This window comes from Cyanistes caeruleus, chromosome 4 (assembly GCF_971803275.1).
Source record: "Cyanistes caeruleus chromosome 4, bCyaCae1.hap1.1, whole genome shotgun sequence".
Classification (NCBI taxonomy): domain Eukaryota; kingdom Metazoa; phylum Chordata; class Aves; order Passeriformes; family Paridae; genus Cyanistes; species Cyanistes caeruleus.
Genome location: NC_141704.1, coordinates 83,986,129 through 84,130,307, shown reverse-complemented (window position 1 = coordinate 84,130,307; position 144,179 = coordinate 83,986,129). Strand labels below are relative to the sequence as shown.

General features: G+C 43.5%; 2 long non-coding RNA genes across 2 annotated transcripts; both read right to left on the bottom strand.

The window, feature by feature from the left end:
• Nucleotides 1-71,871: 71,871 nt before the first annotated feature.
• Nucleotides 71,872-142,809, bottom strand: LOC147653839 (uncharacterized). The gene is made up of 17 exons (XR_015285826.1): nucleotides 142,659-142,809; nucleotides 138,196-138,359; nucleotides 135,913-138,089; nucleotides 135,790-135,831; nucleotides 135,530-135,695; nucleotides 135,368-135,446; nucleotides 134,195-135,290; nucleotides 134,072-134,113; nucleotides 132,151-132,320; nucleotides 131,989-132,067; nucleotides 131,769-131,911; nucleotides 130,875-130,937; nucleotides 130,752-130,793; nucleotides 130,488-130,657; nucleotides 130,326-130,404; nucleotides 129,359-130,248; nucleotides 71,872-72,371 (listed from the first exon to the last, which is right to left on the bottom strand). It is a non-coding gene; the product is annotated as an uncharacterized LOC147653839 (long non-coding RNA).
• LOC147653840 (uncharacterized) lies at nucleotides 103,044-110,106 on the bottom strand. The gene is made up of 17 exons (XR_015285828.1): nucleotides 109,070-110,106; nucleotides 108,947-108,988; nucleotides 108,683-108,852; nucleotides 108,521-108,599; nucleotides 107,348-108,443; nucleotides 107,225-107,266; nucleotides 106,967-107,130; nucleotides 106,805-106,883; nucleotides 105,691-106,727; nucleotides 105,568-105,609; nucleotides 105,310-105,473; nucleotides 105,148-105,226; nucleotides 104,034-105,070; nucleotides 103,911-103,952; nucleotides 103,653-103,816; nucleotides 103,491-103,569; nucleotides 103,044-103,413 (listed from the first exon to the last, which is right to left on the bottom strand). It is a non-coding gene; the product is annotated as an uncharacterized LOC147653840 (long non-coding RNA).
• Nucleotides 142,810-144,179: the final 1,370 nt, after the last annotated feature.

The window sequence follows — 144,179 nt, the reverse complement described above, 5'->3', positions numbered from 1 at the left end:
CTATCTATCACCCTATATACGTTTCTTTATTATAGATGTGTATATTTTCATTCCTATATTAATCATTTAAAAGCCCTGCCTCTAAGCCTCTAACCAAATAAAAAACAATTAAACCCTTGTTTTAAATGTTTTTAATATCTATTTCTATAATATTGATCTTTTATATTTGTACACACAGACACAATGCATAACAGATATTAAAATACATCACCATCTATCCCTATAGTTTTCATACTGATCATTAATTTACTTGTCCAGATTTGGATTACTGGGATTACTGGTATTTATTTCTTCTTTTATGGCTCTATCTATCTATCTATCTATCTATCTATATCACTACATACATTTCTTTCTTATAGATGTGTATATTTTCATTTCTATATTATTCATTTAAATGCCATGCCTTTAATTAAATAAAAAAAGAAAAGCCCCTTGTATAAAAAAATTAATATATTTTCCTATAATATTGACCTTCTATATTTATACACACAGATATAATGCATAACAGATATTAAAGCACATTACCATCTATCTATATAGTTTTCATACTGATCATTAATTAACTTGTCCAGATTTGGATTACTGGTATTCATTTCTTCTTTTATGGCTCTATCTATCTATCTATCTATCTATCTATCTATCTATCTATCTATCTATCTATCTATCTATCTATCTATATATCTCCCTATATTTATTTTATTATAGATGTGTATATTTTCATTTCTATATTATTCATTTAAATGCCATGCCTGTAACCAAATAAAAACCAGTAATTCCCTTGATTGAAAGATTTATAATATCTATTTCTATAATATTGATTTTCTTTATTTATACACACAGAGATATAATGCACAACAGATATTAAAATACATTACCATCTATCCGTATATTTTTCATATTGAATATTAACCAGCTTGTCTAGATATAGATAATTTGTGTTTATTTCTTATTTATGGCTATATCTCTCTATCTCTCTATCACTCTATCTATCTATCTATCTATCAATCTATCTATCTATGTATCTCCCTATCTATATATCTCCCTATCTATCACCCTATATACGTTTCTTTATTATAGATGTGTATATTTTCATTCCTATATTAATCATTTAAAAGCCCTGCCTCTAAGCCTCTAACCAAATAAAAAACAATTAAACCCTTGTTTTAAATGTTTTTAATATCTATTTCTATAATATTGATCTTTTATATTTGTACACACAGACACAATGCATAACAGATATTAAAGTACATCACCATCTATCCCTATAGTTTTCATACTGATCATTAATTTACTTGTCCAGATTTGGATTACTGGGATTACTGGTATTTATTTCTTCTTTTATGGCTCTATCTATCTATCTATCTATCTATCTATCTATATCACTACATACATTTCTTTCTTATAGATGTGTATATTTTCATTTCTATATTATTCATTTAAATGCCATGCCTTTAATTAAATAAAAAAAGAAAAGCCCCTTGTATAAAAAAATTAATATATTTTCCTATAATATTGATCTTCTATATTTATACACACAGATATAATGCATAACAGATATTAAAGTACATTACCATCTATCTATATAGTTTTCATACTGATAATTAATTTACTTGTCCAGATTTGGATTACTGGTATTCATTTCTTCTTTTATGGCTCTATCTATCTATCTATCTATCTATCTATCTATCTATCTATCTATCTATCTATCTATCTATCTATCTATCTATCTATCTATCTATCTATCTATCTATCTATCTATCTATCTATTTATCCCCCTATCTATCTCCCTATCTCTATATCTCCCTATCTATATATCTCCCTATCTATCACCCTATATACATTTCTTTATTATAGATGTGTATATTTTCATTTCTATATTAATCATTTAAAAGCCCTGCCTCTAAGCCACTAACCAAATAAAAAACAATTAAACCCTTGTTTTACATGTTTTTAATATCTATTTCTATAATATTGATCTTTTATATTTGTACACACAGACACAATGCATAACAGATATTAAAGTACATCACCATCTATCCCTATAGTTTTCATACTGATCATTAATTTACTTGTCCAGATTTGGATTACTGGAATTCATTTCTTCTTTTATGGCTCTATCTATCTATCTATCTATCTATCTATCTATCTATCTATCTATCTATCTATCTATCTATCTATCTATCTATCTATCTATCTATCTATCTATCTATCTATCTATCTATCTATCTATCTATCTCCCTATATTCATTTCTTTATTGTAGATGTGTATATTTCCATTTCTATGTTATTGATTTAAATGTCAAGCATTTAAGTAAATAGGGGCGCCCAGTGAAAGGAGCCGCGGCGAGGTACGGGTCGTCGCGAGTGCCAGAAGCCCCAGAACGCGGCCGCGGTAAGGACCCCGGCAGAGTGAGGCGTCTTCACCGCTGCCTGTCGGCGCCCGACCTGCTGGCGCCCGGCCCCGGCGCCGCCGAGCGCACAGCCCGTGTCCGCACGGCCGGAAAAGCCGCGGAAAATTGCGCCGGAGCGGCGTCGGCGCCGGAGTGTTTGTCAGGCAGTCAATAGCACGCACCCACCGCCCGGGGTCCTTCCATTTTCCCGCCTTTTTGGCCGCCATCCTTGGGAGGTCAAGCCGGGCACGACCGGGCAGCCATGTTGTGTGTGGCGTGACGTCACTTCCGCCCTTCCTCGCCGCCATCTTTGTTGTGGCTGAAGCCACTTCCGGCAGAGCGGCCATCTTTGTTGTGGCACAATTTAGGCCCCCGCTGCTCTCAGCGCGTCTGTCTAACTTACTTGCCTGAACGAAAAACCTGCCGACGCTGACCGACTCCGAGCACTCCGCCCGATTGTCCGCCGCCTTTCCCGGGGCGAGGACGATGGCGGCGGGGCTCAGCGGCTCCGTAGCTGGGCGGCGGCCGCGCCTGCGGCGGCAGGCATTGGAGTCAACGCCTCTGCCGGGGTCCTCCCGGCCGGCTCCGGAGGGGTGGGGGGGGCCGTCGCGGCTCGGCTCGGTTCGGCTCTTTCCGGCCCGTTTCGGCTCGGCTCTTTCCGTCCCGCTTCGGCTCGGTTCGGCATCGCCCGCTTCGGCTCGGCTCGAACCTCCTCGGCCCCCGCTCGGCCCCGCCCCGCCCGGCTCGGCGCACAGCTGCAGTACCGCTCTTTGCCCACAAGGCGGCAGCACTGCCGCAGAGCTCAGCCCGGGGCGGGCGGGGGGGCGCCCCTGCACGTGCAGAGAAGCGAGGCAAGAAACCACGTGTGCAACCCCCTTCCAAAAATTCTTCTCCGAGGTACGTCCCAAAACCCACCCCCCATCGAAACTTAGCAAGCCCTGCCTCTAACCAAATAAAAAACAAAATACACCTTCACTTAAATGTAATTAATATTTATTTCTATCATATTGAGCTATATTTATACACATAGATAAAATGCATAATCAATATAAAAATATATGAACGTCGATCCATATATTTTTCAAATTGAATATTAATCTACTTGTCTAGTTTTAGATAACTTGGGTTTTTTTTTGGTTTTTATTTCAATTTATACATAGATATATCTCCCTTTATTTATTTCTTTATTATAGATGTGTATATTTTCATTTCTATATTACTCGTTTAAAAGCCCTGCCTCTAAGCCTCTAACCAAATAAAAAACAATTAAACCCTTGTTTTAAATGTTTTTAATATCTATTTCTATAATATTGATCTTTTATATTTGTACACACAGACACAATGCATAACAGATATTAAAGTACATCACCATCTATCCCTATAGTTTTCATACTGATCATTAATTTACTTGTCCAGATTTGGATTACTGGTATTTATTTCTTCTTTTATGGCTCTATCTATCTATCTATCTATCTATCTATCTATCTATATCACTACATACATTTCTTTCTTATAGATGTGTATATTTTCATTTCTATATTATTCATTTAAATGCCTTGCCTTTAATTAAATAAAAAAAGAAAAGCCCCTTGTATAAAAAAATTAATATATTTTCCTATAATATTGATCTTCTATATTTATACACACAGATATAATGCATAACAGATATTAAAGTACATTACCATCTATCTATATAGTTTTCATACTGATAATTAATTTACTTGTCCAGATTTGGATTACTGGAATTCATTTCTTCTTTTATGGCTCTATCTATCTATCTATCTATCTATCTATCTATCTATCTATCTATCTATCTATCTATCCCCCTATCTATATATCTCCCTATCTATCACCCTATATACATTTCTTTATTATAGATGTGTATATTTTCATTTCTATATTAATCATTTAAAAGCCCTGCCTCTAAGCCTCTAACCAAATAAAAAACAATTAAACCCTTGTTTTACATGTTTTTAATATCTATTTCTATAATATTGATTTTTTATATTTGTACACACAGACACAATGCATAACAGATATTAAAGTACATCACCATCTATCCCTATAGTTTTCATACAGATCATTAATTTACTTGTCCAGATTTGGATTACTGGTATTCATTTCTTCTTTTATGGCTCTATCTATCTATCTATCTATCTATATATCTCCCTATATTTATTTCTTTATTATAGATGTGTATATTTTCATTTCTATATTATTCATTTAAATGCCATGCCTGTAACCAAATAAAAAACAGTAATTCCCTTGATTGAAAGATTTATAATATCTATTTCTATAATATTGATTTTCTTTATTTATACACACAGAGATATAATGCACAACAGATATTAAAATACATTACCATCTATCCGTATATTTTTCATATTGAATATTAACCAGCTTGTCTAGATATGGATAATTTGTGTTTATTTCTTATTTATGGCTATATCTCTCTATCTCTCTATCACTCTATCTCTCTGTCTATCTATCTATCTATCTATCTATCTATCTATCTATCTATCTATCTATCTATGTATCTCCCTATCAATATATCTCTCTATCACCCTATATACGTTTCTTTATTATAGATGTGTATATTTTCATTTCTATATTAATCATTTAAAAGCCCTGCCTCTAAGCCTCTAACCAAATAAAAAACAATTAAACCCTTGTTTTAAATGTTTTTAATATCTACTTCTATAATATTGATCTTTTATATTTGTACACACAGACACAATGCATAACAGATATTAAAGTACATCACCATCTATCCCTATAGTTTTCATACTGATCATTAATTAACTTGTCCAGATTTGGATTACTGGAATTCATTTCTTCTTTTATGGCTCCATCTATCTATCTATCCATCTATCTATCTATCCATCTATCTGTCTGTCTGTCTGTCTCTCTCTCTATCTATCTATCTATCTATCTATCTATCTATCTATCTATCTATCTATCTATCTATCTATCTATCTATCTATCTATCTATCTATCTATCTATCTATCTATCTATCTATCTATCTATCTATCTATCTATCTCCCTATATACATTTCTTTCTTATAGATGTGTATATTTTCATTTCTATATTATTCTATATATCACAGCTGCAGTACCGCTCTGTGTCCACAAGGCGGCAGCACTGCCGCACAGCTCAGCCCGGGGCGGGCGGGGGGGCGCCCCTGCACGTGCAGAGAAGCGAGGCAAGAAACCACGTGTGCAACCCCCTTCCAAAAATTCTTCTCCGAGGTACGTCCCAAAACCCACCCCCCATCGAAACTTAGCAAGCCCTGCCTCTAACCAAATAAAAAACAAAATACACCTTCACTTAAATGTAATTAATATTTATTTCTATCATATTGAGCTATATTTATACACATAGATAAAATGCATAATCAATATAAAAATATATGAACGTCTATCCATATATTTTTCAAATTGAATATTAATCTACTTGTCTAGTTTTAGATAACTTGGGGTTTTTTTTGGTTTTTATTTCAATTTATACATAGATGTATCTCCCTTTATTTATTTCTTTATTATAGATGTGTATATTTTCATTTCTATATTAATCGTTTAAAAGCCCTGCCTCTAAGCCTCTAACCAAATAAAAAACAATTAAACCCTTGTTTTACATGTTTTTAATATCTATTTCTATAATATTGATCTTTTATATTTGTACACACAGACACAATGCATAACAGATATTAAAGTGCATCACCATCTATCCCTATAGTTTTCATACTGATCATTAATTTACTTGTCCAGATTTGGATTACTGGAATTCATTTCTTCTTTTATGGCTCTATCTATCTATCTATCTATCTATCTATCTATCTATCTATCTATCTATCTGTCTATCTATCTATCTATCTATCTATCTATGTATCTCCCTATCTATATATCTCTCTATCACCCTATATACGTTTCTTTATTATAGAAGTGTATATTTTCATTTCTATATTAATCATTTAAAAGCCCTGCCTCTAAGCCTCTAACCAAATAAAAAACAATTAAACCCTTGTTTTAAATGTTTTTAATATCTATTTCTATAATATTGATCTTTTATACTTGTACACACAGACACAATGCATAACAGATATTAAAGTACATCACCATCTATCCCTATAGTTTTCATACTGATCATTAATTTACTTGTCCAGATTTGGATTACTGGTATTTATTTCTTCTTTTACGGCTCTATCTATCTATCTATGTATCTCACTACATATATTTCTTTCTTATAGATGTGTATATTTTCATTTCTATATTATTCATTTAAATGCCATGCCTTTAATTAAATAAAAAGAGAAAAGACCCTTGTATAAAAAAATTAATATATTTTCCTATAATATTGACCTTCTATCTTTATACACACAGATATAATGCATAACAGATATTAAAGCACATTACCATCTCTCTATATAGTTTTCATACTGATCATTAATTAACTTGTCCAGATTTGGATTACTGGTATTCATTTCTTCTTTTATGGCTCTATCTATCTATCTATCTATCTCTCTATCTCCCTATATTTATTTCTTTATTATAGATGTGTATATTTTCATTTCTATATTATTCATTTAAATGCCATGCCTGTAAGCAAATAAAAACCAGTAATTCCCTTGATTGAAAGATTTATAATATCTATTTCTATAATATTGATTTTCTTTATTTATACACACAGAGATATAATGCACAACAGATATTAAAATACATTACCATCTATCCGTATATTTTTCATATTGAATATTAACCAGCTTGTCTAGATATGGATAATTTGTGTTTATTTCTTATTTATGGCTATATCTCTTTATCTCTCTATCTCTCTGTCTATCTATCTATCTATCTATCTATCTATCTATCTATCTATCTGTCTATCTATCTATCTATCTCTCTATCTATCTATCTATCTATCTATCTATCTATCTATCTATGTATCTCCCTATCAATATATCTCTCTATCACCCTATATACGTTTCTTTATTATAGATGTGTATATTTTCATTTCTATATTAATCATTTAAAAGCCCTGCCTCTAAGCCTCTAACCAAATAAAAAACAATTAAACCCTTGTTTTACATGTTTTTAATATCTATTTCTATAATATTGATTTTTTATATTTGTACACACAGACACAATGCATAACAGATATTAAAGTAGATCACCATCTATCCCTATAGTTTTCATACTGATCATTAATTTACTTGTCCAGATTTGGATTACTGGGATTACTGGTATTTATTTCTTCTTTTATGGCTCTATCTATCTATCTATCTATATCACTACATACATTTCTTTCTTATAGATGTGTATATTTTCATTTCTATATTATTCATTTAAATGCCATGCCTTTAATTAAATAAAAAGAGAAAAGCCCCTTGTATAAAAAAATTAATATATTTTTCTATAATATTGATCTTCTATATTTATACACACAGATATAATGCATAACAGATATTAAAGTACATTACCATCTATCTATATAGTTTTCATACTGATCATTAATTTACTTGTCCAGATTTGGATTACTGGGATTACTGGTATTTATTTCTTCTTTTATGGCTCTATCTATCTATCTATCTATCTATCTATCTCACTACATATATTTCTTTCTTATAGATGTGTATATTTTCATTTCTATATTATTCATTTAAATGCCATGCCTTTAATTAAATAAAAAAAGAAAAGCCCCTTGTATAAAAAAATTAATATATTTTCCTATAATATTGACCTTCTATATTTATACACACAGATATAATGCATAACAGATATTAAAGCACATTACCATCTATCTATATAGTTTTCATACTGATCATTAATTAACTTGTCCAGATTTGGATTACTGGTATTCATTTTTTCTTTTATGGCTCTATCTATCTATCTATCTATCTATCTATCTATCTATCTATCTATCTATCTATCTATCTATCTATTTATCCCCCTATCTATCTCCCTATCTATATATCTCCCTATCTATGTATCTCCCTATCTATCACCCTATATACATTTCTTTATTATAGATGTGTATATTTTCATTTCTATATGAATCATTTAAAAGCCCTGCCTCTAAGCCTCTAACCAAATAAAAAACAATTAAACCCTTGTTTTACATGTTTTTAATATCTATTTCTATAATATTGATCTTTTATATTTGTACACACAGACACAATGCATAAGAGATATTAAAGTACATCACCATCTATCCCTATAGTTTTCATACTGATCATTAATTTACTTGTCCAGATTTGGATTACTGGAATTCATTTCTTCTTTTATGGCTCTATCTATCTATCTATCTATCTATCTATCTATCTATCTATCTATCCCCCTATCTATCTCCCTATCTCTATATCTCCCTATCTATATATCTCCCTATCTATCACCCTATATACATTTCTTTATTATAGATGTGTATATTTTCATTTCTATATTAATCATTTAAAAGCCCTGCCTCTAAGCCTCTAACCAAATAAAAAACAATTAAACCCTTGTTTTACATGTTTTTAATATCTATTTCTATAATATTGATTTTTTATATTTGTACACACAGACACAATGCATAACAGATATTAAAGTACATCACCATCTATCCCTATAGTTTTCATACAGATCATTAATTTACTTGTCCAGATTTGGATTACTGGTATTCATTTCTTCTTTTATGGCTCTATCTATCTATCTATCTATCTATATATCTCCCTATATTTATTTCTTTATTATAGATGTGTATATTTTCATTTCTATATTATTCATTTAAATGCCATGCCTGTAACCAAATAAAAAACAGTAATTCCCTTGATTGAAAGATTTATAATATCTATTTCTATAATATTGATTTTCTTTATTTATACACACAGAGATATAATGCACAACAGATATTAAAATACATTACCATCTATCCGTATATTTTTCATATTGAATATTAACCAGCTTGTCTAGATATGGATAATTTGTGTTTATTTCTTATTTATGGCTATATCTCTCTATCTCTCTATCACTCTATCTCTCTGTCTATCTATCTATCTGTCTATCTATCTATCTATCTATCTATCTATCTATCTATCTATCTATCTATCTATCTATGTATCTCCCTATCAATATATCTCTCTATCACCCTATATACGTTTCTTTATTATAGATGTGTATATTTTCATTTCTATATTAATCATTTAAAAGCCCTGCCTCTAAGCCTCTAACCAAATAAAAAACAATTAAACCCTTGTTTTAAATGTTTTTAATATCTACTTCTATAATATTGATCTTTTATATTTGTACACACAGACACAATGCATAACAGATATTAAAGTACATCACCATCTATCCCTATAGTTTTCATACTGATCATTAATTAACTTGTCCAGATTTGGATTACTGGAATTCATTTCTTCTTTTATGGCTCCATCTATCTATCTATCCATCTATCTATCTATCCATCTATCTGTCTGTCTCTCTCTCTCTCTCTCTATCTATCTATCTATCTATCTATCTATCTATCTATCTATCTATCTATCTATCTATCTATCTATCTATCTATCTATCTATCTATCTATCTATCTATCTATCTATCTCCCTATATACATTTCTTTCTTATAGATGTGTATATTTTCATTTCTATATTATTCTATATATCACAGCTGCAGTACCGCTCTGTGTCCACAAGGCGGCAGCACTGCCGCACAGCTCAGCCCGGGGCGGGCGGGGGGGGCGCCCCTGCACGTGCAGAGAAGCGAGGCAAGAAACCACGTGTGCAACCCCCTTCCAAAAATTCTTCTCCGAGGTACGTCCCAAAACCCACCCCCCATCGAAACTTAGCAAGCCCTGCCTCTAACCAAATAAAAAACAAAATACACCTTCACTTAAATGTAATTAATATTTATTTCTATCATATTGAGCTATATTTATACACATAGATAAAATGCATAATCAATATAAAAATATATGAACGTCTATCCATATATTTTTCAAATTGAATATTAATCTACTTGTCTAGTTTTAGATAACTTGGGTTTTTTTTTGGTTTTTATTTCAATTTATACATAGATATATCTCCCTTTATTTATTTCTTTATTATAGATGTGTATATTTTCATTTCTATATGAATCGTTTAAAAGCCCTGCCTCTAAGCCTCTAACCAAATAAAAAACAATTAAACCCTTGTTTTACATGTTTTTAATATCTATTTCTATAATATTGATCTTTTATATTTGTACACACAGACACAATGCATAACAGATATTAAAGTACATCACCATCTATCCCTATAGTTTTCATACTGATCATTAATTTACTTGTCCAGATTTGGATTACTGGAATTCATTTCTTCTTTTATGGCTCTATCTATCTATCTATCTATCTATCTATCTATCTATCTATCTATCTATCTATCTATCTATCTGTCTATCTATCTATCTATCTATCTATCTATCTATCTATCTATCTATCTATCTATGTATCTCCCTATCTATATATCTCTCTATCACCCTATATACGTTTCTTTATTATAGAAGTGTATATTTTCATTTCTATATTAATCATTTAAAAGCCCTGCCTCTAAGCCTCTAACCAAATAAAAAACAATTAAACCCTTGTTTTAAATGTTTTTAATATCTATTTCTATAATATTGATCTTTTATACTTGTACACACAGACACAATGCATAACAGATATTAAAGTACATCACCATCTATCCCTATAGTTTTCATACTGATCATTAATTTACTTGTCCAGATTTGGATTACTGGTATTTATTTCTTCTTTTACGGCTCTATCTATCTATCTATCTATCTATCTATCTATCTCACTACATATATTTCTTTCTTATAGATGTGTATATTTTCATTTCTATATTATTCATTTAAATGCCATGCCTTTAATTAAATAAAAAGAGAAAAGCCCCTTGTATAAAAAAATTAATATATTTTCCTATAATATTGACCTTCTATCTTTATACACACAGATATAATGCATAACAGATATTAAAGCACATTACCATCTCTCTATATAGTTTTCATACTGATCATTAATTAACTTGTCCAGATTTGGATTACTGGTATTCATTTCTTCTTTTATGGCTCTATCTATCTATCTATCTATCTATCTCTCTATCTCCCTATATTTATTTCTTTATTATAGATGTGTATATTTTCATTTCTATATTATTCATTTAAATGCCATGCCTGTAACCAAATAAAAACCAGTAATTCCCTTGATTGAAAGATTTATAATATCTATTTCTATAATATTGATTTTCTTTATTTATACACACAGAGATATAATGCACAACAGATATTAAAATACATTACCATCTATCCGTATATTTTTCATATTGAATATTAACCAGCTTGTCTAGATATGGATAATTTGTGTTTATTTCTTATTTATGGCTATATCTCTTTATCTCTCTATCTCTCTGTCTATCTATCTATCTATCTATCTATCTATCTATCTATCTATCTATCTATGTATCTCCCTATCAATATATCTCTCTATCACCCTATATACGTTTCTTTATTATAGAAGTGTATATTTTCATTTCTATATTAATCATTTAAAAGCCCTGCCTCTAAGCCTCTAACCAAATAAAAAACAATTAAACCCTTGTTTTACATGTTTTTAATATCTATTTCTATAATATTGATCTTTTATATTTGTACACACAGACACAATGCATAACAGATATTAAAGTAGATCACCATCTATCCCTATAGTTTTCATACTGATCATTAATTTACTTGTCCAGATTTGGATTACTGGGATTACTGGTATTTATTTCTTCTTTTATGGCTCTATCTATCTATCTATCTATATCACTACATACATTTCTTTCTTATAGATGTGTATATTTTCATTTCTATATTATTCATTTAAATGCCATGCCTTTAATTAAATAAAAAGAGAAAAGCCCCTTGTATAAAAAAATTAATATATTTTTCTATAATATTGATCTTCTATATTTATACACACAGATATAATGCATAACAGATATTAAAGTACATTACCATCTATCTATATAGTTTTCATACTGATCATTAATTTACTTGTCCAGATTTGGATTACTGGGATTACTGGTATTTATTTCTTCTTTTATGGCTCTATCTATCTATCTATCTATCTATCTATCTATCTCACTACATATATTTCTTTCTTATAGATGTGTATATTTTCATTTCTATATTATTCATTTAAATGCCATGCCTTTAATTAAATAAAAAAAGAAAAGCCCCTTGTATAAAAAAATTAATATATTTTCCTATAATATTGACCTTCTATATTTATACACACAGATATAATGCATAACAGATATTAAAGCACATTACCATCTATCTATATAGTTTTCATACTGATCATTAATTAACTTGTCCAGATTTGGATTACTGGTATTCATTTTTTCTTTTATGGCTCTATCTTTCTATCTATCTATCTATCTATCTATCTATCTATCTATCTATCTATCTATCTATCTATCTATCTATCTATCTATTTATCCCCCTATCTATCTCCCTATCTATATATCTCCCTATCTATATATCTCCCTATCTATCACCCTATATACATTTCTTTATTATAGATGTGTATATTTTCATTTCTATATTAATCATTTAAAAGCCCTGCCTCTAAGCCTCTAACCAAATAAAAAACAATTAAACCCTTGTTTTACATGTTTTTAATATCTATTTCTATAATATTGATCTTTTATATTTGTACACACAGACACAATGCATAACAGATATTAAAGTAGATCACCATCTATCAATATAGTTTTCATACTGATCATTAATTTACTTGTCCAGATTTGGATTACTGGAATTCATTTCTTCTTTTATGGCTCTATCTATCTATCTATCTATCTATCTCTCTATCTCTCTATCTCCCTATATTTATTTCTTTATTATAGATGTTTATATTTTCATTTCTATATTATTCATTTAAATGCCATGCCTGTAACCAAATAAAAACCAGTAATTCCCTTGATTGAAAGATTTATAATATCTATTTCTATAATATTGATTTTCTTTATTTATACACACAGAGATATAATGCACAACAGATATTAAAATACATTACCATCTATCCGTATATTTTTCATATTGAATATTAACCAGCTTGTCTAGATATAGATAATTTGTGTTTATTTCTTATTTATGGCTATATCTCTCTATCTCTCTATCACTCTATCTATCTATCTATCTATCTATCTATCTATCTATCTATGTATCTCCCTATCTATATATCTCCCTATCTATCACCCTATATACGTTTCTTTATTATAGATGTGTATATTTTCATTCCTATATTAATCATTTAAAAGCCCTGCCTCTAAGCCTCTAACCAAATAAAAAACAATTAAACCCTTGTTTTAAATGTTTTTAATATCTATTTCTATAATATTGATCTTTTATATTTGTACACACAGACACAATGCATAACAGATATTAAAATACATCACCATCTATCCCTATAGTTTTCATACTGATCATTAATTTACTTGTCCAGATTTGGATTACTGGGATTACTGGTATTTATTTCTTCTTTTATGGCTCTATCTATCTATCTATCTATCTATCTATATCACTACATACATTTCTTTCTTATAGATGTGTATATTTTCATTTCTATATTATTCATTTAAATGCCATGCCTTTAATTAAATAAAAAAAGAAAAGCCCCTTGTATAAAAAAATTAATATATTTTCCTATAATATTGACCTTCTATATTTATACACACAGATATAATGCATAACAGATATTAAAGCACATTACCATCTATCTATATAGTTTTCATACTGATCATTAATTAACTTGTCCAGATTTGGATTACTGGTATTCATTTCTTCTTTTATGGCTCTATCTATCTATCTATCTATCTATCTATCTATCTATCTATCTATCTATCTATCTATCTATCTATATATCTCCCTATATTTATTTTATTATAGATGTGTATATTTTCATTTCTATATTATTCATTTAAATGCCATGCCTGTAACCAAATAAAAACCAGTAATTCCCTTGATTGAAAGATTTATAATATCTATTTCTATAATATTGATTTTCTTTATTTATACACACAGAGATATAATGCACAACAGATATTAAAATACATTACCATCTATCCGTATATTTTTCATATTGAATATTAACCAGCTTGTCTAGATATAGATAATTTGTGTTTATTTCTTATTTATGGCTATATCTCTCTATCTCTCTATCACTCTATCTATCTATCTATCTATCAATCTATCTATCTATGTATCTCCCTATCTATATATCTCCCTATCTATCACCCTATATACGTTTCTTTATTATAGATGTGTATATTTTCATTCCTATATTAATCATTTAAAAGCCCTGCCTCTAAGCCTCTAACCAAATAAAAAACAATTAAACCCTTGTTTTAAATGTTTTTAATATCTATTTCTATAATATTGATCTTTTATATTTGTACACACAGACACAATGCATAACAGATATTAAAGTACATCACCATCTATCCCTATAGTTTTCATACTGATCATTAATTTACTTGTCCAGATTTGGATTACTGGTATTTATTTCTTCTTTTATGGCTCTATCTATCTATCTATCTATCTATCTATCTATATCACTACATACATTTCTTTCTTACAGATGTGTATATTTTCATTTCTATATTATTCATTTAAATGCCATGCCTTTAATTAAATAAAAAAAGAAAAGCCCCTTGTATAAAAAAATTAATATATTTTCCTATAATATTGATCTTCTATATTTATACACACAGATATAATGCATAACAGATATTAAAGTACATTACCATCTATCTATATAGTTTTCATACTGATAATTAATTTACTTGTCCAGATTTGGATTACTGGTATTCATTTCTTCTTTTATGGCTCTATCTATCTATCTATCTATCTATCTATCTATCTATCTATCTATCTATCTATCTATCTATTTATCCCCCTATCTATCTCCCTATCTCTATATCTCCCTATCTATATATCTCCCTATCTATCACCCTATATACATTTCTTTATTATAGATGTGTATATTTTCATTTCTATATGAATCATTTAAAAGCCCTGCCTCTAAGCCACTAACCAAATAAAAAACAATTAAACCCTTGTTTTACATGTTTTTAATATCTATTTCTATAATATTGATCTTTTATATTTGTACACACAGACACAATGCATAACAGATATTAAAGTACATCACCATCTATCCCTATAGTTTTCATACTGATCATTAATTTACTTGTCCAGATTTGGATTACTGGAATTCATTTCTTCTTTTATGGCTCTATCTATCTATCTATCTATCTATCTATCTATCTATCTATCTATCTATCTATCTATCTATCTATCTATCTATCTATCTATCTATCTATCTATCTATCTATCTCCCTATATTCATTTCTTTATTGTAGATGTGTATATTTCCATTTCTATGTTATTGATTTAAATGTCAAGCATTTAAGTAAATAGGGGCGCCCAGTGAAAGGAGCCGCGGCGAGGTACGGGTCGTCGCGAGTGCCAGAAGCCCCAGAACGCGGCCGCGGTAAGGACCCCGGCAGAGTGAGGCGTCTTCACCGCTGCCTGTCGGCGCCCGACCTGCTGGCGCCCGGCCCCGGCGCCGCCGAGCGCACAGCCCGTGTCCGCACGGCCGGAAAAGCCGCGGAAAATTGCGCCGGAGCGGCGTCGGCGCCGGAGTGTTTGTCAGGCAGTCAATCGCACGCACCCACCGCCCGGGGTCCTTCCATTTTCCCGCCTTTTTGGCCGCCATCCTTGGGAGGTCAAGCCGGGCACGACCGGGCAGCCATGTTGTGCGTGGCGTGACGTCACTTCCGCCCTTCCTCGCCGCCATCTTTGTTGTGGCTGAAGCCACTTCCGGCAGAGCGGCCATCTTTGTTGTGGCACAATTTAGGCCCCCGCTGCTCTCAGCGCGTCTGTCTAACTTACTTGCCTGAACGAAAAACCTGCCGACGCCGACCGACTCCGAGCACTCCGCCCGATTGTCCGCCGCCTTTCCCGGGGCGAGGACGATGGCGGCGGGGCTCAGCGGCTCCGTAGCTGGGCGGCGGCCGCGCCTGCGGCGGCAGGCATTGGAGTCAACGCCTCTGCCGGGGTCCTCCCGGCCGGCTCCGGAGGGGGGGGGGGGCCGTCGCGGCTCGGCTCGGTTCGGCTCTTTCCGGCCCGTTTCGGCTCGGCTCTTTCCGTCCCGCTTCGGCTCGGTTCGGCATCGCCCGCTTCGGCTCGGCTCGAACCTCCTCGGCCCCCGCTCGGCCCCGCCCCGCCCGGCTCGGCGCACAGCTGCAGTACCGCTCTTTGCCCACAAGGCGGCAGCACTGCCGCAGAGCTCAGCCCGGGGCGGGCGGGGGGGCGCCCCTGCACGTGCAGAGAAGCGAGGCAAGAAACCACGTGTGCAACCCCCTTCCAAAAATTCTTCTCCGAGGTACGTCCCAAAACCCACCCCCCATCGAAACTTAGCAAGCCCTGCCTCTAACCAAATAAAAAACAAAATACACCTTCACTTAAATGTAATTAATATTTATTTCTATCATATTGAGCTATATTTATACACATAGATAAAATGCATAATCAATATAAAAATATATGAACGTCGATCCATATATTTTTCAAATTGAATATTAATCTACTTGTCTAGTTTTAGATAACTTGGGTTTTTTTTTTGGTTTTTATTTCAATTTATACATAGATATATCTCCCTTTATTTATTTCTTTATTATAGATGTGTATATTTTCATTTCTATATTACTCGTTTAAAAGCCCTGCCTCTAAGCCTCTAACCAAATAAAAAACAATTAAACCCTTGTTTTAAATGTTTTTAATATCTATTTCTATAATATTGATCTTTTATATTTGTACACACAGACACAATGCATAACAGATATTAAAGTACATCACCATCTATCCCTATAGTTTTCATACTGATCATTAATTTACTTGTCCAGATTTGGATTACTGGTATTTATTTCTTCTTTTATGGCTCTATCTATCTATCTATCTATCTATCTATCTATATCACTACATACATTTCTTTCTTATAGATGTGTATATTTTCATTTCTATATTATTCATTTAAATGCCTTGCCTTTAATTAAATAAAAAAAGAAAAGCCCCTTGTATAAAAAAATTAATATATTTTCCTATAATATTGATCTTCTATATTTATACACACAGATATAATGCATAACAGATATTAAAGTACATTACCATCTATCTATATAGTTTTCATACTGATAATTAATTTACTTGTCCAGATTTGGATTACTGGAATTCATTTCTTCTTTTATGGCTCTATCTATCTATCTATCTATCTATCTATCTATCTATCTATCTATCTATCTATCTATCTATTTATCCCCCTATCTATCTCCCTATCTATATATCTCCCTATCTATGTATCTCCCTATCTATCACCCTATATACATTTCTTTATTATAGATGTGTATATTTTCATTTCTATATGAATCATTTAAAAGCCCTGCCTCTAAGCCTCTAACCAAATAAAAAACAATTAAACCCTTGTTTTACATGTTTTTAATATCTATTTCTATAATATTGATCTTTTATATTTGTACACACAGACACAATGCATAAGAGATATTAAAGTACATCACCATCTATCCCTATAGTTTTCATACTGATCATTAATTTACTTGTCCAGATTTGGATTACTGGAATTCATTTCTTCTTTTATGGCTCTATCTATCTATCTATCTATCTATCTATCTATCTATCTATCTATCTATCCCCCTATCTATATATCTCCCTATCTATATATCTCCCTATCTATCACCCTATATACATTTCTTTATTATAGATGTGTATATTTTCATTTCTATATTAATCATTTAAAAGCCCTGCCTCTAAGCCTCTAACCAAATAAAAAACAATTAAACCCTTGTTTTACATGTTTTTAATATCTATTTCTATAATATTAATCTTCTATATTTGTACACACAGACACAATGCATAACAGATATTAAAGTAGATCACCATCTATCAATATAGTTTTCATACTGATCATTAATTTACTTGTCCAGATTTGGATTACTGGAATTCATTTCTTCTTTTATGGCTCTATCTATCTATCTATCTATCAATCTATCTATCTATCTATCTATCTATCTCTCTATCTCTCTATCTCCCTATATTTATTTCTTTATTATAGATGTTTATATTTTCATTTCTATATTATTCATTTAAATGCCATGCCTGTAAGCAAATAAAAAACAGTAATTCCCTTGATTGAAAGATTTATAATATCTATTTCTATAATATTGATTTTCTTTATTTATACACACAGAGATATAATGCACAACAGATATTAAAATACATTACCATCTATCTGTATATTTTTCATATTGAATATTAACCAGCTTGTCTAGATATAGATAATTTGTGTTTATTTCTTATTTATGGCTATATCTCTCTATCTCTCTATCTCTCTATCTCTCTGTCTATCTATCTATCTATCTATCTATCTATCTATCTATCTATCTATCTATCTATCTATCTATTTATCCCCCTATCTATCTCCCTATCTCTATATCTCCCTATCTCTATATCTCCCTATCTATCACCCTATATACATTTCTTTATTATAGATGTGTATATTTTCATTTCTATATGAATCATTTAAAAGCCCTGCCTCTAAGCCTCTAACCAAATAAAAAACAATTAAACCCTTGTTTTACATGTTTTTAATATCAATTTCTATAATATTAATCTTCTATATTTGTACACACAGACACAATGCATAACAGATATTAAAGTAGATCACCATCTATCAATATAGTTTTCATACTGATCATTAATTTACTTGTCCAGATTTGGATTACTGGGATTACTGGTATTTATTTCTTCTTTTATGGCTCTATCTATCTATCTATCTATCTATCTATCTATATCACTACATACATTTCTTTCTTATAGATGTGTATATTTTCATTTCTATATTATTCATTTAAATGCCATGCCTTTAATTAAATAAAAAAAGAAAAGCCCCTTGTATAAAAAAATTAATATATTTTCCTATAATATTGACCTTCTATATTTATACACACAGATATAATGCATAACAGATATTAAAGCACATTACCATCTATCTATATAGTTTTCATACTGATCATTAATTAACTTGTCCAGATTTGGATTACTGGTATTCATTTCTTCTTTTATGGCTCTATCTATCTATCTATCTATCTATCTATCTATCTATCTATCTATCTATCTATCTATCTATCTATCTATTTATCCCCCTATCTATCTCCCTATCTCTATATCTCCCTATCTCTATATCTCCCTATCTATCACCCTATATACATTTCTTTATTATAGATGTGTATATTTTCATTTCTATATTAATCATTTTAAAGCCCTGCCTCTAAGCCTCTAACCAAATAAAAAACAATTAAACCCTTGTTTTACATGTTTTTAATATCTATTTCTATAATATTGATCTTTTATATTTGTACACACAGACACAATGCATAACAGATATTAAAGTACATCACCATCTATCCCTATAGTTTTCATACAGATCATTAATTTACTTGTCCAGATTTGGATTACTGGTATTCATTTCTTCTTTTATGGCTCTATCTATCTATCTATCTATCTGTATATCTCCCTATATTTATTTCTTTATTATAGATGTGTATATTTTCATTTCTATATTATTCATTTAAATGCCATGCCTGTAACCAAATAAAAACCAGTAATTCCCTTGATTGAAAGATTTATAATATCTATTTCTATAATATTGATTTTCTTTATTTATACACACAGAGATATAATGCACAACAGATATTAAAATACATTACCATCTATCCGTATATTTTTCATATTGAATATTAACCAGCTTGTCTAGATATGGATAATTTGTGTTTATTTCCTATTTATGGCTATATCTCTCTATCTCTCTATCACTCTATCTCTCTGTCTATCTATCTATCTATCTATCTATCTATCTATCTATCTATCTATCTATGTATCTCCCTATCAATATATCTCTCTATCACCCTCTATACGTTTCTTTATTATAGATGTGTATATTTTCATTTCTATATTAATCATTTAAAAGCCCTGCCTCTAAGCCTCTAACCAAATAAAAAACAATTAAACCCTTGTTTTAAATGTTTTTAATATCTACTTCTATAATATTGATCTTTTATATTTGTACACACAGACACAATGCATAACAGATATTAAAGTACATCACCATCTATCCCTATAGTTTTCATACTGATCATTAATTAACTTGTCCAGATTTGGATTACTGGAATTCATTTCTTCTTTTATGGCTCCATCTATCTATCTATCTATCCATCTATCTGTCTGTCTGTCTCTCTATCTATCTATCTATCTATCTATCTATCTATCTATCTATCTATCCCCCTATCTATATATCTCCCTATCTATATATCTCCCTATCTATCACCCTATATACATTTCTTTATTATAGATGTGTATATTTTCATTTCTATATTAATCATTTAAAAGCCCTGCCTCTAAGCCTCTAACCAAATAAAAAACAATTAAACCCTTGTTTTACATGTTTTTAATATCAATTTCTATAATATTAATCTTCTATATTTGTACACACAGACACAATGCATAACAGATATTAAAGTAGATCACCATCTATCAATATAGTTTTCATACTGATCATTAATTTACTTGTCCAGATTTGGATTACTGGAATTCATTTCTTCTTTTATGGCTCTATCTATCTATCTATCTATCAATCTATCTATCTATCTATCTCTCTATCTCTCTATCTCTCTATCTCCCTATATTTATTTCTTTATTATAGATGTTTATATTTTCATTTCTATATTATTCATTTAAATGCCATGCCTGTAAGCAAATAAAAACCAGTAATTCCCTTGATTGAAAGATTTATAATATCTATTTCTATAATATTGATTTTCTTTATTTATACACACAGAGATATAATGCACAACAGATATTAAAATACATTACCATCTATCTGTATATTTTTCATATTGAATATTAACCAGCTTGTCTAGATATAGATAATTTGTGTTTATTTCTTATTTATGGCTATATCTCTCTATCTCTCTATCACTCTATCTATCTATCTATCTATCAATCTACCTATCTATGTATCTCCCTATCTATATATCTCCCTATCTATCACCCTATATACGTTTCTTTATTATAGATGTGTATATTTTCATTCCTATATTAATCATTTAAAAGCCCTGCCTCTAAGCCTCTAACCAAATAAAAAACAATTAAACCCTTGTTTTACATGTTTTTAATATCTATTTCTATAATATTGATCTTTTATATTTGTACACACAGACACAATGCATAACAGATATTAAAGTAGATCACCATCTATCAATATAGTTTTCATACTGATCATTAATTTACTTGTCCAGATTTGGATTACTGGGATTACTGGTATTTATTTCTTCTTTTATGGCTCTATCTATCTATCTATCTATCTATCTATCTATATCACTACATACATTTCTTTCTTATAGATGTGTATATTTTCATTTCTATATTATTCATTTAAATGCCATGCCTTTAATTAAATAAAAAAAGAAAAGCCCCTTGTATAAAAAAATTAATATATTTTCCTATAATATTGACCTTCTATATTTATACACACAGATATAATGCATAACAGATATTAAAGCACATTACCATCTATCTATATAGTTTTCATACTGATCATTAATTAACTTGTCCAGATTTGGATTACTGGTATTCATTTCTTCTTTTATGGCTCTATCTATCTATCTATCTATCTATCTATCTATCTATCTATCTATCTATCTATCTATCTATCTATCTATCTATTTATCCCCCTATCTATCTCCCTATCTCTATATCTCCCTATCTATATATCTCCCTATCTATCACCCTATATACATTTCTTTATTATAGATGTGTATATTTTCATTTCTATATTAATCATTTTAAAGCCCTGCCTCTAAGCCTCTAACCAAATAAAAAACAATTAAACCCTTGTTTTACATGTTTTTAATATCTATTTCTATAATATTGATCTTTTATATTTGTACACACAGACACAATGCATAACAGATATTAAAGTACATCACCATCTATCCCTATAGTTTTCATACAGATCATTAATTTACTTGTCCAGATTTGGATTACTGGTATTCATTTCTTCTTTTATGGCTCTATCTATCTATCTATCTATCTGTATATCTCCCTATATTTATTTCTTTATTATAGATGTGTATATTTTCATTTCTATATTATTCATTTAAATGCCATGCCTGTAACCAAATAAAAACCAGTAATTCCCTTGATTGAAAGATTTATAATATCTATTTCTATAATATTGATTTTCTTTATTTATACACACAGAGATATAATGCACAACAGATATTAAAATACATTACCATCTATCCGTATATTTTTCATATTGAATATTAACCAGCTTGTCTAGATATGGATAATTTGTGTTTATTTCCTATTTATGGCTATATCTCTCTATCTCTCTATCACTCTATCTCTCTGTCTATCTATCTATCTATCTATCTATCTATCTATCTATCTATCTATCTATGTATCTCCCTATCAATATATCTCTCTATCACCCTCTATACGTTTCTTTATTATAGATGTGTATATTTTCATTTCTATATTAATCATTTAAAAGCCCTGCCTCTAAGCCTCTAACCAAATAAAAAACAATTAAACCCTTGTTTTAAATGTTTTTAATATCTACTTCTATAATATTGATCTTTTATATTTGTACACACAGACACAATGCATAACAGATATTAAAGTACATCACCATCTATCCCTATAGTTTTCATACTGATCATTAATTAACTTGTCCAGATTTGGATTACTGGAATTCATTTCTTCTTTTATGGCTCCATCTATCTATCTATCTATCCATCTATCTGTCTGTCTGTCTGTCTCTCTATCTATCTATCTATCTATCTATCTATCTATCTATCTATCCCCCTATCTATATATCTCCCTATCTATATATCTCCCTATCTATCACCCTATATACATTTCTTTATTATAGATGTGTATATTTTCATTTCTATATTAATCATTTAAAAGCCCTGCCTCTAAGCCTCTAACCAAATAAAAAACAATTAAACCCTTGTTTTACATGTTTTTAATATCAATTTCTATAATATTAATCTTCTATATTTGTACACACAGACACAATGCATAACAGATATTAAAGTAGATCACCATCTATCAATATAGTTTTCATACTGATCATTAATTTACTTGTCCAGATTTGGATTACTGGAATTCATTTCTTCTTTTATGGCTCTATCTATCTATCTATCTATCAATCTATCTATCTATCTATCTCTCTATCTCTCTATCTCTCTATCTCCCTATATTTATTTCTTTATTATAGATGTTTATATTTTCATTTCTATATTATTCATTTAAATGCCATGCCTGTAAGCAAATAAAAACCAGTAATTCCCTTGATTGAAAGATTTATAATATCTATTTCTATAATATTGATTTTCTTTATTTATACACACAGAGATATAATGCACAACAGATATTAAAATACATTACCATCTATCTGTATATTTTTCATATTGAATATTAACCAGCTTGTCTAGATATAGATAATTTGTGTTTATTTCTTATTTATGGCTATATCTCTCTATCTCTCTATCTCTCTATCTCTCTGTCTATCTATCTATCTCTCTATCACTCTATCTATCTATCTATCTATCTATCTATCTATCTATCTATCTATCTATCTATTTATCCCCCTATCTATCTCCCTATCTCTATATCTCCCTATCTATATATCTCCCTATCTATCACCCTATATACATTTCTTTATTATAGATGTGTATATTTTCATTTCTATATGAATCATTTAAAAGCCCTGCCTCTAAGCCTCTAACCAAATAAAAAACAATTAAACCCTTGTTTTACATGTTTTTAATATCTATTTCTATAATATTGATCTTTTATATTTGTACACACAGACACAATGCATAACAGATATTAAAGTACATCACCATCTATCCCTATAGTTTTCATACAGATCATTAATTTACTTGTCCAGATTTGGATTACTGGTATTCATTTCTTCTTTTATGGCTCTATCTATCTATCTATCTATCTGTATATCTCCCTATATTTATTTCTTTATTATAGATGTGTATATTTTCATTTCTATATTATTCATTTAAATGCCATGCCTGTAACCAAATAAAAACCAGTAATTCCCTTGATTGAAAGATTTATAATATCTATTTCTATAATATTGATTTTCTTTATTTATACACACAGAGATATAATGCACAACAGATATTAAAATACATTACCATCTATCCGTATATTTTTCATATTGAATATTAACCAGCTTGTCTAGATATGGATAATTTGTGTTTATTTCCTATTTATGGCTATATCTCTCTATCTCTCTATCACTCTATCTCTCTGTCTGTCTATCTATCTATCTATCTATCTATCTATCTATCTATCTATCTATCTATGTATCTCCCTATCAATATATCTCTCTATCACCCTCTATACGTTTCTTTATTATAGATGTGTATATTTTCATTTCTATATTAATCATTTAAAAGCCCTGCCTCTAAGCCTCTAACCAAATAAAAAACAATTAAACCCTTGTTTTAAATGTTTTTAATATCTACTTCTATAATATTGATCTTTTATATTTGTACACACAGACAAAATGCATAACAGATATTAAAGTACATCACCATCTATCCCTATAGTTTTCATACTGATCATTAATTAACTTGTCCAGATTTGGATTACTGGAATTCATTTCTTCTTTTATGGCTCCATCTATCTATCTATCTATCCATCTATCTGTCTGTCTCTCTATCTATCTATCTATCTATCTATCTATCTATCTATCTATCTATCTATCTATCTATCTATCTATCTATCTATCTATCTATCTATCTATCTATCTATCTATCTATCTCCCTATATACATTTCTTTCTTATAGATGTGTATATTTTCATTTCTATATTATTCTATATATCACAGCTGCAGTACCGCTCTGTGTCCACAAGGCGGCAGCACTGCCGCACAGCTCAGCCCGGGGCGGGCGGGGGGGCGCCCCTGCACGTGCAGAGAAGCGAGGCAAGAAACCACGTGTGCAACCCCCTTCCAAAAATTCTTCTCCGAGGTACGTCCCAAAACCCACCCCCCATCGAAACTTAGCAAGCCCTGCCTCTAACCAATTAAAAAACAAAATACACCTTCACTTAAATGTAATTAATATTTATTTCTATCATATTGAGCTATATTTATACACATAGATAAAATGCATAATCAATATAAAAATATATGAACGTCTATCCATATATTTTTCAAATTGAATATTAATCTACTTGTCTAGTTTTAGATAACTTGGGTTTTTTTTTGGTTTTTATTTCAATTTATACATAGATATATCTCCCTTTATTTATTTCTTTATTATAGATGTGTATATTTTCATTTCTATATTAATCGTTTAAAAGCCCTGCCTCTAAGCCTCTAACCAAATAAAAAACAATTAAACCCTTGTTTAAAATGTTTTCAATATCTATTTCTATAAAATTGATCTTTTATATTTGTACACACAGATACAATGCATAACAGATATTAAAGTACATCACCATCTATCCCTATAGTTTTCAAACTGATCATTAATTTACTTGTCCAGATTTGGATTACTGGGATTTATTTCTTCTTTTATGGCTTTATCTATCTATCTATCTATCTATCTATCTATCTATCTATCTATCTATCTATCTATCTCTCTATCTCTCTATCATCTATCTATCTATCTATCTATCTATCTATCTATCTATCTATCTATGTATCTCCCTATCTATATATCTCTCTATCACCCTATATATGTTTCTTTATTATAGATGTGTATATTTTCATTTCTATATTAATCATTTAAAAGCCCTGCCTCTAAGCCTCTAACCAAATAAAAAACAATTAAACCCTTGTTTAAAATGTTTTCAATATCTATTTCTATAATATTGATCTTTTATACTTGTACACACAGACACAATGCATAACATATATTAAAGTACATCACCATCTATCCCTATAGTTTTCATACTGATCATTAATTTACTTGTCCAGATTTGGATTACTGGTATTTATTTCTTCTTTTATGGCTCTATCTATCTATCTATCTATCTATCTATCTCACTACATATATTTCTTTCTTATAGATGTGTATATTTTCATTTCTATATTATTCATTTAAATGCCATGCCTTTAATTAAATAAAAAGAGAAAAGCCCCTTGTATAAAAAAATTAATATATTTTCCTATAATATTGACCTTCTATCTTTATACACACAGATATAATGCATAACAGATATTAAAGCACATTACCATCTATCTATATAGTTTTCATACTGATCATTAATTAACTTGTCCAGATTTGGATTACTGGTATTCATTTCTTCTTTTATGGCTCTATCTATCTATCTATCTATCTCTCTATCTCCCTATATTTATTTCTTTATTATAGATGTGTATATTTTCATTTCTATATTATTCATTTAAATGCCATGCCTGTAAGCAAATAAGAACCAGTAATTCCCTTGATTGAAAGATTTATAATATCTATTTCTATAATATTGATTTTCTTTATTTATACACACAGAGATATAATGCACAACAGATATTAAAATACATTACCATCTATCCGTATATTTTTCATATTGAATATTAACCAGCTTGTCTAGATATGGATAATTTGTGTTTATTTCTTATTTATGGCTATATCTCTCTATCTCTCTATCTCTCTATCTCTCTGTCTATCTATCTATCTATCTATCTATCTATCTATCTATCTATCTATCTATCTATGTATCTCCCTATCAATATATCTCTCTATCACCCTATATACGTTTCTTTATTATAGATGTGTATATTTTCATTTCTATATTAATCATTTAAAAGCCCTGCCTCTAAGCCTCTAACCAAATAAAAAAAAATTAAACCCTTGTTTTACATGTTTTTAATATCTATTTCTATAATATTGATTTTTTATATTTGTACACACAGACACAATGCATAACAGATATTAAAGTAGATCACCATCTATCCCTATAGTTTTCATACTGATCATTAATTTACTTGTCCAGATTTGGATTACTGGAATTCATTTCTTCTTTTATGGCTCTATCTATCTATCTATCTATCTATCTATCTATCTATCTATCTATCTATCTATCTATATATCTCCCTATATTTATTTTATTATAGATGTGTATATTTTCATTTCTATATTATTCATTTAAATGCCATGCCTGTAACCAAATAAAAACCAGTAATTCCCTTGATTGAAAGATTTATAATATCTATTTCTATAATATTGATTTTCTTTATTTATACACACAGAGATATAATGCACAACAGATATTAAAATACATTACCATCTATCCGTATATTTTTCATATTGAATATTAACCAGCTTGTCTAGATATAGATAATTTGTGTTTATTTCTTATTTATGGCTATATCTCTCTATCTCTCTATCACTCTATCTATCTATCTATCTATCAATCTATCTATCTATGTATCTCCCTATCTATATATCTCCCTATCTATCACCCTATATACGTTTCTTTATTATAGATGTGTATATTTTCATTCCTATATTAATCATTTAAAAGCCCTGCCTCTAAGCCTCTAACCAAATAAAAAACAATTAAACCCTTGTTTTACATGTTTTTAATATCTATTTCTATAATATTGATCTTTTATATTTGTACACACAGACACAATGCATAACAGATATTAAAGTACATCACCATCTATCCCTATAGTTTTCATACTGATCATTAATTTACTTGTCCAGATTTGGATTACTGGAATTCATTTCTTCTTTTATGGCTCTATCTATCTATCTATCTATCTATCTATCTATCTATCTATCTATCTATCTATCTATCTATCTATCTATCTATCTATCTATCTATCTCCCTATATTCATTTCTTTATTGTAGATGTGTATATTTCCATTTCTATGTTATTGATTTAAATGTCAAGCATTTAAGTAAATAGGGGCGCCCAGTGAAAGGAGCCGCGGCGAGGTACGGGTCGTCGCGAGTGCCAGAAGCCCCAGAACGCGGCCGCGGTAAGGACCCCGGCAGAGTGAGGCGTCTTCACCGCTGCCTGTCGGCGCCCGACCTGCTGGCGCCCGGCCCCGGCGCCGCCGAGCGCACAGCCCGTGTCCGCACGGCCGGAAAAGCCGCGGAAAATTGCGCCGGAGCGGCGTCGGCGCCGGAGTGTTTGTCAGGCAGTCAATCGCACGCACCCACCGCCCGGGGTCCTTCCATTTTCCCGCCTTTTTGGCCGCCATCCTTGGGAGGTCAAGCCGGGCACGACCGGGCAGCCATGTTGTGCGTGGCGTGACGTCACTTCCGCCCTTCCTCGCCGCCATCTTTGTTGTGGCTGAAGCCACTTCCGGCAGAGCGGCCATCTTTGTTGTGGCACAATTTAGGCCCCCGCTGCTCTCAGCGCGTCTGTCTAACTTACTTGCCTGAACGAAAAACCTGCCGACGCCGACCGACTCCGAGCACTCCGCCCGATTGTCCGCCGCCTTTCCCGGGGCGAGGACGATGGCGGCGGGGCTCAGCGGCTCCGTAGCTGGGCGGCGGCCGCGCCTGCGGCGGCAGGCATTGGAGTCAACGCCTCTGCCGGGGTCCTCCCGGCCGGCTCCGGAGGGGGGGGGGGGCCGTCGCGGCTCGGCTCGGTTCGGCTCTTTCCGGCCCGTTTCGGCTCGGCTCTTTCCGTCCCGCTTCGGCTCGGTTCGGCATCGCCCGCTTCGGCTCGGCTCGAACCTCCTCGGCCCCCGCTCGGCCCCGCCCCGCCCGGCTCGGCGCACAGCTGCAGTACCGCTCTTTGCCCACAAGGCGGCAGCACTGCCGCAGAGCTCAGCCCGGGGCGGGCGGGGGGGCGCCCCTGCACGTGCAGAGAAGCGAGGCAAGAAACCACGTGTGCAACCCCCTTCCAAAAATTCTTCTCCGAGGTACGTCCCAAAACCCACCCCCCATCGAAACTTAGCAAGCCCTGCCTCTAACCAAATAAAAAACAAAATACACCTTCACTTAAATGTAATTAATATTTATTTCTATCATATTGAGCTATATTTATACACATAGATAAAATGCATAATCAATATAAAAATATATGAACGTCGATCCATATATTTTTCAAATTGAATATTAATCTACTTGTCTAGTTTTAGATAACTTGGGTTTTTTTTTGGTTTTTATTTCAATTTATACATAGATATATCTCCCTTTATTTATTTCTTTATTATAGATGTGTATATTTTCATTTCTATATTACTCGTTTAAAAGCCCTGCCTCTAAGCCTCTAACCAAATAAAAAACAATTAAACCCTTGTTTTAAATGTTTTTAATATCTATTTCTATAATATTGATCTTTTATATTTGTACACACAGACACAATGCATAACAGATATTAAAGTACATCACCATCTATCCCTATAGTTTTCATACTGATCATTAATTTACTTGTCCAGATTTGGATTACTGGTATTTATTTCTTCTTTTATGGCTCTATCTATCTATCTATCTATCTATCTATCTATCTATCTATCTATCTATCTATCTATCTATTTATCCCCCTATCTATCTCCCTATCTATATATCTCCCTATCTATGTATCTCCCTATCTATCACCCTATATACATTTCTTTATTATAGATGTGTATATTTTCATTTCTATATGAATCATTTAAAAGCCCTGCCTCTAAGCCTCTAACCAAATAAAAAACAATTAAACCCTTGTTTTACATGTTTTTAATATCTATTTCTATAATATTGATCTTTTATATTTGTACACACAGACACAATGCATAAGAGATATTAAAGTACATCACCATCTATCCCTATAGTTTTCATACTGATCATTAATTTACTTGTCCAGATTTGGATTACTGGAATTCATTTCTTCTTTTATGGCTCTATCTATCTATCTATCTATCTATCTATCTATCTATCTATCTATCCCCCTATCTATATATCTCCCTATCTATATATCTCCCTATCTATCACCCTATATACATTTCTTTATTATAGATGTGTATATTTTCATTTCTATATTAATCATTTAAAAGCCCTGCCTCTAAGCCTCTAACCAAATAAAAAACAATTAAACCCTTGTTTTACATGTTTTTAATATCAATTTCTATAATATTAATCTTCTATATTTGTACACACAGACACAATGCATAACAGATATTAAAGTAGATCACCATCTATCAATATAGTTTTCATACTGATCATTAATTTACTTGTCCAGATTTGGATTACTGGAATTCATTTCTTCTTTTATGGCTCTATCTATCTATCTATCTATCAATCTATCTATCTATCTATCTATCTATCTATCTATCTATCTCTCTATCTCTCTATCTCCCTATATTTATTTCTTTATTATAGATGTTTATATTTTCATTTCTATATTATTCATTTAAATGCCATGCCTGTAAGCAAATAAAAACCAGTAATTCCCTTGATTGAAAGATTTATAATATCTATTTCTATAATATTGATTTTCTTTATTTATACACACAGAGATATAATGCACAACAGATATTAAAATACATTACCATCTATCTGTATATTTTTCATATTGAATATTAACCAGCTTGTCTAGATATAGATAATTTGTGTTTATTTCTTATTTATGGCTATATCTCTCTATCTCTCTATCTCTCTATCTCTCTGTCTATCTATCTATCTATCTATCTATCTATCTATCTATCTATCTATCTATCTATCTATTTATCCCCCTATCTATCTCCCTATCTCTATATCTCCCTATCTATATATCTCCCTATCTATCACCCTATATACATTTCTTTATTATAGATGTGTATATTTTCATTTCTATATTAATCATTTAAAAGCCCTGCCTCTAAGCCTCTAACCAAATAAAAAACAATTAAACCCTTGTTTTACATGTTTTTAATATCAATTTCTATAATATTAATCTTCTATATTTGTACACACAGACACAATGCATAACAGATATTAAAGTAGATCACCATCTATCAATATAGTTTTCATACTGATCATTAATTTACTTGTCCAGATTTGGATTACTGGGATTACTGGTATTTATTTCTTCTTTTATGGCTCTATCTATCTATCTATCTATCTATCTATATCACTACATACATTTCTTTCTTATAGATGTGTATATTTTCATTTCTATATTATTCATTTAAATGCCATGCCTTTAATTAAATAAAAAAAGAAAAGCCCCTTGTATAAAAAAATTAATATATTTTCCTATAATATTGACCTTCTATATTTATACACACAGATATAATGCATAACAGATATTAAAGCACATTACCATCTATCTATATAGTTTTCATACTGATCATTAATTAACTTGTCCAGATTTGGATTACTGGTATTCATTTCTTCTTTTATGGCTCTATCTATCTATCTATCTATCTATCTATCTATCTATCTATCTATCTATCTATCTATCTATCTATCTATTTATCCCCCTATCTATCTCCCTATCTCTATATCTCCCTATCTATATATCTCCCTATCTATCACCCTATATACATTTCTTTATTATAGATGTGTATATTTTCATTTCTATATTAATCATTTTAAAGCCCTGCCTCTAAGCCTCTAACCAAATAAAAAACAATTAAACCCTTGTTTTACATGTTTTTAATATCTATTTCTATAATATTGATCTTTTATATTTGTACACACAGACACAATGCATAACAGATATTAAAGTACATCACCATCTATCCCTATAGTTTTCATACAGATCATTAATTTACTTGTCCAGATTTGGATTACTGGTATTCATTTCTTCTTTTATGGCTCTATCTATCTATCTATCTATCTGTATATCTCCCTATATTTATTTCTTTATTATAGATGTGTATATTTTCATTTCTATATTATTCATTTAAATGCCATGCCTGTAACCAAATAAAAACCAGTAATTCCCTTGATTGAAAGATTTATAATATCTATTTCTATAATATTGATTTTCTTTATTTATACACACAGAGATATAATGCACAACAGATATTAAAATACATTACCATCTATCCGTATATTTTTCATATTGAATATTAACCAGCTTGTCTAGATATGGATAATTTGTGTTTATTTCCTATTTATGGCTATATCTCTCTATCTCTCTATCACTCTATCTCTCTGTCTATCTATCTATCTATCTATCTATCTATCTATCTATCTATCTATCTATCTATCTATGTATCTCCCTATCAATATATCTCTCTATCACCCTCTATACGTTTCTTTATTATAGATGTGTATATTTTCATTTCTATATTAATCATTTAAAAGCCCTGCCTCTAAGCCTCTAACCAAATAAAAAACAATTAAACCCTTGTTTTAAATGTTTTTAATATCTACTTCTATAATATTGATCTTTTATATTTGTACACACAGACACAATGCATAACAGATATTAAAGTACATCACCATCTATCCCTATAGTTTTCATACTGATCATTAATTAACTTGTCCAGATTTGGATTACTGGAATTCATTTCTTCTTTTATGGCTCCATCTATCTATCTATCTATCCATCTATCTGTCTGTCTGTCTGTCTCTCTATCTATCTATCTATCTATCTATCTATCTATCTATCTATCTATCTATCTATCTATCCCCCTATCTATATATCTCCCTATCTATATATCTCCCTATCTATCACCCTATATACATTTCTTTATTATAGATGTGTATATTTTCATTTCTATATTAATCATTTAAAAGCCCTGCCTCTAAGCCTCTAACCAAATAAAAAACAATTAAACCCTTGTTTTACATGTTTTTAATATCAATTTCTATAATATTAATCTTCTATATTTGTACACACAGACACAATGCATAACAGATATTAAAGTAGATCACCATCTATCAATATAGTTTTCATACTGATCATTAATTTACTTGTCCAGATTTGGATTACTGGAATTCATTTCTTCTTTTATGGCTCTATCTATCTATCTATCTATCAATCTATCTATCTATCTATCTATCTATCTCTCTATCTCTCTATCTCCCTATATTTATTTCTTTATTATAGATGTTTATATTTTCATTTCTATATTATTCATTTAAATGCCATGCCTGTAAGCAAATAAAAACCAGTAATTCCCTTGATTGAAAGATTTATAATATCTATTTCTATAATATTGATTTTCTTTATTTATACACACAGAGATATAATGCACAACAGATATTAAAATACATTACCATCTATCTGTATATTTTTCATATTGAATATTAACCAGCTTGTCTAGATATAGATAATTTGTGTTTATTTCTTATTTATGGCTATATCTCTCTATCTCTCTATCTCTCTATCTCTCTGTCTATCTATCTATCTCTCTATCACTCTATCTATCTATCTATCTATCTATCTATCTATCTATCTATCTATCTATCTATCTATCTATTTATCCCCCTATCTATCTCCCTATCTCTATATCTCCCTATCTATATATCTCCCTATCTATCACCCTATATACATTTCTTTATTATAGATGTGTATATTTTCATTTCTATATGAATCATTTAAAAGCCCTGCCTCTAAGCCTCTAACCAAATAAAAAACAATTAAACCCTTGTTTTACATGTTTTTAATATCTATTTCTATAATATTGATCTTTTATATTTGTACACACAGACACAATGCATAACAGATATTAAAGTACATCACCATCTATCCCTATAGTTTTCATACAGATCATTAATTTACTTGTCCAGATTTGGATTACTGGTATTCATTTCTTCTTTTATGGCTCTATCTATCTATCTATCTATCTGTATATCTCCCTATATTTATTTCTTTATTATAGATGTGTATATTTTCATTTCTATATTATTCATTTAAATGCCATGCCTGTAACCAAATAAAAACCAGTAATTCCCTTGATTGAAAGATTTATAATATCTATTTCTATAATATTGATTTTCTTTATTTATACACACAGAGATATAATGCACAACAGATATTAAAATACATTACCATCTATCCGTATATTTTTCATATTGAATATTAACCAGCTTGTCTAGATATGGATAATTTGTGTTTATTTCCTATTTATGGCTATATCTCTCTATCTCTCTATCACTCTATCTCTCTGTCTATCTATCTATCTATCTATCTATCTATCTATCTATCTATCTATCTATCTATCTATCTATCTATCTATGTATCTCCCTATCAATATATCTCTCTATCACCCTCTATACGTTTCTTTATTATAGATGTGTATATTTTCATTTCTATATTAATCATTTAAAAGCCCTGCCTCTAAGCCTCTAACCAAATAAAAAACAATTAAACCCTTGTTTTAAATGTTTTTAATATCTACTTCTATAATATTGATCTTTTATATTTGTACACACAGACAAAATGCATAACAGATATTAAAGTACATCACCATCTATCCCTATAGTTTTCATACTGATCATTAATTAACTTGTCCAGATTTGGATTACTGGAATTCATTTCTTCTTTTATGGCTCCATCTATCTATCTATCTATCCATCTATCTGTCTGTCTCTCTATCTATCTATCTATCTATCTATCTATCTATCTATCTATCTATCTATCTATCTATCTATCTATCTATCTATCTATCTATCTATCTATCTATCTATCTATCTATCTATCTATCTATCTCCCTATATACATTTCTTTCTTATAGATGTGTATATTTTCATTTCTATATTATTCTATATATCACAGCTGCAGTACCGCTCTGTGTCCACAAGGCGGCAGCACTGCCGCACAGCTCAGCCCGGGGCGGGCGGGGGGGCGCCCCTGCACGTGCAGAGAAGCGAGGGCAGAAACCACGTGTGCAACCCCCTTCCAAAAATTCTTCTCCGAGGTACGTCCCAAAACCCACCCCCCATCGAAACTTAGCAAGCCCTGCCTCTAACCAAATAAAAAACAAAATACACCTTCACTTAAATGTAATTAATATTTATTTCTATCATATTGAGCTATATTTATACACATAGATAAAATGCATAATCAATATAAAAATATATGAACGTCTATCCATATATTTTTCAAATTGAATATTAATCTACTTGTCTAGTTTTAGATAACTTGGGTTTTTTTTTGGTTTTTATTTCAATTTATACATAGATATATCTCCCTTTATTTATTTCTTTATTATAGATGTGTATATTTTCATTTCTATATTAATCGTTTAAAAGCCCTGCCTCTAAGCCTCTAACCAAATAAAAAACAATTAAACCCTTGTTTAAAATGTTTTCAATATCTATTTCTATAAAATTGATCTTTTATATTTGTACACACAGATACAATGCATAACAGATATTAAAGTACATCACCATCTATCCCTATAGTTTTCAAACTGATCATTAATTTACTTGTCCAGATTTGGATTACTGGGATTTATTTCTTCTTTTATGGCTTTATCTATCTATCTATCTATCTATCTATCTATCTATCTATCTATCTATCTATCTATCTATCTATCTCTCTATCTCTCTATCATCTATCTATCTATCTATCTATCTATCTATCTATCTATCTATCTATCTATGTATCTCCCTATCTATATATCTCTCTATCACCCTATATATGTTTCTTTATTATAGATGTGTATATTTTCATTTCTATATTAATCATTTAAAAGCCCTGCCTCTAAGCCTCTAACCAAATAAAAAACAATTAAACCCTTGTTTAAAATGTTTTCAATATCTATTTCTATAATATTGATCTTTTATACTTGTACACACAGACACAATGCATAACATATATTAAAGTACATCACCATCTATCCCTATAGTTTTCATACTGATCATTAATTTACTTGTCCAGATTTGGATTACTGGTATTTATTTCTTCTTTTATGGCTCTATCTATCTATCTATCTATCTATCTATCTCACTACATATATTTCTTTCTTATAGATGTGTATATTTTCATTTCTATATTATTCATTTAAATGCCATGCCTTTAATTAAATAAAAAGAGAAAAGCCCCTTGTATAAAAAAATTAATATATTTTCCTATAATATTGACCTTCTATCTTTATACACACAGATATAATGCATAACAGATATTAAAGCACATTACCATCTATCTATATAGTTTTCATACTGATCATTAATTAACTTGTCCAGATTTGGATTACTGGTATTCATTTCTTCTTTTATGGCTCTATCTATCTATCTATCTATCTCTCTATCTCCCTATATTTATTTCTTTATTATAGATGTGTATATTTTCATTTCTATATTATTCATTTAAATGCCATGCCTGTAAGCAAATAAAAACCAGTAATTCCCTTGATTGAAAGATTTATAATATCTATTTCTATAATATTGATTTTCTTTATTTATACACACAGAGATATAATGCACAACAGATATTAAAATACATTACCATCTATCCGTATATTTTTCATATTGAATATTAACCAGCTTGTCTAGATATGGATAATTTGTGTTTATTTCTTATTTATGGCTATATCTCTCTATCTCTCTATCTCTCTATCTCTCTATCTCTCTGTCTATCTATCTATCTATCTATCTATCTATCTATCTATCTATCTATCTATGTATCTCCCTATCAATATATCTCTCTATCACCCTATATACGTTTCTTTATTATAGATGTGTATATTTTCATTTCTATATTAATCATTTAAAAGCCCTGCCTCTAAGCCTCTAACCAAATAAAAAAAAATTAAACCCTTCTTTTACATGTTTTTAATATCTATTTCTATAATATTGATTTTTTATATTTGTACACACAGACACAATGCATAACAGATATTAAATTAGATCACCATCTATCCCTATAGTTTTCATACTGATCATTAATTTACTTGTCCAGATTTGGATTACTGGAATTCATTTCTTCTTTTATGGCTCTATCTATCTATCTATCTATCTATCTATCTATCTATCTATCTATCTATCTATCTATATATCTCCCTATATTTATTTTATTATAGATGTGTATATTTTCATTTCTATATTATTCATTTAAATGCCATGCCTGTAACCAAATAAAAACCAGTAATTCCCTTGATTGAAAGATTTATAATATCTATTTCTATAATATTGATTTTCTTTATTTATACACACAGAGATATAATGCACAACAGATATTAAAATACATTACCATCTATCCGTATATTTTTCATATTGAATATTAACCAGCTTGTCTAGATATAGATAATTTGTGTTTATTTCTTATTTATGGCTATATCTCTCTATCTCTCTATCACTCTATCTATCTATCTATCTATCAATCTATCTATCTATGTATCTCCCTATCTATATATCTCCCTATCTATCACCCTATATACGTTTCTTTATTATAGATGTGTATATTTTCATTCCTATATTAATCATTTAAAAGCCCTGCCTCTAAGCCTCTAACCAAATAAAAAACAATTAAACCCTTGTTTTACATGTTTTTAATATCTATTTCTATAATATTGATCTTTTATATTTGTACACACAGACACAATGCATAACAGATATTAAAGTACATCACCATCTATCCCTATAGTTTTCATACTGATCATTAATTTACTTGTCCAGATTTGGATTACTGGAATTCATTTCTTCTTTTATGGCTCTATCTATCTATCTATCTATCTATCTATCTATCTATCTATCTATCTATCTATCTATCTATCTATCTATCTATCTATCTATCTATCTATCTCCCTATATTCATTTCTTTATTGTAGATGTGTATATTTCCATTTCTATGTTATTGATTTAAATGTCAAGCATTTAAGTAAATAGGGGCGCCCAGTGAAAGGAGCCGCGGCGAGGTACGGGTCGTCGCGAGTGCCAGAAGCCCCAGAACGCGGCCGCGGTAAGGACCCCGGCAGAGTGAGGCGTCTTCACCGCTGCCTGTCGGCGCCCGACCTGCTGGCGCCCGGCCCCGGCGCCGCCGAGCGCACAGCCCGTGTCCGCACGGCCGGAAAAGCCGCGGAAAATTGCGCCGGAGCGGCGTCGGCGCCGGAGTGTTTGTCAGGCAGTCAATCGCACGCACCCACCGCCCGGGGTCCTTCAATTTTCCCGCCTTTTTGGCCGCCATCCTTGGGAGGTCAAGCCGGGCACGACCGGGCAGCCATGTTGTGCGTGGCGTGACGTCACTTCCGCCCTTCCTCGCCGCCATCTTTGTTGTGGCTGAAGCCACTTCCGGCAGAGCGGCCATCTTTGTTGTGGCACAATTTAGGCCCCCGCTGCTCTCAGCGCGTCTGTCTAACTTACTTGCCTGAACGAAAAACCTGCCGACGCTGACCGACTCCGAGCACTCCGCCCGATTGTCCGCCGCCTTTCCCGGGGCGAGGACGATGGCGGCGGGGCTCAGCGGCTCCGTAGCTGGGCGGCGGCCGCGCCTGCGGCGGCAGGCATTGGAGTCAACGCCTCTGCCGGGGTCCTCCCGGCCGGCTCCGGAGGGGGGGGGGGGGCCGTCGCGGCTCGGCTCGGTTCGGCTCTTTCCGGCCCGCTTCGGCTCGGCTCTTTCCGTCCCGCTTCGGCTCGGTTCGGCATCGCCCGCTTCGGCTCGGCTCGAACCTCCTCGGCCCCCGCTCGGCCCCGCCCCGCCCGGCTCGGCGCACAGCTGCAGTACCGCGCTTTGCCCACAAGGCGGCAGCACTGCCGCAGAGCTCAGCCCGGGGCGGGCGGGGGGGCGCCCCTGCACGTGCAGAGAAGCGAGGCAAGAAACCACGTGTGCAACCCCCTTCCAAAAATTCTTCTCCGAGGTACGTCCCAAAACCCACCCCCCATCGAAACTTAGCAAGCCCTGCCTCTAACCAAATAAAAAACAAAATACACCTTCACTTAAATGTAATTAATATTTATTTCTATCATATTGAGCTATATTTATACACATAGATAAAATGCATAATCAATATAAAAATATATGAACGTCGATCCATATATTTTCCAAATTGAATATTAATCTACTTGTCTAGTTTTAGATAACTTGGGTTTTTTTTTGGTTTTTATTTCAATTTATACATAGATATATCTCCCTTTATTTATTTCTTTATTATAGATGTGTATATTTTCATTTCTATATTACTCGTTTAAAAGCCCTGCCTCTAAGCCTCTAACCAAATAAAAAACAATTAAACCCTTGTTTTAAATGTTTTTAATATCTATTTCTATAATATTGATCTTTTATATTTGTACACACAGACACAATGCATAACAGATATTAAAGTACATCACCATCTATCCCTATAGTTTTCATACTGATCATTAATTTACTTGTCCAGATTTGGATTACTGGTATTTATTTCTCCTTTTATGGCTCTATCGATCTATCTATCTATCTATCTATCTATCTATATCACTACATACATTTCTTTCTTACAGATGTGTATATTTTCATTTCTATATTATTCATTTAAATGCCTTGCCTTTAATTAAATAAAAAAAGAAAAGCCCCTTGTATAAAAAAATTAATATATTTTCCTATAATATTGATCTTCTATATTTATACACACAGATATAATGCATAACAGATATTAAAGTACATTACCATCTATCTATATAGTTTTCATACTGATAATTAATTTACTTGTCCAGATTTGGATTACTGGAATTCATTTCTTCTTTTATGGCTCTATCTATCTATCTATCTATCTATCTATCTATCTATCTATCTATCTATCTATCTATCTATCTATCTATCTATCTATTTATCCCCCTATCTATCTCCCTATCTATATATCTCCCTATCTATGTATCTCCCTATCTATCACCCTATATACATTTCTTTATTATAGATATGTGTATTTTCATTTCCATATGAATCATTTAAAAGCCCTGCCTCTAAGCCTCTAACCAAATAAAAAACAATTAAACCCTTGTTTTACATGTTTTTAATATATATTTCTATAATATTGATCTTTTATATTTGTACACACAGACACAATGCATAACAGATATTAAAGTACATCACCATCTATCCCTATAGTTTTCATACTGATCATTAATTTACTTGTCCAGATTTGGATTACTGGTATTTATTTCTTCTTTTATGGCTCTATCTATCTATCTATCTATCTATCTATCTATATCACTACATACATTTCTTTCTTATAGATGTGTATATTTTCATTTCTATATTATTCATTTAAATGCCTTGCCTTTAATTAAATAAAAAAAGAAAAGCCCCTTGTATAAAAAAATTAATATATTTTCCCATAATATTGATCTTCTATATTTATACACACAGATATAATGCATAACAGATATTAAAGTACATTACCATCTATCTATATAGTTTTCATACTGATAATTAATTTACTTGTCCAGATTTGGATTACTGGAATTCATTTCTTCTTTTATGGCTCTATCTATCTATCTATCTATCTATCTATCTATCTATCTATCTATCTATCTATCTATCTATCTATCTATTTATCCCCCTATCTATCTCCCTATCTATATATCTCCCTATCTATGTATCTCCCTATCTATCACCCTATATACATTTCTTTATTATAGATGTGTATATTTTCATTTCTATATTAATCATTTAAAAGCCCTGCCTCTAAGCCTCTAACCAAATAAAAAACAATTAAACCCTTGTTTTACATTTTTTTAATATCTATTTCTATAATATTGATCTTTTATATTTGTACACACAGACACAATGCATAACAGATATTAAAGTAGATTACCATCTATCCCTATAGTTTTCATACTGATCATTAATTTACTTGTCCAGATTTGGATTACTGGTATTTATTTCTTCTTTTATGGCTCTATCTATCTATCTATCTATCTATCTATCTATCTATCTATATCACTACATATATTTCTTTCTTATAGATGTGTATATTTTCATTTCTATATTATTCATTTAAATGCCATGCCTTTAATTAAATAAAAAAAGAAAAGCCCCTTGTATAAAAAAATTAATATATTTTCCTATAATATTGACCTTCTATATTTATACACACAGATATAATGCATAACAGATATTAAAGCACATTACCATCTATCTATATAGTTTTCATACTGATCATTAATTAACTTGTCCAGATTTGGATTACTGGTATTCATTTCTTCTTTTATGGCTCTATCTATCTATCTATCTATCTATCTATCTATCTATCTATCTATCTATCTATCTATCTATCTATCTATTTATCCCCCTATCTATCTCCCTATCTCTATATCTCCCTATCTATATATCTCCCTATCTATCACCCTATATACATTTCTTTATTATAGATGTGTATATTTTCATTTCTATATTAATCATTTAAAAGCCCTGCCTCTAAGCCTCTAACCAAATAAAAAACAATTAAACCCTTGTTTTACATGTTTTTAATATCTATTTCTATAATATTGATCTTTTATATTTGTACACACAGACACAATGCATAACAGATATTAAAGTACATCACCATCTATCCCTATAGTTTTCATACAGATCATTAATTTACTTGTCCAGATTTGGATTACTGGTATTCATTTCTTCTTTTATGGCTCTATCTATCTATCTATCTATCTATATATCTCCCTGTATTTATTTCTTTATTATAGATGTGTATATTTTCATTTCTATATTATTCATTTAAATGCCATGCCTGTAACCAAATAAAAAACAGTAATTCCCTTGATTGAAAGATTTATAATATCTATTTCTATAATATTGATTTTCTTTATTTATACACACAGAGATATAATGCACAACAGATATTAAAATACATTACCATCTATCCGTATATTTTTCATATTGAATATTAACCAGCTTGTCTAGATATGGATAATTTGTGTTTATTTCTTATTTATGGCTATATCTCTCTATCTCTCTATCACTCTATCTCTCTGTCTATCTATCTATCTATCTGTCTATCTATCTATCTATCTATCTATCTATCTATCTATCTATGTATCTCCCTATCAATATATCTCTCTATCACCCTATATACGTTTCTTTATTATAGATGTGTATATTTTCATTTCTATATTAATCATTTAAAAGCCCTGCCTCTAAGCCTCTAACCAAATAAAAAACAATTAAACCCTTGTTTTAAATGTTTTTAATATCTACTTCTATAATATTGATCTTTTATATTTGTACACACAGACACAATGCATAACAGATATTAAAGTACATCACCATCTATCCCTATAGTTTTCATACGGATCATTAATTAACTTGTCCAGATTTGGATTACTGGAATTCATTTCTTCTTTTATGGCTTTATCTATCTATCTATCTATCTATCTATCTATCTATCTATCTATCTATCTATCTATCTATCTATCTATCTATCTATCTATCTATCTATCTATCTATCTATCTATCTATCTATCTACATTTCTTTCTTATAGATGTGTATATTTTCATTTCTATATTATTCTATATATCACAGCTGCAGTACCGCTCTGTGTCCACAAGGCGGCAGCACTGCCGCACAGCTCAGCCCGGGGCGGGCGGGGGGGCGCCCCTGCACGTGCAGAGAAGCGAGGCAAGAAACCACGTGTGCAACCCCCTTCCAAAAATTCTTCTCCGAGGTACGTCCCAAAACCCACCCCCCATCGAAACTTAGCAAGCCCTGCCTCTAACCAAATAAAAAACAAAATACACCTTCACTTAAATGTAATTAATATTTATTTCTATCATATTGAGCTATATTTATACACATAGATAAAATGCATAATCAATATAAAAATATATGAACGTCTATCCATATATTTTTCAAATTGAATATTAATCTACTTGTCTAGTTTTAGATAACTTGGGTTTTTTTTTGGTTTTTATTTCAATTTATACATAGATATATCTCCCTTTATTTATTTCTTTATTATAGATGTGTATATTTTCATTTCTATATTAATCGTTTAAAAGCCCTGCCTCTAAGCCTCTAACCAAATAAAAAACAATTAAACCCTTGTTTAAAATGTTTTCAATATCTATTTCTATAAAATTGATCTTTTATATTTGTACACACAGATACAATGCATAACAGATATTAAAGTACATCACCATCTATCCCTATAGTTTTCAAACTGATCATTAATTTACTTGTCCAGATTTGGATTACTGGTATTTATTTCTTCTTTTATGGCTTTATCTATCTATCTATCTATCTATCTATCTATCTATCTATCTATCTATCTATCTATCTATCTCTCTATCTCTCTATCTCTCTATCTCTCTATCTATCTATCATCTATCTATCTATCTATCTATCTATCTATCTATCTATCTATGTATCTCCCTATCTATATATCTCTCTATCACCCTATATACGTTTCTTTATTATAGATGTGTATATTTTCATTTCTATATTAATCATTTAAAAGCCCTGCCTCTAAGCCTCTAACCAAATAAAAAACAATTAAACCCTTGTTTTAAATGTTTTTAATATCTATTTCTATAATATTGATCTTTTATACTTGTACACACAGACACAATGCATAACAGATATTAAAGTACATCACCATCTATCCCTATAGTTTTCATACTGATCATTAATTTACTTGTCCAGATTTGGATTACTGGTATTTATTTCTTCTTTTATGGCTCTATCTATCTATCTATCTATCTATCTATCTATCTATCTCACTACATATATTTCTTTCTTATAGATGTGTATATTTTCATTTCTATATTATTCATTTAAATGCCATGCCTTTAATTAAATAAAAAGAGAAAAGCCCCTTGTATAAAAAAATTAATATATTTTCCTATAATATTGACCTTCTATCTTTATACACACAGATATAATGCATAACAGATATTAAAGCACATTACCATCTATCTATATAGTTTTCATACTGATCATTAATTAACTTGTCCAGATTTGGATTACTGAAATTCATTTCTTCTTTTATGGCTCTATCTATCTATCTATCTATCTCTCTATCTCCCTATATTTATTTCTTTATTATAGATGTGTATATTTTCATTTCTATATTATTCATTTAAATGCCATGCCTGTAACCAAATAAAAACCAGTAATTCCCTTGATTGAAAGATTTATAATATCTATTTCTATAATATTGATTTTCTTTATTTATACACACAGAGATATAATGCACAACAGATATTAAAATACATTACCATCTATCCGTATATTTTTCATATTGAATATTAACCAGCTTGTCTAGATATGGATAATTTGTGTTTATTTCTTATTTATGGCTATATCTCTCTATCTCTCTATCTCTCTGTCTATCTATCTATCTATCTATCTATCTATCTATCTATCTATCTATGTATCTCCCTATCAATATATCTCTCTATCACCCTATATACGTTTCTTTATTATAGATGTGTATATTTTCATTTCTATATTAATCATTTAAAAGCCCTGCCTCTAAGCCTCTAACCAAATAAAAAAAAATTAAACCCTTGTTTTACATGTTTTTAATATCTATTTCTATAATATTGATTTTTTATATTTGTACACACAGACACAATGCATAACAGATATTAAATTAGATCACCATCTATCCCTATAGTTTTCATACTGATCATTAATTTACTTGTCCAGATTTGGATTACTGGAATTCATTTCTTCTTTTATGGCTCTATCTATATATCTATCTATCTATCTATCTATCTATCTATCTATCTCACTACATATATTTCTTTCGTATAGATGTGTATATTTTCATTTCTATATTATTCATTTAAATGCCATGCCTTTAATTAAATAAAAATAGAAAAGCCCCTTGTATAAAAAAATTAATATATTTTCCTATAATATTGATCTTTTATATTTATACACACAGATATAATGCATAACAGATATTAAAGCACATTACCATCTATCTATATAGTTTTCATACTGAGAATTAATTTACTTGTCCAGATTTGGATTACTGGTATTCATTTCTTCTTTTATGGCTCTATCTATCTATCTATCTATCTATCTATCTATCTATCTATCTATCTATCTATCTATCTATCTATCTATCTATCTATCTATCTATTTATCCCCCTATCTATCTCCCTATCTCTATATCTCCCTATCTATATATCTCCCTATCTATCACCCTATATACATTTCTTTATTATAGATGTGTATATTTTCATTTCTATATTAATCATTTAAAAGCCCTGCCTCTAAGCCTCTAACCAAATAAAAAACAATTAAACCCTTGTTTTACATGTTTTTAATATCTACTTCTATAATATTAATCTTCTATATTTGTACACACAGACAGAATGCATAACAGATATTAAAGTAGATCACCATCTATCAATATAGTTTTCATACTGATCATTAATTAACTTGTCCAGATTTGGATTACTGGTATTCATTATTTCTTTTATGGCTCTATCTATCTATCTATCTATCTATCTATCTATCTATCTATCTATCTATCTATCTATCTATCTCCCTATATTTATTTCTTTATTATAGATGTGTATATTTTCATTTCTATATTATTCATTTAAATGCCATGCCTGTAACCAAATAAAAACCAGTAATTCCCTTGATTGAAAGATTTATAATATCTATTTCTAGAATATTGATTTTCTTTATTTATACACACAGAGATATAATGCACAACAGATATTAAAATACATTACCATCTATCCGTATATTTTTCATATTGAATATTAACCAGCTTGTCTAGATATAGATAATTTGTGTTTATTTCTTATTTATGGCTATATCTCTCTATCTCTCTATCACTCTATCTATCTATCTATCTATCTATCTATCTATCTATCTATCTATGTATCTCCCTATCTATATATCTCCCTATCTATCACCCTATATACGTTTCTTTATTATAGATGTGTATATTTTCATTCCTATATTAATCATTTAAAAGCCCTGCCTCTAAGCCTCTAACCAAATAAAAAACAATTAAACCCTTGTTTTAAATGTTTTTAATATCTATTTCTATAATATTGATCTTTTATATTTGTACACACAGACACAATGCATAACAGATATTAAAGTACATCACCATCTATCCCTATAGTTTTCATACTGATCATTAATTTACTTGTCCAGATTTGGATTACTGGGATTACTGGTATTTATTTCTTCTTTTATGGCTCTATCTATCTATCTATCTATCTATCTATCTATCTATATCACTACATACATTTCTTTCTTATAGATGTGTATATTTTCATTTCTATATTATTCATTTAAATGCCATGCCTTTAATTAAATAAAAAAAGAAAAGCCCCTTGTATAAAAAAATTAATATATTTTCCTATAATATTGATCTTCTATATTTATACACACAGATATAATGCATAACAGATATTAAAGTACATTACCATCTATCTATATAGTTTTCATACTGATAATTAATTTACTTGTCCAGATTTGGATTACTGGTATTCATTTCTTCTTTTATGGCTCTATCTATCTATCTATCTATCTATCTATCTATCTATCTATCTATCTATCTATCTATCTATCTATCTATCTATCTATCTATCTATCTATTTATCCCCCTATCTATCTCCCTATCTCTATATCTCCCTATCTCTATATCTCCCTATCTATCACCCTATATACATTTCTTTATTATAGATGTGTATATTTTCATTTCTATATTAATCATTTAAAAGCCCTGCCTCTAAGCCACTAACCAAATAAAAAACAATTAAACCCTTGTTTTACATGTTTTTAATATCTATTTCTATAATATTGATCTTTTATATTTGTACACACAGACACAATGCATAACAGATATTAAAGTACATCACCATCTATCCCTATAGTTTTCATACTGATCATTAATTTACTTGTCCAGATTTGGATTACTGGAATTCATTTCTTCTTTTATGGCTCTATCTATCTATCTATCTATCTATCTATCTATCTATCTATCTATCTATCTATCTATCTATCTATCTATCTATCTATCTATCTATCTATCTATCTATCTATCTATCTATCTCCCTATATTCATTTCTTTATTGTAGATGTGTATATTTCCATTTCTATGTTATTGATTTAAATGTCAAGCATTTAAGTAAATAGGGGCGCCCAGTGAAAGGAGCCGCGGCGAGGTACGGGTCGTCGCGAGTGCCAGAAGCCCCAGAACGCGGCCGCGGTAAGGACCCCGGCAGAGTGAGGCGTCCTCACCGCTGCCTGTCGGCGCCCGACCTGCTGGCGCCCGGCCCCGGCGCCGCCGAGCGCACAGCCCGTGTCCGCACGGCCGGAAAAGCCGCGGAAAATTGCGCCGGAGCGGCGTCGGCGCCGGAGTGTTTGTCAGGCAGTCAATCGCACGCACCCACCGCCCGGGGTCCTTCCATTTTCCCGCCTTTTTGGCCGCCATCCTTGGGAGGTCAAGCCGGGCACGACCGGGCAGCCATGTTGTGCGTGGCGTGACGTCACTTCTGCCCTTCCTCGCCGCCATCTTTGTTGTGGCTGAAGCCACTTCCGGCAGAGCGGCCATCTTTGTTGTGGCACAATTTAGGTCCCCGCTGCTCTCAGCGCGTCTGTCTAACTTACTTGCCTGAACGAAAAACCTGCCGACGCTGACCGACTCCGAGCACTCCGCCCGATTGTCCGCCGCCTTTCCCGGGGCGAGGACGATAGCGGCGGGGCTCAGCGGCTCCGTAGCTGGGCGGCGGCCGCGCCTGCGGCGGCAGGCATTGGAGTCAACGCCTCTGCCGGGGTCCTCCCGGCCGGCTCCGGAGGGGGGGGGGGGCCGTCGCGGCTCGGCTCGGTTCGGCTCTTTCCGGCCCGCTTCGGCTCGGCTCTTTCCGTCCCGCTTCGGCTCGGTTCGGCATCGCCCGCTTCGGCTCGGCTCGAACCTCCTCGGCCCCCGCTCGGCCCCGCCCCGCCCGGCTCGGCGCACAGCTGCAGTACCGCTCTTTGCCCACAAGGCGGCAGCACTGCCGCAGAGCTCAGCCCGGGGCGGGCGGGGGGGCGCCCCTGCACGTGCAGAGAAGCGAGGCAAGAAACCACGTGTGCAACCCCCTTCCAAAAATTCTTCTCCGAGGTACGTCCCAAAACCCACCCCCCATCGAAACTTAGCAAGCCCTGCCTCTAACCAAATAAAAAACAAAATACACCTTCACTTAAATGTAATTAATATTTATTTCTATCATATTGAGCTATATTTATACACATAGATAAAATGCATAATCAATATAAAAATATATGAACGTCGATCCATATATTTTTCAAATTGAATATTAATCTACTTGTCTAGTTTTAGATAACTTGGGTTTTTTTTTGGTTTTTATTTCAATTTATACATAGATATATCTCCCTTTATTTATTTCTTTATTATAGATGTGTATATTTTCATTTCTATATTACTCGTTTAAAAGCCCTGCCTCTAAGCCTCTAACCAAATAAAAAACAATTAAACCCTTGTTTTACATGTTTTTAATATCTATTTCTATAATATTGATCTTTTATATTTGTACACACAGACACAATGCATAACAGATATTAAAGTACATCACCATCTATCCCTATAGTTTTCATACTGATCATTAATTTACTTGTCCAGATTTGGATTACTGGTATTTATTTCTTCTTTTATGGCTCTATCGATCTATCTATCTATCTATCTATCTATCTATCTATCTATCTATCTATCTATCTATCTATCTATATCACTACATACAGTTCTTTCTTATAGATGTGTATATTTTCATTTCTATATTATTCATTTAAATGCCTTGCCTTTAATTAAATAAAAAAAGAAAAGCCCCTTGTATAAAAAAATTAATATATTTTCCTATAATATTGGTCTTCTATATTTATACACACAGATATAATGCATAACAGATATTAAAGTACATTACCATCTATCTATATAGTTTTCATACTGATAATTAATTTACTTGTCCAGATTTGGATTACTGGAATTCATTTCTTCTCTTATGGCTCTATCTATCTATCTGTCTATCTATCTGTCTATCTATCTATCTATCTATCTATCTATCTATCTATCTATCTATCTATCTATTTATCCCCCTATCTATCTCCCTATCTATATATCTCCCTATCTATGTATCTCCCTATCTATCACCCTATATACATTTCTTTATTATAGATGTGTATATTTTCATTTCTATATGAATCATTTAAAAGCCCTGCCTCTAAGCCTCTAACCAAATAAAAAACAATTAAACCCTTGTTTTACATGTTTTTAATATCTATTTCTATAATATTGATCTTTTATATTTGTACACACAGACACAATGCATAAGAGATATTAAAGTACATCACCATCTATCCCTATAGTTTTCATACTGATCATTAATTTACTTGTCCAGATTTGGATTACTGGAATTCATTTCTTCTTTTATGGCTCTATCTATCTATCTATCTATCTATCTATCTATCTATCTATCTATCTATCTATCTATCTATCCCCCTATCTATCTCCCTATCTATATATCTCCCTATCTATATATCTCCCTATCTATCACCCTATATACATTTCTTTATTATAGATGTGTATATTTTCATTTCTATATTAATCATTTAAAAGCCCTGCCTCTAAGCCTCTAACCAAATAAAAAACAATTAAACCCTTGTTTTACATGTTTTTAATATCAATTTCTATAATATTAATCTTCTATATTTGTACACACAGACACAATGCATAACAGATATTAAAGTAGATCACCATCTATCAATATAGTTTTCATACTGATCATTAATTTACTTGTCCAGATTTGGATTACTGGAATTCATTTCTTCTTTTATGGCTCTATCTATCTATCTATCTATCTATCTATCTATCTATCTATCTATCTCTCTATCTCTCTATCTCCCTATATTTATTTCTTTATTATAGATGTTTATATTTTCATTTCTATATTATTCATTTAAATGCCATGCCTGTAAGCAAATAAAAACCAGTAATTCCCTTGATTGAAAGATTTATAATATCTATTTCTATAATATTGATTTTCTTTATTTATACACACAGAGATATAATGCACAACAGATATTAAAATACATTACCATCTATCTGTATATTTTTCATATTGAATATTAACCAGCTTGTCTAGATATAGATAATTTGTGTTTATTTCTTATTTATGGCTATATCTCTCTATCTCTCTATCTCTCTATCTCTCTGTCTATCTCTCTATCTATCTATCTATCTATCTATCTATCTATCTATCTATCTATCTATCTATCTATTTATCCCCCTATCTATCTCCCTATCTCTATATCTCCCTATCTATATATCTCCCTATCTATCACCCTATATACATTTCTTTATTATAGATGTGTATATTTTCATTTCTATATTAATCATTTAAAAGCCCTGCCTCTAAGCCTCTAACCAAATAAAAAAAAATTAAACCCTTGTTTTACATGTTTTTAATATCTATTTCTATAATATTGATTTTTTATATTTGTACACACAGACACAATGCATAACAGATATTAAAGTAGATCACCATCTATCCCTATAGTTTTCATACTGATCATTAATTTACTTGTTCAGATTTGGATTACTGGGATTACTGGTATTTATTTCTTCTTTTATGGCTCTATCTATCTATCTATCTATCTATCTATCTATATCACTACATACATTTCTTTCTTATAGATGTGTATATTTTCATTTCTATATTATTCATTTAAATGCCATGCCTTTAATTAAATAAAAAGAGAAAAGCCCCTTGTATAAAAAAATTAATATATTTTCCTATAATATTGACCTTCTATATTTATACACACAGATATAATGCATAACAGATATTAAAGCACATTACCATCTATCTATATAGTTTTCATACTGATCATTAATTAACTTGTCCAGATTTGGATTACTGGTATTCATATCTTCTTTTATGGCTCTATCTATCTATCTATCTATCTATCTATCTATCTATCTATCTATCTATCTATCTATCAATCTATCTATCTATCTATCTATCTATTTATCCCCCTATCTATCTCCCTATCTCTATATCTCCCTATCTATATATCTCCCTATCTATCACCCTATATACATTTCTTTATTATAGATGTGTATATTTTCATTTCTATATTAATCATTTAAAAGCCCTGCCTCTAAGCCTCTAACCAAATAAAAAACAATTAAACCCTTGTTTTACATGTTTTTAATATCTATTTCTATAATATTGATCTTTTATATTTGTACACACAGACACAATGCATAACAGATATTAAAGTACATCACCATCTATCCCTATAGTTTTCATACAGATCATTAATTTACTTGTCCAGATTTGGATTACTGGTATTCATTTCTTCTTTTATGGCTCTATCTATCTATCTATCTATCTGTATATCTCCCTATATTTATTTCTTTATTATAGATGTGTATATTTTCATTTCTATATTATTCATTTAAATGCCATGCCTGTAACCAAATAAAAAACAGTAATTCCCTTGATTGAAAGATTTATAATATCTATTTCTATAATATTGATTTTCTTTATTTATACACACAGAGATATAATGCACAACAGATATTAAAATACATTACCATCTATCCGTATATTTTTCATATTGAATATTAACCAGCTTGTCTAGATATGGATAATTTGTGTTTATTTCTTATTTATGGCTATATCTCTCTATCTCTCTATCACTCTATCTCTCTGTCTATCTATCTATCTATCTATCTATCTATCTATCTATCTATCTATGTATCTCCCTATCAATATATCTCTCTATCACCCTCTATACGTTTCTTTATTATAGATGTGTATATTTTCATTTCTATATTAATCATTTAAAAGCCCTGCCTCTAAGCCTCTAACCAAATAAAAAACAATTAAACCCTTGTTTTAAATGTTTTTAATATCTACTTCTATAATATTGATCTTTTATATTTGTACACACAGACACAATGCATAACAGATATTAAAGTACATCACCATCTATCCCTATAGTTTTCATACTGATCATTAATTAACTTGTCCAGATTTGGATTACTGGAATTCATTTCTTCTTTTATGGCTCCATCTATCTATCTATCCATCTATCTATCTATCTATCCATCTATCTGTCTGTCTGTCTGTCTCTCTCTCTATCTATCTATCTATCTATCTATCTATCTATCTATCTATCTATCTATCTATCTATCTATCTATCTATCTATCTATCTATCTATCTATCTATCTATCTATCTATCTATCTATCTCCCTATATACATTTCTTTCTTATAGATGTGTATATTTTCATTTCTATATTATTCTATATATCACAGCTGCAGTACCGCTCTGTGTCCACAAGGCGGCAGCACTGCCGCACAGCTCAGCCCGGGGCGGGCGGGGGGGCGCCCCTGCACGTGCAGAGAAGCGAGGCAAGAAACCACGTGTGCAACCCCCTTCCAAAAATTCTTCTCCGAGGTACGTCCCAAAACCCACCCCCCATCGAAACTTAGCAAGCCCTGCCTCTAATCAAATAAAAAACAAAATACACCTTCACTTAAATGTAATTAATATTTATTTCTATCATATTGAGCTATATTTATACACATAGATAAAATGCATAATCAATATAAAAATATATGAACGTCTATCCATATATTTTTCAAATTGAATATTAATCTACTTGTCTAGTTTTAGATAACTTGGGTTTTTTTTTGGTTTTTATTTCAATTTATACATAGATATATCTCCCTTTATTTATTTCTTTATTATAGATGTGTATATTTTCATTTCCATATTAATCGTTTAAAAGCCCTGCCTCTAAGCCTCTAACCAAATAAAAAACAATTAAACCCTTGTTTAAAATGTTTTCAATATCTATTTCTATAAAATTGATCTTTTATATTTGTACACACAGATACAATGCATAACAGATATTAAAGTACATCACCATCTATCCCTATAGTTTTCAAACTGATCATTAATTAACTTGTCCAGATTTGGATTACTGGTATTTATTTCTTCTTTTATGGCTTTATCTATCTATCTATCTATCTATCTATCTATCTATCTATCTATCTATCTATCTATCTATCTATCTATCTATCTATCTATCTATCTATCTATCTATCTGTCTATCTATCTGTCTGTCTATCTATCTGTCTATCTCTCTATCTATCTATCTATCTATCTATCTATCTATCTATCTATGTATCTCCCTATCTATATATCTCTCTATCACCCTATATACGTTTCTTTATTATAGAAGTGTATATTTTCATTTCTATATTAATCATTTAAAAGCCCTGCCTCTAAGCCTCTAACCAAATAAAAAACAATTAAACCCTTGTTTTAAATGTTTTTAATATCTATTTCTATAATATTGATCTTTTATACTTGTACACACAGACACAATGCATAACAGATATTAAAGTACATCACCATCTATCCCTATAGTTTTCATACTGATCATTAATTTACTTGTCCAGATTTGGATTACTGGTATTTATTTCTTCTTTTACGGCTCTATCTATCTATCTATCTATCTATCTATCTATCTATCTATCTATCTATCTCACTACATATATTTCTTTCTTATAGATGTGTATATTTTCATTTCTATATTATTCATTTAAATGCCATGCCTTTAATTAAATAAAAAGAGAAAAGCCCCTTGTATAAAAAAATTAATATATTTTCCTATAATATTGACCTTCTATCTTTATACACACAGATATAATGCATAACAGATATTAAAGCACATTACCATCTATCTATATAGTTTTCATACTGATCATTAATTAACTTGTCCAGATTTGGATTACTGGTATTCATTTCTTCTTTTATGGCTCTATCTATCTATCTATCTATCTCTCTATCTCCCTATATTTATTTCTTTATTATAGATGTGTATATTTTCATTTCTATATTATTCATTTAAATGCCATGCCTGTAACCAAATAAAAACCAGTAATTCCCTTGATTGAAAGATTTATAATATCTATTTCTATAATATTGATTTTCTTTATTTATACACACAGAGATATAATGCACAACAGATATTAAAATACATTACCATCTATCCGTATATTTTTCATATTGAATATTAACCAGCTTGTCTAGATATGGATAATTTGTGTTTATTTCTTATTTATGGCTATATCTCTCTATCTCTCTATCTCTCTGTCTATCTATCTATCTATCTATCTATCTATCTATCTATGTATCTCCCTATCAATATATCTCTCTATCACCCTATATACGTTTCTTTATTATAGATGTGTATATTTTCATTTCTATATTAATCATTTAAAAGCCCTGCCTCTAAGCCTCTAACCAAATAAAAAACAATTAAACCCTTGTTTTACATGTTTTTAATATCTATTTCTATAATATTGATTTTTTATATTTGTACACACAGACACAATGCATAACAGATATTAAAGTAGATCACCATCTATCCCTATAGTTTTCATACTGATCATTAATTTACTTGTCCAGATTTGGATTACTGGGATTACTGGTATTTATTTCTTCTTTTATGGCTCTATCTATCTATCTATCTATATCACTACATACATTTCTTTCTTATAGATGTGTATATTTTCATTTCTATATTATTCATTTAAATGCCATGCCTTTAATTAAATAAAAAGAGAAAAGCCCCTTGTATAAAAAAATTAATATATTTTTCTATAATATTGATCTTCTATATTTATACACACAGATATAATGCATAACAGATATTAAAGTACATTACCATCTATCTATATAGTTTTCATACTGATCATTAATTTACTTGTCCAGATTTGGATTACTGGGATTACTGGTATTTATTTCTTCTTTTATGGCTCTATCTATCTATCTATCTATCTATCTATCTCACTACATATATTTCTTTCTTATAGATGTGTATATTTTCATTTCTATATTATTCATTTAAATGCCATGCCTTTAATTAAATAAAAAAAGAAAAGCCCCTTGTATAAAAAAATTAATATATTTTCCTATAATATTGACCTTCTATATTTATACACACAGATATAATGCATAACAGATATTAAAGCACATTACCATCTATCTATATAGTTTTCATACTGATCATTAATTAACTTGTCCAGATTTGGATTACTGGTATTCATTTTTTCTTTTATGGCTCTATCTTTCTTTCTATCTATCTATCTATCTATCTATCTATCTATCTATCTATCTATCTATCTATCTATCTATCTATCTATCTATCTATTTATCCCCCTATCTATCTCCCTATCTATATATCTCCCTATCTATATATCTCCCTATCTATCACCCTATATACATTTCTTTATTATAGATGTGTATATTTTCATTTCTATATTAATCATTTAAAAGCCCTGCCTGTAAGCCTCTAACCAAATAAAAAACAATTAAACCCTTGTTTTACATGTTTTTAATATCTATTTCTATAATATTGATCTTTTATATTTGTACACACAGACACAATGCATAACAGATATTAAAGTAGATCACCATCTATCAATATAGTTTTCATACTGATCATTAATTTACTTGTCCAGATTTGGATTACTGGAATTCATTTCTTCTTTTATGGCTCTATCTATCTATCTATCTATCTATCTCTCTATCTCTCTATCTCCCTATATTTATTTCTTTATTATAGATGTTTATATTTTCATTTCTATATTATTCATTTAAATGCCATGCCTGTAACCAAATAAAAACCAGTAATTCCCTTGATTGAAAGATTTATAATATCTATTTCTATAATATTGATTTTTATTATTTATACACACAGAGATATAATGCACAACAGATATTAAAATACATTACCATCTATCCGTATATTTTTCATATTGAATATTAACCAGCTTGTCTAGATATAGATAATTTGTGTTTATTTCTTATTTATGGCTATATCTCTCTATCTCTCTATCACTCTATCTATCTATCTATCTATCTATCTATCTATCTATCTATCTATGTATCTCCCTATCTATATATCTCCCTATCTATCACCCTATATACGTTTCTTTATTATAGATGTGTATATTTTCATTCCTATATTAATCATTTAAAAGCCCTGCCTCTAAGCCTCTAACCAAATAAAAAACAATTAAACCCTTGTTTTAAATGTTTTTAATATCTATTTCTATAATATTGATCTTTTATATTTGTACACACAGACACAATGCATAACAGATATTAAAATACATCACCATCTATCCCTATAGTTTTCATACTGATCATTAATTTACTTGTCCAGATTTGGATTACTGGGATTACTGGTATTTATTTCTTCTTTTATGGCTCTATCTATCTATCTATCTATCTATATCACTACATACATTTCTTTCTTATAGATGTGTATATTTTCATTTCTATATTATTCATTTAAATGCCATGCCTTTAATTAAATAAAAAAAGAAAAGCCCCTTGTATAAAAAAATTAATATATTTTCCTATAATATTGACCTTCTATATTTATACACACAGATATAATGCATAACAGATATTAAAGCACATTACCATCTATCTATATAGTTTTCATACTGATCATTAATTAACTTGTCCAGATTTGGATTACTGGTATTCATTTCTTCTTTTATGGCTCTATCTATCTATCTATCTATCTATCTATCTATCTATCTATCTATCTATCTATCTATATATCTCCCTATATTTATTTTATTATAGATGTGTATATTTTCATTTCTATATTATTCATTTAAATGCCATGCCTGTAACCAAATAAAAACCAGTAATTCCCTTGATTGAAAGATTTATAATATCTATTTCTATAATATTGATTTTCTTTATTTATACACACAGAGATATAATGCACAACAGATATTAAAATACATTACCATCTATCCGTATATTTTTCATATTGAATATTAACCAGCTTGTCTAGATATAGATAATTTGTGTTTATTTCTTATTTATGGCTATATCTCTCTATCTCTCTATCACTCTATCTATCTATCTATCTATCAATCTATCTATCTATGTATCTCCCTATCTATATATCTCCCTATCTATCACCCTATATACGTTTCTTTATTATAGATGTGTATATTTTCATTCCTATATTAATCATTTAAAAGCCCTGCCTCTAAGCCTCTAACCAAATAAAAAACAATTAAACCCTTGTTTTAAATGTTTTTAATATCTATTTCTATAATATTGATCTTTTATATTTGTACACACAGACACAATGCATAACAGATATTAAAGTACATCACCATCTATCCCTATAGTTTTCATACTGATCATTAATTTACTTGTCCTGATTTGGATTACTGGGATTACTGGTATTTATTTCTTCTTTTATGGCTCTATCTATCTATCTATCTATCTATCTATCTATATCACTACATACATTTCTTTCTTATAGATGTGTATATTTTCATTTCTATATTATTCATTTAAATGCCATGCCTTTAATTAAATAAAAAAAGAAAAGCCCCTTGTATAAAAAAATTAATATATTTTCCTATAATATTGATCTTCTATATTTATACACACAGATATAATGCATAACAGATATTAAAGTACATTACCATCTATCTATATAGTTTTCATACTGATAATTAATTTACTTGTCCAGATTTGGATTACTGGTATTCAATTCTTCTTTTATGGCTCTATCTATCTATCTATCTATCTATCTATCTATCTATCTATCTATCTATCTATCTATCTATCTATCTATCTATTTATCCCCCTATCTATCTCCCTATCTCTATATCTCCCTATCTATATATCTCCCTATCTATCACCCTATATACATTTCTTTATTATAGATGTGTATATTTTCATTTCTATATTAATCATTTAAAAGCCCTGCCTCTAAGCCACTAACCAAATAAAAAACAATTAAACCCTTGTTTTACATGTTTTTAATATCTATTTCTATAATATTGATTTTTTATATTTGTACACACAGACACAATGCATAACAGATATTAAAGTAGATCACCATCTATCCCTATAGTTTTCATACTGATCATTAATTTACTTGTCCAGATTTGGATTACTGGAATTCATTTCTTCTTTTATGGCTCTATCTATCTATCTATCTATCTATCTATCTATCTATCTATCTATCTATCTATCTATCTATCTATCTATCTATCTATCTATCTCCCTATATTCATTTCTTTATTGTAGATGTGTATATTTCCATTTCTATGTTATTGATTTAAATGTCAAGCATTTAAGTAAATAGGGGCGCCCAGTGAAAGGAGCCGCGGCGAGGTACGGGTCGTCGCGAGTGCCAGAAGCCCCAGAACGCGGCCGCGGTAAGGACCCCGGCAGAGTGAGGCGTCTTCACCGCTGCCTGTCGGCGCCCGACCTGCTGGCGCCCGGCCCCGGCGCCGCCGAGCGCACAGCCCGTGTCCGCACGGCCGGAAAAGCCGCGGAAAATTGCGCCGGAGCGGCGTCGGCGCCGGAGTGTTTGTCAGGCAGTCAATCGCACGCACCCACCGCCCGGGGTCCTTCCATTTTCCCGCCTTTTTGGCCGCCATCCTTGGGAGGTCAAGCCGGGCACGACCGGGCAGCCATGTTGTGCGTGGCGTGACGTCACTTCCGCCCTTCCTCGCCGCCATCTTTGTTGTGCCTGAAGCCACTTCCGGCAGAGCGGCCATCTTTGTTGTGGCACAATTTAGGCCCCCGCTGCTCTCAGCGCGTCTGTCTAACTTACTTGCCTGAACGAAAAACCTGCCGACGCTGACCGACTCCGAGCACTCCGCCCGATTGTCCGCCGCCTTTCCCGGGGCGAGGACGATGGCGGCGGGGCTCAGCGGCTCCGTAGCTGGGCGGCGGCCGCGCCTGCGGCGGCAGGCATTGGAGTCAACGCCTCTGCCGGGGTCCTCCCGGCCGGCTCCGGAGGGGGGGGGGGGGCCGTCGCGGCTCGGCTCGGTTCGGCTCTTTCCGGCCCGTTTCGGCTCGGCTCTTTCCGTCCCGCTTCGGCTCGGTTCGGCATCGCCCGCTTCGGCTCGGCTCGAACCTCCTCGGCCCCCGCTCGGCCCCGCCCCGCCCGGCTCGGCGCACAGCTGCAGTACCGCTCTTTGCCCACAAGGCGGCAGCACTGCCGCAGAGCTCAGCCCGGGGCGGGCGGGGGGGCGCCCCTGCACGTGCAGAGAAGCGAGGCAAGAAACCACGTGTGCAACCCCCTTCCAAAAATTCTTCTCCGAGGTACGTCCCAAAACCCACCCCCCATCGAAACTTAGCAAGCCCTGCCTCTAACCAAATAAAAAACAAAATACACCTTCACTTAAATGTAATTAATATTTATTTCTATCATATTGAGCTATATTTATACACATAGATAAAATGCATAATCAATATAAAAATATATGAACGTCGATCCATATATTTTTCAAATTGAATATTAATCTACTTGTCTAGTTTTAGATAACTTGGGTTTTTTTTTGGTTTTTATTTCAATTTATACATAGATATATCTCCCTTTATTTATTTCTTTATTATAGATGTGTATATTTTCATTTCTATATTACTCGTTTAAAAGCCCTGCCTCTAAGCCTCTAACCAAATAAAAAACAATTAAACCCTTGTTTTACATGTTTTTAATATCTATTTCTATAATATTGATCTTTTATATTTGTACACACAGACACAATGCATAACAGATATTAAAGTACATCACCATCTATCCCTATAGTTTTCATACTGATCATTAATTTACTTGTCCAGATTTGGATTACTGGTATTTATTTCTTCTTTTATGGCTCTATCGATCTATCTATCTATCTATCTATCTATCTATCTATCTATATCACTACATACAGTTCTTTCTTATAGATGTGTATATTTTCATTTCTATATTATTCATTTAAATGCCTTGCCTTTAATTAAATAAAAAAAGAAAAGCCCCTTGTATAAAAAAATTAATATATTTTCCTATAATATTGATCTTCTATATTTATACACACAGATATAATGCATAACAGATATTAAAGTACATTACCATCTATCTATATAGTTTTCATACTGATAATTAATTTACTTGTCCAGATTTGGATTACTGGAATTCATTTCTTCTCTTATGGCTCTATCTATCTATCTGTCTATCTATCTGTCTATCTATCTATCTATCTATCTATCTATCTATCTATCTATCTATCTATCTATCTATCTATCTATCTATCTATTTATCCCCCTATCTATCTCCCTATCTATATATCTCCCTATCTATGTATCTCCCTATCTATCACCCTATATACATTTCTTTATTATAGATGTGTATATTTTCATTTCTATATGAATCATTTAAAAGCCCTGCCTCTAAGCCTCTAACCAAATAAAAAACAATTAAACCCTTGTTTTACATGTTTTTAATATCTATTTCTATAATATTGATCTTTTATATTTGTACACACAGACACAATGCATAAGAGATATTAAAGTACATCACCATCTATCCCTATAGTTTTCATACTGATCATTAATTTACTTGTCCAGATTTGGATTACTGGAATTCATTTCTTCTTTTATGGCTCTATCTATCTATCTATCTATCTATCTATCTATCTATCTATCTATCTATCTATCTATCTATCTATCTATCCCCCTATCTATCTCCCTATCTATATATCTCCCTATCTATATATCTCCCTATCTATCACCCTATATACATTTCTTTATTATAGATGTGTATATTTTCATTTCTATATTAATCATTTAAAAGCCCTGCCTCTAAGCCTCTAACCAAATAAAAAACAATTAAACCCTTGTTTTACATGTTTTTAATATCAATTTCTATAATATTAATCTTCTATATTTGTACACACAGACACAATGCATAACAGATATTAAAGTAGATCACCATCTATCAATATAGTTTTCATACTGATCATTAATTTACTTGTCCAGATTTGGATTACTGGAATTCATTTCTTCTTTTATGGCTCTATCTATCTATCTATCTATCTATCTATCTATCTATCTATCTATCTCTCTATCTCTCTATCTCCCTATATTTATTTCTTTATTATAGATGTTTATATTTTCATTTCTATATTATTCATTTAAATGCCATGCCTGTAAGCAAATAAAAACCAGTAATTCCCTTGATTGAAAGATTTATAATATCTATTTCTATAATATTGATTTTCTTTATTTATACACACAGAGATATAATGCACAACAGATATTAAAATACATTACCATCTATCTGTATATTTTTCATATTGAATATTAACCAGCTTGTCTAGATATAGATAATTTGTGTTTATTTCTTATTTATGGCTATATCTCTCTATCTCTCTATCTCTCTATCTCTCTGTCTATCTATCTATCTATCTATCTATCTATCTATCTATCTATCTATCTATCTATCTATCTATCTATCCCCCTATCTATCTCCCTATCTCTATATCTCCCTATCTATATATCTCCCTATCTATCACCCTATATACATTTCTTTATTATAGATGTGTATATTTTCATTTCTATATGAATCATTTAAAAGCCCTGCCTCTAAGCCTCTAACCAAATAAAAAACAATTAAACCCTTGTTTTACATGTTTTTAATATCTACTTCTATAATATTAATCTTCTATATTTGTACACACAGACACAATGCATAACAGATATTAAAGTAGATCACCATCTATCCCTATAGTTTTCATACTGATCATTAATTTACTTGTCCAGATTTGGATTACTGGGATTACTGGTATTTATTTCTTCTTTTATGGCTCTATCTATCTATCTATCTATCTATCTATCTATATCACTACATACATTTCTTTCTTATAGATGTGTATATTTTCATTTCTATATTATTCATTTAAATGCCTTGCCTTTAATTAAATAAAAAAAGAAAAGCCCCTTGTATAAAAAAATTAATATATTTTTCTATAATATTGATCTTCTATATTTATACACACAGATATAATGCATAACAGATATTAAAGTACATTACCATCTATCTATATAGTTTTCATACTGATAATTAATTTACTTGTCCAGATATGGATTACTGGTATTCATTTCTTCTTTTATGGCTCTATCTATCTATCTATCTATCTATCTATCTATCTATCTCACTACATATATTTCTTTCTTATAGATGTGTATATTTTCATTTCTATATTATTCATTTAAATGCCATGTCTTTAATTAAATAAAAAAAGAAAAGCCCCTTGTATAAAAAAATTAATATATTTTCCTATAATATTGACCTTCTATCTTTATACACACAGATATAATGCATAACAGATATTAAAGCACATTACCATCTATCTATATAGTTTTCATACTGATCATTAATTAACTTGTCCAGATTTGGATTACTGGAATTCATTTCTTCTTTTATGGCTCCATCTATCTATCTATCTATCTATCTATCTATCTATCTATCTATCTATCTATCTATCTATCTATCCATCTATCCATCCATCTATCCATCTATCTATCCATCTATCTATCTATCTGTCTGTCTGTCTATCTATCTATCTATCTATCTATCTATCTATCTATCTATCTATCTATCTATCTATCTATCTCCCTATATACATTTCTTTCTTATAGATGTGTATATTTTCATTTCTATATTATTCTATATATCACAGCTGCAGTACCGCTCTTTGCCCACAAGGCGGCAGCACTGCCGCAGAGCTCAGCCCGGGGCGGGCGGGGGGGCGCCCCTGCACGTGCAGAGAAGCGAGGCAAGAAACCACGTGTGCAACCCCCTTCCAAAAATTCTTCTCCGAGGTACGTCCCAAAACCCACCCCCCATCGAAACTTAGCAAGCCCTGCCTCTAACCAAATAAAAAACAAAATACACCTTCACTTAAATGTAATTAATATTTATTTCTATCATATTGAGCTATATTTATACACATAGATAAAATGCATAATCAATATAAAAATATATGAACGTCTATCCATATATTTTTCAAATTGAATATTAATCTACTTGTCTAGTTTTAGATAACTTGGGTTTTTTTTTGGTTTTTATTTCAATTTATACATAGATATATCTCCCTTTATTTATTTCTTTATTATAGATGTGTATATTTTCATTTCTATATTAATCGTTTAAAAGCCCTGCCTCTAAGCCTCTAACCAAATAAAAAACAATTAAACCCTTGTTTTACATGTTTTTAATATCTATTTCTATAATATTGATCTTTTATATTTGTACACACAGACACAATGCATAACAGATATTAAAATACATCACCATCTATCCCTATAGTTTTCATACAGATCATTAATTTACTTGTCCAGATTTGGATTACTGGTATTCATTTCTTCTTTTATGGCTCTATCTATCTATCTATCTATCTATATATCTCCCTATATTTATTTCTTTATTATAGATGTGTATATTTTCATTTCTATATTATTCATTTAAATGCCATGCCTGTAACCAAATAAAAAACAGTAATTCCCTTGATTGAAAGATTTATAATATCTATTTCTATAATATTGATTTTCTTTATTTATACACACAGAGATATAATGCACAACAGATATTAAAATACATTACCATCTATCCGTATATTTTTCATATTGAATATTAACCAGCTTGTCTAGATATGGATAATTTGTGTTTATTTCTTATTTATGGCTATATCTCTCTATCTCTCTATCACTCTATCTCTCTGTCTATCTATCTATCTATCTATCTATCTATCTATCTATCTATCAATCTATCTATGTATCTCCCTATCAATATATCTCTCTATCACCCTATATACGTTTCTTTATTATAGATGTGTATATTTTCATTTCTATATTAATCATTTAAAAGCCCTGCCTCTAAGCCTCTAACCAAATAAAAAACAATTAAACCCTTGTTTTAAATGTTTTTAATATCTACTTCTATAATATTGATCTTTTATATTTGTACACACAGACACAATGCATAACAGATATTAAAGTACATCACCATCTATCCCTATAGTTTTCATACTGATCATTAATTAACTTGTCCAGATTTGGATTACTGGAATTCATTTCTTCTTTTATGGCTCCATCTATCTATCCATCTATCTGTCTGTCTGTCTCTCTATCTATCTATCTATCTATCTATCTATCTATCTATCTATCTATCTATCTATCTATCTATCTATCTATCTATCTATCTATCTATCTATCTATCTATCTATCTATCTATCTATCTCCCTATATACATTTCTTTCTTATAGATGTGTATATTTTCATTTCTATATTATTCTATATATCACAGCTGCAGTACCGCTCTTTGCCCACAAGGCGGCAGCACTGCCGCACAGCTCAGCCCGGGGCGGGCGGGGGGGCGCCCCTGCACGTGCAGAGAAGCGAGGCAAGAAACCACGTGTGCAACCCCCTTCCAAAAATTCTTCTCCGAGGTACGTCCCAAAACCCACCCCCCATCGAAACTTAGCAAGCCCTGCCTCTAACCAAATAAAAAACAAAATACACCTTCACTTAAATGTAATTAATATTTATTTCTATCATATTGAGCTATATTTATACACATAGATAAAATGCATAATCAATATAAAAATATATGAACGTCTATCCATATATTTTTCAAATTGAATATTAATCTACTTGTCTAGTTTTAGATAACTTGGGTTTTTTTTTGGTTTTTATTTCAATTTATACATAGATATATCTCCCTTTATTTATTTCTTTATTATAGATGTGTATATTTTCATTTCTATATTAATCGTTTAAAAGCCCTGCCTCTAAGCCTCTAACCAAATAAAAAACAATTAAACCCTTGTTTAAAATGTTTTCAATATCTATTTCTATAAAATTGATCTTTTATATTTGTACACACAGATACAATGCATAACAGATATTAAAGTACATCACCATCTATCCCTATAGTTTTCAAACTGATCATTAATTTACTTGTCCAGATTTGGATTACTGGTATTTATTTCTTCTTTTATGGCTTTATCTATCTATCTATCTATCTATCTATCTATCTATCTATCTATATCACTACATACATTTCTTTCTTATAGATGTGTATATTTTCATTTCTATATTATTCATTTAAATGCCTTGCCTTTAATTAAATAAAAAAAGAAAAGCCCCTTGTATAAAAAAATTAATATATTTTCCTATAATATTGATCTTCTATATTTATACACACAGATATAATGCATAACAGATATTAAAGTACATTACCATCTATCTATATAGTTTTCATACTGATAATTAATTTACTTGTCCAGATTTGGATTACTGGAATTCATTTCTTCTTTTATGGCTCTATCTATCTATCTATCTATCTATCTATCTATCTATCTATCTATCTATCTATCTATCTATCTATCTATCTATTTATCCCCCTATCTATCTCCCTATCTATATATCTCCCTATCTATGTATCTCCCTATCTATCACCCTATATACATTTCTTTATTATAGATGTGTATATTTTCATTTCTATATGAATCATTTAAAAGCCCTGCCTCTAAGCCTCTAACCAAATAAAAAACAATTAAACCCTTGTTTTACATGTTTTTAATATCTATTTCTATAATATTGATCTTTTATATTTGTACACACAGACACAATGCATAACAGATATTAAAGTACATCACCATCTATCCCTATAGTTTTCATACTGATCATTAATTTACTTGTCCAGATTTGGATTACTGGAATTCATTTCTTCTTTTATGGCTCTATCTATCTATCTATCTATCTATCTATCTATCTATCTATCTCACTACATATATTTCTTTCTTATAGATGTGTATATTTTCATTTCTATATTATTCATTTAAATGCCATGCCTTTAATTAAATAAAAAAAGAAAAGCCCCTTTTATAAAAAAATTAATATATTTTCCTATAATATTGACCTTCTATCTTTATACACACAGATATAATGCATAACAGATATTAAAGCACATTACCATCTATCTATATAGTTTTCATACTGATCATTAATTTACTTGTCCAGATTTGGATTACTGGTATTCATTTCTTCTTTTATGGCTCTATCTATCTATCTATCTATCTATCTATCTATCTATCTATCTATCTATCTATCTATCTCACTACATATATTTCTTTCTTATAGATGTGTATATTTTCATTTCTATATTATTCATTTAAATGCCATGCCTTTAATTAAATAAAAAAAGAAAAGCCCCTTGTATAAAAAAAGTAATATATTTTTCTATAATATTGATCTTCTATATTTATACACACAGATATAATGCATAACAGATATTAAAGTACATTACCATCTATCTATATAGTTTTCATACTGATCATTAATTTATGTGTCCAGATTTGGATTACTGGTATTCATTTCTTCTTTTATGGCTCTATCTATCTATCTATCTATCTATCTATCTATCTATCTATCTATCTATCTATCTATCTATCTATCTATCTATCTATCTCTCTATCTATTTATCCTTCTATCTATCTCCCTATCTATATATCTCCCTATCTATATATCTCCCTATCACCCTATATACATTCCTTTATTATAGATGTGTATATTTTCATTTCTATATTAATCATTTAAAAGCCCTGCCTCTAAGCTTCTAACCAAATAAAAAACAATTAAACCCTTGTTTTAAATGTTTTTAATATCTATTTCTATAACATTGATCTTCTATATTTGTACACACAGATACAATGCATAACAGATATTAAAGTAGATCACCATCTATCTATATAGTTTTCATACTGATCATTAATTTACTTGTCCAGATTTGGATTACTGGTATTCATTTCTTCTTTTATGGCTCTATCTATCCATCTATCTATCTATCCATCTATCTATCTATCTATCTATCTATCTATCTATCTCACTACATATATTTCTTTCTTATAGATGTGTATATTTTCATTTCTATATTATTCATTTAAATGCCATGCCTTTAATTAAATAAAAAAAGAAAAGCCCCTTGTATAAAAAAATTAATATATTTTTGTATAATATTGATCTTTTATATTTATACACACAGATATAATGCATAACAGATATTAAAGTACATTACCATCTATCTATATAGTTTTCATACTGATCATTAATTTATGTGTCCAGATTTGGATTACTGGTATTCATTTCTTCTTTTATGGCTCTATCTATCTATCCTTCTATCCTTCTATCCTTCTATCCTTCTATCTCCCTATCTATATATCTCCCTATCTATATATCTCCCTATCTATCACCCTATATACATTTCTTTATTATAGATGTGTATATTTTCATTTCTATATTAATCATTTAAAAGCCCTGCCTCTAAGCTTCTTACCAAATAAAAAACAATTAAACCCTTGTTTAAAATGTTTTCAATATCTATTTCTATAAAATTGATCTTTTATATTTGTACACACAGATACAATGCATAACAGATATTAAAGTACATCACCATCTATCTATATAGTTTTCAAACTGATCATTAATTTACTTGTCCAGATTTGGATTACTGGTATTTATTTCTTCTTTTATGGCTCTATCTATCTATCTGTCTATCTCCCTATCTATCACCCTATATACATTTCTTTATTATAGATGTGTATATTTTCATTTCTATATTATTCATTTATATGCCATGCCTCTATCCAAATAAATAACAAAAGGTCCCTACATTGAAATATTTGTAATATTTATTTCTATCATATGGATCTTCTTTATCTATACACATAGATATCACACATAACTGATATTAAAATATATTATATTAGCATCTATCCATATAGTTTTCATACTGAATATTAATCTACTTGTCTAGACTAGGATTACTTGTATTTCTTTCTTTTTTATGGCTCTCTCTCTATATATATAGATCTATGTAGCTTCCCTATATTTATTTTTACATGTATACATTTATATATTTCTCTTTCTAACGTTCTGCTTTTTGAAATTTGCATTTCTTTCTCTTGGAAACTCTCCCAATTCTTTCAGCTAACAGGTCAGAATGATAAAAATATAAATCCCTACTCAACCCCGAGTGCAGAACGCGCTCGTCTCTATGGAACTTAGGCACAGAAATTTCTATCGGTGCATTTTAATACCTCAGGGATGCACACATGTGTTTTATACACTCCCATTTTACAGGGAAGTAAGAGGTGGAAAGACAAAACCCACTTTCTTAACCCTAAGCTGTTCCTGACATAACAAAACCCTAACGATGGAGTGCACAGAGAGGGGGTTCCTTTCCAAGGGGATTTAGAGAGGTCAATTCCTGTCCCTTGCCAATACCTACCGTAAAAACCAGAACAACTCCACAGGTGTTTGGATTCTGCACCCAGCCCTCCCAGGGAATTTCCTGGCAGCTCGGGTCCCCTCTGGGCAAGGGCACCCAGCACGAGCCCTCCCCATTCCCCTCTCACCTTGTTCCTCCAGCACAGCGTGTTCCTCCCTCTGGCGGGGACCTCGGCGTGCCCCAAGGGACACGGGAGCCCCCAGTCTCCACCCCGTCCCCCTCAGCCTTTGCTCCTCCCCCCCAAAGAAGGCACAGAACAACTCCAACTGCCCTGGACAGCAGCACCTTGCTTTATTGGAAGCCTTTCTAGGTCCAGACTACAGGGCTGGGGTGATGGTGTTGCCTTCTGCATGCCTTTCCTTTGTGGACGCAAAGCCCTGAAGCAACCGGGATCCTCCTGAGAGGGCCACTCCATTCCAGCAGCAGTGGAATGGTGGTGGTTGTGTTTTTCTGGTTCACATTTGGTGCTATGCATTTATTTTTAGGTAACTATGGTGGTTCATGTGTATTTCTGGTTTGATATGGTGGTCTGCAGATGCATTTTGGCTTGAATATGGTGATGTGCATTTATTTGTGGTTAAAAATGGTTGTGCTCATGCATTTTTCACCAAACGCAGTGCTGTAAATTTGTGTGGTTTCTGGATGCTGTGCCACATGTGTTTTGGTGGGCCTGTGTGGTGTGGTTTATTTGGAGGGCTGTGTGGGTTGGTTAGTGGATGGGACAGCAGTGTGCATGTGCTGATGAGGTGCGGTTTATTTGGAGGGCTGTGTGGGTTGGTTATTGGATGGTAAGGCAGTGTGCATGTGCTGATGAGGTGTGGTTTATGTGGAGGACTGTGTGGGTTGGTTAGTGGATGGTACAGCAGTGTGCATGTGCTGATGAGGTGTGGTTTATTTGGAGGGCTGTGTGGGTTGGTTAGTGGATGGTAGAGCAGTGTGCATGTGCTGATGAGGTGTGGTTTATTTGGAGGGCTGTGTGGGTTGGTTATTGGATGGTACAGCAGTGCGCATGTGCTGATGAAGTGTGGCGGATTTACGTGGATGCCGTGATGTATGTACTATTTATTGGAAATATTGGCAATATGATTTTGGTGAACATGGAGGGGTGTTGCTGTCTTCGGTGACCTTGCAGTAGGGAGTGAAGCAGCATATATAACATCTATACATATCTTATTCATATTGAATATTAATCTACATGTCTATGTTTATATTACTTATATTTCTTTTTTATATCTATATCTTAATGTATTTTTTATAGATCTGTACATTTTAATTTCTACATTATTTATTTAAAAGCTCTACCTCTAACCTAATAAACACCAAACAGCCCCTTTACCTGAAATGGTAATCAAACATTTTTTTAATGTCTATTTTTATCAAATTTATATTTATATACTACATTGATATATGTATAATGCACAATAGATATTTTTCCTGGTTTAGGGTAAATTTGGGAGAAAAGTTTTGAAAAGGGTTTTTAATAAAGAAAATTTAAGTGGTTGTTTTATTTTGTTTAATTGGTTTGAGAAAAGATTTCTTTGGAGGAAAATTGAAAAAATGTTTATTTAATGAGTAAAGTATTTATAAACAAATGAATAATAAATAATAAAATTAGTTGTTGTTTGAAGAGATGGTCAATTTAGAAAGTTCTTGTTGGGAAGTGTAGTTTTGTTTGTTTAGTTATATATCAGGTTTTTTGGTGTTGCAAAGCGTTGAGGCCCAGACCCCCGAGGGCTGGATGTGTGAGTTTTTGGTGTTTGGGTTTTTAGTTTAGAGTACATTTGAATAGAGTTAAGAGAAAGAAAATATATATATACTTTGAAAATTTTTTTTAGTTTGTTAAAAATGAATTCAAAGTAAGGGAGACTTTTGTTTTGTGGTAGATCATATCGTTTGGAGAAGGTTGTGAGGAAATGAGTCTTGTTTTTGAAAATCACTTGTGTGGGGTGTTTTGTTCCTTTTGGAAATGAGTTATATATATAGACAGATAAGAGTAGTGATATTGAGTAAAAAGTGAGGTTTATACGTATTTTTTATTTAATGCTTAGATTTTTTTTGAGGTATACATTATGTTATTTTTTCGTATTATGGAGTTTTTTCTATTTAACCTGGAATTTATTTTAATTGCTTTTTTAAATACAATTTTTTATTTGTTACTGGGATTTTGGTTTTGTTAATGATATGTCAGGGTTTAGATTGGGTAGGGTTAGTTTGCTTGGTGGAGTTTGGGGTGTTAATGAATGAGGTGGCTTTTGCTAGATGTTTTTTAATATTTGAAAGACTTTTTTATTTAATGTTTTTAAGATGGTTTTTAACAGTTTTTTGATTTGGTTTTTTTTTTGTACTTGGTGCATGGTAGGGGATATGGTATATTTACTGAATATTATGTTTTTTAGTTTAGGTGTTGATAAGGTTGTTTTTGAAATGAGTTTTATGGTTTGATTTCATTTTTTAGGGGTATTATGTTTTTAAAGGGCTGGTTCTTTAAGGTTAAGGATGATGGTTTGAGTAGCAGTGTGAGGTATAGGGTATGTTTTTATTTATTTAGTGATTTTTATTATTGTGAGTATGTTGTGTTTATTTTGGTGTACTTCGGGTACAGTAATGTAGCTAATTTGTTAGGTTTCTTATATTTCTATTTGGATTATTGTTTCTTAGAGGGGGGGGTTCATTTGTTTGATTGTAGTATGTTTTAAACTTATGGATAATGTGAAAAAGATTTATGGTTAAATTTATTTTTTGGTTTTGTGTTTATTTGGAGATAGTATTTTTATTTTGATGATTCAAGGTATTATGAGATTATTGAGTTAAAACCAAATTGTTCCTGTATGGTTAATTGCAGTTTATTTTGGATCTTTTTTTTTTTTTTGTAGTTGCATGTACCTGTTTTTTTCTTTGGTGGTTTTTATTAGTTGTATTTTTGGGGATGTGTATATTTATATGATGGATTTTTAAAGGTAGTTTGTTTTTTGTAGTGATTTCTTATTTTTTAGGAGTTTAATTTTTTTGTTAATGAGGTCTATTTTTATAGAGCATTGATTATTACTTATGAATTAGAAGGCCGCAATTTGGTTAGGTTGCTTTTAGTAATGCATAGAGCTCATTGAACGGTTTGCTGTTTAGTAAGTTGTTGAGGTTTTTTTAAGCAGATTTGGTTGTGTTAGGTTTTATATAGCTTTTTGTGTTTTGTTTTACTTTTAGGATGTGGTATGAATTATTAGTAAAAAGAGTGTAGTGGGGTTTTTTTTGCTCCTCTTCTAATAAACTGGGTATAATTACTAACACACTTTTAAAACATGTTACTGGGATTGGGATGAAGGGTAGACCAAAGAAACAATAAACTAAAGCTATTTGGTACAAACTTCAGTACTTTTATAACGTTTTTACCCATCATTATTACTGACCTTAGCATAAGAGCTATTTTAATCTGCGCTCTTTTACTGTGAAAGTTATGTAGTAGGGACAGTATTGGAGTTATTTTTGGATAAGAAAACAAACTTAGGGACAAGAAAGGCATCAAAACCTCCAAAAAGCTCAGAGACTAGAACAACATAAAGGCCTCCACCCTGAGAGACATGAACTTAAGTAACACCATTACAAAGTCCTTTATCCCAGCACACAGTAAGGACCAATGCAACATAATCAGCATAGGTTTTCTTATTCTTCTGAACCCCACATTCGGCAGCAAATAATAAAATGCTTAGGAAGCTAAGACACAACTCAAAGCACTGCAGGATAACTTCACAGATGCAGACATCTTGTGTTGACCTAGGAAAAGCCTCTAGACACCAAAGTAAAACCTACGTCACAAATTTCAAATTACAGGGGCCTGGGACTTGGCCTTTTACACCTACAGCCAGGCTGGGCAGCAGGGCAGAGCAGCTCCGGGACAACTACACCCAGACACCCGTGACACACCACACAACGGACGAGGGGACACAATGGGGAGACAAAAGTCTGGGCCACAAGGACGGCCACAAGGACTGAGAGAATGCGGAATGAGATGAGCCGGGTGAGAATGAAGGCGAGCTGATGAAGCTCGCAGAACCCGGGAGGAAGAAGATGCTGACAGAATGACAAACTCCAGGAACCGCCAAGACGGAGGCCCAAGAATCTTATGGCCGCAATCCTCTACCTATCTTTGCGTTTCTTCAAGTCCTAAGCCGCAACAATGGATCCTCGCGGCGCACGGCTGTTGACACAGCTCGGAACAAGAGGTCTAAAAGACATCCAATCGGATGCTTGTCAAAAGAGACGCGATTCCAAGGCCTCTGAGAGCTGCCGAGCCGAGGAGCCCAGAGATTGGAGATGTTATAAGTGTTGCTGGGGTTTCTGGTAAGCCCCCAGAAGGGATAAGGGAAGGCACATACAACACAGGAGGCACAAAAGACACAGAAGGCACGATGGACGAGTGACACGACGCGCCCAGAGGCTGCTCTGTCCTGCACACCTCAGCACTGTGAACAAAAGTGAGGCTCTCCCACCGTGCGGCCTAAGGGGCCACAGCCTGAACCGCCCCGAGCCGGCACCCGGCTTTCATCCCCTCTGCGGGTCATAGCCTTTGACTCAGCTCTCGGATGCCCGCTGGGGAGGATCCACACGGAGCGCCAAGGAAGGCCGCCTGGCTATCCGGGAAGTTCCTGCCATCGCCAGGCTGTCGTCTCTCCGTCAGCTACCAAAAATAAAACAGAAAATCAGCAGCTGATCTGTGCAGGGCGTCGGCCAAAACCCGACAATTCCGCTACTCACGGTCTCCTGCGAACGGCCGTGTCCTGAGGCCGCACGATACGGCCACGCCGGGACCAGGCAGCGCCGTCGCAGGGCGCGCCTGAGTTAAGAGAAGAAAAAGTAATGTGGCGTTGCTGAGACTTGAACAGGCCCTCGCTCCTCCTCCTGACATCCCCAAATCACGGGAAGCCCTCGGCCCCTTCCTGAAGGCCACCCACACGGCCCCTTTACGTGGAAAAGGCTCCGTCACGCGGTCCCTGTGACGCTTCCGCAGGGCTCACGGGAGCGGCGAAGCAGGCGTGCCGACCGGCTGGCGACGGGGTCTCGACGAAACGCGACTGGACCGCCTAAAGCATGCAAACAAGAAGGGACGCTTGGCGTTGCACCAGAAACTGAGAGCCCAGCGATAACAACAGCCTCCCTCCACCGGTCAACGCTCACCTTGCCCGCTTCACCTTGACTGCTGCTAGCCGGCTCTATTTCCTAAAAATAAAGACAAAGAGGAGACCTGTAACAACACAGGGACCGGTTCCAGTTGCCCTGCAAAGACAAACATTGACTTACCTTCTCAGGGGAACCCCCTTACCCTGGATGGGGCGCTCTGCCACCGATTTCATCCGTCCGCATCTGAAAGAGAGCTGAGACAAAAGGCAAAGTGCTGCAGGGTAACTTCACAGCTCCAGACATCTTGCGTTGCTCTAGGGATATGTTCTAGACTCTAACTACAACTGACATTACAAATTTCAAATTACATCACAAATTTCAGTCACAAATTGCCTTGGACTTGGCCTTTTACACCTACAGCCAGGCTGGGCAGCAGGGCAGAGCAGCTCCGGGACAACTACACCCAGACACCCGTGACACACCAGACAACCGACGAGGGGACACAATGGGGAGACAAAACTCTGGGCCACAAGGACGGCCACAAGGACTGAGAGAATGCAGAATGAGATGAGCCGGGTGAGAATGAAGGCGAGCTGATGAAGCTCGCAGAACCCGGGAGGAAGAAGATGCTGACAGAATGACAAACTCCAGGAACCGCCAAGACGGAGGCCCAAGAATCTTATGGCCGCAATCCTCTACCTATCTTTGCGTTTCTTCAAGTCCTAAGCCGCAACAATGGATCCTCGCGGCGCACGGCTGTTGACACAGCTCGGAACAAGAGGTCTAAAAGACATCCAATCGGATGCTTGTCAAGAGAGACGCGATTCCAAGGCCTCTGAGAGCTGCCGAGCCGAGGAGCCCAGAGATTGGAGATGTTATAAGTGTTGCTGGGGTTTCTGGTAAGCCCCCAGAAGGGATAAGGGAAGGCACATACAACACAGGAGGCACAAAAGACACAGAAGGCACGATGGACGAGTGACACGACGCGCCCAGAGGCTGCTCTGTCCTGCACACCTCAGCACGGTGAACAAAAGTGAGGCTCTCCCACCGTGCGGCTTAAGGGGCCACAGCCTGGACCTCCCCGTCCCCAAAGCTGACTCAGATATCCCAGGTCACAAGTCCCGACCCGGCACCCCGCTTTCATCCCCTCTGCGGGTCGTAGCCTTTGACTCAGCTCTCGGATGCCCGCTGGGGAGGATCCACACGGAGCGCCAAGGAAGGCCGCCTGGCTATCCAGGAAGTTCCTGCCATCGCCAGGCTGTCGTCTCTCCGTCAGCTACCAAAAATAAAACAGAAAATCAGCAGCTGATCTGTGCAGGGCGTCGGCCAAAACCCGACAATTCCGCTACTCACGGTCTCCTGCGAACGGCCGTGTCCTGAGGCCGCACGATACGGCCACGCCGGGACCAGGCAGCGTCGTCGCAGGGCGCGCCTGAGTTAAGAGAAGAAAAAGTGATGTGGCGTTGCTGAGACTTGAACAGGCCCTCGCTCCTCCTCCCGACATCCCCAACTCACGGGAAGCCCTCGGCCCCTTCCTGAAGGCCACCCACACGGCCCCTTTACGTGGAAAAGGCTCCGTCACGCGGTCCCCTGTGACGCTTCCGCAGGGCTCACGGGAGCGGCGAAGCAGGCGTGCCGTGCCGGCCGGCTGGCGACGGGGTCTCGACGAAACGCGACTGGACCGCCTAAAGCATGCAAACAAGAAGGGACGCTTGGCGTTGCACCAGAAACTGAGAGCCCAGCGATAACAACAGCCTCCCTCCACCGGTCAACGCTCACCTTGCCCGCTTCACCTTGACTGCTGCTAGCCGGCTCTATTTCCTAAAAATAAAGACAAAGAGGAGACCTGTAACAACACAGGGACCGGTTCCAGTTGCCCTGCAAAGACAAACATTGACTTACCTTCTCAGGGGAACCCCCTTACCCTGGATGGGGCGCTCTGCCACCGATTTCATCCGTCCGCATCTGAAAGAGAGCTGAGACAAAAGGCAAAGTGCTGCAGGGTAACTTCACAGCTCCAGACATCTTGCGTTGCTCTAGGGATATGTTCTAGACCCCAACTACACCCTACATCACAAATTTCAAATTACAGGGGCCTTGGACTTGGCCTTTTACACCTACAGCCAGGCTGGGCAGCAGGGCAGAGCAGCTCCGGGACAACTACACCCAGACACCCGTGACACACCAGACAACCGACGAGGGGACACAATGGGGAGACAAAATTCTGGGCCACAAGAACGGCCGCAAGGACTGAGAGAATGCGGAACAAGATGAGCCGGGTGAGAATGAAGGCGAGCTGATGAAGCTCGCAGAACCCGGGAGGAAGAAGATGCTGACAGAATGACAAACTCCAGGAACCGCCAAGACGGAGGCCCAAGAATCTTATGGCCGCAATCCTCTACCTATCTTTGCGTTTCTTCAAGTCCTAAGCCGCAACAATGGATCCTCGCGGCGCACGGCTGTTGACACAGCTCGGAACAAGAGGTCTAAAAGACATCCAATCGGATGCTTGTCCAAAGAGACGCGATTCCAAGGCCTCTGAGAGCTGCCAAGCTGAGGAGCCCAGAGATTGGAGATGTTATAAGTGTTGCTGGGGTTTCTGGTAAGCCCCCAGAAGGGATAAGGGAAAGCACATACAACACAGGAGGCACAAAAGACACAGAAGGCACGATGGACGAGTGACAGGACGCGCCCAGAGGCTGCTCTGTCCTGCACACCTCAGCACTGTGAACAAAAGTGAGGCTCTCCCACCGTGCAGCCTAAGGGGCCACAGCCTGAACCGCCCCGACCCGGCACCCCGCTTTCATCCCCTCTGCGGGTCGTAGCCTTTGACTCAGCTCTCGGATGCCCGCTGGGGAGGATCCACACGGAGCGCCAAGGAAGGCCGCCTGGCTACCCGGGAAGTTCCTGCCATCGCCAGGCTGTCGTCTCTTCGTCAGCTACCAAAAATAAAACAGAAAATCAGCAGCTGATCTGTGCAGGGCGTCGGCCAAAACCCGACAATTCCGCTACTCACGGTCTCCTGCGAACGGCCGTGTCCTGAGGCCGCACGATACGGCCACGCCGGGACCAGGCAGCGCCGTCGCAGGGCGCGCCTGAGTTAAGAGAAGAAAAAGTAATGTGGCGTTGCTGAGACTTGAACAGGCCCTCGCTCCTCCTCCTGACATCCCCAAATCACGGGAAGCCCTCGGCCCCTTCCTGAAGGCCACCCACACGGCCCCTTTACGTGGAAAAGGCTCCGTCACGCGGTCCCTGTGACGCTTCCGCAGGGCTCACGGGAGCGGCGAAGCAGGCGTGCCGACCGGCTGGCGACGGGGTCTCGACGAAACGCGACTGGACCGCCTAAAGCATGCAAACAAGAAGGGACGCTTGGCGTTGCACCAGAAACTGAGAGCCCAGCGATAACAACAGCCTCCCTCCACCGGTCAACGCTCACCTTGCCCGCTTCACCTTGACTGCTGCTAGCCGGCTCTATTTCCTAAAAATAAAGACAAAGAGGAGACCTGTAACAACACAGGGACCGGTTCCAGTTGCCCTGCAAAGACAAACATTGACTTACCTTCTCAGGGGAACCCCCTTACCCTGGATGGGGCGCTCTGCCACCGATTTCATCCGTCCGCATCTGAAAGAGAGCTGAGACAAAAGTCAAAGTGCTGCAGGGTAACTTCACAGCTCCAGACATCTTGCGTTGCTCTAGGGATATGTTCTAGACTCTAACTACAACTGACATTACAAATTTCAAATTACATCACAAATTTCAGTCACAAATTGCCTTGGACTTGGCCTTTTACACCTACAGCCAGGCTGGGCAGCAGGGCAGAGCAGCTCCGGGACAACTACACCCAGACACCCGTGACACACCACACAACGGACGAGGGGACACAATGGGGAGACAAAACTCTGGGCCACAAGGACGGCCACAAGGACTGAGAGAATGCGGAATGAGATGAGCCGGGTGAGAATGAAGGCGAGCTGATGAAGCTCGCAGAACCCGGGAGGAAGAAGATGCTGACAGAATGACAAACTCCAGGAACCGCCAAGACGGAGGCCCAAGAATCTTATGGCCGCAATCCTCTACCTATCTTTGCGTTTCTTCAAGTCCTAAGCCGCAACAATGGATCCTCGCGGCGCACGGCTGTTGACACAGCTCGGAACAAGAGGTCTAAAAGACATCCAATCGGATGCTTGTCAAGAGAGACGCGATTCCAAGGCCTCTGAGAGCTGCCGAGCCGAGGAGCCCAGAGATTGGAGATGTTATAAGTGTTGCTGGGGTTTCTGGTAAGCCCCCAGAAGGGATAAGGGAAGGCACATACAACACAGGAGGCACAAAAGACACAGAAGGCACGATGGACGAGTGACACGACGCGCCCAGAGGCTGCTCTGTCCTGCACACCTCAGCACGGTGAACAAAAGTGAGGCTCTCCCACCGTGCGGCTTAAGGGGCCACAGCCTGGACCTCCCCGTCCCCAAAGCTGACTCAGATATCCCAGGTCACAAGTCCCGACCCGGCACCCCGCTTTCATCCCCTCTGCGGGTCGTAGCCTTTGACTCAGCTCTCGGATGCCCGCTGGGGAGGATCCACACGGAGCGCCAAGGAAGGCCGCCTGGCTATCCAGGAAGTTCCTGCCATCGCCAGGCTGTCGTCTCTCCGTCAGCTACCAAAAATAAAACAGAAAATCAGCAGCTGATCTGTGCAGGGCGTCGGCCAAAACCCGACAATTCCGCTACTCACGGTCTCCTGCGAACGGCCGTGTCCTGAGGCCGCACGATACGGCCACGCCGGGACCAGGCAGCGTCGTCGCAGGGCGCGCCTGAGTTAAGAGAAGAAAAAGTAATGTGGCGTTGCTGAGACTTGAACAGGCCCTCGCTCCTCCTCCCGACATCCCCAACTCACGGGAAGCCCTCGGCCCCTTCCTGAAGGCCACCCACACGGCCCCTTTACGTGGAAAAGGCTCCGTCACGCGGTCCCCTGTGACGCTTCCGCAGGGCTCACGGGAGCGGCGAAGCAGGCGTGCCGTGCCGGCTGGCTGGCGACGGGGTCTCGACGAAACGCGACTGGACCGCCTAAAGCATGCAAACAAGAAGGGACGCTTGGCGTTGCACCAGAAACTGAGAGCCCAGCGATAACAACAGCCTCCCTCCACCGGTCAACGCTCACCTTGCCCGCTTCACCTTGACTGCTGCTAGCCGGCTCTATTTCCTAAAAATAAAGACAAAGAGGAGACCTGTAACAACACAGGGACCGGTTCCAGTTGCCCTGCAAAGACAAACATTGACTTACCTTCTCAGGGGAACCCCCTTACCCTGGATGGGGCGCTCTGCCACCGATTTCATCCGTCCGCATCTGAAAGAGAGCTGAGACAAAAGGCAAAGTGCTGCAGGGTAACTTCACAGCTCCAGACATCTTGCGTTGCTCTAGGGATATGTTCTAGACCCCAACTACACCCTACATCACAAATTTCAAATTACAGGGGCCTTGGACTTGGCCTTTTACACCTACAGCCAGGCTGGGCAGCAGGGCAGAGCAGCTCCGGGACAACTACACCCAGACACCCGTGACACACCAGACAACCGACGAGGGGACACAATGGGGAGACAAAATTCTGGGCCACAAGAACGGCCGCAAGGACTGAGAGAATGCGGAACAAGATGAGCCGGGTGAGAATGAAGGCGAGCTGATGAAGCTCGCAGAACCCGGGAGGAAGAAGATGCTGACAGAATGACAAACTCCAGGAACCGCCAAGACGGAGGCCCAAGAATCTTATGGCCGCAATCCTCTACCTATCTTTGCGTTTCTTCAAGTCCTAAGCCGCAACAATGGATCCTCGCGGCGCACGGCTGTTGACACAGCTCGGAACAAGAGGTCTAAAAGACATCCAATCGGATGCTTGTCCAAAGAGACGCGATTCCAAGGCCTCTGAGAGCTGCCAAGCTGAGGAGCCCAGAGATTGGAGATGTTATAAGTGTTGCTGGGGTTTCTGGTAAGCCCCCAGAAGGGATAAGGGAAAGCACATACAACACAGGAGGCACAAAAGACACAGAAGGCACGATGGACGAGTGACAGGACGCGCCCAGAGGCTGCTCTGTCCTGCACACCTCAGCACTGTGAACAAAAGTGAGGCTCTCCCACCGTGCAGCCTAAGGGGCCACAGCCTGAACCGCCCCGACCCGGCACCCCGCTTTCATCCCCTCTGCGGGTCGTAGCCTTTGACTCAGCTCTCGGATGCCCGCTGGGGAGGATCCACACGGAGCGCCAAGGAAGGCCGCCTGGCTACCCGGGAAGTTCCTGCCATCGCCAGGCTGTCGTCTCTTCGTCAGCTACCAAAAATAAAACAGAAAATCAGCAGCTGATCTGTGCAGGGCGTCGGCCAAAACCCGACAATTCCGCTACTCACGGTCTCCTGCGAACGGCCGTGTCCTGAGGCCGCACGATACGGCCACGCCGGGACCAGGCAGCGCCGTCGCAGGGCGCGCCTGAGTTAAGAGAAGAAAAAGTAATGTGGCGTTGCTGAGACTTGAACAGGCCCTCGCTCCTCCTCCTGACATCCCCAACTCACGGGAAGCCCTCGGCCCCTTCCTGAAGGCCACCCACACGGCCCCTTTACGTGGAAAAGGCTCCGTCACGCGGTCCCTGTGACGCTTCCGCAGGGCTCACGGGAGCGGCGAAGCAGGCGTGCCGGCCGGCTGGCGACGGGGTCTCGACGAAACGCGACTGGACCGCCTAAAGCATGCAAACAAGAAGGGACGCTTGGCGTTGCACCAGAAACTGAGAGCCCAGCGATAACAACAGCCTCCCTCCACCGGTCAACGCTCACCTTGCCCGCTTCACCTTGACTGCTGCTAGCCGGCTCTATTTCCTAAAAATAAAGACAAAGAGGAGACCTGTAACAACACAGGGACTGGTTCCAGTTGCCCTGCAAAGACAAACATTGACTTACCTTCTCAGGGGAACCCCCTTACCCTGGATGGGGCGCTCTGCCACCGATTTCATCCGTCCGCATCTGAAAGAGAGCTGAGACAAAAGGCAAAGTGCTGCAGGGTAACTTCACAGCTCCAGACATCTTGCGTTGCTCTAGGGATATGTTCTAGACCCCAACTACACCCTACATCACAAATTTCAAATTACAGGGGCCTTGGACTTGGCCTTTTACACCTACAGCCAGGCTGGGCAGCAGGGCAGAGCAGCTCCGGGACAACTACACCCAGACACCCGTGACACACCAGACAACCGACGAGGGGACACAATGGGGAGACAAAATTCTGGGCCACAAGAACGGCCGCAAGGACTGAGAGAATGCGGAACAAGATGAGCCGGGTGAGAATGAAGGCGAGCTGATGAAGCTCGCAGAACCCGGGAGGAAGAAGATGCTGACAGAATGACAAACTCCAGGAACCGCCAAGACGGAGGCCCAAGAATCTTATGGCCGCAATCCTCTACCTATCTTTGCGTTTCTTCAAGTCCTAAGCCGCAACAATGGATCCTCGCGGCGCACGGCTGTTGACACAGCTCGGAACAAGAGGTCTAAAAGACATCCAATCGGATGCTTGTCCAAAGAGACGCGATTCCAAGGCCTCTGAGAGCTGCCAAGCTGAGAAGCCCAGAGATTGGAGATGTTATAAGTGTTGCTGGGGTTTCTGGTAAGCCCCCAGAAGGGATAAGGGAAAGCACATACAACACAGGAGGCACAAAAGACACAGAAGGCACGATGGACGAGTGACAGGACGCGCCCAGAGGCTGCTCTGTCCTGCACACCTCAGCACTGTGAACAAAAGTGAGGCTCTCCCACCGTGCAGCCTAAGGGGCCACAGCCTGAACCGCCCCGACCCGGCACCCCGCTTTCATCCCCTCTGCGGGTCGTAGCCTTTGACTCAGCTCTCGGATGCCCGCTGGGGAGGATCCACACGGAGCGCCAAGGAAGGCCGCCTGGCTACCCGGGAAGTTCCTGCCATCGCCAGGCTGTCGTCTCTTCGTCAGCTACCAAAAATAAAACAGAAAATCAGCAGCTGATCTGTGCAGGGCGTCGGCCAAAACCCGACAATTCCGCTACTCACGGTCTCCTGCGAACGGCCGTGTCCTGAGGCCGCACGATACGGCCACGCCGGGACCAGGCAGCGCCGTCGCAGGGCGCGCCTGAGTTAAGAGAAGAAAAAGTAATGTGGCGTTGCTGAGACTTGAACAGGCCCTCGCTCCTCCTCCTGACATCCCCAACTCACGGGAAGCCCTCGGCCCCTTCCTGAAGGCCACCCACACGGCCCCTTTACGTGGAAAAGGCTCCGTCACGCGGTCCCTGTGACGCTTCCGCAGGGCTCACGGGAGTGGCGAAGCAGGCGTGCCGGCCGGCTGGCGACGGGGTCTCGACGAAACGCGACTGGACCGCCTAAAGCATGCAAACAAGAAGGGACGCTTGGCGTTGCACCAGAAACTGAGAGCCCAGCGATAACAACAGCCTCCCTCCACCGGTCAACGCTCACCTTGCCCGCTTCACCTTGACTGCTGCTAGCCGGCTCTATTTCCTAAAAATAAAGACAAAGAGGAGACCTGTAACAACACAGGGACCGGTTCCAGTTGCCCTGCAAAGACAAACATTGACTTACCTTCTCAGGGGAACCCCCTTACCCTGGATGGGGCGCTCTGCCACCGATTTCATCCGTCCGCATCTGAAAGAGAGCTGAGACAAAAGGCAAAGTGCTGCAGGGTAACTTCACAGCTCCAGACATCTTGCGTTGCTCTAGGGATATGTTCTAGACCCCAACTACACCCTACATCACAAATTTCAAATTACAGGGGCCTTGGACTTGGCCTTTTACACCTACAGCCAGGCTGGGCAGCAGGGCAGAGCAGCTCCGGGACAACTACACCCAGACACCCGTGACACACCAGACAACCGACGAGGGGACACAATGGGGAGACAAAATTCTGGGCCACAAGAACGGCCGCAAGGACTGAGAGAATGCGGAACAAGATGAGCCGGGTGAGAATGAAGGCGAGCTGATGAAGCTCGCAGAACCCGGGAGGAAGAAGATGCTGACAGAATGACAAACTCCAGGAACCGCCAAGACGGAGGCCCAAGAATCTTATGGCCGCAATCCTCTACCTATCTTTGCGTTTCTTCAAGTCCTAAGCCGCAACAATGGATCCTCGCGGCGCACGGCTGTTGACACAGCTCGGAACAAGAGGTCTAAAAGACATCCAATCGGATGCTTGTCCAAAGAGACGCGATTCCAAGGCCTCTGAGAGCTGCCAAGCTGAGGAGCCCAGAGATTGGAGATGTTATAAGTGTTGCTGGGGTTTCTGGTAAGCCCCCAGAAGGGATAAGGGAAGGCACATACAACACAGGAGGCACAAAAGACACAGAAGGCACGATGGACGAGTGACAGGACGCGCCCAGAGGCTGCTCTGTCCTGCACACCTCAGCACTGTGAACAAAAGTGAGGCTCTCCCACCGTGCAGCCTAAGGGGCCACAGCCTGAACCGCCCCGACCCGGCACCCCGCTTTCATCCCCTCTGCGGGTCGTAGCCTTTGACTCAGCTCTCGGATGCCCGCTGGGGAGGATCCACACGGAGCGCCAAGGAAGGCCGCCTGGCTACCCGGGAAGTTCCTGCCATCGCCAGGCTGTCGTCTCTTCGTCAGCTACCAAAAATAAAACAGAAAATCAGCAGCTGATCTGTGCAGGGCGTCGGCCAAAACCCGACAATTCCGCTACTCACGGTCTCCTGCGAACGGCCGTGTCCTGAGGCCGCACGATACGGCCACGCCGGGACCAGGCAGCGCCGTCGCAGGGCGCGCCTGAGTTAAGAGAAGAAAAAGTAATGTGGCGTTGCTGAGACTTGAACAGGCCCTCGCTCCTCCTCCTGACATCCCCAACTCACGGGAAGCCCTCGGCCCCTTCCTGAAGGCCACCCACACGGCCCCTTTACGTGGAAAAGGCTCCGTCACGCGGTCCCTGTGACGCTTCCGCAGGGCTCACGGGAGCGGCGAAGCAGGCGTGCCGACCGGCTGGCGACGGGGTCTCGACGAAACGCGACTGGACCGCCTAAAGCATGCAAACAAGAAGGGACGCTTGGCGTTGCACCAGAAACTGAGAGCCCAGCGATAACAACAGCCTCCCTCCACCGGTCAACGCTCACCTTGCCCGCTTCACCTTGACTGCTGCTAGCCGGCTCTATTTCCTAAAAATAAAGACAAAGAGGAGACCTGTAACAACACAGGGACCGGTTCCAGTTGCCCTGCAAAGACAAACATTGACTTACCTTCTCAGGGGAACCCCCTTACCCTGGATGGGGCGCTCTGCCACCGATTTCATCCGTCCGCATCTGAAAGAGAGCTGAGACAAAAGTCAAAGTGCTGCAGGGTAACTTCACAGCTCCAGACATCTTGCGTTGCTCTAGGGATATGTTCTAGACTCTAACTACAACTGACATTACAAATTTCAAATTACATCACAAATTTCAGTCACAAATTGCCTTGGACTTGGCCTTTTACACCTACAGCCAGGCTGGGCAGCAGGGCAGAGCAGCTCCGGGACAACTACACCCAGACACCCGTGACACACCAGACAACCGACGAGGGGACACAATGGGGAGACAAAACTCTGGGCCACAAGGACGGCCACAAGGACTGAGAGAATGCGGAATGAGATGAGCCGGGTGAGAATGAAGGCGAGCTGATGAAGCTCGCAGAACCCGGGAGGAAGAAGATGCTGACAGAATGACAAACTCCAGGAACTGCCAAGACGGAGGCCCAAGAATCTTATGGCCGCAATCCTCTACCTATCTTTGCGTTTCTTCAAGTCCTAAGCCGCAACAATGGATCCTCGCGGCGCACGGCTGTTGACACAGCTCGGAACAAGAGGTCTAAAAGACATCCAATCGGATGCTTGTCAAGAGAGACGCGATTCCAAGGCCTCTGAGAGCTGCCGAGCCGAGGAGCCCAGAGATTGGAGATGTTATAAGTGTTGCTGGGGTTTCTGGTAAGCCCCCAGAAGGGATAAGGGAAGGCACATACAACACAGGAGGCACAAAAGACACAGAAGGCACGATGGACGAGTGACACGACGCGCCCAGAGGCTGCTCTGTCCTGCACACCTCAGCACGGTGAACAAAAGTGAGGCTCTCCCACCGTGCGGCTTAAGGGGCCACAGCCTGGACCTCCCCGTCCCCAAAGCTGACTCAGATATCCCAGGTCACAAGTCCCGACCCGGCACCCCGCTTTCATCCCCTCTGCGGGTCGTAGCCTTTGACTCAGCTCTCGGATGCCCGCTGGGGAGGATCCACACGGAGCGCCAAGGAAGGCCGCCTGGCTATCCAGGAAGTTCCTGCCATCGCCAGGCTGTCGTCTCTCCGTCAGCTACCAAAAATAAAACAGAAAATCAGCAGCTGATCTGTGCAGGGCGTCGGCCAAAACCCGACAATTCCGCTACTCACGGTCTCCTGCGAACGGCCGTGTCCTGAGGCCGCACGATACGGCCACGTCGGGACCAGGCAGCGTCGTCGCAGGGCGCGCCTGAGTTAAGAGAAGAAAAAGTGATGTGGCGTTGCTGAGACTTGAACAGGCCCTCGCTCCTCCTCCCGACATCCCCAACTCACGGGAAGCCCTCGGCCCCTTCCTGAAGGCCACCCACACGGCCCCTTTACGTGGAAAAGGCTCCGTCACGCGGTCCCCTGTGACGCTTCCGCAGGGCTCACGGGAGCGGCGAAGCAGGCGTGCCGTGCCGGCCGGCTGGCGACGGGGTCTCGACGAAACGCGACTGGACCGCCTAAAGCACGCAAACAAGAAGGGACGCTTGGCGTTGCACCAGAAACTGAGAGCCCAGCGATAACAACAGCCTCCCTCCACCGGTCAACGCTCACCTTGCCCGCTTCACCTTGACTGCTGCTAGCCGGCTCTATTTCCTAAAAATAAAGACAAAGAGGAGACCTGTAACAACACAGGGACCGGTTCCAGTTGCCCTGCAAAGACAAACATTGACTTACCTTCTCGGGGGAACCCCCTTACCCTGGATGGGGCGCTCTGCCACCGATTTCATCCGTCCGCATCTGAAAGAGAGCTGAGACAAAAGGCAAAGTGCTGCAGGGTAACTTCACAGCTCCAGACATCTTGCGTTGCTCTAGGGATATGTTCTAGACCCCAACTACACCCTACATCACAAATTTCAAATTACAGGGGCCTTGGACTTGGCCTTTTACACCTACAGCCAGGCTGGGCAGCAGGGCAGAGCAGCTCCGGGACAACTACACCCAGACACCCGTGACACACCAGACAACCGACGAGGGGACACAATGGGGAGACAAAATTCTGGGCCACAAGAACGGCCGCAAGGACTGAGAGAATGCGGAACAAGATGAGCCGGGTGAGAATGAAGGCGAGCTGATGAAGCTCGCAGAACCCGGGAGGAAGAAGATGCTGACAGAATGACAAACTCCAGGAACCGCCAAGACGGAGGCCCAAGAATCTTAAGGCTGCAATCCTCTACCTATCTTTGCGTTTCTTCAAGTCCTAAGCCGCAACAATGGATCCTCGCGGCGCACGGCTGTTGACACAGCTCGGAACAAGAGGTCTAAAAGACATCCAATCGGATGCTTGTCCAAAGAGACGCGATTCCAAGGCCTCTGAGAGCTGCCAAGCTGAGGAGCCCAGAGATTGGAGATGTTATAAGTGTTGCTGGGGTTTCTGGTAAGCCCCCAGAAGGGATAAGGGAAAGCACATACAACACAGGAGGCACAAAAGACACAGAAGGCACGATGGACGAGTGACACGACGCGCCCAGAGGCTGCTCTGTCCTGCACACCTCAGCACTGTGAACAAAAGTGAGGCTCTCCCACCGTGCAGCCTAAGGCGCCACAGCCTGAACCGCCCCGACCCGGCACCCCGCTTTCATCCCCTCTGCGGGTCGTAGCCTTTGACTCAGCTCTCGGATGCCCGCTGGGGAGGATCCACACGGAGCGCCAAGGAAGGCCGCCTGGCTATCCAGGAAGTTCCTGCCATCGCCAGGCTGTCGTCTCTCCGTCAGCTACCAAAAATAAAACAGAAAATCAGCAGCTGATCTGTGCAGGGCGTCGGCCAAAACCCGACAATTCCGCTACTCACGGTCTCCTGCGAACGGCCGTGTCCTGAGGCCGCACGATACGGCCACGCCGGGACCAGGCAGCGTCGTCGCAGGGCGCGCCTGAGTTAAGAGAAGAAAAAGTGATGTGGCGTTGCTGAGACTTGAACAGGCCCTCGCTCCTCCTCCCGACATCCCCAACTCACGGGAAGCCCTCGGCCCCTTCCTGAAGGCCACCCACACGGCCCCTTTACGTGGAAAAGGCTCCGTCACGCGGTCCCCTGTGACGCTTCCGCAGGGCTCACGGGAGCGGCGAAGCAGGCGTGCCGTGCCGGCCGGCTGGCGACGGGGTCTCGACGAAACGCGACTGGACCGCCTAAAGCATGCAAACAAGAAGGGACGCTTGGCGTTGCACCAGAAACTGAGAGCCCAGCGATAACAACAGCCTCCCTCCACCGGTCAACGCTCACCTTGCCCGCTTCACCTTGACTGCTGCTAGCCGGCTCTATTTCCTAAAAATAAAGACAAAGAGGAGACCTGTAACAACACAGGGACCGGTTCCAGTTGCCCTGCAAAGACAAACATTGACTTACCTTCTCAGGGGAACCCCCTTACCCTGGATGGGGCGCTCTGCCACCGATTTCATCCGTCCGCATCTGAAAGAGAGCTGAGACAAAAGGCAAAGTGCTGCAGGGTAACTTCACAGCTCCAGACATCTTGCGTTGCTCTAGGGATATGTTCTAGACCCCAACTACACCCTACATCACAAATTTCAAATTACAGGGGCCTTGGACTTGGCCTTTTACACCTACAGCCAGGCTGGGCAGCAGGGCAGAGCAGCTCCGGGACAACTACACCCAGACACCCGTGACACACCAGACAACCGACGAGGGGACACAATGGGGAGACAAAATTCTGGGCCACAAGAACGGCCGCAAGGACTGAGAGAATGCGGAACAAGATGAGCCGGGTGAGAATGAAGGCGAGCTGATGAAGCTCGCAGAACCCGGGAGGAAGAAGATGCTGACAGAATGACAAACTCCAGGAACCGCCAAGACGGAGGCCCAAGAATCTTAAGGCCGCAATCCTCTACCTATCTTTGCGTTTCTTCAAGTCCTAAGCCGCAACAATGGATCCTCGCGGCGCACGGCTGTTGACACAGCTCGGAACAAGAGGTCTAAAAGACATCCAATCGGATGCTTGTCCAAAGAGACGCGATTCCAAGGCCTCTGAGAGCTGCCAAGCTGAGGAGCCCAGAGATTGGAGATGTTATAAGTGTTGCTGGGGTTTCTGGTAAGCCCCCAGAAGGGATAAGGGAAAGCACATACAACACAGGAGGCACAAAAGACACAGAAGGCACGATGGACGAGTGACAGGACGCGCCCAGAGGCTGCTCTGTCCTGCACACCTCAGCACTGTGAACAAAAGTGAGGCTCTCCCACCGTGCAGCCTAAGGCGCCACAGCCTGAACCGCCCCGACCCGGCACCCCGCTTTCATCCCCTCTGCGGGTCGTAGCCTTTGACTCAGCTCTCGGATGCCCGCTGGGGAGGATCCACACGGAGCGCCAAGGAAGGCCGCCTGGCTATCCAGGAAGTTCCTGCCATCGCCAGGCTGTCGTCTCTCCGTCAGCTACCAAAAATAAAACAGAAAATCAGCAGCTGATCTGTGCAGGGCGTCGGCCAAAACCCGACAATTCCGCTACTCACGGTCTCCTGCGAACGGCCGTGTCCTGAGGCCGCACGATACGGCCACGCCGGGACCAGGCAGCGTCGTCGCAGGGCGCGCCTGAGTTAAGAGAAGAAAAAGTGATGTGGCGTTGCTGAGACTTGAACAGGCCCTCTCTCCTCCTCCCGACATCCCCAACTCACGGGAAGCCCTCGGCCCCTTCCTGAAGGCCACCCACACGGCCCCTTTACGTGGAAAAGGCTCCGTCACGCGGTCCCCTGTGACGCTTCCGCAGGGCTCACGGGAGCGGCGAAGCAGGCGTGCCGTGCCGGCCGGCTGGCGACGGGGTCTCGACGAAACGCGACTGGACCGCCTAAAGCATGCAAACAAGAAGGGACGCTTGGCGTTGCACCAGAAACTGAGAGCCCAGCGATAACAACAGCCTCCCTCCACCGGTCAACGCTCACCTTGCCCGCTTCACCTTGACTGCTGCTAGCCGGCTCTATTTCCTAAAAATAAAGACAAAGAGGAGACCTGTAACAACACAGGGACCGGTTCCAGTTGCCCTGCAAAGACAAACATTGACTTACCTTCTCGGGGGAACCCCCTTACCCTGGATGGGGCGCTCTGCCACCGATTTCATCCGTCCGCATCTGAAAGAGAGCTGAGACAAAAGGCAAAGTGCTGCAGGGTAACTTCACAGCTCCAGACATCTTGCGTTGCTCTAGGGATATGTTCTAGACCCCAACTACACCCTACATCACAAATTTCAAATTACAGGGGCCTTGGACTTGGCCTTTTACACCTACAGCCAGGCTGGGCAGCAGGGCAGAGCAGCTCCGGGACAACTACACCCAGACACCCGTGACACACCAGACAACCGACGAGGGGACACAATGGGGAGACAAAATTCTGGGCCACAAGAACGGCCGCAAGGACTGAGAGAATGCGGAACAAGATGAGCTGGGTGAGAATGAAGGCGAGCTGATGAAGCTCGCAGAACCCGGGAGGAAGAAGATGCTGACAGAATGACAAACTCCAGGAACCCCCAAGACGGAGGCCCAAGAATCTTAAGGCCGCAATCCTCTACCTATCTTTGCGTTTCTTCAAGTCCTAAGCCGCAACAATGGATCCTCGCGGCGCACGGCTGTTGACACAGCTCGGAACAAGAGGTCTAAAAGACATCCAATCGGATGCTTGTCCAAAGAGACGCGATTCCAAGGCCTCTGAGAGCTGCCAAGCTGAGGAGCCCAGAGATTGGAGATGTTATAAGTGTTGCTGGGGTTTCTGGTAAGCCCCCAGAAGGGATAAGGGAAAGCACATACAACACAGGAGGCACAAAAGACACAGAAGGCACGATGGACGAGTGACAGGACGCGCCCAGAGGCTGCTCTGTCCTGCACACCTCAGCACTGTGAACAAAAGTGAGGCTCTCCCACCGTGCAGCCTAAGGCGCCACAGCCTGAACCGCCCCGACCCGGCACCCCGCTTTCATCCCCTCTGCGGGTCGTAGCCTTTGACTCAGCTCTCGGATGCCCGCTGGGGAGGATCCACACGGAGCGCCAAGGAAGGCCGCCTGGCTACCCGGGAAGTTCCTGCCATCGCCAGGCTGTCGTCTCTTCGTCAGCTACCAAAAATAAAACAGAAAATCAGCAGCTGATCTGTGCAGGGCGTCGGCCAAAACCCGACAATTCCGCTACTCACGGTCTCCTGCGAACGGCCGTGTCCTGAGGCCGCACGATACGGCCACGCCGGGACCAGGCAGCGCCGTCGCAGGGCGCGCCTGAGTTAAGAGAAGAAAAAGTAATGTGGCGTTGCTGAGACTTGAACAGGCCCTCGCTCCTCCTCCTGACATCCCCAACTCACGGGAAGCCCTCGGCCCCTTCCTGAAGGCCACCCACACGGCCCCTTTACGTGGAAAAGGCTCCGTCACGCGGTCCCTGTGACGCTTCCGCAGGGCTCACGGGAGCGGCGAAGCAGGCGTGCCGGCCGGCTGGCGACGGGGTCTCGACGAAACGCGACTGGACCGCCTAAAGCATGCAAACAAGAAGGGACGCTTGGCGTTGCACCAGAAACTGAGAGCCCAGCGATAACAACAGCCTCCCTCCACCGGTCAACGCTCACCTTGCCCGCTTCACCTTGACTGCTGCTAGCCAGCTCTATTTCCTAAAAATAAAGACAAAGAGGAGACCTGTAACAACACAGGGACCGGTTCCAGTTGCCCTGCAAAGACAAACATTGACTTACCTTCTCAGGGGAACCCCCTTACCCTGGATGGGGCGCTCTGCCACCGATTTCATCCGTCCGCATCTGAAAGAGAGCTGAGACAAAAGGCAAAGTGCTGCAGGGTAACTTCACAGCTCCAGACATCTTGCGTTGCTCTAGGGATATGTTCTAGACTCTAACTACAACTGACATTACAAATTTCAAATTACATCACAAATTTCAGTCACAAATTGCCTTGGACTTGGCCTTTTACACCTACAGCCAGGCTGGGCAGCAGGGCAGAGCAGCTCCGGGACAACTACACCCAGACACCCGTGACACACCACACAACGGACGAGGGGACACAATGGGGAGACAAAACTCTGGGCCACAAGGACGGCCACAAGGACTGAGAGAATGCGGAATGAGATGAGCCGGGTGAGAATGAAGGCGAGCTGATGAAGCTCGCAGAACCCGGGAGGAAGAAGATGCTGACAGAATGACAAACTCCAGGAACCGCCAAGACGGAGGCCCAAGAATCTTATGGCCGCAATCCTCTACCTATCTTTGCGTTTCTTCAAGTCCTAAGCCGCAACAATGGATCCTCGCGGCGCACGGCTGTTGACACAGCTCGGAACAAGAGGTCTAAAAGACATCCAATCGGATGCTTGTCCAAAGAGACGCGATTCCAAGGCCTCTGAGAGCTGCCAAGCTGAGGAGCCCAGAGATTGGAGATGTTATAAGTGTTGCTGGGGTTTCTGGTAAGCCCCCAGAAGGGATAAGGGAAAGCACATACAACACAGGAGGCACAAAAGACACAGAAGGCACGATGGACGAGTGACACGACGCGCCCAGAGGCTGCTCTGTCCTGCACACCTCAGCACTGTGAACAAAAGTGAGGCTCTCCCACCGTGCAGCCTAAGGGGCCACAGCCTGAACCGCCCCGACCCGGCACCCCGCTTTCATCCCCTCTGCGGGTCGTAGCCTTTGACTCAGCTCTCGGATGCCCGCTGGGGAGGATCCACACGGAGCGCCAAGGAAGGCCGCCTGGCTATCCGGGAAGTTCCTGCCATCGCCAGGCTGTCGTCTCTTCGTCAGCTACCAAAAATAAAACAGAAAATCAGCAGCTGATCTGTGCAGGGCGTCGGCCAAAACCCGACAATTCCGCTACTCACGGTCTCCTGCGAACGGCCGTGTCCTGAGGCCGCATGATACGGCCACGCCGGGACCAGGCAGCGCCGTTGCAGGGCGCGCCTGAGTTAAGAGAAGAAAAAGTAATGTGGCGTTGCTGAGACTTGAACAGGCCCTCGCTCCTCCTCCTGACATCCCCAACTCACGGGAAGCCCTCGGCCCCTTCCTGAAGGCCACCCACACGGCCCCTTTACGTGGAAAAGGCTCCGTCACGCGGTCCCTGTGACGCTTCCGCAGGGCTCACGGGAGCGGCGAAGCAGGCGTGCCGGCCGGCTGGCGACGGGGTCTCGACGAAACGCGACTGGACCGCCTAAAGCATGCAAACAAGAAGGGACGCTTGGCGTTGCACCAGAAACTGAGAGCCCAGCGATAACAACAGCCTCCCTCCACCGGTCAACGCTCACCTTGCCCGCTTCACCTTGACTGCTGCTAGCCGGCTCTATTTCCTAAAAATAAAGACAAAGAGGAGACCTGTAACAACACAGGGACCGGTTCCAGTTGCCCTGCAAAGACAAACATTGACTTACCTTCTCGGGGGAACCCCCTTACCCTGGATGGGGCGCTCTGCCACCGATTTCATCCGTCCGCATCTGAAAGAGAGCTGAGACAAAAGGCAAAGTGCTGCAGGGTAACTTCACAGCTCCAGACATCTTGCGTTGCTCTAGGGATATGTTCTAGACCCCAACTACACCCTACATCACAAATTTCAAATTACAGGGGCCTTGGACTTGGCCTTTTACACCTACAGCCAGGCTGGGCAGCAGGGCAGAGCAGCTCCGGGACAACTACACCCAGACACCCGTGACACACCAGACAACCGACGAGGGGACACAATGGGGAGACAAAATTCTGGGCCACAAGAACGGCCGCAAGGACTGAGAGAATGCGGAACAAGATGAGCTGGGTGAGAATGAAGGCGAGCTGATGAAGCTCGCAGAACCCGGGAGGAAGAAGATGCTGACAGAATGACAAACTCCAGGAACCCCCAAGACGGAGGCCCAAGAATCTTAAGGCCGCAATCCTCTACCTATCTTTGCGTTTCTTCAAGTCCTAAGCCGCAACAATGGATCCTCGCGGCGCACGGCTGTTGACACAGCTCGGAACAAGAGGTCTAAAAGACATCCAATCGGATGCTTGTCCAAAGAGACGCGATTCCAAGGCCTCTGAGAGCTGCCAAGCTGAGGAGCCCAGAGATTGGAGATGTTATAAGTGTTGCTGGGGTTTCTGGTAAGCCCCCAGAAGGGATAAGGGAAAGCACATACAACACAGGAGGCACAAAAGACACAGAAGGCACGATGGACGAGTGACAGGACGCGCCCAGAGGCTGCTCTGTCCTGCACACCTCAGCACTGTGAACAAAAGTGAGGCTCTCCCACCGTGCAGCCTAAGGCGCCACAGCCTGAACCGCCCCGACCCGGCACCCCGCTTTCATCCCCTCTGCGGGTCGTAGCCTTTGACTCAGCTCTCGGATGCCCGCTGGGGAGGATCCACATGGAGCGCCAAGGAAGGCCGCCTGGCTACCCGGGAAGTTCCTGCCATCGCCAGGCTGTCGTCTCTTCGTCAGCTACCAAAAATAAAACAGAAAATCAGCAGCTGATCTGTGCAGGGCGTCGGCCAAAACCCGACAATTCCGCTACTCACGGTCTCCTGCGAACGGCCGTGTCCTGAGGCCGCACGATACGGCCACGCCGGGACCAGGCAGCGCCGTCGCAGGGCGCGCCTGAGTTAAGAGAAGAAAAAGTAATGTGGCGTTGCTGAGACTTGAACAGGCCCTCGCTCCTCCTCCTGACATCCCCAACTCACGGGAAGCCCTCGGCCCCTTCCTGAAGGCCACCCACACGGCCCCTTTACGTGGAAAAGGCTCCGTCACGCGGTCCCTGTGACGCTTCCGCAGGGCTCACGGGAGCGGCGAAGCAGGCGTGCCGGCCGGCTGGCGACGGGGTCTCGACGAAACGCGACTGGACCGCCTAAAGCATGCAAACAAGAAGGGACGCTTGGCGTTGCACCAGAAACTGAGAGCCCAGCGATAACAACAGCCTCCCTCCACCGGTCAACGCTCACCTTGCCCGCTTCACCTTGACTGCTGCTAGCCAGCTCTATTTCCTAAAAATAAAGACAAAGAGGAGACCTGTAACAACACAGGGACCGGTTCCAGTTGCCCTGCAAAGACAAACATTGACTTACCTTCTCAGGGGAACCCCCTTACCCTGGATGGGGCGCTCTGCCACCGATTTCATCCGTCCGCATCTGAAAGAGAGCTGAGACAAAAGGCAAAGTGCTGCAGGGTAACTTCACAGCTCCAGACATCTTGCGTTGCTCTAGGGATATGTTCTAGACTCTAACTACAACTGACATTACAAATTTCAAATTACATCACAAATTTCAGTCACAAATTGCCTTGGACTTGGCCTTTTACACCTACAGCCAGGCTGGGCAGCAGGGCAGAGCAGCTCCGGGACAACTACACCCAGACACCCGTGACACACCACACAACGGACGAGGGGACACAATGGGGAGACAAAACTCTGGGCCACAAGGACGGCCACAAGGACTGAGAGAATGCGGAATGAGATGAGCCGGGTGAGAATGAAGGCGAGCTGATGAAGCTCGCAGAACCCGGGAGGAAGAAGATGCTGACAGAATGACAAACTCCAGGAACCGCCAAGACGGAGGCCCAAGAATCTTATGGCCGCAATCCTCTACCTATCTTTGCGTTTCTTCAAGTCCTAAGCCGCAACAATGGATCCTCGCGGCGCACGGCTGTTGACACAGCTCGGAACAAGAGGTCTAAAAGACATCCAATCGGATGCTTGTCCAAAGAGACGCGATTCCAAGGCCTCTGAGAGCTGCCAAGCTGAGGAGCCCAGAGATTGGAGATGTTATAAGTGTTGCTGGGGTTTCTGGTAAGCCCCCAGAAGGGATAAGGGAAAGCACATACAACACAGGAGGCACAAAAGACACAGAAGGCACGATGGACGAGTGACACGACGCGCCCAGAGGCTGCTCTGTCCTGCACACCTCAGCACTGTGAACAAAAGTGAGGCTCTCCCACCGTGCAGCCTAAGGGGCCACAGCCTGAACCGCCCCGACCCGGCACCCCGCTTTCATCCCCTCTGCGGGTCGTAGCCTTTGACTCAGCTCTCGGATGCCCGCTGGGGAGGATCCACACGGAGCGCCAAGGAAGGCCGCCTGGCTATCCGGGAAGTTCCTGCCATCGCCAGGCTGTCGTCTCTTCGTCAGCTACCAAAAATAAAACAGAAAATCAGCAGCTGATCTGTGCAGGGCGTCGGCCAAAACCCGACAATTCCGCTACTCACGGTCTCCTGCGAACGGCCGTGTCCTGAGGCCGCACGATACGGCCACGCCGGGACCAGGCAGCGCCGTTGCAGGGCGCGCCTGAGTTAAGAGAAGAAAAAGTAATGTGGCGTTGCTGAGACTTGAACAGGCCCTCGCTCCTCCTCCTGACATCCCCAACTCACGGGAAGCCCTCGGCCCCTTCCTGAAGGCCACCCACACGGCCCCTTTACGTGGAAAAGGCTCCGTCACGCGGTCCCTGTGACGCTTCCGCAGGGCTCACGGGAGCGGCGAAGCAGGCGTGCCGGCCGGCTGGCGACGGGGTCTCGACGAAACGCGACTGGACCGCCTAAAGCATGCAAACAAGAAGGGACGCTTGGCGTTGCACCAGAAACTGAGAGCCCAGCGATAACAACAGCCTCCCTCCACCGGTCAACGCTCACCTTGCCCGCTTCACCTTGACTGCTGCTAGCCAGCTCTATTTCCTAAAAATAAAGACAAAGAGGAGACCTGTAACAACACAGGGACCGGTTCCAGTTGCCCTGCAAAGACAAACATTGACTTACCTTCTCAGGGGAACCCCCTTACCCTGGATGGGGCGCTCTGCCACCGATTTCATCCGTCCGCATCTGAAAGAGAGCTGAGACAAAAGGCAAAGTGCTGCAGGGTAACTTCACAGCTCCAGACATCTTGCGTTGCTCTAGGGATATGTTCTAGACTCTAACTACAACTGACATTACAAATTTCAAATTACATCACAAATTTCAGTCACAAATTGCCTTGGACTTGGCCTTTTACACCTACAGCCAGGCTGGGCAGCAGGGCAGAGCAGCTCCGGGACAACTACACCCAGACACCCGTGACACACCAGACAACCGACGAGGGGACACAATGGGGAGACAAAATTCTGGGCCACAAGAACGGCCGCAAGGACTGAGAGAATGCGGAATGAGATGAGCCGGGTGAGAATGAAGGCGAGCTGATGAAGCTCGCAGAACCCGGGAGGAAGAAGATGCTGACAGAATGACAAACTCCAGGAACCGCCAAGACGGAGGCCCAAGAATCTTATGGCCGCAATCCTCTACCTATCTTTGCGTTTCTTCAAGTCCTAAGCCGCAACAATGGATCCTCGCGGCGCACGGCTGTTGACACAGCTCGGAACAAGAGGTCTAAAAGACATCCAATCGGATGCTTGTCAAGAGAGACGCGATTCCAAGGCCTCTGAGAGCTGCCGAGCCGAGGAGCCCAGAGATTGGAGATGTTATAAGTGTTGCTGGGGTTTCTGGTAAGCCCCCAGAAGGGATAAGGGGAGGCACAAAAGACACAGGAGGCACAAAAGACACAGAAGGCACGATGGACGAGTGACACGACGCGCCCAGAGGCTGCTCTGTCCTGCACACCTCAGCACGGTGAACAAAAGTGAGGCTCTCCCACCGTGCGGCTTAAGGGGCCACAGCCTGGACCTCCCCGTCCCCAAAGCTGACTCAGATATCCCAGGTCACAAGTCCCGACCCGGCACCCCGCTTTCATCCCCTCTGCGGGTCGTAGCCTTTGACTCAGCTCTCGGATGCCCGCTGGGGAGGATCCACACGGAGCGCCAAGGAAGGCCGCCTGGCTATCCAGGAAGTTCCTGCCATCGCCAGGCTGTCGTCTCTCCGTCAGCTACCAAAAATAAAACAGAAAATCAGCAGCTGATCTGTGCAGGGCGTCGGCCAAAACCCGACAATTCCGCTACTCACGGTCTCCTGCGAACGGCCGTGTCCTGAGGCCGCACGATACGGCCACGCCGGGACCAGGCAGCGCCGTCGCAGGGCGCGCCTGAGTTAAGAGAAGAAAAAGTGATGTGGCGTTGCTGAGACTTGAACAGGCCCTCGCTCCTCCTCCCGACATCCCCAACTCACGGGAAGCCCTCGGCCCCTTCCTGAAGGCCACCCACACGGCCCCTTTACGTGGAAAAGGCTCCGTCACGCGGTCCCCTGTGACGCTTCCGCAGGGCTCACGGGAGCGGCGAAGCAGGCGTGCCGTGCCGGCCGGCTGGCGACGGGGTCTCGACGAAACGCGACTGGACCGCCTAAAGCATGCAAACAAGAAGGGACGCTTGGCGTTGCACCAGAAACTGAGAGCCCAGCGATAACAACAGCCTCCCTCCACCGGTCAACGCTCACCTTGCCCGCTTCACCTTGACTGCTGCTAGCCGGCTCTATTTCCTAAAAATAAAGACAAAGAGGAGACCTGTAACAACACAGGGACCGGTTCCAGTTGCCCTGCAAAGACAAACATTGACTTACCTTCTCAGGGGAACCCCCTTACCCTGGATGGGGCGCTCTGCCACCGATTTCATCCGTCCGCATCTGAAAGAGAGCTGAGACAAAAGGCAAAGTGCTGCAGGGTAACTTCACAGCTCCAGACATCTTGCGTTGCTCTAGGGATATGTTCTAGACCCCAACTACACCCTACATCACAAATTTCAAATTACAGGGGCCTTGGACTTGGCCTTTTACACCTACAGCCAGGCTGGGCAGCAGGGCAGAGCAGCTCCGGGACAACTACACCCAGACACCCGTGACACACCAGACAACCGACGAGGGGACACAATGGGGAGACAAAATTCTGGGCCACAAGAACGGCCGCAAGGACTGAGAGAATGCGGAACAAGATGAGCTGGGTGAGAATGAAGGCGAGCTGATGAAGCTCGCAGAACCCGGGAGGAAGAAGATGCTGACAGAATGACAAACTCCAGGAACCGCCAAGACGGAGGCCCAAGAATCTTATGGCCGCAATCCTCTACCTATCTTTGCGTTTCTTCAAGTCCTAAGCCGCAACAATGGATCCTCGCGGCGCACGGCTGTTGACACAGCTCGGAACAAGAGGTCTAAAAGACATCCAATCGGATGCTTGTCCAAAGAGACGCGATTCCAAGGCCTCTGAGAGCTGCCAAGCTGAGGAGCCCAGAGATTGGAGATGTTATAAGTGTTGCTGGGGTTTCTGGTAAGCCCCCAGAAGGGATAAGGGAAAGCACATACAACACAGGAGGCACAAAAGACACAGAAGGCACGATGGACGAGTGACAGGACGCGCCCAGAGGCTGCTCTGTCCTGCACACCTCAGCACTGTGAACAAAAGTGAGGCTCTCCCACCGTGCAGCCTAAGGGGCCACAGCCTGAACCGCCCCGACCCGGCACCCCGCTTTCATCCCCTCTGCGGGTCGTAGCCTTTGACTCAGCTCTCGGATGCCCGCTGGGGAGGATCCACACGGAGCGCCAAGGAAGGCCGCCTGGCTACCCGGGAAGTTCCTGCCATCGCCAGGCTGTCGTCTCTTCGTCAGCTACCAAAAATAAAACAGAAAATCAGCAGCTGATCTGTGCAGGGCGTCGGCCAAAACCCGACAATTCCGCTACTCACGGTCTCCTGCGAACGGCCGTGTCCTGAGGCCGCACGATACGGCCACGCCGGGACCAGGCAGCGCCGTCGCAGGGCGCGCCTGAGTTAAGAGAAGAAAAAGTAATGTGGCGTTGCTGAGACTTGAACAGGCCCTCGCTCCTCCTCCTGACATCCCCAACTCACGGGAAGCCCTCGGCCCCTTCCTGAAGGCCACCCACACGGCCCCTTTACGTGGAAAAGGCTCCGTCACGCGGTCCCTGTGACGCTTCCGCAGGGCTCACGGGAGCGGCGAAGCAGGCGTGCCGGCCGGCTGGCGACGGGGTCTCGACGAAACGCGACTGGACCGCCTAAAGCATGCAAACAAGAAGGGACGCTTGGCGTTGCACCAGAAACTGAGAGCCCAGCGATAACAACAGCCTCCCTCCACCGGTCAACGCTCACCTTGCCCGCTTCACCTTGACTGCTGCTAGCCAGCTCTATTTCCTAAAAATAAAGACAAAGAGGAGACCTGTAACAACACAGGGACCGGTTCCAGTTGCCCTGCAAAGACAAACATTGACTTACCTTCTCAGGGGAACCCCCTTACCCTGGATGGGGCGCTCTGCCACCGATTTCATCCGTCCGCATCTGAAAGAGAGCTGAGACAAAAGGCAAAGTGCTGCAGGGTAACTTCACAGCTCCAGACATCTTGCGTTGCTCTAGGGATATGTTCTAGACTCTAACTACAACTGACATTACAAATTTCAAATTACATCACAAATTTCAGTCACAAATTGCCTTGGACTTGGCCTTTTACACCTACAGCCAGGCTGGGCAGCAGGGCAGAGCAGCTCCGGGACAACTACACCCAGACACCCGTGACACACCACACAACGGACGAGGGGACACAATGGGGAGACAAAACTCTGGGCCACAAGGACGGCCACAAGGACTGAGAGAATGCGGAATGAGATGAGCCGGGTGAGAATGAAGGCGAGCTGATGAAGCTCGCAGAACCCGGGAGGAAGAAGATGCTGACAGAATGACAAACTCCAGGAACCGCCAAGACGGAGGCCCAAGAATCTTATGGCCGCAATCCTCTACCTATCTTTGCGTTTCTTCAAGTCCTAAGCCGCAACAATGGATCCTCGCGGCGCACGGCTGTTGACACAGCTCGGAACAAGAGGTCTAAAAGACATCCAATCGGATGCTTGTCCAAAGAGACGCGATTCCAAGGCCTCTGAGAGCTGCCAAGCTGAGGAGCCCAGAGATTGGAGATGTTATAAGTGTTGCTGGGGTTTCTGGTAAGCCCCCAGAAGGGATAAGGGAAAGCACATACAACACAGGAGGCACAAAAGACACAGAAGGCACGATGGACGAGTGACACGACGCGCCCAGAGGCTGCTCTGTCCTGCACACCTCAGCACTGTGAACAAAAGTGAGGCTCTCCCACCGTGCAGCCTAAGGGGCCACAGCCTGAACCGCCCCGACCCGGCACCCCGCTTTCATCCCCTCTGCGGGTCGTAGCCTTTGACTCAGCTCTCGGATGCCCGCTGGGGAGGATCCACACGGAGCGCCAAGGAAGGCCGCCTGGCTATCCGGGAAGTTCCTGCCATCGCCAGGCTGTCGTCTCTTCGTCAGCTACCAAAAATAAAACAGAAAATCAGCAGCTGATCTGTGCAGGGCGTCGGCCAAAACCCGACAATTCCGCTACTCACGGTCTCCTGCGAACGGCCGTGTCCTGAGGCCGCACGATACGGCCACGCCGGGACCAGGCAGCGCCGTTGCAGGGCGCGCCTGAGTTAAGAGAAGAAAAAGTAATGTGGCGTTGCTGAGACTTGAACAGGCCCTCGCTCCTCCTCCCGACATCCCCAACTCACGGGAAGCCCTCGGCCCCTTCCTGAAGGCCACCCACACGGCCCCTTTACGTGGAAAAGGCTCCGTCACGCGGTCCCTGTGACGCTTCCGCAGGGCTCACGGGAGCGGCGAAGCAGGCGTGCCGGCCGGCTGGCGACGGGGTCTCGACGAAACGCGACTGGACCGCCTAAAGCATGCAAACAAGAAGGGACGCTTGGCGTTGCACCAGAAACTGAGAGCCCAGCGATAACAACAGCCTCCCTCCACCGGTCAACGCTCACCTTGCCCGCTTCACCTTGACTGCTGCTAGCCAGCTCTATTTCCTAAAAATAAAGACAAAGAGGAGACCTGTAACAACACAGGGACCGGTTCCAGTTGCCCTGCAAAGACAAACATTGACTTACCTTCTCAGGGGAACCCCCTTACCCTGGATGGGGCGCTCTGCCACCGATTTCATCCGTCCGCATCTGAAAGAGAGCTGAGACAAAAGGCAAAGTGCTGCAGGGTAACTTCACAGCTCCAGACATCTTGCGTTGCTCTAGGGATATGTTCTAGACTCTAACTACAACTGACATTACAAATTTCAAATTACATCACAAATTTCAGTCACAAATTGCCTTGGACTTGGCCTTTTACACCTACAGCCAGGCTGGGCAGCAGGGCAGAGCAGCTCCGGGACAACTACACCCAGACACCCGTGACACACCAGACAACCGACGAGGGGACACAATGGGGAGACAAAATTCTGGGCCACAAGAACGGCCGCAAGGACTGAGAGAATGCGGAATGAGATGAGCCGGGTGAGAATGAAGGCGAGCTGATGAAGCTCGCAGAACCCGGGAGGAAGAAGATGCTGACAGAATGACAAACTCCAGGAACCGCCAAGACGGAGGCCCAAGAATCTTATGGCCGCAATCCTCTACCTATCTTTGCGTTTCTTCAAGTCCTAAGCCGCAACAATGGATCCTCGCGGCGCACGGCTGTTGACACAGCTCGGAACAAGAGGTCTAAAAGACATCCAATCGGATGCTTGTCAAGAGAGACGCGATTCCAAGGCCTCTGAGAGCTGCCGAGCCGAGGAGCCCAGAGATTGGAGATGTTATAAGTGTTGCTGGGGTTTCTGGTAAGCCCCCAGAAGGGATAAGGGAAGGCACATACAACACAGGAGGCACAAAAGACACAGAAGGCACGATGGACGAGTGACACGACGCGCCCAGAGGCTGCTCTGTCCTGCACACCTCAGCACGGTGAACAAAAGTGAGGCTCTCCCACCGTGCGGCTTAAGGGGCCACAGCCTGGACCTCCCCGTCCCCAAAGCTGACTCAGATATCCCAGGTCACAAGTCCCGACCCGGCACCCCGCTTTCATCCCCTCTGCGGGTCGTAGCCTTTGACTCAGCTCTCGGATGCCCGCTGGGGAGGATCCACACGGAGCGCCAAGGAAGGCCGCCTGGCTATCCAGGAAGTTCCTGCCATCGCCAGGCTGTCGTCTCTCCGTCAGCTACCAAAAATAAAACAGAAAATCAGCAGCTGATCTGTGCAGGGCGTCGGCCAAAACCCGACAATTCCGCTACTCACGGTCTCCTGCGAACGGCCGTGTCCTGAGGCCGCACGATACGGCCACGCCGGGACCAGGCAGCGCCGTCGCAGGGCGCGCCTGAGTTAAGAGAAGAAAAAGTGATGTGGCGTTGCTGAGACTTGAACAGGCCCTCGCTCCTCCTCCCGACATCCCCAACTCACGGGAAGCCCTCGGCCCCTTCCTGAAGGCCACCCACACGGCCCCTTTACGTGGAAAAGGCTCCGTCACGCGGTCCCCTGTGACGCTTCCGCAGGGCTCACGGGAGCGGCGAAGCAGGCGTGCCGTGCCGGCCGGCTGGCGACGGGGTCTCGACGAAACGCGACTGGACCGCCTAAAGCATGCAAACAAGAAGGGACGCTTGGCGTTGCACCAGAAACTGAGAGCCCAGCGATAACAACAGCCTCCCTCCACCGGTCAACGCTCACCTTGCCCGCTTCACCTTGACTGCTGCTAGCCGGCTCTATTTCCTAAAAATAAAGACAAAGAGGAGACCTGTAACAACACAGGGACCGGTTCCAGTTGCCCTGCAAAGACAAACATTGACTTACCTTCTCAGGGGAACCCCCTTACCCTGGATGGGGCGCTCTGCCACCGATTTCATCCGTCCGCATCTGAAAGAGAGCTGAGACAAAAGGCAAAGTGCTGCAGGGTAACTTCACAGCTCCAGACATCTTGCGTTGCTCTAGGGATATGTTCTAGACCCCAACTACACCCTACATCACAAATTTCAAATTACAGGGGCCTTGGACTTGGCCTTTTACACCTACAGCCAGGCTGGGCAGCAGGGCAGAGCAGCTCCGGGACAACTACACCCAGACACCCGTGACACACCAGACAACCGACGAGGGGACACAATGGGGAGACAAAATTCTGGGCCACAAGAACGGCCGCAAGGACTGAGAGAATGCGGAACAAGATGAGCCGGGTGAGAATGAAGGCGAGCTGATGAAGCTCGCAGAACCCGGGAGGAAGAAGATGCTGACAGAATGACAAACTCCAGGAACCGCCAAGACGGAGGCCCAAGAATCTTATGGCCGCAATCCTCTACCTATCTTTGCGTTTCTTCAAGTCCTAAGCCGCAACAATGGATCCTCGCGGCGCACGGCTGTTGACACAGCTCGGAACAAGAGGTCTAAAAGACATCCAATCGGATGCTTGTCCAAAGAGACGCGATTCCAAGGCCTCTGAGAGCTGCCAAGCTGAGGAGCCCAGAGATTGGAGATGTTATAAGTGTTGCTGGGGTTTCTGGTAAGCCCCCAGAAGGGATAAGGGAAAGCACATACAACACAGGAGGCACAAAAGACACAGAAGGCACGATGGACGAGTGACAGGACGCGCCCAGAGGCTGCTCTGTCCTGCACACCTCAGCACTGTGAACAAAAGTGAGGCTCTCCCACCGTGCAGCCTAAGGGGCCACAGCCTGAACCGCCCCGACCCGGCACCCCGCTTTCATCCCCTCTGCGGGTCGTAGCCTTTGACTCAGCTCTCGGATGCCCGCTGGGGAGGATCCACACGGAGCGCCAAGGAAGGCCGCCTGGCTACCCGGGAAGTTCCTGCCATCGCCAGGCTGTCGTCTCTTCGTCAGCTACCAAAAATAAAACAGAAAATCAGCAGCTGATCTGTGCAGGGCGTCGGCCAAAACCCGACAATTCCGCTACTCACGGTCTCCTGCGAACGGCCGTGTCCTGAGGCCGCACGATACGGCCACGCCGGGACCAGGCAGCGCCGTCGCAGGGCGCGCCTGAGTTAAGAGAAGAAAAAGTAATGTGGCGTTGCTGAGACTTGAACAGGCCCTCGCTCCTCCTCCTGACATCCCCAACTCACGGGAAGCCCTCGGCCCCTTCCTGAAGGCCACCCACACGGCCCCTTTACGTGGAAAAGGCTCCGTCACGCGGTCCCTGTGACGCTTCCGCAGGGCTCACGGGAGCGGCGAAGCAGGCGTGCCGGCCGGCTGGCGACGGGGTCTCGACGAAACGCGACTGGACCGCCTAAAGCATGCAAACAAGAAGGGACGCTTGGCGTTGCACCAGAAACTGAGAGCCCAGCGATAACAACAGCCTCCCTCCACCGGTCAACGCTCACCTTGCCCGCTTCACCTTGACTGCTGCTAGCCGGCTCTATTTCCTAAAAATAAAGACAAAGAGGAGACCTGTAACAACACAGGGACCGGTTCCAGTTGCCCTGCAAAGACAAACATTGACTTACCTTCTCAGGGGAACCCCCTTACCCTGGATGGGGCGCTCTGCCACCGATTTCATCCGTCCGCATCTGAAAGAGAGCTGAGACAAAAGGCAAAGTGCTGCAGGGTAACTTCACAGCTCCAGACATCTTGCGTTGCTCTAGGGATATGTTCTAGACCCCAACTACACCCTACATCACAAATTTCAAATTACAGGGGCCTTGGACTTGGCCTTTTACACCTACAGCCAGGCTGGGCAGCAGGGCAGAGCAGCTCCGGGACAACTACACCCAGACACCCGTGACACACCAGACAACCGACGAGGGGACACAATGGGGAGACAAAATTCTGGGCCACAAGAACGGCCGCAAGGACTGAGAGAATGCGGAACAAGATGAGCCGGGTGAGAATGAAGGCGAGCTGATGAAGCTCGCAGAACCCGGGAGGAAGAAGATGCTGACAGAATGACAAACTCCAGGAACCGCCAAGACGGAGGCCCAAGAATCTTATGGCCGCAATCCTCTACCTATCTTTGCGTTTCTTCAAGTCCTAAGCCGCAACAATGGATCCTCGCGGCGCACGGCTGTTGACACAGCTCGGAACAAGAGGTCTAAAAGACATCCAATCGGATGCTTGTCCAAAGAGACGCGATTCCAAGGCCTCTGAGAGCTGCCAAGCTGAGGAGCCCAGAGATTGGAGATGTTATAAGTGTTGCTGGGGTTTCTGGTAAGCCCCCAGAAGGGATAAGGGAAAGCACATACAACACAGGAGGCACAAAAGACACAGAAGGCACGATGGACGAGTGACAGGACGCGCCCAGAGGCTGCTCTGTCCTGCACACCTCAGCACTGTGAACAAAAGTGAGGCTCTCCCACCGTGCAGCCTAAGGGGCCACAGCCTGAACCGCCCCGACCCGGCACCCCGCTTTCATCCCCTCTGCGGGTCGTAGCCTTTGACTCAGCTCTCGGATGCCCGCTGGGGAGGATCCACACGGAGCGCCAAGGAAGGCCGCCTGGCTACCCGGGAAGTTCCTGCCATCGCCAGGCTGTCGTCTCTTCGTCAGCTACCAAAAATAAAACAGAAAATCAGCAGCTGATCTGTGCAGGGCGTCGGCCAAAACCCGACAATTCCGCTACTCACGGTCTCCTGCGAACGGCCGTGTCCTGAGGCCGCACGATACGGCCACGCCGGGACCAGGCAGCGCCGTCGCAGGGCGCGCCTGAGTTAAGAGAAGAAAAAGTAATGTGGCGTTGCTGAGACTTGAACAGGCCCTCGCTCCTCCTCCTGACATCCCCAACTCACGGGAAGCCCTCGGCCCCTTCCTGAAGGCCACCCACACGGCCCCTTTACGTGGAAAAGGCTCCGTCACGCGGTCCCTGTGACGCTTCCGCAGGGCTCACGGGAGTGGCGAAGCAGGCGTGCCGGCCGGCTGGCGACGGGGTCTCGACGAAACGCGACTGGACCGCCTAAAGCATGCAAACAAGAAGGGACGCTTGGCGTTGCACCAGAAACTGAGAGCCCAGCGATAACAACAGCCTCCCTCCACCGGTCAACGCTCACCTTGCCCGCTTCACCTTGACTGCTGCTAGCCGGCTCTATTTCCTAAAAATAAAGACAAAGAGGAGACCTGTAACAACACAGGGACCGGTTCCAGTTGCCCTGCAAAGACAAACATTGACTTACCTTCTCAGGGGAACCCCCTTACCCTGGATGGGGCGCTCTGCCACCGATTTCATCCGTCCGCATCTGAAAGAGAGCTGAGACAAAAGGCAAAGTGCTGCAGGGTAACTTCACAGCTCCAGACATCTTGCGTTGCTCTAGGGATATGTTCTAGACCCCAACTACACCCTACATCACAAATTTCAAATTACAGGGGCCTTGGACTTGGCCTTTTACACCTACAGCCAGGCTGGGCAGCAGGGCAGAGCAGCTCCGGGACAACTACACCCAGACACCCGTGACACACCAGACAACCGACGAGGGGACACAATGGGGAGACAAAATTCTGGGCCACAAGAACGGCCGCAAGGACTGAGAGAATGCGGAACAAGATGAGCCGGGTGAGAATGAAGGCGAGCTGATGAAGCTCGCAGAACCCGGGAGGAAGAAGATGCTGACAGAATGACAAACTCCAGGAACCGCCAAGACGGAGGCCCAAGAATCTTATGGCCGCAATCCTCTACCTATCTTTGCGTTTCTTCAAGTCCTAAGCCGCAACAATGGATCCTCGCGGCGCACGGCTGTTGACACAGCTCGGAACAAGAGGTCTAAAAGACATCCAATCGGATGCTTGTCCAAAGAGACGCGATTCCAAGGCCTCTGAGAGCTGCCAAGCTGAGGAGCCCAGAGATTGGAGATGTTATAAGTGTTGCTGGGGTTTCTGGTAAGCCCCCAGAAGGGATAAGGGAAGGCACATACAACACAGGAGGCACAAAAGACACAGAAGGCACGATGGACGAGTGACAGGACGCGCCCAGAGGCTGCTCTGTCCTGCACACCTCAGCACTGTGAACAAAAGTGAGGCTCTCCCACCGTGCAGCCTAAGGGGCCACAGCCTGAACCGCCCCGACCCGGCACCCCGCTTTCATCCCCTCTGCGGGTCGTAGCCTTTGACTCAGCTCTCGGATGCCCGCTGGGGAGGATCCACACGGAGCGCCAAGGAAGGCCGCCTGGCTACCCGGGAAGTTCCTGCCATCGCCAGGCTGTCGTCTCTTCGTCAGCTACCAAAAATAAAACAGAAAATCAGCAGCTGATCTGTGCAGGGCGTCGGCCAAAACCCGACAATTCCGCTACTCACGGTCTCCTGCGAACGGCCGTGTCCTGAGGCCGCACGATACGGCCACGCCGGGACCAGGCAGCGCCGTCGCAGGGCGCGCCTGAGTTAAGAGAAGAAAAAGTAATGTGGCGTTGCTGAGACTTGAACAGGCCCTCGCTCCTCCTCCTGACATCCCCAACTCACGGGAAGCCCTCGGCCCCTTCCTGAAGGCCACCCACACGGCCCCTTTACGTGGAAAAGGCTCCGTCACGCGGTCCCTGTGACGCTTCCGCAGGGCTCACGGGAGCGGCGAAGCAGGCGTGCCGACCGGCTGGCGACGGGGTCTCGACGAAACGCGACTGGACCGCCTAAAGCATGCAAACAAGAAGGGACGCTTGGCGTTGCACCAGAAACTGAGAGCCCAGCGATAACAACAGCCTCCCTCCACCGGTCAACGCTCACCTTGCCCGCTTCACCTTGACTGCTGCTAGCCGGCTCTATTTCCTAAAAATAAAGACAAAGAGGAGACCTGTAACAACACAGGGACCGGTTCCAGTTGCCCTGCAAAGACAAACATTGACTTACCTTCTCAGGGGAACCCCCTTACCCTGGATGGGGCGCTCTGCCACCGATTTCATCCGTCCGCATCTGAAAGAGAGCTGAGACAAAAGTCAAAGTGCTGCAGGGTAACTTCACAGCTCCAGACATCTTGCGTTGCTCTAGGGATATGTTCTAGACTCTAACTACAACTGACATTACAAATTTCAAATTACATCACAAATTTCAGTCACAAATTGCCTTGGACTTGGCCTTTTACACCTACAGCCAGGCTGGGCAGCAGGGCAGAGCAGCTCCGGGACAACTACACCCAGACACCCGTGACACACCAGACAACCGACGAGGGGACACAATGGGGAGACAAAACTCTGGGCCACAAGGACGGCCACAAGGACTGAGAGAATGCGGAATGAGATGAGCCGGGTGAGAATGAAGGCGAGCTGATGAAGCTCGCAGAACCCGGGAGGAAGAAGATGCTGACAGAATGACAAACTCCAGGAACCGCCAAGACGGAGGCCCAAGAATCTTATGGCCGCAATCCTCTACCTATCTTTGCGTTTCTTCAAGTCCTAAGCCGCAACAATGGATCCTCGCGGCGCACGGCTGTTGACACAGCTCGGAACAAGAGGTCTAAAAGACATCCAATCGGATGCTTGTCAAGAGAGACGCGATTCCAAGGCCTCTGAGAGCTGCCGAGCCGAGGAGCCCAGAGATTGGAGATGTTATAAGTGTTGCTGGGGTTTCTGGTAAGCCCCCAGAAGGGATAAGGGAAGGCACATACAACACAGGAGGCACAAAAGACACAGAAGGCACGATGGACGAGTGACACGACGCGCCCAGAGGCTGCTCTGTCCTGCACACCTCAGCACGGTGAACAAAAGTGAGGCTCTCCCACCGTGCGGCTTAAGGGGCCACAGCCTGGACCTCCCCGTCCCCAAAGCTGACTCAGATATCCCAGGTCACAAGTCCCGACCCGGCACCCCGCTTTCATCCCCTCTGCGGGTCGTAGCCTTTGACTCAGCTCTCGGATGCCCGCTGGGGAGGATCCACACGGAGCGCCAAGGAAGGCCGCCTGGCTATCCAGGAAGTTCCTGCCATCGCCAGGCTGTCGTCTCTCCGTCAGCTACCAAAAATAAAACAGAAAATCAGCAGCTGATCTGTGCAGGGCGTCGGCCAAAACCCGACAATTCCGCTACTCACGGTCTCCTGCGAACGGCCGTGTCCTGAGGCCGCACGATACGGCCACGTCGGGACCAGGCAGCGTCGTCGCAGGGCGCGCCTGAGTTAAGAGAAGAAAAAGTGATGTGGCGTTGCTGAGACTTGAACAGGCCCTCGCTCCTCCTCCCGACATCCCCAACTCACGGGAAGCCCTCGGCCCCTTCCTGAAGGCCACCCACACGGCCCCTTTACGTGGAAAAGGCTCCGTCACGCGGTCCCCTGTGACGCTTCCGCAGGGCTCACGGGAGCGGCGAAGCAGGCGTGCCGTGCCGGCCGGCTGGCGACGGGGTCTCGACGAAACGCGACTGGACCGCCTAAAGCACGCAAACAAGAAGGGACGCTTGGCGTTGCACCAGAAACTGAGAGCCCAGCGATAACAACAGCCTCCCTCCACCGGTCAACGCTCACCTTGCCCGCTTCACCTTGACTGCTGCTAGCCGGCTCTATTTCCTAAAAATAAAGACAAAGAGGAGACCTGTAACAACACAGGGACCGGTTCCAGTTGCCCTGCAAAGACAAACATTGACTTACCTTCTCGGGGGAACCCCCTTACCCTGGATGGGGCGCTCTGCCACCGATTTCATCCGTCCGCATCTGAAAGAGAGCTGAGACAAAAGGCAAAGTGCTGCAGGGTAACTTCACAGCTCCAGACATCTTGCGTTGCTCTAGGGATATGTTCTAGACCCCAACTACACCCTACATCACAAATTTCAAATTACAGGGGCCTTGGACTTGGCCTTTTACACCTACAGCCAGGCTGGGCAGCAGGGCAGAGCAGCTCCGGGACAACTACACCCAGACACCCGTGACACACCAGACAACCGACGAGGGGACACAATGGGGAGACAAAATTCTGGGCCACAAGAACGGCCGCAAGGACTGAGAGAATGCGGAACAAGATGAGCCGGGTGAGAATGAAGGCGAGCTGATGAAGCTCGCAGAACCCGGGAGGAAGAAGATGCTGACAGAATGACAAACTCCAGGAACCGCCAAGACGGAGGCCCAAGAATCTTAAGGCTGCAATCCTCTACCTATCTTTGCGTTTCTTCAAGTCCTAAGCCGCAACAATGGATCCTCGCGGCGCACGGCTGTTGACACAGCTCGGAACAAGAGGTCTAAAAGACATCCAATCGGATGCTTGTCCAAAGAGACGCGATTCCAAGGCCTCTGAGAGCTGCCAAGCTGAGGAGCCCAGAGATTGGAGATGTTATAAGTGTTGCTGGGGTTTCTGGTAAGCCCCCAGAAGGGATAAGGGAAAGCACATACAACACAGGAGGCACAAAAGACACAGAAGGCACGATGGACGAGTGACACGACGCGCCCAGAGGCTGCTCTGTCCTGCACACCTCAGCACTGTGAACAAAAGTGAGGCTCTCCCACCGTGCAGCCTAAGGCGCCACAGCCTGAACCGCCCCGACCCGGCACCCCGCTTTCATCCCCTCTGCGGGTCGTAGCCTTTGACTCAGCTCTCGGATGCCCGCTGGGGAGGATCCACACGGAGCGCCAAGGAAGGCCGCCTGGCTATCCAGGAAGTTCCTGCCATCGCCAGGCTGTCGTCTCTCCGTCAGCTACCAAAAATAAAACAGAAAATCAGCAGCTGATCTGTGCAGGGCGTCGGCCAAAACCCGACAATTCCGCTACTCACGGTCTCCTGCGAACGGCCGTGTCCTGAGGCCGCACGATACGGCCACGCCGGGACCAGGCAGCGTCGTCGCAGGGCGCGCCTGAGTTAAGAGAAGAAAAAGTGATGTGGCGTTGCTGAGACTTGAACAGGCCCTCGCTCCTCCTCCCGACATCCCCAACTCACGGGAAGCCCTCGGCCCCTTCCTGAAGGCCACCCACACGGCCCCTTTACGTGGAAAAGGCTCCGTCACGCGGTCCCCTGTGACGCTTCCGCAGGGCTCACGGGAGCGGCGAAGCAGGCGTGCCGTGCCGGCCGGCTGGCGACGGGGTCTCGACGAAACGCGACTGGACCGCCTAAAGCATGCAAACAAGAAGGGACGCTTGGCGTTGCACCAGAAACTGAGAGCCCAGCGATAACAACAGCCTCCCTCCACCGGTCAACGCTCACCTTGCCCGCTTCACCTTGACTGCTGCTAGCCGGCTCTATTTCCTAAAAATAAAGACAAAGAGGAGACCTGTAACAACACAGGGACCGGTTCCAGTTGCCCTGCAAAGACAAACATTGACTTACCTTCTCAGGGGAACCCCCTTACCCTGGATGGGGCGCTCTGCCACCGATTTCATCCGTCCGCATCTGAAAGAGAGCTGAGACAAAAGGCAAAGTGCTGCAGGGTAACTTCACAGCTCCAGACATCTTGCGTTGCTCTAGGGATATGTTCTAGACCCCAACTACACCCTACATCACAAATTTCAAATTACAGGGGCCTTGGACTTGGCCTTTTACACCTACAGCCAGGCTGGGCAGCAGGGCAGAGCAGCTCCGGGACAACTACACCCAGACACCCGTGACACACCAGACAACCGACGAGGGGACACAATGGGGAGACAAAATTCTGGGCCACAAGAACGGCCGCAAGGACTGAGAGAATGCGGAACAAGATGAGCCGGGTGAGAATGAAGGCGAGCTGATGAAGCTCGCAGAACCCGGGAGGAAGAAGATGCTGACAGAATGACAAACTCCAGGAACCGCCAAGACGGAGGCCCAAGAATCTTAAGGCCGCAATCCTCTACCTATCTTTGCGTTTCTTCAAGTCCTAAGCCGCAACAATGGATCCTCGCGGCGCACGGCTGTTGACACAGCTCGGAACAAGAGGTCTAAAAGACATCCAATCGGATGCTTGTCCAAAGAGACGCGATTCCAAGGCCTCTGAGAGCTGCCAAGCTGAGGAGCCCAGAGATTGGAGATGTTATAAGTGTTGCTGGGGTTTCTGGTAAGCCCCCAGAAGGGATAAGGGAAAGCACATACAACACAGGAGGCACAAAAGACACAGAAGGCACGATGGACGAGTGACAGGACGCGCCCAGAGGCTGCTCTGTCCTGCACACCTCAGCACTGTGAACAAAAGTGAGGCTCTCCCACCGTGCAGCCTAAGGCGCCACAGCCTGAACCGCCCCGACCCGGCACCCCGCTTTCATCCCCTCTGCGGGTCGTAGCCTTTGACTCAGCTCTCGGATGCCCGCTGGGGAGGATCCACACGGAGCGCCAAGGAAGGCCGCCTGGCTATCCAGGAAGTTCCTGCCATCGCCAGGCTGTCGTCTCTCCGTCAGCTACCAAAAATAAAACAGAAAATCAGCAGCTGATCTGTGCAGGGCGTCGGCCAAAACCCGACAATTCCGCTACTCACGGTCTCCTGCGAACGGCCGTGTCCTGAGGCCGCACGATACGGCCACGCCGGGACCAGGCAGCGTCGTCGCAGGGCGCGCCTGAGTTAAGAGAAGAAAAAGTGATGTGGCGTTGCTGAGACTTGAACAGGCCCTCTCTCCTCCTCCCGACATCCCCAACTCACGGGAAGCCCTCGGCCCCTTCCTGAAGGCCACCCACACGGCCCCTTTACGTGGAAAAGGCTCCGTCACGCGGTCCCCTGTGACGCTTCCGCAGGGCTCACGGGAGCGGCGAAGCAGGCGTGCCGTGCCGGCCGGCTGGCGACGGGGTCTCGACGAAACGCGACTGGACCGCCTAAAGCATGCAAACAAGAAGGGACGCTTGGCGTTGCACCAGAAACTGAGAGCCCAGCGATAACAACAGCCTCCCTCCACCGGTCAACGCTCACCTTGCCCGCTTCACCTTGACTGCTGCTAGCCGGCTCTATTTCCTAAAAATAAAGACAAAGAGGAGACCTGTAACAACACAGGGACCGGTTCCAGTTGCCCTGCAAAGACAAACATTGACTTACCTTCTCGGGGGAACCCCCTTACCCTGGATGGGGCGCTCTGCCACCGATTTCATCCGTCCGCATCTGAAAGAGAGCTGAGACAAAAGGCAAAGTGCTGCAGGGTAACTTCACAGCTCCAGACATCTTGCGTTGCTCTAGGGATATGTTCTAGACCCCAACTACACCCTACATCACAAATTTCAAATTACAGGGGCCTTGGACTTGGCCTTTTACACCTACAGCCAGGCTGGGCAGCAGGGCAGAGCAGCTCCGGGACAACTACACCCAGACACCCGTGACACACCAGACAACCGACGAGGGGACACAATGGGGAGACAAAATTCTGGGCCACAAGAACGGCCGCAAGGACTGAGAGAATGCGGAACAAGATGAGCTGGGTGAGAATGAAGGCGAGCTGATGAAGCTCGCAGAACCCGGGAGGAAGAAGATGCTGACAGAATGACAAACTCCAGGAACCCCCAAGACGGAGGCCCAAGAATCTTAAGGCCGCAATCCTCTACCTATCTTTGCGTTTCTTCAAGTCCTAAGCCGCAACAATGGATCCTCGCGGCGCACGGCTGTTGACACAGCTCGGAACAAGAGGTCTAAAAGACATCCAATCGGATGCTTGTCCAAAGAGACGCGATTCCAAGGCCTCTGAGAGCTGCCAAGCTGAGGAGCCCAGAGATTGGAGATGTTATAAGTGTTGCTGGGGTTTCTGGTAAGCCCCCAGAAGGGATAAGGGAAAGCACATACAACACAGGAGGCACAAAAGACACAGAAGGCACGATGGACGAGTGACAGGACGCGCCCAGAGGCTGCTCTGTCCTGCACACCTCAGCACTGTGAACAAAAGTGAGGCTCTCCCACCGTGCAGCCTAAGGCGCCACAGCCTGAACCGCCCCGACCCGGCACCCCGCTTTCATCCCCTCTGCGGGTCGTAGCCTTTGACTCAGCTCTCGGATGCCCGCTGGGGAGGATCCACACGGAGCGCCAAGGAAGGCCGCCTGGCTACCCGGGAAGTTCCTGCCATCGCCAGGCTGTCGTCTCTTCGTCAGCTACCAAAAATAAAACAGAAAATCAGCAGCTGATCTGTGCAGGGCGTCGGCCAAAACCCGACAATTCCGCTACTCACGGTCTCCTGCGAACGGCCGTGTCCTGAGGCCGCACGATACGGCCACGCCGGGACCAGGCAGCGCCGTCGCAGGGCGCGCCTGAGTTAAGAGAAGAAAAAGTAATGTGGCGTTGCTGAGACTTGAACAGGCCCTCGCTCCTCCTCCTGACATCCCCAACTCACGGGAAGCCCTCGGCCCCTTCCTGAAGGCCACCCACACGGCCCCTTTACGTGGAAAAGGCTCCGTCACGCGGTCCCTGTGACGCTTCCGCAGGGCTCACGGGAGCGGCGAAGCAGGCGTGCCGGCCGGCTGGCGACGGGGTCTCGACGAAACGCGACTGGACCGCCTAAAGCATGCAAACAAGAAGGGACGCTTGGCGTTGCACCAGAAACTGAGAGCCCAGCGATAACAACAGCCTCCCTCCACCGGTCAACGCTCACCTTGCCCGCTTCACCTTGACTGCTGCTAGCCAGCTCTATTTCCTAAAAATAAAGACAAAGAGGAGACCTGTAACAACACAGGGACCGGTTCCAGTTGCCCTGCAAAGACAAACATTGACTTACCTTCTCAGGGGAACCCCCTTACCCTGGATGGGGCGCTCTGCCACCGATTTCATCCGTCCGCATCTGAAAGAGAGCTGAGACAAAAGGCAAAGTGCTGCAGGGTAACTTCACAGCTCCAGACATCTTGCGTTGCTCTAGGGATATGTTCTAGACTCTAACTACAACTGACATTACAAATTTCAAATTACATCACAAATTTCAGTCACAAATTGCCTTGGACTTGGCCTTTTACACCTACAGCCAGGCTGGGCAGCAGGGCAGAGCAGCTCCGGGACAACTACACCCAGACACCCGTGACACACCACACAACGGACGAGGGGACACAATGGGGAGACAAAACTCTGGGCCACAAGGACGGCCACAAGGACTGAGAGAATGCGGAATGAGATGAGCCGGGTGAGAATGAAGGCGAGCTGATGAAGCTCGCAGAACCCGGGAGGAAGAAGATGCTGACAGAATGACAAACTCCAGGAACCGCCAAGACGGAGGCCCAAGAATCTTATGGCCGCAATCCTCTACCTATCTTTGCGTTTCTTCAAGTCCTAAGCCGCAACAATGGATCCTCGCGGCGCACGGCTGTTGACACAGCTCGGAACAAGAGGTCTAAAAGACATCCAATCGGATGCTTGTCCAAAGAGACGCGATTCCAAGGCCTCTGAGAGCTGCCAAGCTGAGGAGCCCAGAGATTGGAGATGTTATAAGTGTTGCTGGGGTTTCTGGTAAGCCCCCAGAAGGGATAAGGGAAAGCACATACAACACAGGAGGCACAAAAGACACAGAAGGCACGATGGACGAGTGACACGACGCGCCCAGAGGCTGCTCTGTCCTGCACACCTCAGCACTGTGAACAAAAGTGAGGCTCTCCCACCGTGCAGCCTAAGGGGCCACAGCCTGAACCGCCCCGACCCGGCACCCCGCTTTCATCCCCTCTGCGGGTCGTAGCCTTTGACTCAGCTCTCGGATGCCCGCTGGGGAGGATCCACACGGAGCGCCAAGGAAGGCCGCCTGGCTATCCGGGAAGTTCCTGCCATCGCCAGGCTGTCGTCTCTTCGTCAGCTACCAAAAATAAAACAGAAAATCAGCAGCTGATCTGTGCAGGGCGTCGGCCAAAACCCGACAATTCCGCTACTCACGGTCTCCTGCGAACGGCCGTGTCCTGAGGCCGCATGATACGGCCACGCCGGGACCAGGCAGCGCCGTTGCAGGGCGCGCCTGAGTTAAGAGAAGAAAAAGTAATGTGGCGTTGCTGAGACTTGAACAGGCCCTCGCTCCTCCTCCTGACATCCCCAACTCACGGGAAGCCCTCGGCCCCTTCCTGAAGGCCACCCACACGGCCCCTTTACGTGGAAAAGGCTCCGTCACGCGGTCCCTGTGACGCTTCCGCAGGGCTCACGGGAGCGGCGAAGCAGGCGTGCCGGCCGGCTGGCGACGGGGTCTCGACGAAACGCGACTGGACCGCCTAAAGCATGCAAACAAGAAGGGACGCTTGGCGTTGCACCAGAAACTGAGAGCCCAGCGATAACAACAGCCTCCCTCCACCGGTCAACGCTCACCTTGCCCGCTTCACCTTGACTGCTGCTAGCCGGCTCTATTTCCTAAAAATAAAGACAAAGAGGAGACCTGTAACAACACAGGGACCGGTTCCAGTTGCCCTGCAAAGACAAACATTGACTTACCTTCTCGGGGGAACCCCCTTACCCTGGATGGGGCGCTCTGCCACCGATTTCATCCGTCCGCATCTGAAAGAGAGCTGAGACAAAAGGCAAAGTGCTGCAGGGTAACTTCACAGCTCCAGACATCTTGCGTTGCTCTAGGGATATGTTCTAGACCCCAACTACACCCTACATCACAAATTTCAAATTACAGGGGCCTTGGACTTGGCCTTTTACACCTACAGCCAGGCTGGGCAGCAGGGCAGAGCAGCTCCGGGACAACTACACCCAGACACCCGTGACACACCAGACAACCGACGAGGGGACACAATGGGGAGACAAAATTCTGGGCCACAAGAACGGCCGCAAGGACTGAGAGAATGCGGAACAAGATGAGCTGGGTGAGAATGAAGGCGAGCTGATGAAGCTCGCAGAACCCGGGAGGAAGAAGATGCTGACAGAATGACAAACTCCAGGAACCCCCAAGACGGAGGCCCAAGAATCTTAAGGCCGCAATCCTCTACCTATCTTTGCGTTTCTTCAAGTCCTAAGCCGCAACAATGGATCCTCGCGGCGCACGGCTGTTGACACAGCTCGGAACAAGAGGTCTAAAAGACATCCAATCGGATGCTTGTCCAAAGAGACGCGATTCCAAGGCCTCTGAGAGCTGCCAAGCTGAGGAGCCCAGAGATTGGAGATGTTATAAGTGTTGCTGGGGTTTCTGGTAAGCCCCCAGAAGGGATAAGGGAAAGCACATACAACACAGGAGGCACAAAAGACACAGAAGGCACGATGGACGAGTGACAGGACGCGCCCAGAGGCTGCTCTGTCCTGCACACCTCAGCACTGTGAACAAAAGTGAGGCTCTCCCACCGTGCAGCCTAAGGCGCCACAGCCTGAACCGCCCCGACCCGGCACCCCGCTTTCATCCCCTCTGCGGGTCGTAGCCTTTGACTCAGCTCTCGGATGCCCGCTGGGGAGGATCCACATGGAGCGCCAAGGAAGGCCGCCTGGCTACCCGGGAAGTTCCTGCCATCGCCAGGCTGTCGTCTCTTCGTCAGCTACCAAAAATAAAACAGAAAATCAGCAGCTGATCTGTGCAGGGCGTCGGCCAAAACCCGACAATTCCGCTACTCACGGTCTCCTGCGAACGGCCGTGTCCTGAGGCCGCACGATACGGCCACGCCGGGACCAGGCAGCGCCGTCGCAGGGCGCGCCTGAGTTAAGAGAAGAAAAAGTAATGTGGCGTTGCTGAGACTTGAACAGGCCCTCGCTCCTCCTCCTGACATCCCCAACTCACGGGAAGCCCTCGGCCCCTTCCTGAAGGCCACCCACACGGCCCCTTTACGTGGAAAAGGCTCCGTCACGCGGTCCCTGTGACGCTTCCGCAGGGCTCACGGGAGCGGCGAAGCAGGCGTGCCGGCCGGCTGGCGACGGGGTCTCGACGAAACGCGACTGGACCGCCTAAAGCATGCAAACAAGAAGGGACGCTTGGCGTTGCACCAGAAACTGAGAGCCCAGCGATAACAACAGCCTCCCTCCACCGGTCAACGCTCACCTTGCCCGCTTCACCTTGACTGCTGCTAGCCAGCTCTATTTCCTAAAAATAAAGACAAAGAGGAGACCTGTAACAACACAGGGACCGGTTCCAGTTGCCCTGCAAAGACAAACATTGACTTACCTTCTCAGGGGAACCCCCTTACCCTGGATGGGGCGCTCTGCCACCGATTTCATCCGTCCGCATCTGAAAGAGAGCTGAGACAAAAGGCAAAGTGCTGCAGGGTAACTTCACAGCTCCAGACATCTTGCGTTGCTCTAGGGATATGTTCTAGACTCTAACTACAACTGACATTACAAATTTCAAATTACATCACAAATTTCAGTCACAAATTGCCTTGGACTTGGCCTTTTACACCTACAGCCAGGCTGGGCAGCAGGGCAGAGCAGCTCCGGGACAACTACACCCAGACACCCGTGACACACCACACAACGGACGAGGGGACACAATGGGGAGACAAAACTCTGGGCCACAAGGACGGCCACAAGGACTGAGAGAATGCGGAATGAGATGAGCCGGGTGAGAATGAAGGCGAGCTGATGAAGCTCGCAGAACCCGGGAGGAAGAAGATGCTGACAGAATGACAAACTCCAGGAACCGCCAAGACGGAGGCCCAAGAATCTTATGGCCGCAATCCTCTACCTATCTTTGCGTTTCTTCAAGTCCTAAGCCGCAACAATGGATCCTCGCGGCGCACGGCTGTTGACACAGCTCGGAACAAGAGGTCTAAAAGACATCCAATCGGATGCTTGTCCAAAGAGACGCGATTCCAAGGCCTCTGAGAGCTGCCAAGCTGAGGAGCCCAGAGATTGGAGATGTTATAAGTGTTGCTGGGGTTTCTGGTAAGCCCCCAGAAGGGATAAGGGAAAGCACATACAACACAGGAGGCACAAAAGACACAGAAGGCACGATGGACGAGTGACACGACGCGCCCAGAGGCTGCTCTGTCCTGCACACCTCAGCACTGTGAACAAAAGTGAGGCTCTCCCACCGTGCAGCCTAAGGGGCCACAGCCTGAACCGCCCCGACCCGGCACCCCGCTTTCATCCCCTCTGCGGGTCGTAGCCTTTGACTCAGCTCTCGGATGCCCGCTGGGGAGGATCCACACGGAGCGCCAAGGAAGGCCGCCTGGCTATCCGGGAAGTTCCTGCCATCGCCAGGCTGTCGTCTCTTCGTCAGCTACCAAAAATAAAACAGAAAATCAGCAGCTGATCTGTGCAGGGCGTCGGCCAAAACCCGACAATTCCGCTACTCACGGTCTCCTGCGAACGGCCGTGTCCTGAGGCCGCACGATACGGCCACGCCGGGACCAGGCAGCGCCGTTGCAGGGCGCGCCTGAGTTAAGAGAAGAAAAAGTAATGTGGCGTTGCTGAGACTTGAACAGGCCCTCGCTCCTCCTCCTGACATCCCCAACTCACGGGAAGCCCTCGGCCCCTTCCTGAAGGCCACCCACACGGCCCCTTTACGTGGAAAAGGCTCCGTCACGCGGTCCCTGTGACGCTTCCGCAGGGCTCACGGGAGCGGCGAAGCAGGCGTGCCGGCCGGCTGGCGACGGGGTCTCGACGAAACGCGACTGGACCGCCTAAAGCATGCAAACAAGAAGGGACGCTTGGCGTTGCACCAGAAACTGAGAGCCCAGCGATAACAACAGCCTCCCTCCACCGGTCAACGCTCACCTTGCCCGCTTCACCTTGACTGCTGCTAGCCAGCTCTATTTCCTAAAAATAAAGACAAAGAGGAGACCTGTAACAACACAGGGACCGGTTCCAGTTGCCCTGCAAAGACAAACATTGACTTACCTTCTCAGGGGAACCCCCTTACCCTGGATGGGGCGCTCTGCCACCGATTTCATCCGTCCGCATCTGAAAGAGAGCTGAGACAAAAGGCAAAGTGCTGCAGGGTAACTTCACAGCTCCAGACATCTTGCGTTGCTCTAGGGATATGTTCTAGACTCTAACTACAACTGACATTACAAATTTCAAATTACATCACAAATTTCAGTCACAAATTGCCTTGGACTTGGCCTTTTACACCTACAGCCAGGCTGGGCAGCAGGGCAGAGCAGCTCCGGGACAACTACACCCAGACACCCGTGACACACCAGACAACCGACGAGGGGACACAATGGGGAGACAAAATTCTGGGCCACAAGAACGGCCGCAAGGACTGAGAGAATGCGGAATGAGATGAGCCGGGTGAGAATGAAGGCGAGCTGATGAAGCTCGCAGAACCCGGGAGGAAGAAGATGCTGACAGAATGACAAACTCCAGGAACCGCCAAGACGGAGGCCCAAGAATCTTATGGCCGCAATCCTCTACCTATCTTTGCGTTTCTTCAAGTCCTAAGCCGCAACAATGGATCCTCGCGGCGCACGGCTGTTGACACAGCTCGGAACAAGAGGTCTAAAAGACATCCAATCGGATGCTTGTCAAGAGAGACGCGATTCCAAGGCCTCTGAGAGCTGCCGAGCCGAGGAGCCCAGAGATTGGAGATGTTATAAGTGTTGCTGGGGTTTCTGGTAAGCCCCCAGAAGGGATAAGGGGAGGCACAAAAGACACAGGAGGCACAAAAGACACAGAAGGCACGATGGACGAGTGACACGACGCGCCCAGAGGCTGCTCTGTCCTGCACACCTCAGCACGGTGAACAAAAGTGAGGCTCTCCCACCGTGCGGCTTAAGGGGCCACAGCCTGGACCTCCCCGTCCCCAAAGCTGACTCAGATATCCCAGGTCACAAGTCCCGACCCGGCACCCCGCTTTCATCCCCTCTGCGGGTCGTAGCCTTTGACTCAGCTCTCGGATGCCCGCTGGGGAGGATCCACACGGAGCGCCAAGGAAGGCCGCCTGGCTATCCAGGAAGTTCCTGCCATCGCCAGGCTGTCGTCTCTCCGTCAGCTACCAAAAATAAAACAGAAAATCAGCAGCTGATCTGTGCAGGGCGTCGGCCAAAACCCGACAATTCCGCTACTCACGGTCTCCTGCGAACGGCCGTGTCCTGAGGCCGCACGATACGGCCACGCCGGGACCAGGCAGCGCCGTCGCAGGGCGCGCCTGAGTTAAGAGAAGAAAAAGTGATGTGGCGTTGCTGAGACTTGAACAGGCCCTCGCTCCTCCTCCCGACATCCCCAACTCACGGGAAGCCCTCGGCCCCTTCCTGAAGGCCACCCACACGGCCCCTTTACGTGGAAAAGGCTCCGTCACGCGGTCCCCTGTGACGCTTCCGCAGGGCTCACGGGAGCGGCGAAGCAGGCGTGCCGTGCCGGCCGGCTGGCGACGGGGTCTCGACGAAACGCGACTGGACCGCCTAAAGCATGCAAACAAGAAGGGACGCTTGGCGTTGCACCAGAAACTGAGAGCCCAGCGATAACAACAGCCTCCCTCCACCGGTCAACGCTCACCTTGCCCGCTTCACCTTGACTGCTGCTAGCCGGCTCTATTTCCTAAAAATAAAGACAAAGAGGAGACCTGTAACAACACAGGGACCGGTTCCAGTTGCCCTGCAAAGACAAACATTGACTTACCTTCTCAGGGGAACCCCCTTACCCTGGATGGGGCGCTCTGCCACCGATTTCATCCGTCCGCATCTGAAAGAGAGCTGAGACAAAAGGCAAAGTGCTGCAGGGTAACTTCACAGCTCCAGACATCTTGCGTTGCTCTAGGGATATGTTCTAGACCCCAACTACACCCTACATCACAAATTTCAAATTACAGGGGCCTTGGACTTGGCCTTTTACACCTACAGCCAGGCTGGGCAGCAGGGCAGAGCAGCTCCGGGACAACTACACCCAGACACCCGTGACACACCAGACAACCGACGAGGGGACACAATGGGGAGACAAAATTCTGGGCCACAAGAACGGCCGCAAGGACTGAGAGAATGCGGAACAAGATGAGCTGGGTGAGAATGAAGGCGAGCTGATGAAGCTCGCAGAACCCGGGAGGAAGAAGATGCTGACAGAATGACAAACTCCAGGAACCGCCAAGACGGAGGCCCAAGAATCTTATGGCCGCAATCCTCTACCTATCTTTGCGTTTCTTCAAGTCCTAAGCCGCAACAATGGATCCTCGCGGCGCACGGCTGTTGACACAGCTCGGAACAAGAGGTCTAAAAGACATCCAATCGGATGCTTGTCCAAAGAGACGCGATTCCAAGGCCTCTGAGAGCTGCCAAGCTGAGGAGCCCAGAGATTGGAGATGTTATAAGTGTTGCTGGGGTTTCTGGTAAGCCCCCAGAAGGGATAAGGGAAAGCACATACAACACAGGAGGCACAAAAGACACAGAAGGCACGATGGACGAGTGACAGGACGCGCCCAGAGGCTGCTCTGTCCTGCACACCTCAGCACTGTGAACAAAAGTGAGGCTCTCCCACCGTGCAGCCTAAGGGGCCACAGCCTGAACCGCCCCGACCCGGCACCCCGCTTTCATCCCCTCTGCGGGTCGTAGCCTTTGACTCAGCTCTCGGATGCCCGCTGGGGAGGATCCACACGGAGCGCCAAGGAAGGCCGCCTGGCTACCCGGGAAGTTCCTGCCATCGCCAGGCTGTCGTCTCTTCGTCAGCTACCAAAAATAAAACAGAAAATCAGCAGCTGATCTGTGCAGGGCGTCGGCCAAAACCCGACAATTCCGCTACTCACGGTCTCCTGCGAACGGCCGTGTCCTGAGGCCGCACGATACGGCCACGCCGGGACCAGGCAGCGCCGTCGCAGGGCGCGCCTGAGTTAAGAGAAGAAAAAGTAATGTGGCGTTGCTGAGACTTGAACAGGCCCTCGCTCCTCCTCCTGACATCCCCAACTCACGGGAAGCCCTCGGCCCCTTCCTGAAGGCCACCCACACGGCCCCTTTACGTGGAAAAGGCTCCGTCACGCGGTCCCTGTGACGCTTCCGCAGGGCTCACGGGAGCGGCGAAGCAGGCGTGCCGGCCGGCTGGCGACGGGGTCTCGACGAAACGCGACTGGACCGCCTAAAGCATGCAAACAAGAAGGGACGCTTGGCGTTGCACCAGAAACTGAGAGCCCAGCGATAACAACAGCCTCCCTCCACCGGTCAACGCTCACCTTGCCCGCTTCACCTTGACTGCTGCTAGCCAGCTCTATTTCCTAAAAATAAAGACAAAGAGGAGACCTGTAACAACACAGGGACCGGTTCCAGTTGCCCTGCAAAGACAAACATTGACTTACCTTCTCAGGGGAACCCCCTTACCCTGGATGGGGCGCTCTGCCACCGATTTCATCCGTCCGCATCTGAAAGAGAGCTGAGACAAAAGGCAAAGTGCTGCAGGGTAACTTCACAGCTCCAGACATCTTGCGTTGCTCTAGGGATATGTTCTAGACTCTAACTACAACTGACATTACAAATTTCAAATTACATCACAAATTTCAGTCACAAATTGCCTTGGACTTGGCCTTTTACACCTACAGCCAGGCTGGGCAGCAGGGCAGAGCAGCTCCGGGACAACTACACCCAGACACCCGTGACACACCACACAACGGACGAGGGGACACAATGGGGAGACAAAACTCTGGGCCACAAGGACGGCCACAAGGACTGAGAGAATGCGGAATGAGATGAGCCGGGTGAGAATGAAGGCGAGCTGATGAAGCTCGCAGAACCCGGGAGGAAGAAGATGCTGACAGAATGACAAACTCCAGGAACCGCCAAGACGGAGGCCCAAGAATCTTATGGCCGCAATCCTCTACCTATCTTTGCGTTTCTTCAAGTCCTAAGCCGCAACAATGGATCCTCGCGGCGCACGGCTGTTGACACAGCTCGGAACAAGAGGTCTAAAAGACATCCAATCGGATGCTTGTCCAAAGAGACGCGATTCCAAGGCCTCTGAGAGCTGCCAAGCTGAGGAGCCCAGAGATTGGAGATGTTATAAGTGTTGCTGGGGTTTCTGGTAAGCCCCCAGAAGGGATAAGGGAAAGCACATACAACACAGGAGGCACAAAAGACACAGAAGGCACGATGGACGAGTGACACGACGCGCCCAGAGGCTGCTCTGTCCTGCACACCTCAGCACTGTGAACAAAAGTGAGGCTCTCCCACCGTGCAGCCTAAGGGGCCACAGCCTGAACCGCCCCGACCCGGCACCCCGCTTTCATCCCCTCTGCGGGTCGTAGCCTTTGACTCAGCTCTCGGATGCCCGCTGGGGAGGATCCACACGGAGCGCCAAGGAAGGCCGCCTGGCTATCCGGGAAGTTCCTGCCATCGCCAGGCTGTCGTCTCTTCGTCAGCTACCAAAAATAAAACAGAAAATCAGCAGCTGATCTGTGCAGGGCGTCGGCCAAAACCCGACAATTCCGCTACTCACGGTCTCCTGCGAACGGCCGTGTCCTGAGGCCGCACGATACGGCCACGCCGGGACCAGGCAGCGCCGTTGCAGGGCGCGCCTGAGTTAAGAGAAGAAAAAGTAATGTGGCGTTGCTGAGACTTGAACAGGCCCTCGCTCCTCCTCCCGACATCCCCAACTCACGGGAAGCCCTCGGCCCCTTCCTGAAGGCCACCCACACGGCCCCTTTACGTGGAAAAGGCTCCGTCACGCGGTCCCTGTGACGCTTCCGCAGGGCTCACGGGAGCGGCGAAGCAGGCGTGCCGGCCGGCTGGCGACGGGGTCTCGACGAAACGCGACTGGACCGCCTAAAGCATGCAAACAAGAAGGGACGCTTGGCGTTGCACCAGAAACTGAGAGCCCAGCGATAACAACAGCCTCCCTCCACCGGTCAACGCTCACCTTGCCCGCTTCACCTTGACTGCTGCTAGCCAGCTCTATTTCCTAAAAATAAAGACAAAGAGGAGACCTGTAACAACACAGGGACCGGTTCCAGTTGCCCTGCAAAGACAAACATTGACTTACCTTCTCAGGGGAACCCCCTTACCCTGGATGGGGCGCTCTGCCACCGATTTCATCCGTCCGCATCTGAAAGAGAGCTGAGACAAAAGGCAAAGTGCTGCAGGGTAACTTCACAGCTCCAGACATCTTGCGTTGCTCTAGGGATATGTTCTAGACTCTAACTACAACTGACATTACAAATTTCAAATTACATCACAAATTTCAGTCACAAATTGCCTTGGACTTGGCCTTTTACACCTACAGCCAGGCTGGGCAGCAGGGCAGAGCAGCTCCGGGACAACTACACCCAGACACCCGTGACACACCAGACAACCGACGAGGGGACACAATGGGGAGACAAAATTCTGGGCCACAAGAACGGCCGCAAGGACTGAGAGAATGCGGAATGAGATGAGCCGGGTGAGAATGAAGGCGAGCTGATGAAGCTCGCAGAACCCGGGAGGAAGAAGATGCTGACAGAATGACAAACTCCAGGAACCGCCAAGACGGAGGCCCAAGAATCTTATGGCCGCAATCCTCTACCTATCTTTGCGTTTCTTCAAGTCCTAAGCCGCAACAATGGATCCTCGCGGCGCACGGCTGTTGACACAGCTCGGAACAAGAGGTCTAAAAGACATCCAATCGGATGCTTGTCAAGAGAGACGCGATTCCAAGGCCTCTGAGAGCTGCCGAGCCGAGGAGCCCAGAGATTGGAGATGTTATAAGTGTTGCTGGGGTTTCTGGTAAGCCCCCAGAAGGGATAAGGGAAGGCACATACAACACAGGAGGCACAAAAGACACAGAAGGCACGATGGACGAGTGACACGACGCGCCCAGAGGCTGCTCTGTCCTGCACACCTCAGCACGGTGAACAAAAGTGAGGCTCTCCCACCGTGCGGCTTAAGGGGCCACAGCCTGGACCTCCCCGTCCCCAAAGCTGACTCAGATATCCCAGGTCACAAGTCCCGACCCGGCACCCCGCTTTCATCCCCTCTGCGGGTCGTAGCCTTTGACTCAGCTCTCGGATGCCCGCTGGGGAGGATCCACACGGAGCGCCAAGGAAGGCCGCCTGGCTATCCAGGAAGTTCCTGCCATCGCCAGGCTGTCGTCTCTCCGTCAGCTACCAAAAATAAAACAGAAAATCAGCAGCTGATCTGTGCAGGGCGTCGGCCAAAACCCGACAATTCCGCTACTCACGGTCTCCTGCGAACGGCCGTGTCCTGAGGCCGCACGATACGGCCACGCCGGGACCAGGCAGCGCCGTCGCAGGGCGCGCCTGAGTTAAGAGAAGAAAAAGTGATGTGGCGTTGCTGAGACTTGAACAGGCCCTCGCTCCTCCTCCCGACATCCCCAACTCACGGGAAGCCCTCGGCCCCTTCCTGAAGGCCACCCACACGGCCCCTTTACGTGGAAAAGGCTCCGTCACGCGGTCCCCTGTGACGCTTCCGCAGGGCTCACGGGAGCGGCGAAGCAGGCGTGCCGTGCCGGCCGGCTGGCGACGGGGTCTCGACGAAACGCGACTGGACCGCCTAAAGCATGCAAACAAGAAGGGACGCTTGGCGTTGCACCAGAAACTGAGAGCCCAGCGATAACAACAGCCTCCCTCCACCGGTCAACGCTCACCTTGCCCGCTTCACCTTGACTGCTGCTAGCCGGCTCTATTTCCTAAAAATAAAGACAAAGAGGAGACCTGTAACAACACAGGGACCGGTTCCAGTTGCCCTGCAAAGACAAACATTGACTTACCTTCTCAGGGGAACCCCCTTACCCTGGATGGGGCGCTCTGCCACCGATTTCATCCGTCCGCATCTGAAAGAGAGCTGAGACAAAAGGCAAAGTGCTGCAGGGTAACTTCACAGCTCCAGACATCTTGCGTTGCTCTAGGGATATGTTCTAGACCCCAACTACACCCTACATCACAAATTTCAAATTACAGGGGCCTTGGACTTGGCCTTTTACACCTACAGCCAGGCTGGGCAGCAGGGCAGAGCAGCTCCGGGACAACTACACCCAGACACCCGTGACACACCAGACAACCGACGAGGGGACACAATGGGGAGACAAAATTCTGGGCCACAAGAACGGCCGCAAGGACTGAGAGAATGCGGAACAAGATGAGCCGGGTGAGAATGAAGGCGAGCTGATGAAGCTCGCAGAACCCGGGAGGAAGAAGATGCTGACAGAATGACAAACTCCAGGAACCGCCAAGACGGAGGCCCAAGAATCTTATGGCCGCAATCCTCTACCTATCTTTGCGTTTCTTCAAGTCCTAAGCCGCAACAATGGATCCTCGCGGCGCACGGCTGTTGACACAGCTCGGAACAAGAGGTCTAAAAGACATCCAATCGGATGCTTGTCCAAAGAGACGCGATTCCAAGGCCTCTGAGAGCTGCCAAGCTGAGGAGCCCAGAGATTGGAGATGTTATAAGTGTTGCTGGGGTTTCTGGTAAGCCCCCAGAAGGGATAAGGGAAAGCACATACAACACAGGAGGCACAAAAGACACAGAAGGCACGATGGACGAGTGACAGGACGCGCCCAGAGGCTGCTCTGTCCTGCACACCTCAGCACTGTGAACAAAAGTGAGGCTCTCCCACCGTGCAGCCTAAGGGGCCACAGCCTGAACCGCCCCGACCCGGCACCCCGCTTTCATCCCCTCTGCGGGTCGTAGCCTTTGACTCAGCTCTCGGATGCCCGCTGGGGAGGATCCACACGGAGCGCCAAGGAAGGCCGCCTGGCTACCCGGGAAGTTCCTGCCATCGCCAGGCTGTCGTCTCTTCGTCAGCTACCAAAAATAAAACAGAAAATCAGCAGCTGATCTGTGCAGGGCGTCGGCCAAAACCCGACAATTCCGCTACTCACGGTCTCCTGCGAACGGCCGTGTCCTGAGGCCGCACGATACGGCCACGCCGGGACCAGGCAGCGCCGTCGCAGGGCGCGCCTGAGTTAAGAGAAGAAAAAGTAATGTGGCGTTGCTGAGACTTGAACAGGCCCTCGCTCCTCCTCCTGACATCCCCAACTCACGGGAAGCCCTCGGCCCCTTCCTGAAGGCCACCCACACGGCCCCTTTACGTGGAAAAGGCTCCGTCACGCGGTCCCTGTGACGCTTCCGCAGGGCTCACGGGAGTGGCGAAGCAGGCGTGCCGGCCGGCTGGCGACGGGGTCTCGACGAAACGCGACTGGACCGCCTAAAGCATGCAAACAAGAAGGGACGCTTGGCGTTGCACCAGAAACTGAGAGCCCAGCGATAACAACAGCCTCCCTCCACCGGTCAACGCTCACCTTGCCCGCTTCACCTTGACTGCTGCTAGCCGGCTCTATTTCCTAAAAATAAAGACAAAGAGGAGACCTGTAACAACACAGGGACCGGTTCCAGTTGCCCTGCAAAGACAAACATTGACTTACCTTCTCAGGGGAACCCCCTTACCCTGGATGGGGCGCTCTGCCACCGATTTCATCCGTCCGCATCTGAAAGAGAGCTGAGACAAAAGGCAAAGTGCTGCAGGGTAACTTCACAGCTCCAGACATCTTGCGTTGCTCTAGGGATATGTTCTAGACCCCAACTACACCCTACATCACAAATTTCAAATTACAGGGGCCTTGGACTTGGCCTTTTACACCTACAGCCAGGCTGGGCAGCAGGGCAGAGCAGCTCCGGGACAACTACACCCAGACACCCGTGACACACCAGACAACCGACGAGGGGACACAATGGGGAGACAAAATTCTGGGCCACAAGAACGGCCGCAAGGACTGAGAGAATGCGGAACAAGATGAGCCGGGTGAGAATGAAGGCGAGCTGATGAAGCTCGCAGAACCCGGGAGGAAGAAGATGCTGACAGAATGACAAACTCCAGGAACCGCCAAGACGGAGGCCCAAGAATCTTATGGCCGCAATCCTCTACCTATCTTTGCGTTTCTTCAAGTCCTAAGCCGCAACAATGGATCCTCGCGGCGCACGGCTGTTGACACAGCTCGGAACAAGAGGTCTAAAAGACATCCAATCGGATGCTTGTCCAAAGAGACGCGATTCCAAGGCCTCTGAGAGCTGCCAAGCTGAGGAGCCCAGAGATTGGAGATGTTATAAGTGTTGCTGGGGTTTCTGGTAAGCCCCCAGAAGGGATAAGGGAAAGCACATACAACACAGGAGGCACAAAAGACACAGAAGGCACGATGGACGAGTGACAGGACGCGCCCAGAGGCTGCTCTGTCCTGCACACCTCAGCACTGTGAACAAAAGTGAGGCTCTCCCACCGTGCAGCCTAAGGGGCCACAGCCTGAACCGCCCCGACCCGGCACCCCGCTTTCATCCCCTCTGCGGGTCGTAGCCTTTGACTCAGCTCTCGGATGCCCGCTGGGGAGGATCCACACGGAGCGCCAAGGAAGGCCGCCTGGCTACCCGGGAAGTTCCTGCCATCGCCAGGCTGTCGTCTCTTCGTCAGCTACCAAAAATAAAACAGAAAATCAGCAGCTGATCTGTGCAGGGCGTCGGCCAAAACCCGACAATTCCGCTACTCACGGTCTCCTGCGAACGGCCGTGTCCTGAGGCCGCACGATACGGCCACGCCGGGACCAGGCAGCGCCGTCGCAGGGCGCGCCTGAGTTAAGAGAAGAAAAAGTAATGTGGCGTTGCTGAGACTTGAACAGGCCCTCGCTCCTCCTCCTGACATCCCCAACTCACGGGAAGCCCTCGGCCCCTTCCTGAAGGCCACCCACACGGCCCCTTTACGTGGAAAAGGCTCCGTCACGCGGTCCCTGTGACGCTTCCGCAGGGCTCACGGGAGCGGCGAAGCAGGCGTGCCGACCGGCTGGCGACGGGGTCTCGACGAAACGCGACTGGACCGCCTAAAGCATGCAAACAAGAAGGGACGCTTGGCGTTGCACCAGAAACTGAGAGCCCAGCGATAACAACAGCCTCCCTCCACCGGTCAACGCTCACCTTGCCCGCTTCACCTTGACTGCTGCTAGCCGGCTCTATTTCCTAAAAATAAAGACAAAGAGGAGACCTGTAACAACACAGGGACCGGTTCCAGTTGCCCTGCAAAGACAAACATTGACTTACCTTCTCAGGGGAACCCCCTTACCCTGGATGGGGCGCTCTGCCACCGATTTCATCCGTCCGCATCTGAAAGAGAGCTGAGACAAAAGTCAAAGTGCTGCAGGGTAACTTCACAGCTCCAGACATCTTGCGTTGCTCTAGGGATATGTTCTAGACTCTAACTACAACTGACATTACAAATTTCAAATTACATCACAAATTTCAGTCACAAATTGCCTTGGACTTGGCCTTTTACACCTACAGCCAGGCTGGGCAGCAGGGCAGAGCAGCTCCGGGACAACTACACCCAGACACCCGTGACACACCAGACAACCGACGAGGGGACACAATGGGGAGACAAAACTCTGGGCCACAAGGACGGCCACAAGGACTGAGAGAATGCGGAATGAGATGAGCCGGGTGAGAATGAAGGCGAGCTGATGAAGCTCGCAGAACCCGGGAGGAAGAAGATGCTGACAGAATGACAAACTCCAGGAACCGCCAAGACGGAGGCCCAAGAATCTTATGGCCGCAATCCTCTACCTATCTTTGCGTTTCTTCAAGTCCTAAGCCGCAACAATGGATCCTCGCGGCGCACGGCTGTTGACACAGCTCGGAACAAGAGGTCTAAAAGACATCCAATCGGATGCTTGTCAAGAGAGACGCGATTCCAAGGCCTCTGAGAGCTGCCGAGCCGAGGAGCCCAGAGATTGGAGATGTTATAAGTGTTGCTGGGGTTTCTGGTAAGCCCCCAGAAGGGATAAGGGAAGGCACATACAACACAGGAGGCACAAAAGACACAGAAGGCACGATGGACGAGTGACACGACGCGCCCAGAGGCTGCTCTGTCCTGCACACCTCAGCATGGTGAACAAAAGTGAGGCTCTCCCACCGTGCGGCTTAAGGGGCCACAGCCTGGACCTCCCCGTCCCCAAAGCTGACTCAGATATCCCAGGTCACAAGTCCCGACCCGGCACCCCGCTTTCATCCCCTCTGCGGGTCGTAGCCTTTGACTCAGCTCTCGGATGCCCGCTGGGGAGGATCCACACGGAGCGCCAAGGAAGGCCGCCTGGCTATCCAGGAAGTTCCTGCCATCGCCAGGCTGTCGTCTCTCCGTCAGCTACCAAAAATAAAACAGAAAATCAGCAGCTGATCTGTGCAGGGCGTCGGCCAAAACCCGACAATTCCGCTACTCACGGTCTCCTGCGAACGGCCGTGTCCTGAGGCCGCACGATACGGCCACGCCGGGACCAGGCAGCGTCGTCGCAGGGCGCGCCTGAGTTAAGAGAAGAAAAAGTGATGTGGCGTTGCTGAGACTTGAACAGGCCCTCGCTCCTCCTCCCGACATCCCCAACTCACGGGAAGCCCTCGGCCCCTTCCTGAAGGCCACCCACACGGCCCCTTTACGTGGAAAAGGCTCCGTCACGCGGTCCCCTGTGACGCTTCCGCAGGGCTCACGGGAGCGGCGAAGCAGGCGTGCCGTGCCGGCCGGCTGGCGACGGGGTCTCGACGAAACGCGACTGGACCGCCTAAAGCATGCAAACAAGAAGGGACGCTTGGCGTTGCACCAGAAACTGAGAGCCCAGCGATAACAACAGCCTCCCTCCACCGGTCAACGCTCACCTTGCCCGCTTCACCTTGACTGCTGCTAGCCGGCTCTATTTCCTAAAAATAAAGACAAAGAGGAGACCTGTAACAACACAGGGACCGGTTCCAGTTGCCCTGCAAAGACAAACATTGACTTACCTTCTCAGGGGAACCCCCTTACCCTGGATGGGGCGCTCTGCCACCGATTTCATCCGTCCGCATCTGAAAGAGAGCTGAGACAAAAGGCAAAGTGCTGCAGGGTAACTTCACAGCTCCAGACATCTTGCGTTGCTCTAGGGATATGTTCTAGACCCCAACTACACCCTACATCACAAATTTCAAATTACAGGGGCCTTGGACTTGGCCTTTTACACCTACAGCCAGGCTGGGCAGCAGGGCAGAGCAGCTCCGGGACAACTACACCCAGACACCCGTGACACACCAGACAACCGACGAGGGGACACAATGGGGAGACAAAATTCTGGGCCACAAGAACGGCCGCAAGGACTGAGAGAATGCGGAACAAGATGAGCCGGGTGAGAATGAAGGCGAGCTGATGAAGCTCGCAGAACCCGGGAGGAAGAAGATGCTGACAGAATGACAAACTCCAGGAACCGCCAAGACGGAGGCCCAAGAATCTTAAGGCCGCAATCCTCTACCTATCTTTGCGTTTCTTCAAGTCCTAAGCCGCAACAATGGATCCTCGCGGCGCACGGCTGTTGACACAGCTCGGAACAAGAGGTCTAAAAGACATCCAATCGGATGCTTGTCCAAAGAGACGCGATTCCAAGGCCTCTGAGAGCTGCCAAGCTGAGGAGCCCAGAGATTGGAGATGTTATAAGTGTTGCTGGGGTTTCTGGTAAGCCCCCAGAAGGGATAAGGGAAAGCACATACAACACAGGAGGCACAAAAGACACAGAAGGCACGATGGACGAGTGACAGGACGCGCCCAGAGGCTGCTCTGTCCTGCACACCTCAGCACTGTGAACAAAAGTGAGGCTCTCCCACCGTGCAGCCTAAGGCGCCACAGCCTGAACCGCCCCGACCCGGCACCCCGCTTTCATCCCCTCTGCGGGTCGTAGCCTTTGACTCAGCTCTCGGATGCCCGCTGGGGAGGATCCACACGGAGCGCCAAGGAAGGCCGCCTGGCTATCCAGGAAGTTCCTGCCATCGCCAGGCTGTCGTCTCTCCGTCAGCTACCAAAAATAAAACAGAAAATCAGCAGCTGATCTGTGCAGGGCGTCGGCCAAAACCCGACAATTCCGCTACTCACGGTCTCCTGCGAACGGCCGTGTCCTGAGGCCGCACGATACGGCCACGCCGGGACCAGGCAGCGTCGTCGCAGGGCGCGCCTGAGTTAAGAGAAGAAAAAGTGATGTGGCGTTGCTGAGACTTGAACAGGCCCTCGCTCCTCCTCCCGACATCCCCAACTCACGGGAAGCCCTCGGCCCCTTCCTGAAGGCCACCCACACGGCCCCTTTACGTGGAAAAGGCTCCGTCACGCGGTCCCCTGTGACGCTTCCGCAGGGCTCACGGGAGCGGCGAAGCAGGCGTGCCGTGCCGGCCGGCTGGCGACGGGGTCTCGACGAAACGCGACTGGACCGCCTAAAGCATGCAAACAAGAAGGGACGCTTGGCGTTGCACCAGAAACTGAGAGCCCAGCGATAACAACAGCCTCCCTCCACCGGTCAACGCTCACCTTGCCCGCTTCACCTTGACTGCTGCTAGCCGGCTCTATTTCCTAAAAATAAAGACAAAGAGGAGACCTGTAACAACACAGGGACCGGTTCCAGTTGCCCTGCAAAGACAAACATTGACTTACCTTCTCGGGGGAACCCCCTTACCCTGGATGGGGCGCTCTGCCACCGATTTCATCCGTCCGCATCTGAAAGAGAGCTGAGACAAAAGGCAAAGTGCTGCAGGGTAACTTCACAGCTCCAGACATCTTGCGTTGCTCTAGGGATATGTTCTAGACCCCAACTACACCCTACATCACAAATTTCAAATTACAGGGGCCTTGGACTTGGCCTTTTACACCTACAGCCAGGCTGGGCAGCAGGGCAGAGCAGCTCCGGGACAACTACACCCAGACACCCGTGACACACCAGACAACCGACGAGGGGACACAATGGGGAGACAAAATTCTGGGCCACAAGAACGGCCGCAAGGACTGAGAGAATGCGGAACAAGATGAGCTGGGTGAGAATGAAGGCGAGCTGATGAAGCTCGCAGAACCCGGGAGGAAGAAGATGCTGACAGAATGACAAACTCCAGGAACCGCCAAGACGGAGGCCCAAGAATCTTAAGGCCGCAATCCTCTACCTATCTTTGCGTTTCTTCAAGTCCTAAGCCGCAACAATGGATCCTCGCGGCGCACGGCTGTTGACACAGCTCGGAACAAGAGGTCTAAAAGACATCCAATCGGATGCTTGTCCAAAGAGACGCGATTCCAAGGCCTCTGAGAGCTGCCAAGCTGAGGAGCCCAGAGATTGGAGATGTTATAAGTGTTGCTGGGGTTTCTGGTAAGCCCCCAGAAGGGATAAGGGAAAGCACATACAACACAGGAGGCACAAAAGACACAGAAGGCACGATGGACGAGTGACAGGACGCGCCCAGAGGCTGCTCTGTCCTGCACACCTCAGCACTGTGAACAAAAGTGAGGCTCTCCCACCGTGCAGCCTAAGGCGCCACAGCCTGAACCGCCCCGACCCGGCACCCCGCTTTCATCCCCTCTGCGGGTCGTAGCCTTTGACTCAGCTCTCGGATGCCCGCTGGGGAGGATCCACACGGAGCGCCAAGGAAGGCCGCCTGGCTACCCGGGAAGTTCCTGCCATCGCCAGGCTGTCGTCTCTTCGTCAGCTACCAAAAATAAAACAGAAAATCAGCAGCTGATCTGTGCAGGGCGTCGGCCAAAACCCGACAATTCCGCTACTCACGGTCTCCTGCGAACGGCCGTGTCCTGAGGCCGCACGATACGGCCACGCCGGGACCAGGCAGCGCCGTCGCAGGGCGCGCCTGAGTTAAGAGAAGAAAAAGTAATGTGGCGTTGCTGAGACTTGAACAGGCCCTCGCTCCTCCTCCTGACATCCCCAACTCACGGGAAGCCCTCGGCCCCTTCCTGAAGGCCACCCACACGGCCCCTTTACGTGGAAAAGGCTCCGTCACGCAGTCCCTGTGACGCTTCCGCAGGGCTCACGGGAGCGGCGAAGCAGGCGTGCCGGCCGGCTGGCGACAGGGTCTCGACGAAACGCGACTGGACCGCCTAAAGCATGCAAACAAGAAGGGACGCTTGGCCTTGCACCAGAAACTGAGAGCCCAGCGATAACAACAGCCTCCCTCCACCGGTCAACGCTCACCTTGCCCGCTTCACCTTGACTGCTGCTAGCTGGCTCTATTTCCTAAAAATAAAGACAAAGAGGAGACCTGTAACAACACAGGGACCGGTTCCAGTTGCCCTGCAAAGACAAACATTGACTTACCTTCTCGGGGGAACCCCCTTACCCTGGATGGGGCGCTCTGCCACCGATTTCATCCGTCCGCATCTGAAAGAGAGCTGAGACAAAAGGCAAAGTGCTGCAGGGTAACTTCACAGCTCCAGACATCTTGCGTTGCTCTAGGGATATGTTCTAGACTCTAACTACAACTGACATTACAAATTTCAAATTACATCACAAATTTCAGTCACAAATTGCCTTGGACTTGGCCTTTTACACCTACAGCCAGGCTGGGCAGCAGGGCAGAGCAGCTCCGGGACAACTACACCCAGACACCCGTGACACACCACACAACGGACGAGGGGACACAATGGGGAGACAAAACTCTGGGCCACAAGGACGGCCACAAGGACTGAGAGAATGCGGAATGAGATGAGCCGGGTGAGAATGAAGGCGAGCTGATGAAGCTCGCAGAACCCGGGAGGAAGAAGATGCTGACAGAATGACAAACTCCAGGAACCGCCAAGACGGAGGCCCAAGAATCTTATGGCCGCAATCCTCTACCTATCTTTGCGTTTCTTCAAGTCCTAAGCCGCAACAATGGATCCTCGCGGCGCACGGCTGTTGACACAGCTCGGAACAAGAGGTCTAAAAGACATCCAATCGGATGCTTGTCAAGAGAGACGCGATTCCAAGGCCTCTGAGAGCTGCCGAGCCGAGGAGCCCAGAGATTGGAGATGTTATAAGTGTTGCTGGGGTTTCTGGTAAGCCCCCAGAAGGGATAAGGGAAGGCACATACAACACAGGAGGCACAAAAGACACAGAAGGCACGATGGACGAGTGACACGACGCGCCCAGAGGCTGCTCTGTCCTGCACACCTCAGCACGGTGAACAAAAGTGAGGCTCTCCCACCGTGCGGCCTAAGGGGCCACAGCCTGGACCTCCCCGTCCCCAAAGCTGACTCAGATATCCCAGGTCACAAGTCCCGACCCGGCACCCCGCTTTCATCCCCTCTGCGGGTCGTAGCCTTTGACTCAGCTCTCGGATGCCCGCTGGGGAGGATCCACACGGAGCGCCAAGGAAGGCCGCCTGGCTATCCGGGAAGTTCCTGCCATCGCCAGGCTGTCGTCTCTCCGTCAGCTACCAAAAATAAAACAGAAAATCAGCAGCTGATCTGTGCAGGGCGTCGGCCAAAACCCGACAATTCCGCTACTCACGGTCTCCTGCGAACGGCCGTGTCCTGAGGCCGCACGATACGGCCACGCCGGGACCAGGCAGCGCCGTCGCAGGGCGCGCCTGAGTTAAGAGAAGAAAAAGTGATGTGGCGTTGCTGAGACTTGAACAGGCCCTCGCTCCTCCTCCCGACATCCCCAACTCACGGGAAGCCCTCGGCCCCTTCCTGAAGGCCACCCACACGGCCCCTTTACGTGGAAAAGGCTCCGTCACGCGGTCCCCTGTGACGCTTCCGCAGGGCTCACGGGAGCGGTGAAGCAGGCGTGCCGTGCCGGCCGGCGACGGGGTCTCGACGAAACGCGACTGGACCGCCTAAAGCATGCAAACAAGAAGGGACGCTTGGCGTTGCACCAGAAACTGAGAGCCCAGCGATAACAACAGCCTCCCTCCACCGGTCAACGCTCACCTTGCCCGCTTCACCTTGACTGCTGCTAGCCGGCTCTATTTCCTAAAAATAAAGACAAAGAGGAGACCTGTAACAACACAGGGACCGGTTCCAGTTGCCCTGCAAAGACAAACATTGACTTACCTTCTCAGGGGAACCCCCTTACCCTGGATGGGGCGCTCTGCCACCGATTTCATCCGTCCGCATCTGAAAGAGAGCTGAGACAAAAGTCAAAGTGCTGCAGGGTAACTTCACAGCTCCAGACATCTTGCGTTGCTCTAGGGATATGTTCTAGACCCCAACTACACCCTACATCACAAATTTCAAATTACAGGGGCCTTGGACTTGGCCTTTTACACCTACAGCCAGGCTGGGCAGCAGGGCAGAGCAGCTCCGGGACAACTACACCCAGACACCCGTGACACACCAGACAACGGACGAGGGGACACAATGGGGAGACAAAATTCTGGGCCACAAGAACGGCCGCAAGGACTGAGAGAATGCGGAACAAGATGAGCCGGGTGAGAATGAAGGCGAGCTGATGAAGCTCGCAGAACCCGGGAGGAAGAAGATGCTGACAGAATGACAAACTCCAGGAACCGCCAAGACAGAGGCCCAAGAATCTTAAAGCCGCAATCCTCTACCTATCTTTGCGTTTCTTCAAGTCCTAAGCCGCAACAATGGATCCTCGCGGCGCACGGCTGTTGACACAGCTCGGAACAAGAGGTCTAAAAGACATCCAATCGGATGCTTGTCCAAAGAGACGCGATTCCAAGGCCTCTGAGAGCAGCCGAGCCGAGGAGCCCAGAGATTGGAGATGCTATAAGTGATGCTGGGGTTTCTGGTAAGCCCCCAGAAGGGATAAGGGAAAGCACATACAACACAAGAGGCACAAAAGACACAGAAGGCACGATGGACGAGTGACACGACGCGCCCAGAGGCTGCTCTGTCCTGCACACCTCAGCACTGTGAACAAAAGTGAGGCTCTCCCACCGTGCAGACTAAGGGGCCACAGCCTGGACCTCCCCGTCCCCAAAGCTGACTCAAAAATCCCAGGTCATGAGCCCCGACGCGGCACCCCGCTTTCATCCCCCCTCTGCGGGTCGTAGCCTTCGACTCAGCTCTCAGATGCTTGGTGGGTGGATCCACATGGGGTGCGAAGGAAGGCCTCCTCGCCATCTGGGAAGTTCCTGCCATTGCCAGGATGTCGACTCCTTGTCAGCTACAACCAAGAAGACAAAATATCAATGCAGGAGCTTAGTCCTACATCTGTGAAAACCCAGCACTTACCTTCTCTAGAGAATGCCCAGGTTCATGGGCTGCACACTTCACCCCACAGGGAGGCAGAGGCTTGCTTCACAGCAGTATTGGCTGACAGCCAAACGACCACCACCTCAAGGAGGGGAGGAAGACTCTCCAGTCAGTGAGGGCCAGGGAGCCCAGGGTACCCCAAGGATAGAAACCCCAGCTTATACGACAGCAGTAGGCCCGAGCACTCACTATCGCTTCCTGGCTGGCCCTAGCACCAGGGAACTGCCTGCACCTCTCGGGGGTTCTGGCACTCTGCTGCTTTCGGGTTCCTGCCTGCAGCTGTCTCAAGGAAACGGGAGTGCTGTGAGGGCTACTGTTTGGGGTTTGAATAGTCCTGTACTCTACCTTATATCCCAACCTATACCCCTTTTCTTTTCACTGTTTGTCTCCAGCCCTCGAGACCTTGACCTCTGAAGCCCTCCCTCAGCCTCTCCGTGTCACTGCCAAGCTGCCCCGCTGAACCCTACAAACTTACAACCCTACGCTTGCAACCGGGGATGCTCCTTATCCATAGGCCCCAAGAGATGTCCCTTAGCCTGGACCAGGCAATCCACAGTTGCTCCCTACCCTACCTAAGTTTGGCCCTGAGACAGGGCAGAGGCTGACAGAGCCGAACTCTTTGCGGAGGCCAGGCACGAAGCCTTACCAACCGCCGCCTCGAGGAGGGGTGGGAGCAATCCCCGGCTGCGGAGGGACAGAGAGCCCAGGGTGGGGCGGGGCGGGAAACCCCCTGTTTCCCCAACCCTGCGGATCGTCCCCCCACTATCTCTTCCTGGCTGGCCCTAGCACCAGGGAACTGCCTGTACCTCTCGGGGGTTCTGGCACTCTGCTGCTTTAGGGTTCCTGCCTGCAGCTGTCTCAAGGAAACGGGAGCGCTGTTAGGGCTGCTGTTTAGGGTTTGGGGTGGGGTATACCTGAACTCCACCTTACCTATACCCCTTCTTTTCACTGTTCACTCAGCCTTTTTATTTTTGGAATTCTTGTGACAGATTGAGGGCACTGAGGAAGGACTGCCAAAATGAAATCAAAAGGGAAAAGGAGAAAGATCACCCCTGCAAATCCACACTGGCTCAGCTGTTCAGGTGCTGCTTCCTGGCAGAAAGCTTTGTCCCTCACCACCTCCTTTATGCAGTGCTCCACGTCCAGTTGCATCCACGTGCTCCCCCAGACCCTATGAGATGCTCTCACCGTCACTCCATCAGATGCCACTGGGAGCCCACCAGAAACTCCTCTCCTTCAGCAGTTCCATGCCAAAGTTGTTTTGCCACTCGTATTTGGCCCTGTAATAACAGCAAAATCGTTGCCCTCTGTCAGGTATGTGTTGTTAGACACAGGTTTTTCCATAGCCATCTTTTCAAGAACGAAGTGCCATCCCTGCTTGATTGCTAAATTAACAGTAAATTCTGGAAAACCTAAATGAGAAAAAGAATCTAAAAGACTGACGAGTTAATATGGGAACCTTTATGTGATTAAACTAGTATGTTTTGAAATAAAGTGAATTCTTCCAGGTCTACTGCAAAAATCTAATTCCTAAAAAAAAAAATAACCAAAAAACAAACAGCATCAAATTCTCACCCATATGATCAATAAAGTCACAATACCTCCACCAGCCAAGGGAAAAAAATCTTAACCTAGAAAAAATCCAAACCACCTCAAAAAGATTCAACACTGAAACACAATGCATCCTAACACTTAAACTAACAATACTAAAATAAATTTTAAAAACAAGTATTCCCTCTATCCACACCAACCCAATACCACATAAAACAAATAAAGTACTCTCATCACAGCACCCCCAAATCAAAAACCTAAATTGCACTAAAATCTTTAAAATAATCACAAATTAACCCCAAAATAAAGTTTAGTCTCACTAACAAAAAAAACCCAAAACAGGTAACACAAACAAAACCCACACCGTACAACCACCAGCAAAAACAGATGCTATGCTCTTTCACTAACAGTTCTTATCACATCAGCAAAGTTAAACATAAATAAAAAGCAACGCTATTGAACTCCACACATCACACCAACTATTAAAAAAAAAAATCAAACCAAGTCACTGAACTCAAAGCCATTCAACTAACCCTAAACATTAGTAAAAAAACCCCAAAGCTCTACATTTATAGTAATACTTAAATAATTACCAAGACTCTATAAAAGATTAATAACTAATTAAAAACAAAAAACCAACCAAAACTACAAAAAGTTAAAAAACACCACCCCCAAAAATATACCTATAAAAAGCCACCATATAAATGCCTGTGTCCCCAGAAATGAAGCTAATAAGAAACACCACAACAGAAAGGAATCCAAACTTATCATCAACACCTAAACTAAAAAACACAACGTTAAATAAATAGAACATATACATTATTATACGCCAACTACAAACAAAATAAAATTATACAATCAATTAGTAAAAATCACCTTAGGACCACTCAAAAAACTTCCAAAAATTAAAAACTGCATCTAACAAAAGCCAACTAATTAACACCCAAAACTCAGCTAACCAAACAAACCCTACCCCCTCTGATCCCCTACATACAATAAACAAAACCAAATAATGCATATCAAAATCTATTTTAATTGATTCTACCTAAAATACAAACCAACCCATTCATAAAATCATCTTTATTCAAAAACCAAATTTCACGTAGTGAACACAAAAAAATGAAACAACACACTATGTGCCACCAAAAAAACTAATATTGAATAAAAACCACATAAATAACTCTGCTTACTAAATATTACTACCACTATTTATATTTACCTGTATCTCTATAAAAGTATATCTAAAAGTAAAAAATAATTTGACCATTAAGCCAAAGATATACAATAAAAAATAAGATGTCCTAAAATTACCTTATATTATATCCCCACCATCTGCTTTATGCTTAAACAAATTCTGTAACTTCAAAACTAGCAAAGAAAAAAACTTTTAACGTACAATCTGTATACAATACTAATACACTCTACCCCAAATTCTCTCTCAACTCTATTGTTTAACAGAGACAACAAAAAATCCATTTTTTACTTTTTTAAAAATAACTTCTCATAGAGAGGAATGACGGGTTTGTCTTTATAAACAAGCTGTGGGTCTGCTGATAAGATGCAGCTATCAGTGAGAGACAACAGAATCAATGGGATGGATTCCACTAAAAGATCAAAGAGGCACTGAAAGAGTATCATGAATTCCACAAAAGCTAAGAATTAAGAAGGGATTATGCGTGGGGGGGGAAAAGGTATCCCAGGTATCAGGCGTTCCGGGAAGCCTGTACCTCTCAAGTACCTCAGCCTATGGGGAAAGAGAGAAGGGACAAGCGGCCAGGAATTAGGATAAAAAGGAGGCTCTGCACCCTCCAAAAATTAGAGAAACCCCAGGGGAATGCCCCATGGCCTCTCCCTTTATTCGAATAAAGAAAAAGGACTCCTCTGTCTCCTTTTTGGACATAAACCTCTGGTGTTTGTGGATTAATTTTCCTGACATCATTGATTAGTGAATACAAAATAATTGCCAAAACCATAGTAACTTCTTCTAAAACTGTTCAACTTGACTCCAATCCCAAAACCCAAGCTACCACCAAAACACCCCACGGCTCAAAAAGACCCACACCACATCCCAAACACACGTGAAAAAAACCACAAAACCTTCTAAATCTCCTCATCTTTACTCCACAACAAATAAACTATCTAACGTTATTCATTCTTCTTCCCACGCCCTACTTATTAAAATAAACATTTTTTTTCACTTTTCCTCAAAAAAAAATTTCCTTTAAAATCTATTAAAAAACTAACTGAAACCTGATTTCTATCAAGAAACACATTCATGTTAAAACATTTCCTCCCAATTGATCTCAGACCTTTCCAAGGTTTGGATCCTGTTCCAGTGCACCTGAACCAAATCAACCTGCTCTGGGTCTGGAAACATCAACACCAAACCCAGAGCACGAAGCACCTCGCTGTCCCTACCCTGCTGTCCCCCGGCCCTGCTCTCTCGCATCCTACGCTGCAGAGCGCTGGGAGCCAGGTTCAGCCCCGAGAATTGTCACATCCATTCCCTCGGACATTCCAGCTTCCACGGGGATATTGCGGGGACCCCCTGCATTCCATTCCCCAGTACAGCACCAAGACAAAGTTCTCACTCGGCCCGCGTCTCCAGAAAATCGCGTGCAAGGCTTAAATAAACCCCGAGGCTTGAGAAATACAGTCTGCCCGAAAAGCCCAGCTCTGCATCCAGGGGAAATGAACATCACAAACAGATTCACACACCCCAGATGCACGGGACGCTGCCAGCTCGGACCTGCAGTTAACTCGGCAATGGAAAAACCTGAGCTCGAAGTCCTCCTGCGAGGGTACAAAAGGTATTGGACACAGTTTCTAGAAGGCGCCACATCGTTATTTAAAGGCACAGCTCGGCTAAAGAGCAATATCGACAAAGCCCCGAGACAAAAAGCCCGGCAGGTCGGGCTTTTCCCCCTCCCCTCCTCCCAGCGGCTTTTGCCAGCGCACTCTGAAGCTGACAAGCCACAAGTGTTCCCCAGTGGCCCCCGCCGGGACTCGCTCCCGGGCTGGCGCCGCTCCAGGTGCGGGGGGACCGGGGAAACCACGCGAGCCCCGGCAGCGGCGGCACTCGGCACCCGGGGGCGGCCCCGCGCTCCCGGCCGGAAAGCGGCTCCTCCGGCGGGCGGGGGCAGCTCCGGCCCCGGGAGAGCCCGGCCCGCCCAGCGGCACCGGGACCGGCCCGAAGGGGCCCCGGCGGTGCCCGAGCCCCGCGCCCGGAGCGGACAGAGCAGCCGGGACAGACACAGCTCCGCGCCGCGGCTCCCGCCTGCCCGCCCGGCCTCAGCACGGCTCTGTCACTCCTCGGGGGCTGCCCAGCCGCCAAATTCCCCAGGGAATGCCAGAAGCGCTGCCGTGCAGGGCTGTAAGGGGTCAGAATCGCTCTCAAAAGCAGCGCCACGGCTCCATGTGACCCCTGCTGGAAAAGCCGGTGTTTCTGTCAATTGAACCCCGGAAACTGAGGCAACGGGGGGGGGGGGGGGGGGGGGTGTTCGTGCCTTCTTAAACCAATACGATGGCAAATAAATGAGTGCTCCCCCCCTTCAATTTAATCCCCTAAAAGTAAAAAGTTGTTTTTCCCTTGATTGAAATCTCTCAAAGGATAGGAAAAGGAGAACACTCAATCAGACCCTTAAAAAGTAGTGACTATAAGGCTTCCTCCTCAATTTAAACCTCAGGATGATGGAAAGTGTGGGGGGGTTCCCCTCAAGTCAAACCCATAAAATAGCAACAATATTTCCCCCCTTCCATTTAAAATGGAACATGGGGATTCACTGTTCACTGATAGCCCTAACACCCTGGAAAAGGCAGGTTTTCCTCCAATCAGTACCCTTAAAATCATAGGTGGACTCCCCCCAGTGTAAAAATAGATAATAACAGGAGTTTCTTCCCTCAATTTATGCCCCCCTTTTGTCCTCATAATACCCATTTCTTCCGGGGGGAATTGGGGAGCAAACGACAAAATGAAATCAAAAGGGAAAATCCCTTTTGCAAATCCCTGCGAACCCACACAGGCTTACTTGGCTCAGATGCTGCTTTAAACAATGCTCCATGTCCAGGTGTATCCAGCTGTTCTCCCAGATCCTATGAGATGCTCCCGGTATCGTTCCATGAGATACCCCCAGGGAACTCACCAAAAATCCCTCTGCTCCAACTGCTCCGTGCTCAAGCGAAGTGAGGAAAAACCCTCCCCCTAAAATAGCCCCGGCCAGGACCCACCCATTCTTTACCATAACTGCCCACACCTGGGGCTGTTCTGAGATCTCATTAACATCACTGCCCACCCTGCGGCTAGTGCCAGTTCAAGTGTGAGGGGTGGGCTGCTTATTCCCTCACTCCGGGTGTTCCCAGCAGTTTCACAGACTCTTTTCTCCCATCCTGATAGTTTCTCTGAGAACGGAGCTGTGTATTTAAATTGCCTTTTCTTTTCTCAGACAATTCCCACCAATCCAGACCTAAAGCTGACACAAGGAATGCTAGGTGCCACAAATCCAAATCCAGACTTGGTCATTCCTAAACCAGCAACTCTGAACACACAATCATGGGAAATTTGCATTAAATCAAACCTAACATTTAGGACACACCAAATGCTTCAGAATTCCCAGGAAACTTCCCATCATGTTCAGCTCCCAGGGTTTTTTTACCTTTGAGAACTTTCTCAGTCTTTTGCAGCAGCATATGCTTGTCTCTGATGATTTTGCAGTCTTCTTCTTCAGTACTGTTTTCATTACATGGTATGACTTTTATTTTATTTTATCAGTACTAAATGTCTGAACAGTGTATTTCAGATAAATACATCACAACCCATAATCAGGCCTCAAAGATTTTCCAGAATATCTGAAGGGATAGCTATGATCAAGCTTTCAAATACCACAGTCACTTAGAGCTTGATCGCTCAAAGTACTTATGAGTGTTTTTTTAAACAGTGTCCTTTTCCATCTCCTTCCATATAAGAAAGGTCTTATTCCTGCTACCATGCTATCACAGTCTTAAAACCCCACACCTCCATGCTCCTTCACTTTATAGCATCTTTATTTTTTGTGCCTTCTCGTTTATTTTCTGTTCTTCGCCTCAAGGGCAGGTGTTTTTCAAAGCATATTCAATTTGTTAAGATGCACATGCAAATGTAAAATGTTTTTTGTACTTCATGCAGAAGTAAAAAGAAGTAAAAAGGGTTTTTAGACTTTCTAATTACACGAAGCAATCAAAATGAGCAAAAGCAGAGGCTTTAATCAATACTTATCTCAGCAATAAAAATGTGTTGCATCAAACCTATTAAAGATAAATAGTAACAGTGAGCTGCCTGAATCTGACATCAATAAAGTTAACTTGGTCTAACCAAGGAAGGCAATCGGTAGATAAATAACACTTCACAAAATTGTGAATGGGCAGTAGAATTAAAAACAAGCGTAATTTGGCACTTGCTTGAGCTGGACTTCCTGTTATGTTCCTGGCTTTTACTTTAGCCTTATATTAATAGTTTGTATCCAGAATTTCTGGTGTTTTCTTTGCTAAGTGAATGCAGTTGTGCCTCAGTGTGT